Source organism: Electrophorus electricus, chromosome 3, assembly GCF_041902795.1.
Source record: "Electrophorus electricus isolate QZ-2024a chromosome 3, ASM4190279v1, whole genome shotgun sequence".
NCBI classification, from domain to species: Eukaryota; Metazoa; Chordata; class Actinopteri; order Gymnotiformes; family Gymnotidae; genus Electrophorus; species Electrophorus electricus.
Genome location: NC_137499.1, coordinates 36,846,991 through 36,959,490, shown reverse-complemented (window position 1 = coordinate 36,959,490; position 112,500 = coordinate 36,846,991). Strand labels below are relative to the sequence as shown.

Here is a 112,500-nt window from a genome sequence, read left to right as displayed (position 1 = left end):
ATTCCAATATAGCACCTTGAATTGAATTCAAATTGAAAAAGAGAGAGAGAGAGTCTGAAAAAGCGAGAGACTGAAAGAGAGAGAGAACGAGAAAAACAGAGCGAATGTAAGGGGTATGACACAAGCTCGCGTGCGAAGCTGGCCCCTCGAGAGGAAGTGAGGCGTGTGAGAATGGCAGACAGCAATGTCTCGTCTCACCGCCTGCCTTCCCTCCCTAACCCCTGGTTCCCCCCTGCAACCTTTTCACTTCCTGCCGTAGCTTTTCTGGGGCCCTGCCAAACGTCACCACTCTCATTAAAAAACAGCAGCGTTATGGAGCATGAAGAAGGAGGCCCTTTTTCAGTTGAGTCTTGTTCCACTGGTTCACTCCACATTTACTGATTGGTACCCCCGCCCTGCCCTGCCCTGCGCCACCACCCTCTGGTGTACTGACTCTACATCATTTGCCCTCCTCTGCATTTTGCTGTGTCTGTAAATTGCCATGAGAGAACAAGAAATGATTTCACTTTAATCTATTCAGAACAGCAGGCTTGCAGTTCCTGTGTTTTACCCCGATCATATGCACTCCTTCGCTCTTAAAAATGGAGACAGAGATTTCAAGGAAAAAAAGGGGGGGAGAGAGGGAGAGAGAGAGAGAGAGAGAGAGAGAGAGAGAGAGAAGCATCTGTCAGTTAGTTGACTTCCCAGTAAATTAAGAAAGACTCAGGCTTCAAGAACCTTCCGTTTCCCAGGCTTCAGCTGGGGCAGCACAGTCGCTCTGAGAGCGTTAGCGGCACCGCGGAGCAGGAGAACGCGCACCATGCACACGTACCATGCACTTTAGAAAACACAGAGGAAGTGGAAAAGAAACCGTAGTACACACAAGCTTTGAGAAGATCAAAAAAGGTTCACAGACCTGTATAAACCTAAATGTGTGTGTGTGTCTGCCACTTCTCTTGACCTTGAGTCCTGGCACACTGATCAGCAAGCAAAACCTCCACAACCACCAGCATCTTTGCCACTTCCTGTCCCTGCATGCTTTTCTTCCTGTAGATTCGTATCACATGTCTCGAGCATTGCCACTCAGCTCCTCATTGCATGTTTGCTTACAGCAACTTTTTCATTGCTGGTTCCTGATATTTATCCCACTGTCATTTCATAATCTGATATAACGGCAATAATCCGAAGGATTGTGTATGCATATAGCCCACCCAGTTTTGTGCATTGGAATCTTATCCAGTTCCATCCCTCTTTTAGTCTATTTTTGAGTCATTACTGGTTTAGACACAGTGATGAAAAAATTCTGCATTATGTCTATAGCATTTTCTCACAAACATACGTTGTATTTCTAATTCAAAGGGATTGAATGTTCCTCCCCCCCCCGTTCTTTCCCTCAACTTTCACTTCCTGTTGTGCCCGCCAGACTCCGGGGGCAGATTTACTACCATGGGGTCAGAGTTTTACGCCACCTCCACATCAGCCTTTTTCCAACCTCTCCCGCTGTGCCTCTCATTTTCCGCACACTCGACCCCCACGTCCTCAGCACCAGCCCCTGGCCTTTCATCTGCATACCTGTGTCTGAGGGAGAGAGAGAGAGAGAGAGAGAGAGAGAGAGAGAGAGAGAGAGAGAGAGAGAGGGAGAGAGAGAGGGAGAGAGAGAGAGAGAGAGAGGGAGGGAGAGAGAGAGAGAGAGAGGGAGAGAGAGAACATCTGAAAAACATTCTTTTAAACTTAACTTTTACTCCCTGCGTTTACACATCTTTCCAGTGTTTCCACATTTCCCCAGATGAACTTGTTTTAGGATGAATTTTCCAGCTCCAAAGTTTCAGAAATGTTCAGAAGCTCTGTGGATTTATAGAGTCGGGAGTACAAAGGGCCGGCATGCATCTGAAGTAAACTCGTGCAAACTTTGTCTTTACCTGAATTTAGTGACTTGACGTTTAAATCTTTTTGTTACAATAAATAATTTTGAAAGGCAGAGTTATAGTTACTTGTGATATTTTAATCCCCCTTGTTTACAGCCAACTGTAATATTCATAGGAGTCCATTAAAATGATCTTTGGAACAAATATGCAAACAGTCTCTTTTCTCACCAACTCCATAAAGTCCTTTCAGTGGTCATTTTATTGGAGATGCCTGCCCTATAACAACTGGAGCTTCCCTGCATGGGAACGAGAAACGTGACCCTGGAGTGCAGCATCAGATCAGGTGAGGTTTTCCTTGCATCAGTCTCAGTGTGAATCCTCGTTAGATGGGACAAACGGGAAGTCCGAGCGCCTTCGAATGAGGCGCGTGCTCGAGGGGCCGGGGGCCGGCATTTCAAAAACCGGGAACCGTGCGGGGTTTTCCGGTGCAGCGGTGTAGAGGGTACACGGAGAATGGCGTGATCAAGGAAAAACATCAGTTGAAAGGAGAGCCTGTGGATGTAAACAACTCGTTGACGAAAGCAGTCAGAGATGGATGCCAATAACTGTTCTGATGAACAGGTGAAGCCCAGTCAAATAACAGCAGGCAACCACTTCAAGTACCATTGCTTGAAGAACCATTGCCAGGGAAACAGAAAGGCTTGACTCCAGTGGGCCAAAGAGATCAAGATTTCATCACTGAACAGTGGAAAAACATCGTCTGGTCAGCTGAATCCAGATTTCTGTTTCACCATGCCGATGGGAGGGACGCATTTTGCTGCAAACAGCATGAATCATTGAACCTTTCCTGTTAGGTGTCAGCAGTTCAGGCTGGTGTTGGTGGAGTGATGGTGTGGTGAATGTTTTCTTGGCACACCCTGGGTTCTCTGATATCTGTGGATGGACGTTTGGACATTAGGGCTTACCTAAGCATTGTGGCTGACCATTTTTGTCCTCTGTTCATAGCTGGTGTGTAACATTTGGCAGGAGGACACTTTCAGCAGGGCAATCCGCCATGCCGCAAGGGTCATACAGTCATGGACTGGTTCCAGGAACGTGACAGGGAGTCTTCCTTGCTTTCTCGCACAGTCCCCAGATTTTAACCTTCCAGAGAATCTCTGGGACGAGGTAGAACTGCTCCAAGTGTGGCAGTAATTTGCGGTAACTGTGATAACTGTGAGAAGCTATGCTGTCAACATAGGCCAAGATTCCTGCAGGACGATTTCAACACCTAGTGGTATAAGTGCCATAGCAAACTGCTTTGGTTCTGAAGACCAAAGGAGGTCCAAAGTGATATTGGATGGGTGTCCCTAATAAAGTGTCAGTGTGTATGTGTTCAAGTTCAAGTTCAAGTTTGGTTTATTCGTCACATACATAGTCATACACAGTATAACTCGCAGTGAAATGGTGGAGAGTGCTCTGTCCAAACTGAGGAAAGAAAAGAAAACTGTGTGTGTGTGTGTGTGTGTGTATATATATATATATATGACTTTCTCAAAACATCAAATAATTTATTAGAAACTCAACAATATAGAGAGAACAGGGATGTAATAAAGCTCCATTAGTTTTCTCAGATATCACAAAACTGCAGTGAAAGAAAGGCATGTGTAAAGTGTATGCACGTTCATATTCGCAACTCACGTCTCTGGAGATATGGGAGCAGACAGCACACACACACACACACACACACACACACACAACATGACTCATCCCAGTCCAGTGTTGGTAGGTCAAAATTGGTTTCTTATTAGTTTGTATTTAATGGGCAAAAGATCCACATTCTTCCTTGGTCCAGCGTCTCTCTGTGGATACTGGGATTCGTTTGGGTCCAGAGATGCTTGTGTTAAACCTTTTATAATATGCCTTTTATAACAGATCCGTGACCCAGAAAAAAGACTGAATGGTTGTGAAAGAATTTTATGACTTTCCATATTCCATAATTTGTAGCATAGAAAAAATTATTTCTCATATATTTTCCCCAACCTATTCTATTGCTCAAAAATCTATTGGTCTCTAGAGTACAGATTCAACCTTTACTCTCAAATGTAGTCATGCAAGTACACACACACAAACACACACACACACACACACACACACACACACACACACACACACACACACACACACAAACACACACACACACACACACACATGCATAGACACACGCATACATACACAAAAGCACACACATGTCACATAAAAGCTTTCCCATGATTTGTTGGGTTGATTGAGTGCATTGATCAGGCCTGGTGCTGCTGGCCTCCTGCTGGGGTTCAGTCTGTTCAACATGGGGTTCAGTCTGCTCTACTCTGGGTTCGGTCTCCTCTACACAGGGTTCAGTCTACTCTACTCTGGGTTCAGTCTGTGCAACATGGGGTTCAGTGTGCTCTACTCTGGGTTTAGTCTGCCCTACTCCGGGTTCAGTCTGCTCTACTCAGGGTTCGGTCTGCCCTACTCTGGGTTCAGTCTGCTTTACTCTGGGTTCGGTCTGCTCTACTCTTGGTTTGGCCTTCTCTACATAGATTTTGGTCTTCTCTACACAGGGTTTTGTCTGCTCTACTCAGGGTTCAATCTTCTCTACTCTTGGTTCAGTCTGCTCTACTCTGGGTTCATCTGCTCTACTCTGGGTTCAATCTTCTCTACTCTGGGTTCAGTCTGCTCTACTCTGGGTTTGTCTGCTCTGCTCTGGGTTCAGTCTGCTCTACTCTGGGTTCGTCTGCTCTACTCTGGGTTCAGTCTGCTCTACTCTGGGTTCGTCTGCTCTACTCTGGGTTCGTCTGCTCTCCTCTGGGTTCAGTCTGCTCTCCTCTGGGTTCAGTCTGCTCTACTCTGGGTTCGTCTGCTCTGCTCTAAGCCTGGCTGCAGGGCGAAGCCTGAGCTTATTCATCTCCATCCAGGTAAACAACCCCACTGGGTCTGTCACTACACAGATGTTTGCCTCTGCTAGAAGCCGTTAACATTCACAAATAAGCTCCTTGCAGTTGGTAAAGTTCATTTGCATGCATGTTTACATACATGCAGTCTAAATATATGCATATAAATAAATCAGCTTCTTACATGTATAGGTGTTTTATTATATTAAAGTAAGAATAAAAGACTAAAATTCAGATTTTTGAACACATTTGCAAAGCATTACTTCTCAGACAGCTTTTACATGGTATCATATTCTCCTGTAATGAACTGCCACCTCCAGGGCTTGGTGAGTCATTCTCTACTTTGGAGAACTTGCTTGTGGAAATGTTTTTAAAATATTCAAATTTCTCCTCATTTCATTTGTTGCTGCAGCAGCACATGACTGAGCTTACTGGAATTAGATGCACTGCTGAACGTAGACCATTTTCTTATTTCCATTAGCCAAATCACTTTGTCCTGTCTTACATGTAAGTCAGGCCAGCCCGTCGCTATGAAGCAGAGACTCAGCTCGGTCGTGGGGGGGGGGATGGATGCCTAGCATGGAGAGGAGGTGCATGTCATGGCCCTGCAGCTTCTGCTAGGGCCCCAGGTGACACCAGGTTTCACTTCTTGTCATGGAGGGTGTGGATGACAGCACAGGGCACCCAGTACAGAGCAGCAGGAGGAACAGGAAGCACTTAGCCAGGAGCATTGCATGCGAGACAGAGAGAAGTGGTCTGTGGTTTGGGTGTGGGTGCGTGTGTGTGTGTGTGTGTGTGTGTGTGTGTGTGTGTGTGTGTGTGTGTGTGTGTGTGTGTGAGTTTGTTTTTGTGTGTATGCACGTGTATGTATACATGCATGCGTGTTTGTGTGTGTGTTCATGCATGGCTATTTGTGTTCCCCCCTCTGAACTGATGTGTCTGGGTAGGAGGCAATTGAGCAGTGGTTGGAACAGATTAAAGACAAGCAAAGACATTTTAGTACTGACATCAGTAACTACCCATGAGTTATAAATGACAAAACACCAGAAGTAAGACCGAGAACCGTACCTGGTTTAATATTCAGTCACAAATCTTCCTGTCTATGTGTTTTTTTTCTAGTGTCGCACACTGTCACACACTCATTTTACACAATCATAGTGCCACCAACAAAATGTGAAGCAAAGATATGTGATTTGGGTGTGTCTCTTATAGGCTCAGTGGCTGCACACCCAGCGCCTGCACAGCCAGCGCCTGCACACCCAACGCCTGCACACCCAGCGCCCGCACACCCAGCGCCTGTTCATGGTAACATGAAGTGACAGCTCACCTTCATGCACCAGCAGACCGTAGATTCCAGGCCAGGTCCAGGAGGACTCGATCAGAGAAAAGGAAGGAAAAAAAACAAAACATGCAAGGTTGTAGATATAGGAAGTAGAGGGCAAGAGAAGACAACCATCTCCATGGAGACAGAGGTGAAGGGCGTAACATGCTGATTCGCAGGCAGCCAGTTCATTGCTTGCGGGCTGTCTGCTCAGAGATGTGCATGTGGAGCTCCGCGCTGAGATGCCAAACCGTTTCCCACGTACATCACTCCCCTGCAGACACCGGTTGATGTTTAGGCCAGTTTCGGAGGCCCGTTTTGCTTGCACACACACTATTTTTCAAAGCTGTGATGGTGGACAAAGGAGACAGGAAGGGAGGAGAGATGGAGCAAAGGTTTGAACCTCATGCTGAAACATGCCGTCCCACCCCCCGGTCTGAGTGGGTCCCATATCCCCCTACTTCATGTTATATGCCTCTGTGGACTTTATGGGGCATTTTTTGGTGAAGGGGCGAGTTTGGAGTGAGATTTAAGCAAAAAAATTTTTAATGAATAGAAGACAACAAAGGATAAACAGAGCAGCGAGGGCAAACGAAACTGCGTAATCATAGCTTGCTGAGACGGGTTCTCACAGAGGAGAAGGCCAATGCAGGTGTATGCATTGATTAGTAAATTAGTGTATGTGGTGATTGTGAACACGTAAGTGGTCGCGTGTCATGATTGGTGGAGGCACTGGTGATTGATGGACTGGTGGTGTCCGATTGGTTGGAGGCAGGTGAACGGGGCTCTGTGTGTGTGGGTGTGCGCGGGCCAGAACATAACGCTTGTGATGTTGTGCATGTGTATGTGTGAGCACGGAACAGATGCATGTTCATGCGTTACCGTTTCTCTGAAGAAGCTCAGCTGAGACTGTAGCCGCTTTCTGCTCGGGCTTTCTGCTCTCATGATCCGTGACCTTTATTTCACGTGCCCTTGTTGTTTTGGCCCTGTGGTTTGTGTAATCTTATCTCCTCCATCTTGCTGCGTAAGGGACCGTTTCCTCGCTGTTTTGTGTTCACAGCTTCTCCGTCTCTCTTCTATGTTTTAGGAATGTATGTAACACAAACCCAGCATTAAGGTGGCAGTATTGGATGTGCTGGATATGGGATATCCAACCAACCGTCTGCTGCTGCCATGTCTGTTAGCGTTGCTGTTGTCTAAGCAGGATAATCTTGGCAAGCTCTCGCATGCCTCTTCCCACAATTCCGAGCCAAGATCAATAACTAATTAAAAAGGTGAGAGGTGGATTAGACCAGTGGAATTCAGCCAGCGTCACAGAGAGCTGAAGCCCTTCTATGAAACTTACCTTCATATTGTGTATTTGTGCTGTTTTAATGTTCTGTGTATTTTTATAATATATGCTAATTGGATTTGGGTTCTTGAAAATTGCTTTATTGTTATTACTACACTTAACAGATACAACTAGGTATAACCATGTACAAAGAGATGAAACTATATACAACCTGACAGAGCCAATTACAACTTGATACATTTAGCTGATGCTTTTATCCAAAGCGACTTGAGCAACTGAGGGTTAGGGCCCCACAACTTGGCAGTGGTAGGGCTTAAACCAGCAACCTTCTGATTACAAGTCAAGTAGCTTAACCACTGAGCTACCATTGCCCCCTGATACAACTGGGTATAACCAGATACAACCAGGTACAGCCTGATACAACCAGGCACAACCGGATCCATACTTTCTGCTTTTGTGAGCATAGGCGGCTATTTTGGAGAGCCCTTGTTTTCCTGGGCTCTTGTTTAATGAGCAGCGATTTCCACCTAATTAGTGTTCAGAGCTTTAATTGCAGCTTACTGAGATGTAGAGTTTTATTGGGCTTGTGGTTGTGTGTTTTTGCGGACAGCCGCGGAGGTCTCGTTAGGCTCCCACTTTAGCAGACCACAGCATTCTTTATCAGCTCTGCTGTGGTTACTGCTCCACTGGCAGGCGGGCCAAAGTGCAGAGAGAGAGAGAGGCTCGTTAGAGAAGACCTGCTCATTTCTATTCTGCTCACCATTAACGACCAAGCGTCCGACGCGGGCTTTCTCCGCTGGCGAGTGCTCTGTTATCCAACACCCTGGAAACTTCCTTTAATGTCCCGTATGGCTACTCGTGACACTGCAATCTGAGAGGCTCCCATTTACTGCTGGGCCTATAACAATTAGAGGGTAGATTTACAGCATATCGGCATGGCAGCACACCGGCACCAGATGCACACGCCTCACCCATCCATACATCTAAAAATTCACCTGCACTTTGTGCCACACCCTCCTGATAAAGGCTGAAGAGGATCCCGATTGGAGGAGCGACATGGTTTTTTTTTTTTTTTTTTGAGAGGCAGCAATTGGAGAAGGTAGAGATCTGGAAAGAAAAGGGACAGTTGAGGTGAATAATTGATTGCTCAGACTGTAGCGCGAGCAAGGCTGGACGGCTGTCTGCCTCGTTATAGCTGTCGTTGCAAGGCTCGGGCTTGTATAACCGGGCACCGGAGGGCCATTCACTCCCAGGTCCCTCTGTGGCAGAATGAACGGCCTGGCAGCTTATTGCTGTCCCTCACAAAGGGAACGAGAGAGGGAGGAAGGAGGGGAGACGGAGAAAGAGAGAGAGAAAGAAAGAGGTGAACGATGGCGTCTGAACGATGCCGCCAGCTTTAGGAGGTATGTAATCAACAGGCCCGTGTACACCCACCATTTGTTGTTTCTCCCAGTTCATCGCCAGTTCAGCATTAGGCTTGTTCATAAGGGCTCTACACCTGCCCTTCTCTATAGATGTATTGCGACAGTTTTTATTGCTCACACGTGCAATACAAACATTATATATATATATATAAAATATTGTTGACATTGCCTAAGTAATGTGTTTTGTTTGGGTCGGGGTGAAGCAATTCGATTTCTACATCAATTCGATTTCTACGTCACTTACAGATATAAAAACGAAAAGGAGAAGACTGATAGAAACAAAAGGGGTGATGTGGGCATGGGTGCTCACACACCAGGACTGAGATCACTTCTGCAGTACGTTTGAAACCTGAAAACAGATAATGCGACACCACCTAAAAACCTGGTGGTGCTGAAAGTCTTTTTGCAGCCAGCAGGAGTTAAGCAGGGGGCTCAGCTCCCGATGGGCGGGTCCCTCCACCCACATTCCTTCTCCTTCTTTCCTCTCCCCTGTATATTGTTATCAGGCAGCCTGAAAGGCCGTACTCCAGTACTTCATCCTAGCAGGCAGGCAGACAAGCATAGCAAGCTCTGAAGGCGGGAGCAATGAAGTGTGTGTGTGTGTGTGTGTGTGTGTGTGTGTGTGTGTGTGTGTGTGTGTGTCGGGGGGAGGGCACTTGAGTTCATTTCTCTAAAGGATATCAGCCATCTCTCTGTGCCTACGCTCTCACACAGTGGGTTCATAAGCATGCGACATCCTACATCTCCTTTCAAAGACGAGCCTCTCTACCCTGCCTCTGATACACGCACATTAAGGCCATCGCCACGCCAATAAACATCTACAGGCGTGTTAGCATGCTCATAAAATGGCCGCCGCAGCAGTAAAGCCGGACTAACTGTTGTCATAAAGTTAACGACAACGACGTGCGCAGACTTCAGGAGAAGCTTCTGAATATATGCTGCAGCTGTCCACTCCAGAACATACGTGAGTCTGCAGAGTCCACCGATTGCAGGAGAGCATCAGTCTTGCACCATCAGAAGACTGTTGATTTGGCTCATTTGCTCATCCAGGTTCAAACTAAAGCGATGCTTACAGTTGTCAGGGAGCTTGCTGAAAATCTTCGTCACCAGTAAGTCAGTTTTTTGATGACAGTTTTTACACACCCAGACAAACTGATGTTCGTAGGCTACCTCACAGAACACACTAAATTATTCTAAAACATGCTGCACGCGGTGAGCGTGTTAGTGTTGGTGGGTACGTTTACAATCTTTCGGCCCTTGTGAGTCTCGCTCTTTTTTTCTTGATCTGTGCACGGATGTCCTCTGAAGGCCCAGCCCAAGAGCGTCGGGCCCAGCGGACATGGGGATAAGCTCCGCTCTGCACCTATCTCCTCGGCCCCTAGAACCTCAGGGGTTAAAGGCGGCCACTGCCCACATCTGGGAGTCATTTCAAACATTCCACATGGCTTACCACATGTTTTACACAACCTAAAACCCAGAAAGCAGATTTTGGAAAGGAACAGTGACTTTTCAAAGGACGCACTTCAGATAATTCAGCCTTTTTTGTTTTGTTTTGTTTTTTAATCAAGGCAGTCTGTCCCTGTATGAGACTGTAAAAGAAATAGTGTATAGGAGTGTAGTGTGTGTGTGTGTGTGTGTGTGTGTGTGTGTGTGTGTGTGTGTGTGTGTGTGTGTGTGTGTGTGCGCGCGCGCACGCCTCTCTAAAGCAGAGTGCCTCTGCAAACATCACGGGTCCTGCTCTCTTTCCCCTAGGCAGGTCTTGTGACCCATGAAAACGTAAATGGCTTTCTCAAAAAACAAAACAGTACAAAACCAAACCAAACTCAAAAGGCGACACAGACTAAAGTGAGACCCAGAGCAATTAAGCAAAAGCAAAAAAAGACCAAGCTCACTAGCACAAGGAATCTAAAGCCCCAAGGTCTGAGGATCTCTGCCTTCCACATGTGCTTCGTTTTGAAAGAGTCGGGCAATAACACAGAAGCTTCAATAAGACTGACTAAGCCCAGGCTTTAGTGTTGCTACAGAGATGACTATAATCCTCACGGCCTTATCGGTTATCTAATGGGAAATTGTTAAAATACAGAAATCGCTTTAAGCGGTTACTTCTACCGCGGACGAGTTGGTGCTAAAGAGTATTTCGAGGGTGGAAATGCATACAGATATCAGCTGACACGAATAAAGAAACCAGTGGCGCACGGCGGTTTGAATAAGCACCCACGAAGACTAAGCGTGAACACTTTGGAGTAGTTTATACCAGCTGTTACCAGAGACGCTTCTCGGGAAGACGTTGTGGGTTCTGGGTAAAAGGTCTTGGCAGGCTGACAGCGTTTGTCCCGTTTGTAAAAGCGCAGCCATTATGTGCCGCGTCACTCGGTGACGAACTGCATCACTCAAGTGGCAAGTGGAGTCTCCAGAAATAGAAACGCGTTAACGACGCAAAGGGGAGCGAGTGATGGCGGTGGCCATGCCAGCGTCTCACAAGCCGAAGCAAAACAAGATGTCAGTGATGGTCTAAGCAAAACAAGATGTTAGTGACAGCCTTAAAAGTGTCCAAGCGCCGCGGCTGATAGCTCGTCCAAGCCGGAGTGCCGGAAGAGTTGCGCTTCGTGTAGACGCAAACAGCGCTTGTTTCTGACAGCATCCGCAACCCCCTGCTGCTTTCACACTTTCTTGAACACGGGCTGTTTGCGCAGCCAAGTTCAACCGAACATGTAGCGTTCAGTTTATGTAAATATGCCCCAGCAGGATGCCACATCGCTACCCAGTGTTAAGAGCACCTGTATTAAAGCACCGCGAACCAAACGTCCCTGAGCAGGCGCTTTTGATGTACGGTCAAATAACTCAGATATCCTATATCGTAAAATTTGACACGGGTCTCTCTGAATGTAACAGTACTCGGAGCATAAGGCAGCCATATGTCTGAGATCTACCAGTTACGCGTTACGCTCTCCGTAAGCTGTCTAGCGCACTGCCGCCGAGCGGGTGCACGACAGCAGCTTGCCCTGAAGTGACCCGACGAAGGGGAAGAATGGGCGGAGCCGGCGAACAGGGGCTGGGCGGGGCTTGGCAAACACGTGACCGCAATGGCCGCTCGTCTGTAGCGGGAAGAGACGGACTTGTCTGTGGCTCCGTGCAGACGCGGAATCTGCCCCGCGTTGCCGCATTATACGCGGACTTACCCGCAGCCCGCTGAATGAAAGCGTTGATGAGTTCTCGTCGCTTTGACAGGACAGCCCCTGCGAGCAGAGGAAAGCGAAAGCGCTTCTGGACCGGACTTCCACAAAAAGCAACACGGCGGTGGGAGGAGCCAACAGGTACGGGCGCGCGTTATTTCACGGCGGTGCTATCGGCACGCTGACAGGTGTGACAGGTAACCCGGTGTGCGGAGCGGTCGGGTTTGCTTGCACAAACACGTGGCAGGAACCCGTCGAGCAGCGAACGCTTCGCCGGTCAGCGTCGGAAACTTGCCTCCTCCAGCGCCGCGCCGGGCTTCGGTGTAAAGCGCCCTCCGCTTACCGCTTTTGTCACGAGACGCGTTTGGTGTCCGCGTGAGGGCATGCAGCGTGGCAGCGCGGCGCGAGGCGCTCCCGGAGGTGTGATGAAACGCGTGCGAGCTATCCCGCTGACAGGACGGTAGCTGGCAGCCAGCGTTTGCTTAATGCGGTGTGATGTGCGCTTGCTATCCGACCGCTCGAATAGCCTATATAATAATATAACAATAGTCTATACATTTGGTCTCATACACAAGGCAGCCTTCCTAAATGATCTTTAACTATGGTAAATAATGTCGCCTGAGCGAAAAACTCGTTTAACTAAGTGCACATCTGAAGCCCGTGTCACGTGAAATGCCGCTCAGTTTGTTCGCTTTGGACTAATTGATTAAATGTGACAGCACGTGAATGTTGTGATCCCGGCACACTAGATATTAGTGAAAAACATCTAGCATCCAGCGCGGCAAACCGATCGGTGCGCCCAGGGCCAGTTCTCTACGTGCCGTTACGCTCAGGGTTCTCCGTGCACTTTCTTTGCAAACCTTTACATTTCCTTTCATGCGGACTCACATTTAAAGCTACACATAAGGATCTTTTCAGCATATTGACACGAATACGTGCGTTACCACCCATTAAGGGCTTAGTTTGGTGTGTTTAAGATAAGCTGTGATAGTCCCAAGTGCAGGAGGATGGTGCACGCCAGGCCGTCTGCATCTCCTTTTCCAGCTAAAAGGGGAAGTTTCCACAGGCGAGATGTTGGTAGTTGAAAGCGGAATGAGCACATCATTGGATGATTGCTTCCCTAAAACCGTCGCCATTCTGCTGGCCTTGACTTTTTTTATTTTGCTGTGCATTGCAGAAACTGAGTCCCAGTGTAAGCTCTCTCTCTCGCTCTCTCTCTCTCTCTCTCTCTCTCTGATGTCCTTATAAACATGAGGACTGACTAAATAAGAGTGACGCCTGATGTTCTCGTCAGTGCAGGACAATGGGTGTATTTGAGTGATGCAGAGCACATGCACATGCTCAAACATACTCATCATTTATGTCAAACCTTTCCAGGAAACGCTGAACTGAAACTCGAGCAATCAATGTGAAATCTGCATTCCTTGCACCTGCCGTATAAGACGAGATGTGGAATGTGTATGAGTGTGTGTCTGTGCATTCATTTGCGTGAAATGAGCAGAAAATTATTTGAATGTTCATTCAGTATCTGAGCGATGTATTGATTAGCTGTGGTTTTGCTGTAGTCCATGTACAGGTACTCGTACGTGGTTGGTTTTCATCTCGAAACCATCTGTCATATTTAAATGTGCCACTGTTCTCTGCACTGAAAGACGTTTATTAAAGTTTATTTTATTATTTAGCACCTGAAATCATACTGCTTCAATCGAACATTCAAGGACACTCCCAGTCATGCAGTGAGGCATTCTGGGAAAGTGGCCCAAATTTTCTTAAACAAGGTTACCAGCAGAGCTTACTGAATTGAAAAATGTGAGCGACAGAGAGTAGATGGCCAGCACGCATAAGTTCAGAAGGCAAAGATAGTACACGCTGACCGAGATAATTGTAAGTACTTTGAATGGCAGTCCTGTGTTATTACATTATTTCAACAGTAAATACTAGCCAGAGCATTTTCTTTTTTTTTTTCTCTTTTTTTTTTTTTGTGGGATTTTTTTTTTTTTTTTTTTTTTTCCCTGTTGCTGGTGGTCTTTTAGCTTGATATCTTCCGTAAAGTGCTTCTCACTTCTGAGTGTCATACCGCTCAGTAGGTCTCTCTGTCCTTGTGTTGGGCCGGGTTTCTGAAGGATGTCAGGACGCCTGCCCCCCGACACACTGCTGGGGCACTGAACTGGTTGGGCTCCTAACAGAATCACTGGAAATCACACGGCACATGACAGACTGCGATAAATTCCTACGCCTTAACCCCTCCACCTGCACTCTCCACCGCCCCCTTCACTTCTGAACCTCTCTGTGCATTCGAAACATGCGCCTGCGTGTCCGTGTATGCTGGGATGCGTCCGCATGCCGAGGGTCAGGAGAGGCGGGGCTTGTTGCCTCTGTTACCGCCTAGCCTGCAACTAAAGAGCTCAGATTTCACAACAACGTTGGTCAGGCAAACAGAAGACACCTGTGACTTACTGGAGAGGGATTGAGATGGTAGTGGGTGGATTGGACATTGGGACCAACCTGGACTCACTGGTGGTCATGGTTCCAAAGGGGATGGCTTCAAAGCTGTTACTAATCATGTACGCTTCAGGTCATCCCCGCCATGGCTTCCACATCAAACCGTGGCGCAGCTTCAATTCCAGGCTGATCCAGCCACACTGTAGAAGGGAGTGGTTCAGGAAGTCATTCATCTCCGACGCTATTTTTAACTCATCACGGGCTAGCTCATCCACACCGACGCAGGACATTGTGTAGTGACATCACCCATACTTGAGTTCCTTGCACTATAACACTTTAATTTCATTGTTGTTTTTTTTCTACTAATCATACCATTTGCCTGCGTAACATGTAGTCTATAGTCTAGCCACTGTGGTGGTGGTGTATTTGGTATTTGGAGTGCCCTTTGTACTTGACATTTCTTGTATGCTGCTGTAACAAAAGAATTTCCCTCAGGGAGTTACCTGTCTGTCTATCTGCCTCTCTCTCTCTCTCTCTCTCTCTCTCTCTCTCTCTCCTGTCTAAATGGCTTTTCTTGGTTAAAACTTCAAGCCAAAGATCAGTGAGGAATCTAAGGGTGACCCCATATTAAAGGAGACACAGTAAACAAAGTTTGTGATCTGTCATCAAGCCTCAGTGTCTCTGCCAGCTGATAAAACCATGAAACTTGAAAAGGGTCACTTCAGGCAAAGTTCTCTCTTTTATGCAAACTGACTGGGTTTAACGTTCACTGTTGTAATTGTGATATCACGCATGGTTTCATCTTTCACTCCAAACATCAAGATATTGTGCTCTGTCCGGATTCGGCTCAAGTTCAAACATGCGTCGCCTCATCGTGACACCCTCCGCTGTGTTCATCGTCTCAGATCACTTCTGCAGTCACCGCAACGCTCTCCACTACTGCAAAGTGTCCACTCCACCTCCCATCGAGGTGGCCAATGAGGGCAGTGGTCATCGGCACACAAAGCAATACCCGTAAAGTGCCCTTTTCTTCACAGTGGAAAAATAACGGCAGAATGCACCATACAAAATCTGAATTGGGGTGTTTTGTATTGTAAATCAGGTGTCCTTGGTGGTTATACTGTATACTTTGCATGTGCGGATCTTACTCACTGATGCTGTCAGTGTAGAGTGAGGCGAGACCTTCATCTCATGCGGAAGAAGTTAATCTGTCCTCTCCGGTCTTGTTGTTCGCGTGGGCAGTGGAGTGAATGTGCAAGCGTGTTCTAGGGCTCACGCCCGTCCCTGGGGGACCTTGCCGCACAAGACGGAGCTGGGAAATGAGCCAAGCATGCCCCCCCCCCCCCCCCCCCGCGCTCCCACCAAGCTGCAAACATCTCACTGCGCTCTCAGGTTGGCTTCGTGTCGGTAATCTCACCGAGCCGCACGGCTGGCTCCCTCGGTTCTGATCTGATCCGAAAAGTGAGTGGCACACTGGTGCCCGGCACTGGGACCATCCCTGCCTACTCAGCAGAATGGACTGTAGCTCCCGGAGACATCACCTCACTTCGCTGCTGTGTTGGAAACACGAGTTTGTGTTCGCATGCACCGTGTCCTGACAAAGTGGCCCAAACCCGAGGTTGCATCTGCACTGTAGTCCACAAAATGGGATTCTCTACAGTTCACACTCCAACCTGCTGGGTCAGGTGTGTGTTATGGGCATTTGAGCATATTTACTAAATGGCTGATTTGCATGCTGGGAAATGGAGATGAAAAAAGCTGCATGTATCTGGATGAAGGCTGACATGAACTTAGACGTGTGTGTGTGTGTGTGTGTGTGTGTGTGTGTGTGTGTGTGTGTGTGTGTGTGTGAGAGAGAGTGAGAGATGGAAGCGGGTTTTCCATCCACCAAGTTTTTACAAATTTTGAAAATGAGCAAAAAAAAAAAAGGAAAAAGCCAAGAATAAAAAAAAAAAAAAAAGAAAACAAAGCATATATTGTAAAAAGATTTTTAGGTTAGGATGAACTGGAAAAGTCTGAATATTGCTAACACCAGAATGTGATGAAAGGTGTGTTTTTTTTTGTTTTTTGTTTTTTTTGTTAATAAACAGTGACATGCCACAAGACAGAGTTAAATATCTCCATTTTGCCTGTTTCATCGTCTTCACATAAGTTTTACGGAAACACTTAATTCACTTTTTTTCTCTGCAGAAATATTATAAACGCACGTAACATTTGTGAAACGTTTGGATGAAACCGAGAGAGGGAGGGAGAATGAACATGTATGTTTTGAATTAAATGTCTCATTCAAACCCCACACTGTTAAAATGGGCCTGAGACCTGACGTACTGTGTCCAAGGCTTATACTCCGTTAAAGGCGCCTACCACGGGCTGATTGAAATTCCGTTCACCGTGCCCATTTCTTTTTGGCATCTCGTGGTTCGCTGGCAGCCGTGAGCAGCCCGTCCCCGTAGAGCTCAGCTCCAGCTGTCTCCTGTTTGGACGGCCTTATTTATGCAGTGTCCATCACTTTAACTCGCATGTAACAAAGCCAAAAAAAGACATGTATGGTGGCCCTGAAATAAAGGCCTGGATCCGTTAAAGACATTTAAAGGAGCACCAGGGGATTCTTTTTTCACTTCTGCTGTGATTTCCTTGAGCAAGTTTTTATTGTCCAGGAGGATTTGTTCAGTACATGTATTTAAGGCTGTTCCTGCTCAGATGCTGTTTGCGTTTAGACAGTGCTTAATTTGGATCCCCTGCACCTCTTCTTAGAACTTCTCGAAACTTCTTAGAAGTCTAAATGTTGTTTCTCTTCTCAAGAGCTGTGTCATAACAGTAGATCAGGGTGCAGATGTGGAGATGGTGAAGAGTATGTCGGACCCTTAAGCCATAGTCTCTACAGAACTGTCATTATTGTGTTGCACAGACATATCTTGATAAAGATGCTTCCAATACACCAAATCTCAATTAGGCCCTTGATTTCAAACGCCTTTCACTGCTTCAGAATCATTTGTAAATAATTAGTAAAGCTGCTTGGCGCTTGGTCACCGCACATGACTCACGTGAGTGCGTGAAGGCTAACTAGAAAATGAAGGCCAAGGAACTAGGTTTGGGTATCGGGGCCTAAATGTCAGAGATGGCAACTCGGACTCGAGTCACGCGTATGTTTACAGGACTCATGATTCAACTCGAGTAATTTAAATGTGGGTGAAAAACAAGAATCTACCTGATCATTTGAATTAAACCTTTCTATCTGATTTTAAATTCAGTATGGGCACTCAACGAGCCTTTAATCACCACCTTCAGGTACAAATTCTTTGAGTCAGATGGACATAATCAAAGTACTACATGCAGCATCAAAATAAGGAAGAATCTGACAAACAACATTTATATTTCTAAGACATCTCGAAACATCTCATCCTTGCATTTGAAAATTCATGTTAGCAAACTCCTAAAAATTGAGACTATAATCTATAATGAGATTAAACGAACATCGAGACTTCAGTCGGACTCGGACATCTCTGCTAAAATGTAACCTAGCCTTGGTCTCCTTCAGGGAAGCCAGGGAGGACCAAGCATCGTCTGGCAGCTGTGCGGAGTGATGTGTCCCGACTGGCCCGAGCTGGGTCAGGTGTGACGTGTCCTCTCTGGCGGAGCTGGGTCAGGTGTGACATATCCCGTCCAGCAGAGCTGGGTCAGGTGTGAAGAATCCCGTACGGCGGAGCCACATGGGGTGCCCGAGGTTCAAATTGCTTTTGCAGGCAATCTCCCTTCTCACCTTCTCAAATGGACAAGTGCACTGCGGTGGCCTCATCACTGGGCTCTGAAGACCGACGCCATCGGGCAGATCTCAAACGCCAGATGGTCCTGGTGTAACAGGGCAAGAGACCTCAGTAGGGGCGCGCACTCCTCCCTGCCTTCTCTGCTACGGATCCCGGGCATGTCCGTCCATCTGTCCGTCCACATCTTGTCTCTGGTTACTGTCTGATTGGGTAGCTGAGATGGAAAGGGCCCCCTGGCCCAATCCCGTCCAGGGTCGTAGCATGTGCTCTGGGGAGAATGGCTTCATGCAGTGGTTAGCGACTGGGGTGTTGTTACTCATCAGGAAAAGGTTGCATGTAAGTGACTCATGGGATGAAAGTGCTTTGGGTTGTGGAAAAGTGATTTGAGATAGAAAACAGAACTGTTCAGATGAGTGTTCATTTTCAGGTCTTCTTCCAAAAAAAAACTATAGGAAATATAGTCTGCAGTCAGCAACTTGAAATAACTTTTGCAAAATTAGTCTGATTATTTTTGCAGTATCCCTGTATCATTATTTAGATCATGATTTTCCATAGTTCCAACCACGTTTTACCAGCCTGTCCATTCTTAGCTCCCTGTCTGCTGGAGTGAGGAAGTGCGTGGGAAGGTGGTGGCGTGTCCAGACGTACGCGCCGCTGTGGCAGGAGACGCAGGATATCCCGTGGGGCAGGGGCTTGGACAGGAAGCGTCGCCACGCCATTGGCACCGGTACAGGAAGTGGCTCTTAGGAACGCCTGGGGTCTTGGCACCCGTTTTGGAGGTGTAAAATGCACCACTGGCTTCTGGATGAAAGGGAGTTCCGCTTTGGGGACAGTCGATCGGCTGTGTCTGCGTGCAGGCGCAGTCCGGTGTGTGCGTTTGGGTGTGGGTTTGGGATTAGCTCCGCATTAATGTGTATTTCTGGTTGTCAGTAAGCACATGGGCACACGTTTGTGGGAGTCTGTGGTTCGCCTGAACATCGGATCACTGGTAAACACAATGTCCTCCTTCATTTCTTTCACATCAGAGTTCATTATTCTCTCTATTGTTGAAGGTGTGTATTTTGGTCTGCAAAACCCATTGTGTGCGTGTGCGTGCATGTTTGTGCACGTTAACCCCCCCCCCCCCCCACCCTTTTTTAATCTTTTATTTTTACATTTAAATATGGGACAACCCCACTCTAATTCACTCTAGGTTCCTATTCAAATAACTTTTAATAAAATCTATAACAAGTAGCAACAGAACTTTTGTGCGTGTGTATGTGCATGTATGTGCTTTGGGATTTCTCCTCTCCCATGATGTTCCAGCCTCTTTGAGGTACGTCACTAGCCACTTCCTGATGTCAACATTACTGAAAGAAGTTTATTCTCACCCTCCGATCCTCACTTCTTCCCCCACTTGTCTCATACAACAAGTTGATGGTCTCACACACACACTGCACACGTGCAGATGTTCAGAGAGTACCACTTCCACATAATTCAGTGGAGTGTTTCCCACTTTCAGAGTCAAGGGTGAAATTTGGCTGCTTACCTTGGCACACAGTACTTCATAAAATAAGTCATCTGAAAAGTTGGTGGTCTGTGTGTGTGTGTGTGTGTGTACACAATACAGACATGCTTGTGTATTGGGGGAGTGTGCGTGCATGCATGCGTGTGAACGTTGCTTGTGTATGTTTGTAGATGTGCGAGTGTGCATGTGCATGCATGTGTCTTTGCTCATCTGAGAGCAGAAATTTATTTATTTATTATTATTTTTTTTACAGAACTTGGTTAGTGTTTTTGTATGATGAGTCATCCAGTCGCTGGGGTTTGGGGAACCATCTAGTCTCTAGAGTTAGGGTAATCATGCATCCACAGCTGTGTGTGTGTGTGTGTGTGTGTGTGTGTGTGTGTGTGTGTGTGTGTGTGTGTGTGTGTGTGTGTGGTCTGGATGGTTTTGCAAGTCTTGGACTAGTAAAAATACATTTTTGGGTCTAGCAGTGTGACTCCAGTGTGTCAGATTACGACGGAATTCTGCTGGAAAGATCACGTTGGTCTGCTGCACTCGTTCTGGCAAGATTGCGTGTGTGTGTGTGAATGGGGGTGTGGCGTTTGTGTGTGTGTGTGTGTGTGAGTACAGCATGTATATGATTTCTACATCTGATTGAGTAAACGTGATGAGGTAAGATCACAGAGATCATGTTCTCCAGAGCTTTGTGGTAAAACTGCGTTCTGGAGCAGTAAAACATCAGCTTCCTCACTGCTCCACTCTCCCACGCTCTGATTGGCCACGTGTGTTGTCACAAGCAGGACATCCTCCTTGTCCTTGACTGATATGTGAACATTACAGTACTGCTTCAGCCCACTGGTTAAGCCCATTAATGACCCAGATAGCAGAACTGGTTTGCATCTGCCAGAGACCTGTATTCCCTGCAGAACACTCCTATTGGCTGCTGGAGACTCATGTTCTTTGCTGGAGACTCCTATTGGCTGCCCGAGGACATGGGCTCGGCCGGTCGTATTATCTTTTAACAGGTTTGGTTTCGCCCCCTGACCAGTCAAGTGGTGACCGTTTAGAAACGAACATGATACGTTTGTGAGCCGGAGTGGAGCTGCCTGAGGCAGATGGCTCCGCCCACATTTGATTCATGCGGCGTGTCGGGATGGTGCTGTTCGCTGAGGGAAGTTTAAAGTGTGTGTGTGTGTGTGTGTGTGTGTGTGTGGTATAGCCGTTTATCCGGGCACCGGGTCATTGCCTTTCAGGACTCACGGGGTTTTTTTTGTTTAGTTTTGTTTAGTTTTTTGTAGAGTTCAGAGGTTGAGGTAGAGTGCTGCAGTGGTGTGGCTGGGTGTGTGTCAGTTTGTTCACCAGTGCTTGCAGAGGTGAAATCTGGGCTTTCTTTTTAGCTCCTAGAGATGTTGGGCTAAGGTACCTTAATGAAGGGTTCTTTAAACCCTCCTGTGAGCACCAGCCAATCCACCGCCTGGATCATGGGATCACCTGACAGGCTGACCAATACCTGAGCTTCTCTGGATAAGAAAAAGCTGAAGACATTTGTTAAAAGCAAAAAGGAGAGAGGAAAACAACAAAAAAGGCGGAGCAGTTGTTCCCATAAACAGGAATGCTTTTAGCCACTTCCTTTAGTTGTGTGTTCCTCATCTATCCCAGGTATAATAATGTCAGTTAACAGAATTCCTGTCCTTTCTATACCAGAAATGTTGTGTGTCCAAAAATGCTCCGTTGCTGCGGGGTTACTGTATGTTTTATGTTTATTTATCCATTATTCGTGCAGAGAAGAACCACCGTAAAGTCTCGGCACTGATGAAAAAGGCTTTCATAAACAGGGACAGTTATATAAACACCAGAAGTTATAAATATATCCAGTATCAGATCTCGACTGGGTTTAAAAGAACCAGATGCTGTAGATTCATCTGAGCATTTGGCTGGAAGTCACTTCTGCTTTTGATCAGAGCTTGGATCTTAAAAATATTCTGCGGTGTTCCCCTCTTCCTAATGTGTGTTCCACCGCAGCTACGCCTGAGACAAAGAAAATGAACTAAACTTTTGAAGGCAAGTGTGACAGCACAATTTAGACAAGTGTTTGTTGCTGATTAGCATATTTATGTAGCATTCTTCTGGTTTGGGCACCTGACTCCTGTTTCCCATGCTGCAGTGTGAGCGCTTTCGCGTCAGTGTGCCATATCTGCGCTCTCGCATCAGCAAGGTTGTGTCTCGCATCCCACAACCAAACTACTTTTCCCTGCGTACCGCAGCAAAATGGCCTTATGACGTCTGTGTTCAGTCGGCACCCGTGAGCAGGCCTGCAGTGGAAGGCCACTCTGAGCCCTTCAGCTGACCTACGGACCCTGCTAAGGGAGCCTGCAGCTGACAAACATTTATATTATACACATGTGCACTAACTAGCATATAAGTGCACACACACTCACACGTACACACAGAACTAGCTTTAGCCAATAGACTTGTGTAAATGATCAGCAGTAATTAATTATCACCTGGTTCATTAATTAACAGCTGTAATTGATTATCACCTGGTCCAGTCGTTTCTGGACACCACGGAAATGAGGCATTCATGAGGGAATATAGCCAATCAACAGGCTTTATATCTTAAAAGCTATAAATGCACAGTGACGATTGGCTGTGTTGTCTTGTAACTCCATATGCAAGGCGACACACGCGCGCACAAACACACACACACACACACACACACGGGACAGAGAGAGATCTAGTGTGTCTCCGAGGCAAGTCTCCAGAGGTTGGAGCATTGATCAGAGTAGAGTACAGCTGGGCAGCTGGTCGATAGCAGCCTATTAAAGAGCTGTACCTTCACTCACTGAAATGGCAGCATACCGGGCCTGTGTGTGTGCGCGTGCGTGTGAGCGAGCGAATGCCTGCGTCCTGGACTATTTTAGAAAATTGCTCTTTGATTGTTCCTGCATTCATGTCTTTTGTGCAGTAAACAAATGTCCGGATGTTGCATTTTACATGACGTTATATGTGTTGTACATCTTTCATTTTACTGTTCACTGTAAATGAACGGGGATGTAAATTCTGTTAATATCAGATCTCACTATGGTTTCTTTTAAACTGTTGAATTGAAAGAACCTTATTTTACAAGATTTATTGAGTCTCGTGGCCCGAGTCCCGCCCCACGGTCCTTCCCACCCAGTTCCCAGGGTTTAAGATTTGGGTTTAAGACCAGACCCAAGTGCACCTTCCTGTCCCAGACCAAATGTGGAGAAGCATCAGATTGGTATGTTTATTGGTTACGATAAACGATATTGCTGACAAAATGCATCCCGCGTTTTTGATCGGAGGGTGGCGGGTGGAGATTTGGGCGGTGTAGGCCGATCACGGCGCTCTCTGCATCTCGTTGCGACCGTCTCTCCTCAGTTATCGGCTTGTTTGTGTGTCTGTCCCTGTCCTGCTCTATTTTGGCAAACTGGCCTCAGAAGAAGCAGTCACTTCTTGAGTTGAGTGGGTTAACCTAAAACTGTCCTGGAGTATCACTTCAAATAGAAGTTAAAGTACTCTACAAAAATAAATAGCAAAATCAAAACATCTAAAACTTGTGTTTTAAAAAAATATTAGGTAAACAAAAACTATTCAAGTAGAGTTTTACCTAAATGCAATTTATTAGTACAAGTACTCTGTCCTGTTATAGTCTTTTTTGGATTATTTTGGTCTAAAATAAATCTTGATAAATATAGTTTGGTGGTGAAAGGTCTAGCCAACAGCATGAAGTCCAGGTGCTCTTACCACAGAAAAAGCTCAAATTACACACACAAATTAAAACAGAAGCAAAATCATTGCCTTGTCACTTGCGATGAGTCAAAGTCTTGTGATGAGTAAAAGTATTACTACTTGATAGTAACAAACCCATCATATCTGTACACGTTATGATGTACACGTATCCAAATGTAACCGGCACTTTCGGCTCCCTGTTCGTGTTTTGTGACCAGTAAAGTACCGTGAAGTAATTTGGGGATTTTAAGTCGTGTAGCCACCTGCGTGGTGTCATTCGTTGTACACTTGGCACCATAGATGAGGGATTTGACCTGTTATGACACGTCCTGACTGTGTTCGTACTGCAGACGGTTCTGTCTGTCTGACTGTCTCCTCATACTGCTGTCTGTCTGACTGTCTCCTCATACTGCTGTCTGTCTGACTGTCTATTCATATTCAGAATTCTTTTTTTTAACTTTCTTTGTTTTCTTTATATTGGTATTTTAAATGTACTCTCCCCATTGTGGTATTGGTCTTTTTAGTTATTATTTATTGATGTATTATTGTTAATAATAAATAATAATAATAATAATAATAATAATAATAATAATAATAATAATAATAATAATAATTATTATTATTATTATTATTATTATTTTGGTAACATTTACCTTAATGCAAATTGTTAGTATAACAGACGTCATGTTAGGCAACATATTGTATCGTATCTTGATGCCTGTATCAAGTTACTGGCAGTACCTAGCCCTAGTTCTGACTCAGACTATGACGGCTTTTTTACTCGCCAGTTGGAGATGGACAGTCAGACTTTTCTGACTGTCTCACTGACTGTCTCACTGACTGCCTGACCAACCATGTAATCTCCTGTTCTGACAGCAGTCTGACTGACCATCTGTTCTGATTGAGTGACTGCCTGTTCTGACAGCAGTCAGTTCTGTCTAACTGACTGTCTGTTCTGACTGTCTGAGTTAACATCTGTTCTGACACTGTCTGGTTTGACTATGTTTTCACTGTAGTTGTTTGTTTGTTTGTTTGTTTGTTTGTTTGTTTGTTTGTTTCCTGTTTCACTGTCCATCTCCTCCTGAATGCAGTTTTTTCATGACTGTCCCACTGACTGACCAACTGACCATCTGTTCAGAGTGCACTCTACTACAGCTTGGTGGACCGACACAGAACACACCTGTCTTTCGCCCCCTCCATATCCATCTCTCAGAGTGGAAGAAAGTAACTGTGTGCAGTTCAACTCTCCATCGCTCCCCTGTGTGTGCGCGATTGTCCATTTGCATCACAAATGGGGGTGCTGGATGTGTGACTACCTGTTTGCATGGTAATATGCTCCGTGTTGGTGTGTGTGTGTCGGTGTGTGTGCGCGAGTATGTGTTGCAGAGCGATGGCTCTCCCGTGTCTTCAGGAGATTAGCTATTTGTCTGAATTATGTGGGAGCTTGTTGGTAACGCAGCTGTCCATCTGTGTGGACTGGTGTCTGACTGCTTCTCCTGATAGCTGGTGTTATGTCTTGCTGTGAGGCCAGCCATCTGCATGAGCACTGAGTCACTTTAGACCGGTGTTGACACGTTGGAATACGCATAACTTATACTGACATACAGACACACAGATTTCACTTAAAGCTACGCCGTGTCTCTCTTGAGTACCTTTTTGCCTTCTGTGTTTTTTTTTTTTGTCTTTCCTTCCCTATCTCCTTAGAACACATGAACACACACACACACACACTCACGCAGGCCAACTCCTAGTCAAAGAGATTGGATTGCAGTATTCAGGGAGCAGTCCTCCATCTTCTTTCATTGCAGGGTGGTCCTGTTTGGATAGGCTAGGGTCAGGGGTGAGAAGAGAGTGACCTTTGACCTCCTCAGGGTCATCATCCATTAGACCCTGGTGCGTGAATGTCGTTGGCCACCCGGCTATGATCATTTGTCTTACAGAGGGTCACCTTACTCTCGGCCTGTCTGAGTGACTCCGATTTCTCTCATTGTCTTCGCAGTCATGGGCCTTGTCCGAAGGTTCTTATCGGTTCCAATCGTTCGTATTTGCGTATTTACATTTTCACAGCCTTGCCCACCACACCATCCTCAGCATCCTCTGCTTGAGTCGGCTGGCCTGGTTTTGTCTGAGGATGCCACTGTCTCACCTTCTCCAATTCCCAAGCACTGTTCTGTTCTGCCCTGCCCTGCTCGACTCTGTTGTGCTCTGCCCTGCTGTACTGTGCCGTACCCTGCCCTGCTGTGCCGCGCCATGCCGTGCTCTGTTGTGCTGTGCCGCACTGTGCTGTGCTGTGCTCTGCTCTGCTCTGCTCTGCCCTGCTCTGCTGTGCTGTGCTCTGTCTTGCTCTGCTGTGCTGTGCTGTGCTGTGCTGTGCTCTGCTCTGCTCTGCTCTGCTGTGCTGTGCTCTGTCTTGCTCTGCTGTGCTGTGCTGTGCTGTGCTGTGCTCTGCTCTGCTCTGCTGTGCTGTGCTCTGTCTTGCTCTGCTGTGCTGTGCTGTGCTCTGGGGCATGGTGACATGCTATGCCACTTGCATAAGGCACGCTCACTGCAAAAGTGGGTCATCTCTGATGTGCCGATGTTCCTTTCTAGCATGCCATGTTTATCCAGGAATAAGGGAAGAGAGGACTCATACAAAGCTCTGGGCCTTTGGGCCTTTGGGTAAACGCGAAATAGGACCAGCGTGACTGTATCTGCAGACTTTGTTGGAAAGCCAACAATCCCTATCTTCTTTTAAAAACCCCAAGCATCCAATCAAATGAGTTATGTTCATACGGCGTGGTGTGCAAACATTCTGGAAGGTTGTCTGTGGTTGTTTTTGATGTTGATGTCTTGCTCTCAGACGAACTCGGATAACCCGCCTTTGAGGCACTCCAGTACCCAGTAATTGGCTCTACTGATATCTTAGGAAAAGGCTGCAGGCTGTTTCTGTCTTGCGGGTGTCTGGGAGGTTCAGAATCTTACCGAGCAGATACAAGATGCAGAGCTCTGCCGCGCGGCCTCAGACCGGACTGCGTACGTTCGTCTTCGAGTGAACATCTCGGCTTTTAAAACAACAAAAATGTAAATGTCTGCAATTAGACGTCTGATTAGTGTCACATGCCCCCTTCCCCCTGCCCCCAACACCACATCTCGCCAGCATCTGTGTGCGTGCGTGTGTTTGTGTGCGCATGTGGTTCGTGGGAGGTCGGAGGTCACAGCAGGGACTGGGCTGATGCTGGGATGGGATGACAGAACAGATGAACCGCTGAGAAAGCCCCGCCTACTGCTGCCCCGCCACGCAGACGACACGCATGGCTGGAGTTCAGCGGCGCACCAGCCTGTGGATCACAGTAGCAGCAGGAGCCTCTGGGTAGTCAGGCAACTTTGAACCAATCAAGAGGCTCCAGATGGAGACTTGAGATGGATTGTTTGTATTTGATTTTGCAAACCAGTGTTTGCTATGTCATATTTCTGAAAATTTCCAATGATACTTAGTAATGATCCCTGTTTGTCTGATTACACCAGCGGTGGAACAATATGAATATGCATGGGTGACCGTTGTCATGCAGTGCCATGTGAAACGTAGCAGTGAAGCCTTTTGCATTCAGTAGGTGTAGCAGTACTACATGTAAAGATGAGGGGTTAGAGACATAGCACAAGGAAGTCTGCTGCTGTGTGATGGCCCATGCAGTTACAGTACACACACACCAAAACAGACACACACACACACACACACATCCACTCGGTTTAATAGGGATCTAAACATGCTTTAATGAAATGTACAAGATAGCACTGGGTTAGGCCCCCCGTACCACAGTGGGTTAGGCCCCCCCTTACCACAGTGGGTTAGGCCCCCATTTCTGTTTACCCTTTTATCATGTTCTGGCCTTTTTTCATTTATTCATTTATCCTTTATTCCTAGATACGTCACATCAGGGTGGATGACGTGTGTGTGTGTGGGGGGGGGGGTGTATTATGTCAGGATATTGTGGGAAAAACTTTGTATGCACGGAGTCATATATACTTAAAAAATTTGTTATGTTTTCCTGCTGAGGACAAATGTTTTTGCGTTATAATAACAGTATATGGTTTCCTATATAATGACAGTATATGGTTTAGTTCACATATTTTTGAAATGGCATGAAGACTTGGATGTTGAACTTATATTGCAGTTATGCAGCATGTACAGTTATGACAATGCCCAATTTCACACCACAGTACTGCTGAAATCCGATGATCTCGCCAAGCTCCACATCCTGATGTCACCAGGGCCGTTCCTTAATGCCGCGTCACCACACTGGACTGCGCTTCCGTATTGTGGTGCTCTTCAACGCTGACGTGTACCAAACCCACTCGAGCTGGAACAGATCCAGGTTAAGCCTGAGAGTGAGATTCTTTGGGGACAGTGTTTGAAGAACAAGGCTTAAATTCGTGACTGAAACACTGCGGTTACGTTTGTGGAGGACAAAGTTGTGTTGAAAAGATGATGAAAGATTCTTTCAACCAGCTGTTCTGAGGTGCTGTCGGGGAAAAGACCCCAGCTGAGACACTTTCTCTCCCTCCTGATTTCTTCACTATAAAGGGCTGGTTGAGTTTGTGGTCACCATGCGACCACACACAACGCCTTTCTGCGGCCGTTCTGTGTGTTTGGTTTGGTTCCCCCGAATCTGCTGTTGAGTGTAGTTCTTAACCAAGTTACACTGAAGCAGAAGAGAGCCCTGCAGTACCAAACACCAAATTAACAGTACCAAACACCCCATGCGGTCCTCTCGCAAATTAAGATTTTCAGATTGTTCAAACGTTTCTAGAAAAGAATTCTTTCTGTAATTCTTTATGTGGTGCTTGCATCCAAAATACCTATACTATCTTGAGTACTAGTCAGACCACCCTACCCCACCACCCAGTGTCTCCTTCCCAGGGCTGATGTTCCTTCGGTGTCTCAGATTAGACCAGCAGGGAGACAGTCCAATGGTATTTGAAACTCCTACTGGATCATTTGTGATTTTTCAAAGATTTGAGCTACATTATTGCGGTTGTATTTAACATTATAGGTCTGTCCATCTTGGAAGTGCATACATACAACATACATCCATACATGTAGTGTGTATATATAATAATATAACATGGGGTAGGGAACCTCAGCGAAACAATTAAACAAAAATCTGTTTTACGATTGAGTTGCTTGTTTTGCTCTAGCCAGTGCTAGCCTGTCCACATGACGTCCCACCTGCAGAAATGGCGCTTGATTGGTTTGATGCGTCCTGTGTGGGTGTGATGAGACCCAGCAGGGAGGAGTCCAGGCACTGGGGTGGAGTGCTAAATGAAGATGCGAGATTAAACCGAGGACACAGTGCTTTTGGGGTGACGAGTCATTTCACATTCTCTCTTGGGTTCTTTTTTATTTTGTTCTAAAGGTTAAGGGCCCCACACCGGCAGGATATTAATAAGAGAGTATGGTTTAAATCATGCAGACTTCACTCTGCTTCCAGTCTCAGCCTGCCAGCCTGGCCATGAATAATGGAGTATTTGTGTCATTTTCTTTTCTAAATGCCTGCTGAAATTAAGGAGAAATTTTGTGAACATTCACACATATTTAACACACATTCACACACTCTCTCTCTCTCTCTCTCTCTCTCCCTCACGCGCACACACACGCGCACACACAGGTAGTTACCTGAGTATCTCTGTCTCTCTCTCTCTCTCTCTCTCTCTCTCTCTCCCTCACGCGCACACACACGCGCACACACAGGTAGTTACCTGAGTATCTCTCTCTCTCTCTCTCTCTCTCTCCCTCACGCGCACACACACGCGCACACACAGGTAGTTACCTGAGTATCTCTGTCTCTCTCTCTCTCTCTTTCTCTCTCTCTCTGTGCAGGCTTTTTTATGGGAGAAACCTTTTCTTCTGAAGTTGATATCTGAAGAGGATTTGGAGGAGTCTAAGCTGCAGGTAACTACTGCATGGGCAGCTGTATTTGGCTCTCAGTCACTTTGAGTCTGTAGTGAGATAAGGAGGAAGGTTTGAAAAAGGATGGGAGGGTAACCGGAGAGGAGCCCACTCCTACTGCCACGCCCACTCCCACTCCTACTGCCACGCCCCGCCCCTCCCACTCCTACTGCCACTCCCACTCCTACTGCCACGCCCACTCCCACTCCTACTGCCACGCCCACTCCCACTCCTACTCCCACGCCCACTCCCCCTCCTACTGCCATGCCCCTCCCCCTCCCACTCCTACTGCCACGCCCACTCCTACTGCCACGCCCACTCCCACTCCTACTGCCACGCCCACTCCCACTCCTACTGCCACGCCCACTCCCACTCCTACTGCCACGCCCCGCCCCTCCCACTCCTACTGCCACTCCCACTCCTACTGCCACGCCCACTCCCACTCCTACTGCCACGCCCACTCCCACTCCTACTCCCACGCCCACTCCCCCTCCTACTGCCATGCCCCTCCCCCTCCCACTCCTACTGCCACGCCCACTCCTACTGCCACGCCCACTCCCACTCCTACTGCCACGCCCACTCCCACTCCTACTGCCACGCCCACTCCCACTCCTACTGCCACGCCCCTCCCCCTCCCACTCCTACTGCCACGCCCACTCCCACTCCAACTCCCACGCCCACTCCCACTCCTACTGCCACGCCCCGCCCCCTCCCACTCCTACTGCCACGCCCCGCCCCCTCCCACTCCTACTGCCACGCCCCTCCCCCTCCTACTGCCATTCCTCCCAATCCTACTTGCAGTCCCAGGTCACTTCTGCCAGGCTGCGCTCATCCTGCAACGCTCCTCAGAGAAGGCCGCTGGCTGACCAGGGCCGAGGGGCAGAGCCTGGATATGATGATATTATCTCATTGATTGGCAGGAGGGTGAAGGTGAGAACCAGAACTTTGAAGGTTGGCACCACAATTGGCAAAAGGAGAGAACTGGCTGATATGATGGAGAAAAGGCCGGTGGATACACTGTGGGAGCGAGAGACCAGGTGGAAGGGAGGTGCGCATGGAGGGCCGTTCAGGCTGCTCTCTCAGGGAGGAGTGTGTTAAACACATGCAGGAGAGTGTTGGACAGAGTGAGGAGGATGAAGGTGGAATCGGAAGGTGTGACGACGAACGTCGTCACCGCCCATAACCCTGCACGTCGGGTTGGACGAAGCAGTGGGGAGCGTATCCAAGGAGGAAAGAGTGGTGATTGGAACGGACCTTCATGGGCATGTTGGTGAAGGGAACAGGGGTGATCATGAGAGGAAGGACAGATGATGGCGGTTTAGTGAAAAGGATGAAAATGGTTGTGTTTAATACTTATTTCAAGAAGAGAGAGAGGAGCCTACGGTGGTTCAGCTACTTGAGTAGTAATCGGAAGGTTGCCTGTTCAAGACCCACCACTGCCAGGTTGCAACTGTTGGGCCCCCGAGCAAGACCCTTAATCTTGGGGAAGGAAGACGAGGAGTCTCAGTGATGGAATGAGGAAGCACAGGAAAAGTACACAGAGGAAGTGGGATAGGCAGGCAGAAGAGAAGGTGTATGGATAGTGGCTTGAGAGGCTGGATGCTAAGGAAGGAGAAAAGCAGTTTATACTGCTTGGCCAGAGATGGGAAGGTTGTGGAAATGTGTGGACAAGCGAGGAGAATGTTGAGAAGGTGGAAGGAGCACTGTGATGGGAGAGGGAGAGGGAGAGAGAGAGAGGGTTGAATGATGCAGGAATTGCAAATCAGGAAGTGTGGGGGATTAGCAAAAAGATGAAGTGAGGGCGGATATGAAAAGGATGAAGAGCAGAAAGGCAGCTGGTCCTGCTGGCACGGGAATGTTTGCGAGAGAGGGCAGCGGAGTTCCTCTCCGTATCGTTTAAGACAATCTTCGAAGGTGAGAGGATGCTTGAGGAGTGGAGGGGAAGTGCACTGGTGAAGCACAGAAGCTGTAGTAACTACAGAGGCTTAAAGTCGATCAGCCTCAGCACAAAACTAAGGGAAAGGCCGGTGGAGGCCAGATTAAGCAGAGAGGTGATGATTTAGTGAGCAGCAGTCCGGTTTCACAGCAGGAGCGCTACAGATGCCACGGCTGCTCCTCAAGTTTCGATAGAGGACAGAGCACCGAGAGAGAGAGGACATGTGAGAGCGGATCTGGATGCGCAAGAAGGCGGCATGACAGTGGTATGAGGCCACGCTGGGAGTGATGGATGGTTTCAAGGTAGAGGTGGGATTATATCCGCGCCGTGACAAGCCCAAAACGGGAATCAAGGATCCCCTGTAGCGACCCCAAACGGGAAAACTCAAAAGAAGAAGGAGGTCTCGGTGACTGGCATGTGATTACTCTCCTGTGTTTGCGCTCGAATGGTTTTCTCAATCATGACACCGGTGGCAAGCCTCTTGATATAAAAAAACAGATTCTAATAATAAAAAAAAGACATATCTGTTCCAGTCCAGACTGTGGGTGTCGGTGAGTGGGTGTGTGACTGGGTGTGTGTGTGTGTGTGTGTGTGTGTGTGTTTTACTTTTCCTTTCTGTTTTCTCCTGCTCCATGGTAGAGGATCAGGCTTGGAGACACAAGCACATTTATTATTTCAACCTGAGCACGTCGTCGTGAAGTTCAAATGAAGTTTAGGAGGTTTAGGAGTGAACGGTCCCCAGAGGAGTCTCACTCTGTCCCAGCTTATGGGCTGGTATGACAAACTGTTTGGTTCTCGGCACACGCTGATGCGTGTGCCGACAGGATCCTTGTTACGAATACACAGCAACTGTTACATTTGTTTTTATAAGTTAGTTATATTTGCGTCCAATCATTATGATGATGAACAGTGTTAATGGGACTTTGTACTTTCCTGTGATCAAACACCTAAAATGCAGTGTATTAAAAACATTTCAGTACATTGTGTTTAAATTAACTGCCAATAAAAATATCAAACTGCAAACCTATTAGCATATGAATATGCCGCTCTGCACGGTCAGCATACGGAAAGCCATGTGGCGTGTTGGTGTCGGGGAGGACTTGGCCTCCAGCTGCAGATGCATGCTGTCCACACCTGAAGTGAAGAAGGGCAGTCTGACCCGTTACAGTGGACTGGTTATAGCCATTGAGTCGCAGTTCACTGATATGATACAATAAGTGTAAACGTGGAATATGACCAAACGTAGCTCAGTGCGGCACCCAAATATCCTCTCAGAATAGTGCGCGACAATTATTGTGCGATGGAGAATAAATGGTGTGTGCGTGAACTGGGGGGGGTGGGGGATTGGTGTACTATATCACATTTGGTTCACCCAATATACATAATATAGATGGTCCAAAACAGAACCTTGCATTTTTGCACTTTAAAAATAAGTGTGCCAAACCGCAGAACCAAAAGAAACCAACCAACTCTTAGACTGCGCGTATACACTGAGTGTGCTCAGTGTAACGTGTCCTCGCACGCTCATGGCCCTGGTATCCCTGAAGTGTGACCCAGCGCTGAGCTCTATTTTTATTTTTTTGGCTTGCCTACATGACTGGAGGACATTTCAGGCACGTTCGGGCTGTTGTAACAGGTTGGTTGAGCCCGTGTTCCTCGCAGTGGGAGAGATCGCTGGCTCTGTGCCAGCCCTGGTCACAGGGCATCTGGGATTACAGCAACTTTATTGCATCTCGGTATGAAATCGAGATATCAGAGCCGCTTACGTTGCTCCCAAACTGCTGGTACGGAGATGAGGAGCGCACACCTGACCGCTTCGCTCCAGCGTGTGAATAGTGAACAGTGGTTTGGAGATGTTTAATGGGACAGTACTTCAGAGCAGTTTTGAACTGGTATTAAGACATAATTAGTGTTGCTATTAGGGGAGAAAATCTGACTTCATTGTGAGTGGATTTTAAGATGATGCTTTAGGAAATTCTTTAAAGCGTCAAGAAATGTGATGGGTGACATGACACTGGCCCTGCTGATGGGTACTAGGGAGCTAACGCTAGTATTAACTAGCATAGAAGTTGCTGTTGCTAGGTGCTTAGAAACATACCTATATAATAAATGCATTCTCCCAAAGCTTATATTAATAGGCAGAAGAGCTGCACAATATATTAATTGGTATTGCGATACCAGCCTTTGTAATACAGATATCACAGATGCCACAGAAGTTGGCAAGAAGCAAATGAGCCTTCTAACCAATCACATTTTCTTTTTATGGATTGCCGTGAGTGCTTTGGAAAATCTCAGGTGTTCTATGTGGGCTTTCAGGAATCACCCAGGTTCACCCGGGTCTTTTTAATACGTTGCCATACATGACACAATTGCAATATGTAGCAATCTAATTGCAAGAATGTATTTTTGTCCATATGCTGGCCTAACACACAGCACAGTTCAGTATTTGCACATATCTAGCGCTAGACCTCCACCTGCTGCTCCAAGGTGTGCAGGGTGGGGGGCTCCTTATGTCCCCTGTGGTTTCCACTAGGTTTTCAACCACTGCACATCACACTGAGCATATTCACCGGACTAGGCCGTAGAGGTCAGTTCACTAGCTGACCTTGTAACCTTTTGCCTTTCCAATTCTTGCTGTGTTGGCCCTGATGGCGGTATGCCTGCTCGTCACTGCTAATGGCATCATTAGGAAGGCCGCATTCCAAACCATACGAAAGGCCCCTAGCCCGAGCAGACTTGAGGAATGACACAGCATCGCTGAACTCCGTCTCCGGCAACAGCCGATATACAGAACTATAAACAGTAATTAGTAACTGCATGACTAATAAAAGATGTAGAGATATTCAAAATAGTACATACACAATAAATGTAAATTTATATATATATATATATGTATGTATGTATGTATGTGTGTGTGTGTGTGTATATATATATATATATATATATATATATATATATATATATATATATATATATATGTATATAATATATGTATATATATATATATATATATATATATATATATATATATATATATGTGTATATGTAAATTTATATATATATATATATATATATATATATATGTATGTATGTATGTGTGTGTATATATATATATATATATATATATATATATATATATACACACACATACATACATATATATATATATATATAAATTTACATATACACATATATATATATATATATATATATATATATATATATATATATATATATATATATATATATATGTGTATATGTAAATTTATATATATATATATATATGTATGTATGTGTGTGTATATATATATATATATATATATATATATATATATATATATATATATAAAAAGTTGTGTGTGTGTGTGTGGTTAAAGTCTCCCTTTGAGCGCATTCTTATCTTCACTTATAAGTGAGCCTTGCTGGTCAGAAAGCATATTGAGAGAAGCTGTTAGTTGACAGCCACGCCATTTCTGTGTGCGCGTGGACCAGTGGCCGTTGGAGGGATGGGGGAGTGTGAGTGAGTGAGTGAGTGAGTGAGGGGTGGGGGGTGGAGAGTGGCCCTTCGTGCTCACATGCACTGGGTGATGGATAATCGTGCTCTCAGCAGGCCGAGGGAGCTGGAGGCGCAGTGCTGATTAAAACTCAGACTACTATCTATCACCAGCTCCCCCACCCAGCTCTGCTACCCCCCTCATGGTGTCTTGTAATGGATGGATTTCCCCAGAATCCAATATTATTTGCTGCTGCAGAATGCGTTTGCATATGGCGTTCTTCCCCACAGCGGAGCACGGTGCGGCTCGCGTCCCCTTTCCCTCTTTCTCACTCTTTTTCTCTCACTCCTGCTTTTTGTCCTTCCTCAGCGCAGCTTCTCTCCAACATTCCTACAGCCTCAGCCAGTTAAAGTTCTTCCTCTTATCTTCTCATTAAGCCTTCACAATGAAATATGCATTCTCCTTTACTCTCTCTCTTTCTCGCTCTCTCTCCCTCCCTCCCTCTCTCTTATTCCCTCCTGTAGTGGTGGCCTGGTTGGTGAGGGCTACTGTAACAGGATTACGTGTACTGCACTTGCGTTTGTACGAAACGGGAACCAGCGAGAGACATAACCGCTGTGTTCTAGCTGGCCGTGCTCACGCAGGGGGGTTTTAAAAATACCCCCAGCCCACCAGCCTGTGTGGGAACAGCGTGCACCCTGCAGAGTGATCAGGCAGGAGATCATCCACTGGGATAAATAAAGAACACACACACACACACACACACACACACACACACACACACACACACACACACACACACAGTCGCTCGGGCACAGATATCGGCCCCATCGCTGCCCCATTCATACCTATTGACAGATATCCGTTTACTCCGTCTCTCACCCTCACACTCACTCTTACTTGCTCTCACACATTCACTCACTCTCACACACTGGCTCACTTGCTGGCTCATTCATTCTCACTTGCTCACTCAGTCACTCACTTGCTCATTCTCATCCATTAATATACACTCTCTCTCTCTCTCTCTCTCTCTCTCTCTCTCTCACACACACACACACTCGCTCATTTATTCATTCACTCCCTCACTCACCTACTCTTGTTCATTTAATGCAGTCTCACTCACTTGCTCACTCACTCTTACTCACCCATACTCATTCACTCACTCACTCTCATTCCTTCAGTGTCTCACTCACATATTCCTCTGATACTCGCAGCCCACTGCACCCACATTTCTCACACCCCAACGCACTCCGTATAGCAGTAGAAATGAGGGGTGCATGTGTTTCCCCTGCTCCTCTCATTGGATGAGGCAGTTGTGGGCTTACGTTAGAGAGAGTGTCATAGGCCGTCCGCCACAGCAATGTGGCCTGTACCGTGAACAAGTGCCGGCGGTCTTTTCTTAATGTCTGACTGTGTGTGGTGGTGGTCTCATTTTATGGGGAAATCCCTTGGTCTGGAGGACAGGTTTTTTGTCGTTTTGAATCATAATCCAAAGACGGACCATTCCCCCAGTTTGTCAGCTCTCTCTCCCAGTTGCTGTCTCAGTCTGTCTCTTCCTCATCGGAGGCCTTTCTTCTCCCACATACACAAAGCCGCGGCGTGCCGAAGCTTTTAGCCACTGAGGAATGTACGCCGTGTGCCTGCGAGTGTGTGTCTCTGTGTCTGGGCGTGTGCAAGTGTCTGTGTGTGTGTGTCTCTGTGTGTATGCACACGTGTGGGTTTGTGTGTGTGTGTATGCACACGCACGTGTGTGTGTGTGTGTGTGTGTGTATGCACGCGTCCTGTCTGTGTGTGTCCTGCTTTAATTGCACTGCATCCTCAGTACCCTGTACATGCATGATGAACATGTCCATTTAGCACAGCCTGTTTCAGAAAGGTGATGGACCTCATTTAGTTTAACGATTTATTGCCTCCTCTTAGCTCATGGCTTCAATAATGGCTTGCGCTCTCTCTCTCTCTCTCTCTCTCTCACTTGCTCTCTCCCTCTCTCTCATGTGTCTCCTTTACTGTGTGCTTCTGCAATATCTCAATTCATTTTCTTTCATTTCATTTAGATGTCTTAATGGATGAGGGAATGTGGAAGAGGAAGCCATTACTGAGCTCTGGACTTTCATTTTTCTCTCTCTCTCTCTCTCTCTCTCTCTCTCTCTCTCACTTGCTCTCTCCCTCTCTCTCTCTCTCTCTCTCTCTCTCTCTCTCTCTGCTCCAGTTCTCTTCTGTGCATCTTTAATGGCGAATGATAATGAACATCGATGTCTTTAACAAAAAGACACTGAACCAAAGAAGAGCCTTCTGTTAGGGAGAACAGATTATGTTGTGCGGTTTCTGCACGTGTGTGTGTGTGTGTATGTGTGTGTCACAGATGCTCTGTACCATGCGTTCAGTGCTCATGGGTTGTCATGGGTTCAGTAGTGGCTGGTCATTGCACTCCTGTGTCTCTCTAACGTGCTAATGGAAGAGTGTGTCAGGTAAATGGTAAATCGACAACACCGAGCTGAACTTGTGGTCAGGTTGGATAGTATCCAAAAAACCCCCTTTCCTGGTGCCTCCTCTGCTCAGATCCTGGCCCTGCTAACTGCGCCAGGCCACTGAGTCCAGCAGAGCAATCATCCCCCTCTCCCTGTCTCCCTCCTGTCTGGAGGGTTGCCAGATTCCTCCCCACAGCTATCCCTGCCTTCAGCACACACCGCACGGGTTTGATGCTCCTACTTTGGCCTACATTGCTCTTTCTCTTGGCTGGAGGGTTGCCAGACCCTCTTCCCTTTTTTTTTTTCTTTCTTTTTTTTTTTTTTTAAAACTCTCCTTGAATGCAAGCTCTCTTTCCAAAAGTCCTTGGCTAGAAGTCTCCTGCTGAATGTTAAACGTCCCCAGGGGAGCACTCGTGTGGTAGGAGTGTCACATTCCTCAAACTCATACACGTTTTCCTTCCCGATGCAGACACATACAGGCACACAAATATAAAAATCCACTCTATGTGGGTGGTAAAACTGTAAATTTGGTGTGTGTGGGTGTGGGTGTCTAGGGTTTTGTATACTGGAAGAAGCCATTAGTCCAGTGGTGCTTTGTCACCGTGTATGTGGAGAAGGGGGCGCATTGACTGGTTAGGGTTTGATGTTATCACTGTTTGTCAGCAGACTTCTCCACCTTAGAAAGATAAGGAGTGAGTGTATCAGTTTAGTGTCCTTCCTGCCCTCCTCCTACACAACCTGCTGCAATCATCTGTCCTCTGTTGGGGTTTCTGTTAGGGGAGGGAGTGTTGGAGACATCAGACACCACTCTACCAAACACGACCGTTACCCGCCGAGCACCACTCTACCAAACACGACCGTTACCCGCCGAGCACCACTCTACCAAACACGACCGTTACCCGCCGAGCACCACTCTACCAAACACGACCGTTACCCGCCGAGCACCACTCTACCAAACACGACCGTTACCCGCCGAGCACCACTCTACCAAACACGACCGTTACCCGCCGAGCACCACTCTACCAAACACGACCGTTACCCGCCGAGCACCACTCTACCAAACACGACCGTTACCCGCCGAGCACCACTCTACCAAACACGACCGTTACCCGCCGAGCACCACTCTACCAAACACGACCGTTACCCGCCGAGCACCACTCTACCAAACACGACCGTTACCCGCCGAGCACCACTCTACCAAACACGACCGTTACCCGCCGAGCACCACTCTACCAAACACGACCGTTACCCGCCGAGCACCACTCTACCAAACACGACCGTTACCCGCCGAGCACCACTCTACCAAACACGACCGTTACCCGCCGAGCACCACTCTACCAAACACGACCGTTACCCGCCGAGCACCACTCTACCAAACACGACCGTTACCCGCCGAGCACCACTCTACCAAACACGACCGTTACCCGCCGAGCACCACTCTACCAAACACGACCGTTACCCGCCGAGCACCACTCTACCAAACACGACCGTTACCCGCCGAGCACCACTCTACCAAACACGAAAGTTACCCGCCGAGCACCACTCTACCAAACACGACCGTTACCCGCCGAGCACCACTCTACCAAACACGACCGTTACCCGCCGAGCACCACTCTACCAAACACGAAAGTTACCCGCCGAGCACCACTCTACCAAACACGACCGTTACCCGCCGAGCACCACTCTACCAAACACGACCGTTACCCGCCGAGCACCACTCTACCAAACACGACCGTTACCCGCCGAGCACCACTCTACCAAACACGAAAGTTACCCGCCGAGCACCACTCTACCAAACACGACCGTTACCCGCCGAACACCACTCTACCAGACAGCAGTATTTCCTACCAGACCCCACCCAGGCAAACACCATTCCCCGTTAAATACCAGCACTGCCTGCGAAACACCACCCTTACTGAAAAAAAGCGGAAAAGCCAAATAAAGCAGCGTGAAATGGGGACCATTTATAGATACTTTCCAGTTATCGCACACAAGTACATCACACCAACCCCATGTTGGACTGGTCTGGCGTGAGCCGAAAAATCTTTATGGTCCATAAAACCATTAAAGTGCCTTTATGGTTAAGACTAGATAACCCGAGCCCAGTACTCACAATGAGGAAGACTAGCATGGAGACAGCAATGAGTTCACATGCACAATAAGTTTGATCACAGGCCTCCTGCAATCCTTATTAACCTGTTAAATCTTTAAATCATTGCTTCAGTGATTGGATTCATTAATCTGCCATAAGGAATGATAAAACAGTGGTGAAAGAGGAATTACATGCAGCTGTAAACCGAGCACATCATCTGTCAAACACGCCAGGCTTTTAAGGGTAGTCTTGTTATTTTTGAGCCAGAGTGCCCCCCCATGTCACCTACATGTTGTCCTTCACCTCAAGCCTTTCACGTTTTTCTGATTGAGTCCAGACTGAGGAATTTGCTGGAGCAGCAAGTCTTTGCACAGATATCCATTGGCCCCACTGCTACCACACAGAGAAAGATATACCCGTCGACTCTGAATTGCAGAAAGTTCTACGCTTCTGACCGTTTCAGCAGGGCCTGCGCCGGAGTTAGAACCATCCCACCACGGTGGAACTCTGGGAAGGAGAGCCCTGTCCAGATCGCTTCAGCCTCACAAAGTGACATAACGTGCAGTGAACAGGCTCAGGGAAAGCAGCTGCCGTGGGGTTTTCTCCGTTCGTGCAGCTTTGGAAATGCATGCTGACCGTGCTGTCGTACCCCGCAGACTCGAACTGCAACACTATGACAGGACTGAACCCATAAATAAAGCCAATCAAATGAATCACTGCGGCCCCAATCATCAACATCGAGGATCTAGGCCAAATAAGCGCACGACGCCAGACCTGTCTAAATATCCAACCTCGACAGCTTTTAATGGATAATGGTGAGATTATCTTTATGTAGCCCTACACAAATATGAGATGCAGTAATGGTATCAATCCTTACCTTCAGCTGTTGGCGGTCTGTATTTTGCAATATGTCATTTTCCTGTTGTGGAATATATTTGGCATGGAAGCCTCCTGCAGACATAATGCCAAGAGTAATTGTTGCTGACAGTTGCCATCCATCCATACACACACACACACATGTGCGCGCGCACATACGCACCACACGCACACACGCATGCACATGAATGTTCGGGGCTTCATGCTTCACTGGTTCTGACATTCTCATCCATTAGTGCATGTAGGTGAGATGCAGACCAGTGCCACAGGCAACCTTGGAAGGAGTAAAGGAGAATACCGCGTGTGTGTGTGTAGAGGGGGGTGCCTGTAAAATTGGCGCAAACATCCTCCTACTTAAAACAACAAAGGTCACAGTTCAAGGCCTATGTCATTACGGCTTCCTTTGGATTACTCCTGCCTCTCTGTCTAAGAAACAAAAACTAAAAAATCAAGAAATCAAATTTAGAAATGGATTTGAAGCTCATGATTTGTATTTATCGTTCGATAAGCCCATATTTTGGCCCTTTTGGGGACAGTACAAGTTCACGTTCATGCTATTTAGTTACGTCTCTGCACTTCACTATAATCCCACCGCATATGAACTCCACCAGTAGTGAGACTTGCTGCACAGCACGTAACCCCCACAGGCCTGCACATTCGCATCAGGAGATCATGGGTCTTGTAACATGCACTCCAGTGGGCCTCGAGATGGTTCCACCTGCTGCCGTAGCTCCACAGCAGGGTCGCCTCCTCCAGCCTTAGGGCTGTCGCTAAGATGCTTTTCCAAGAAGTAGAGCTGCCACAGGGTTTCAGCTCCGTTCAGGTCCCAGTGCATGCTGGGACTAGCCCGTGTGTGCTGATCCTGTTTTCAGCCCTGTTAATCTCTCCATGCAGGGCCCTGGTCCTCCGAGCCTGCTAGGCATTCCCTGCTGCACCACTTCCACTCGCCAGTCCTGCTTCTTGGAGCCTGTGCAGCTGTTTGTGGTTAGCGCACACTCCTGTGGTTTTCAGCTCTGTTCTTCTTCGCACATTTAGTAATGTGGCTTTTTTTCATGACCAATGCACTTGCACCTTGAGTGTCGACTCTTTTGGCCTTCTTGTATCAGCACAGTCCACAAATAGGCCATGTGCTTTGAAAGACACACACATGCTGCCTGTTGGACATTTGTAGATCGCGCACACTGATAACTGGCATTACTAAAATTCAACTGTGTGTATGCAGTATATGTACATTCTATAGGATAAACGCACACACGTAGTTACATGCGCCTGCACGACTAAATTAGCGAGTTCATTGCTATGTAAAGGGGACCTATGGGGTTTAACCTACTTAGCACAGCATTTAAAAATGTATGAGTGTGATTTGAGAGCAGTGCACTGCACAATAAGGCATCCCTACCCACTTTGATCTCTCTCTCTCTCTCTCTCTCTTGCTCTCACTCTCTCTCTCTCCTACACTCACTCTCGCGCTTATGCTCGCTCTCTCATGCGGTCTCTCTCTCGTGCTCTCTGTCTCATGCTCTCGCTCTCTCTCTCGTGCTCTCTGTTTCATATTCCTCTAACCTTCTTCTGTGTGCTTCTCTCTGGAGATCTTTTTTCTGTTTTTCTCTCTCTTTCTTTCATTCTTTCTGTATTCTGTCTGGTCTCCTCTCTTTTAACTTCTTTTTTTCTGCCCTTCTTTTGTTCTTCCACTGAATCACACCATGCTGGTCAAGCACCTCCTCCCTGTACCTCCTGAGGAGATTTATAATCCATATTACACATGGGAGGAAATGTGAATGAGATTTATCCGCGCAAAATTTCATATCTTTTTGCGTAGGCTCAGGAAATGGAAGGGCAAACAAGATTAATGAAAGATAGATGAGCGATGGAAGGATGCTAATATAAACAGATGGACTGATGGAAGGAAAGATAGATGGATAGATTTTTGCAATGAAGGAATGATATACGGCAGGCTTGTAAACACACACCCACACACACACAAACACTTGAACTCCAATAAGTCCAAGATCATTTAGCTTCTTTTAATACACCGAGACCTATTTTTTTTAAAGAAATTTCACGTGATGTTCACACAAGAGAGAGATTTCTGTTGCCATAGCGGTCCCTGTGGAGAGAGCCTTTTCTTCTCTGATGTTCAAAGGGCTTGCGGAGATCACGCTCCTCATTGGAGCTCACGTGCGTCCAGGTCGTATCCAGACGGCTCGTGCTAATGAGCGCTCCTGACAGCCTGCGTGTGTGAGGATCTAGCTCTCCTTACCTCAGGGAGAAGTGTGGCTAACGAGGGTGTCGGGGAAGACCTCGGCATCCTGTTCCCACGCTGTCAGCCTGCTTCCACATGGGAGAAGAACTCGTGTATTCAGTCTGCATGTTACTCTCTAACCCCCCCCACCCTCTCTCTCTCTCTCTCTCTTTCTCTCTCTCTCTCTCTCTCTCTCTCTCTCTCACACTTCCCCTCTCTCCTGCTCTTTCTTATAATATATTTATGGTCCGTGAACAAAGACACATGCACACAGACACACACACCCCTACAAAAGAGTTTAAGAATGACCCAAGACACAACATTGGGACATTCTCTGTGCCTCAGTTTCATCCCATGGGCCAAATCTATGATCTGAAAGTTTTTAGACTCGTCTTTGCTTCTGCATCACTGGTTGCAGTGATGCAGGATCCGCCGTCTCTCTGTTCTGGGTGGCCACAGTTGTGTGCATCTTCACGTTTCTATAAATAGACTCTGGTCACTGGGCAATGGTAGCTCAGTGGTTAAGGTACTTGACTTGTAATCAGATGGTTCAAGCCCCACCACTGCCAAGTTGCCACTGTTGGGCCCCTGAGCAAGACCCTTAACCCTCAATTGCTCAAGTTGTACTCAGTCATAATTGTAAGTCGCTTTGGATAAAAGCTTCAGCTAAATGCCGTGAATGTCACTGAACAAAGCCATACACAGTCTATATTTCTGCAGAGTTGTGCATGCAGGGACTCACTTTGTTACCTGTTGAACGGATCCCCTGCCTCACATCCACAGAGTCCAATTAACTCCAAGATAAACATTTTCTGAGTCACTGATTTTTGGTCTTAGGGAATGAGTCTGTAATATGTAGTATAGTGCTTTATTTTATTTATTAGTTTTAATTGCGTCGGATCCTGAGATGTGGCTTTCCGCACAAAGATTACAGTTTTGGTTTAGGCCTAATTGGCTCACTTCTGATGCATGTCTTCTCGCACGTGTCCAGGTGTGGCTGTAACCCTTTCTGCGCGGGTCCGCGGTTGGCGGTTATCTGCACAGAGTAAGCGTTTAACTTCTGCAGTATTCCATCTGGGGGCAGAGAATGTTCACAGAACCCCTCTAAAGCGTTTTTGAGAATATTGAACAAATTTGGACTACGTATGCGGTTCAGAAGGTCTGAGTTAGAATCTCTGTTCTGATGCAGTCATGACCATTTCTGGGACCACAAGCTGTTCAGGCGTCCAGTTTTTAGGATTTTAATGTGTCTTTTTTTGGTGTTTATCAAACTTCTCTTTCTCTCCCCTACTCAGGGACTACTCCACTGGCTCATAGGGGCGGAGCTTGACCCTGGAACATCATGTGACCTCCCAAGTTCATCCTCCCTTCCTGTCGCCCATCAAGCCGAGCTCAGCTTGGACGGCTCTCGTGCACAGGAGGAGCATCCGTGGGCGGAGTCCCAGTGGGCCCGCCCCCCCCTCTACCTTCCTGTCCTCCACTCTGGGATGGTAGAAGCAGTCAGGCCTGCCTGGCTGAGGTGTTTAGTACAGCCCTCGCTGGGCTCGCGATGTAAAGACTGGGAATTTATTGACTGGTTTCTTTAACCTCTGGGAAAGCGCCGGACGGAAGGATCCTTCCCACAGATCCGCGTCACGGTGCAACAGTTCGGACTACAATTCAAATATCAGGGAATTCTCACTTTAAATGGTTGGATGGGATCGTAAATATTTTCCTGGTTTGCTTGCGCTGGATGACCGTCTGCTCATACACACACACACACACACACACACACACACACACACACACACACACACACACACACACGCACGCGTGCACGTCCACAGAGAGCATCTCCACACTGGATCACCCCAGGACCTCATGATGGAGTAAGTTTTTGCGTCGTCACGGTGTGTACCCGGCGCAGAAGACCCCACTGGCCCCCCGCGTGCCATCCCTGATCAGGGCCATGTCCAGCAACGGCAAGCCCCTCTCCGGCTCGGCTGGGATGGGCGCCCCCCTGGGGGCCTTCCCCATGCCTCCTTACCCATACTTTTTCCCCCACATGCTTGGGGGGCTGTCCCCTTCTCCTCTGCCCACTCTGCCAGTAAGTGGCTACAGCACGCCTTCCCCTGCCAGTAAGTACCAGTGTATCTCCCCCATCACTCCGGCTTTGTGACTCTTAGTGACGCCGTTCTCTCATCTTTCTGCAGCTCTGCGGATCCGTTTGCCGGTCCGTTTGCCGCCGTAGCGTATCGGCTGCGCTGCTGGCCACAGCAGTGCTGTGCGTGTTCAGCGCGATGACCCACAGGTCACGTCTTTGCTTGGTTGTTTCAGTCCGTTTGGGATTTTGCCGCTTTTGTGCTTTTCCTAATGCGTCACGTCGCTTTTGATGAGTAGTGTATCTGGATTTCAGAGTTTTTGTCATCACACACCCCGTGCTTTAGAATCCGCACGCACCTTTAACTCTCGCCATGGAAACAGCTGCTTTGCAATGTTTGGGTTATTCGCGTCAAACCAAAAGTGTCCCGGTCTTGCTGGAGGTTTTTCCATGTTAACACGCGTGTGGCTGATTCCTGACACAGTCGTGATGAATGGCTTGTTTTGGAAACCTTTAGTCTTTGTGTTTCTTTAACGTTCTTCAGTTACATTGGCGGGATGGACGGACGCCCTTCACGTTGATATGAACAGGCCATTTCCATTCTTCCTGTCTAATTGGCATGCTTTCCAAAACCTGTAACCTGTGCCTGTAACCCTGATTCAGAGCTCTGATTGGTTAGCCTCCCGTTGGTCGGCTGACCTGTTCTAAGTGAAAACCAGAGGAACGCTCCAGGGCTGCAGAAAGATGCCATCGTACTCACATTGTCTAGGGAGGAGGTGGTAGTGATGATGATGATGATGATGATTTAAAAAATGTATTATTATTATTATAATTATCATATATTATATTATATATATTATAATTATATACAAAGTGACTTGCATACCTTTCACACAGTGCCTTTCACATGCCCAAGGTCGCTTTACAAAAAAAGAAAGAACAGAAAAAAACCTTTAAAAGGGAATGAAAGTGTTCTGAGGAAATGGTCTCGCGCTGGGCTCTGTAGGTGGAGAGAGCTGCACGTATGAATACACAAGGAGTGGGTAAGGAGTTCCAGTGGACAGGGGCAGTGGGACTAAAAGACTTGCCACACACGCCGGACACAGCTAGAAGACCAGCATGAGAGGATGGTTTGTAAGACGGGACATATGGGAGTTGTAGTTCCGAAAGATAGGTGGGTGCACGGCTGCACGGTGCTTTAAAGGTACGCGTTCTGTAACTGGTAAGAACAGGGCTAATGTGAGCGTGTTCTCAGTGGGTAGACGCTGACTGTAGAACGTTGAATGTAGTAGAGGAAGCGGAGACTTTTTGAAGGTAAAACACCGAACAGAGTTGCAGCAGTTGTACTTGCTTGAACTTGTAGAGAGAGGGTGTGTGTCTGTGTGTGTCTGTGTGTGTGCGCACTATATTTGTCTACTAATTGAAGTTACTAGACATGTCTTTCTGTAGGAGGTCTGAATGTTAAAAGCTAAGTGTAAATTTGTTCTCGTTTGTATAATCTTTGACATTCACTGATATAAATAGCACTGGTTTTTAAAGTTTAAAATAGTAGAAATTTTAAATTTTAAAAAAGAAATTGCAGAAGTTTAAAAATACAGAAGTTAATGTTCAAAATAGACACCATATGGAGGTCAAGGGACAACGTCCAAAATGGAATACCACATATGACATGTATTGTGTCTAGCAGAGGTCCGGTAGACGTTCACAAGAACTGTAGTCTCATAGGCAGCAGCTTTTAGATGACATTGGCCAACTTTTAAGTGTAAAAAGTTTTCTCAGTGTTTTCTTCAGTTCAGCTGGGATGGCAGCAGGCTGGGGTGAATGACGCTGTGTCCTGTCAACAGGAGGGGGCTCAGCAGTGTGGCACGAAGCAGGGGCTCCCCCTGGGGCTGGGCTGAGTAATGTTCCTGGCTGCATAGCGCTGTGTGACGAGCAGCTATCTGCCACACATACAGGCTAATCATGTAGCACCCCTGCTGGCTTGTAAACAGACGCAGCAGGCTGTTGTAGGAAACTCTGAGGAAGGTGTTGTGGCTTGTGAGGCAGGGGACCTGGGGGGCACTGTAAGCCTGTGAGGCAGGGGACCTGGGGGGCACTGTAAGCCTGTGAGGCAGGGGACCTGGGGGGCACTGTAAGCCTGTGAGGCAGGGGACCTGGGGGGCACTGTAAGCCTGTGAGGCAGGGGACCTGGGGGCGCTGTACAGGAGGCACTGAAGATGACACTCCAGGTAAAGTGTGAATGTGGCGGTCTCTGCTGTGACCTGAGAACTGTGTGAAACACATCACGTATTGTATGACAGCGAAGCGTCTATCTTGTTACTGAATTTTTGCAGTCTGAATGCAAGGTCCAACATGAACAAAAAACACTTTTAATATATTTCTTTATATTGTTTTTTTTTAATATTATTGTGGATGCGATAAATTTGACACAAACAGAAACGACTGTGTGTGCTTTGTGGCTTTGTGTGGCCTTGAAGAGGCTGAAATGCCAAAGAAGGAAGACATTTAATTCACATGGAAAGGAAGGAGTTGCATCTACTCTGTCCTCTCCTGCAAGTTTATTCTGTGACCCTAGGCAGTGTCAAAAGCCCTGGTAGAGTACCGGTATTGCGCTCCACGCCAAACATCCTCTTATCAAAGGCTCTTGAAACAGCTGTTAAAACTCCCCCAAGACCAAAACTGTCTCCATCGTCACTTGTCAGAGGAAGTGGACTTGTGACGAACCAGATTTATTGTCATGGTGTTTACACTCTTGGTCTAGTCTCTGTCCTTTTGAGTTTCTCCTCCCAGTGGGTTTTGTTTTGTGCCACCCACGGCACATGCTGCACCCTGATCGCCCAGGCTTAAATGCTTCTGGAAACCCAGAATTAGTTGTTTCAGAATAGCAAAGTAGTACGCAATGTCGCTCAGTGTCCCTACAGTAGAGGACTTGACACAACATAAAGTTCTGGATGGACTGAGATGCAGAGGGATCTACAACCAAAGAAAGGCTTTTGGAAACAACCTGATTATTACATGGCACATCAAGTGGAGTTGTTTTGGGGGAAATTATACATCTAAAATGAGTTATCCTCAAGAATGGTTAGGAGATTGTGATTAATTAGGCAAACATGGTTTTAAGTGATTTTTTGTGGGTTTATGGACACTAGTGCAGTGTAAGTATGCAGGTCTTATTGTGTTGCAAGTAGCAAAAACCTTTTTTTCAACCACGCAAAATCTAAACGGCTGGCCATACGCTGTTCGTGTTTGCCACGCCCCCATGGGCGGGCGTATCTGTTGATCTTGCTTGTGGGGGCGGGGCGGGGCGGGACCCTGGCCTTGAGCTGGGCTCCCTGCGCCCCTCACACTCCCCGGCGCCACAGGCCTGGGCTGTTCCTCACAGCAGAACGCTGTTTCTGCCAGTCCTGCTCGGTTTCGTTCCCTCACCGACAGGCCCAGAGCCATGCCCTCCAGCCATGCCTGAGTTAAATATAGAATGGCGCTTAATGCCACAAAGTGGATCGTGTTAGCGACCAAGCCTACAGAGACATACGCACACCCTCACTCGCCGACACCTACTCGCACACCCTTTCACTCCCTCTCTCACGCTCACTCCTCAAATGCAACGGAAACAGGAGTAAGAGGTAACAGATCCTAGGCTCAGCAAGGTGATTCAGTTCTTCAGGGAAATAATGCAGTGACTCAGCTTTTCTCGTTTGATTTCTGCTACGTCGCTGTTCACTTGCAGTGCGCCATGGGTAGGACGTACTAGGCAGTATGGACGTTATTGCGCAGTGACGCAGCGCAGACATCTGCGCAGCTCAGCCATGTTGGAATTGCACCCCTATTTAAACATACTTATGTAGATATAGTTGAACTGACACTGGAATTCTGCATTTCAAAATCAATGCATGCACTGCTGTATTTCTCCCGGGCTCTTTGTCACACGCCGTGAGACGTACGCACGAGCCTACCGCAAAGAATAATGGCGCGAGGAGCACGGCGGAGCGCGCGCGCGCCGGAGTTTAGTAGCGTGCCCGAGGCGCTGACGGCGCGCTCGCGAGCGTTCGTAAAGGCGCGGGCGAGGTTTGATTCGTGGGTGGGAAAAGGAGCCGAAAGTGAACGAACGTTGAAGGTCGGCGTGCTCGAGACGTGTGATGGCGCACGCGCGAGAGCTCGGTAGCGCGTGAGAGTCCACAACACGGAGCCGCGAGTTCCGCTAATACCGGTATAGAAGTGCTCGGTGCAGTAATCCACGCACCTCCCCCTCAGCGTTTATGGATAATGACTCGCTTCTCTGTGGCCTCGAAGCCTAATTTGAGAAACCCTGCTGTGTTTGGTACTGTGGTAATCGCATCTGACTACTTGTTTATGGTTGCCTGTACCAGCGCGGTTGTTAAATCACACGTCGCTGGCGCGTCTCCTCGTCATCTGCCGTTACTGCTGCTGCCACGCCGCAGTTGACATTTCAGTAATATTTTAAACTTTTTTTTTTTATTATTTGTCAAGAGGACAGTGGTCTCATTAATCTGGTTTCTTTGTTCATTTCTGAGCCTCTCACACACTATCAAACTCCCATGCATACACCATCGTATTTTTGACACACACTATCAAACACTCTCACACACAATCAAACCATCATGTCAAGCTACCCACACTGCTTATCAAACTTGAATGTTCATTATTAAATTCTTATTCACACACTATCAACCCCATTCATTGGTTTGATTGTGTATGAGAGACAGATTGTATGCACAAAAGTTTGAAAGTGCGTCTGTTAGACTGTGATAGTGTATGACAGAGTTTGAGAGCATATAAGAGAATGACATCATGTTAGAAGTGTGAGGGTGCATGTGTGTGAGGTTGATGGTGAGTGAAAGACGTCGGATATGAAGAATGGCCGTTATAGCTTGTCTGCTTGTAGGTAGGGTGTGTGTGTGTGTGTGTGTGTGTGTGTGTGTGTGTGCATGCATAGATGGGGTTTGTGATGTGGTCGAGAATAAAATCTAATGGGATGTAATTAACTAGACTGTTTGAATCACCACACAGGGAAACATTTGCTGATGTTTGCTTACTGATCTTGCGATGAGACTTTCCTTTACACTGCTGTGCACTCTCCTCATCATAGTCTAAGCTCACTGTGTGACAGTGGAGTCACAGCTGGTATTTAAACAACAGGAAAGAATCAGTGCTGCCCCGGGACCCAGAGTCACGCCCCTGTAGGACCCTCGGTTGAGCCGCTGCAAGGCGGCAGGCCGCCTTCTGAGGGCTCCGCCCCGACCTGAAGCATGATTCAGGAGACTAGCCATCAGTCCCTCCGCCTGCTCACACCTCCACCTTCCGTGGAGCTGTCCCCACTCCTCACCCTTTCACCTCCTCCTGCTCCTCCAGGCACCTGGCCTCCCGTCCCCTTCGACCCGAAGTCTCCCGCCACAATGTCGCAAACATAAATATTTGTAATTCCCGGTGTGAATGTTGTGATCTTTTACAGCAGGACACGCTGTTAACTGTTACATCCAGAAAAGGGCTGAGCACATTTCTGTCTGCTGTTCCTCAGGACTCAGATCTTCACCGTGTATTGGCTTGTGCTTTTAGGCTTGTATGGCTATGATGTATGTGTGGGTGGGTGGGTGTCTGTATTGGGCGGGGGGGGGTGATCTTCTCCAACGACCGTAAGTCGCAGTGTGAGCATGGTGGTCAGTGTCTGAACATGTGTGAGCATGTCTGATTTGATGTTTGGGGTCTTCCTTTGCTCATGCCTGACAATATCACTCATGGTTTCGTATCACTCTTTGTTTTTGTCTGGTCTGATCTGATGTTTAGCTAATATGCCCTACCCCACAGGCGTTGTGTGTCTGTGTTTTGCTGCTTGTGCACACCTTGCACTAGGAGTTTTCTCACATTAAAAACAGTTGACTTGCTCACATTCAACTCTTGCTTTCTCTGTCAGCTTCGGGTGGTATGCTGAATCAGGAGCCCCTGACAGTGACAGGGCCACTTTTGGCTCTGGCTGTACTGGACGTCTCCTAGCAACTGTATCACAGCACAACAGCTTTCTCATAAGTGCAGGACAAGGCAGTTTCTGTTGGTGCTGATGGAAGCTTTAACCCCTGTCACCCTGGAGACACTGTAGCCACGGTGCTGCTCCTGTATCATTCACTCCTCACCAGAGTAAAAGTACATGTGAATTTGAACTGGGGTTTTTTAACCAGGAACAACACACTTACAAACCAATGTATCGCTAGAGTCTGACGCGAGTCAAAAGTTCAGACTACATGTTGTCTGCTAACCCCCGCCCCAACACACACACACACACACACACACACACACACACACACACACACACCCCGACTATATCCACAGTGCTCACAGTGATTCCTATAAAAGGTTTTGGAGTGACAGAAACGAGCACAGTTGCACCTACAGTAATGTGCTTGGTGAGGCATCACTGGCCCATGTCCTGCTAGAGCATGGAACAAAAAAAAACAACTTCCCAGCAGCAGCAGCGAGTCCTGTTGTGGCAGTAGGGTGTGGGGGGGCGGGGCCAGAACAGGTCCATGGGAAGGTGTGTCAACTGGGCGAGCGTCAGAAGGCCTCTGAGAGAGCAGTCTCTCATTGGTCTCTTCAGTTTTTCCCTTTCCTCTGCAAATCCTATCCCACTCAACCCACACAACTAATTTTGCACTCGTCACATCCTCGCAGCTTTATTCAAAAGCCTGGAATTGTGTGTGTGTGTGTGTGTGTGTGTGTGTGTGTGTGTGTGTGTGTTTGATTGCGATTGTCCTGATAGGAGACCTGTATAGGAACCAGTGTCCCTAAGCCAGCTCATGTGGGCTGTCGGACGTCAGCGCGCACAGAGTCCTTTCTCCAGTTCTCCTCCACGTCGCCAGCGCGGGTCCAGCAGGGTCCATTGGCTGACCCGGTGTGAGAAAAGCTGGTGGTTAGCCCCTGGGAACCCCTTCATGATGCCGCTGCTAAAAGGGTGTGAGTGCCTGGGCGTTAAAAGCCTGCTGTAGGAGACTAGTCCTCACTCACATGGGCGTAACATTCCTCAGCACGCACATCTGACACGTGTGCATTAAGGGGGCTGGTCAAAAGAGCTTTATTATATTTGCATTGTGTTGCTGTTGTGTTGTAGTTATGTTGCTCCATATTGCAATTGCTGTATGTCTTGTACTGTGCACTGAGGACATCGTTGGAACAGTTCAGATGGCATGATAACGGGTGTCCTGCGTTCAGGAATTCTCGCTTCTTTGTAGGATCGTGTGAATGCCATGATTAATAAAAATGTAGGAAACTCACATGGAATGCCTGAGACTAGTCAGTCTACTGACTGGACGACATGGTTAAGAAGTGTTTAAAAAATGATCACCTTTTTTGGGGGGGGGGGGGGTCGTTTGTGTGTACGCGTCTGGTGTCTTCTACATCTCAGAGGCTCTAAATATGTCACTGGCCTGTTTCATACCCAACACAACCCAAATCAAGCACTGTGTGTGTGGATGTGCTTTTTCTTCACCTGTACCTGAGACTGTTCTGGGAGCAGCTGTTTGTGAGCATGCATGAGAATGGGCTGTGTTGGCAATAAATGCCAGGCCATATTCAGAACAGTGTGCACGCATCGCCCGCTGCCTGTGTTCTGTCCCACGTTGTACTGGGGGAGCGAGGGAACGTGGTTGCCATGGTGCACACGCACCTCAGTGCTCTTATCTCCTGGGCAACACGGCAGCTGCGTGCCGATGTAAAGGGACCAGTGAGCATAACTCACTGGACAGCTGCTCTCATCCCCCTCCCTAAACAAGACTGAAGAACCTTTTACTGGTAGGCAAGAGAAGTGTGTGTGTGTGTGTGTGTGTGTGTGTGTGTGTGTGTGTGTGTGTGTGTGTGGATATGTGTGTGTGTGTATATATGTGTGTGTATATATGTGTGTGTATATATGTGTGTGTGTGTATGTGTGTGTGTGTGTATGTGTGTGTGTGTGTGTGGATATATGTGTGTGTGTGTGTATGTGTGTGTGTGTGTATGTGTGTGTGTGTGTGTGTGGATATATGTGTGTGTGTGTGTGGATATATGTGTGTGTGTGTATATATGTGTGTGTGTGTATATATGTGTGTATATGTGTGTGTGTGTATATATGTGTGTGTGTGTGTGTGTGTGTGGATGTGTGTGTGTGTGGATATGTGTGTGTGGATATGTGTGTATATATGTGTGTGTGTGTGTGTGTGTGTGTGTGCATGTTTACAGGGGGTCACATTCTTGAGATGACACAGGATGCACTGAGAGGGGTCCCAAACATTTCACTCTTTCTCACTCTCTCTCACACACAGACACACACACACACATACACACACGCACGCACGCACACCTTGATGAGTGTATATCAGGTGAGCTGTGTGTTCTATTTACAGGGCTTGAGTCATCTAACACAGGGCTTGCTTCCTCATATTGTATTACTCGTGATCAGGCTGTTTGAGAAGATTCCTGAAGTGTGCCTGTTAACAGTGTTAACACAGTCTTGTTTTCAGACACGCGCACACACACACAAGCAGTATTAATGGAGCTGATGAAACACCCTCTTAATCAGACTATGAAAAGCATCAATCATCTCTGCTTAAACATGCAATTAATGTCACTAGGGATGTCAATGGTGTGGGTGCATGTATGTGTGTGCGTGTGTGTATTTGCATGCACATATGTGTTTGTTTTCCTTTGTCCGTCCAACAGAGCTTATTGGTGTGTGTGTGTATACGTCCTCTACTTTTGCACAATTGTGTGTTTGTTTGTTTTTAAACAGTTTGGCTTGTTGCCTGAATTATACCATCATGATTAATTAATTGGGTGGTTATGTAGCGCATATATATATATATATATATATATATATATATATATATATATATATATATATATATATATATATATTATATATATATATATATATTTATCTTTTTTTCTGCATACAGACATGTGTGTGTGAGTGTTTTAAGTTTGTCTGTATATATTTGTTCATGTGTCAGGGTGTTTCTGTGTGTGTTTATGCATGTGAAGGTGTGAGTGTGTGTGTGTGTGTGTGTGTGTGTGTGTGCGCACGCCCTCCTTTTCTGCAGAGCTCCAGTCTGGTCCTCTTTGCTCTTGGAGAACAAAGTGGTTTATTGGGTTGTGAGACAAAGACTGAAATTTACTGCCTGCAGACAATGTTTATCCGTCACCAGCAAGTGCTGGGAGTGAGGTGGGTGTGTGTGTGTCCCTGCATGTCTGTCTGTGGGGGGAGCATTTAAGGAGGTGGTATCAGAACAGCCTCGGCGTGGGGGAGGACCACCTCGCTGTACTGTCCAGCCAAACAAACAGGAATGAAACAGCATCAGTGTAGACAGGGAGAGGAGGAGAGAACCAGCCTGGTGCCTGTCTGTCGCATGCAGCTCAGCTCAGACAAAAACCTGAAAGTTTTGTGCGTTAATGTGACACACACTCATCTAGATGAAGAATGTCACTAAAGCTGGAGGCCCTAAATGTGTTGATGTATCCATCATCATCATCATCATCTTCTTCATCATCTTCAGTAGCAGTAGCAGGAGAAGATGAGGGTTTTTTTCACAAGTTATCCAGTTGGATTTTGGCTTCTGAATTTCAGCACATCTCAAAATTCCAACCACACATCTCAAGCACACACTTCAGCTTTTAAACCAGTTCAGCTGAAAAGCCAAAATTGGGCAGGATGGCTCTGCCCACACACACTCTCTCACTCACTCACTCTCTCTCTCTCTCTCACTCACACACACACACACACACACACACACACACACATACACACACACGTGTGCACACAAACACACAGACCTAGAATGTACCTTACCTTTTCTCCTCACAACAGTGCGTGTGTGTGTGTGTGTGTGCGTGTGCATACCTCACTCTTGCTTCCTCATTGTGCGTGTGTTGGAATGCACACATGACGTATAAACACGCATGATGTGTTCTCGTACAGCAAACCTCATCTTTCTTAAGCTCGTGGAGAACGTGTTCATGACCGTGGGGTAACACTCGTGTGTTGAGTATAATCCGCTTCCAAACACACACACACACACACAGTTCATGACCATGGCTTGCATCCATTAGTTCTTTTGATGCCACAGCATGTCACCCTGTACCCACCTCCTTCCACTGGAAGGTGCCAAGCCCAAGCGGCAGCACATCTGGGCTAATCGAGTGACTCATCCTGGCCAGGGTGTGCGGGTGCCGTCTGAAAGAATGCGCTGTGGTGGGGTGGGCTGGTGGGTCACAGAGGAGCTGCCTCCTTCACCTGATCATTTCCTGCTCATCCGTAACACATGGGCAGAGTTTCCCGTTGTTAAGCACCACTGACAGACTGCCAGCTTTGAGTCTGCAGCGCCGCCCCATGCCATATGCCAGTCTCGCAAAGGCTTTGTGTGTGTGTGCGTGTGTGTGTGCGTGTGTGTGTGCGTGTGTGTGTGCGTGTGTGTGTGCGCGTGTGTGTGCGCGTGTGTGTGCGCGTGTGTGTGCGCGTGCGTGCGTGCGTGTGTGCGTGCGTGTGCATGTGTGTGTGCGTGTGTTTGCAAGCGCCCTGGGTCCTACTGACGAAGCAGAACACCATTTGCACTCCAGCCAAGGGCTCATCGTTGAGTCGGTAGAACCCAGTAAAACACATCTGACAGGTCACATGACCAGGAGAGTACGACACCTCTGACAGGTCACATGACCAGGAGAGCAGCCTGCATCCTGGGGCCCTGAGCCTGCTGCGCGAGGATCACAGCAGACTGTGCAGTGCTCCTGTTATAGAGCGCTCCGCGAGCCGAGTACGTGCCGTGTTGAAGGAGCAGGAGGGAAGAGGAGTGAGACCCCAGAGGCCTCCACCCGCAGCCCCGCGGAGATCTGTCTGACTACCACTGCAGTGGCTGGATGGCCCTTTTTTGCTTTTGCCGGAGCGTCCGTTGTGTTGGCCGTTGCCTTGGCTACGTCTGTTTCCTTGGCTACGTCTGTGGGAGGACGTGTCAGGCCAGTTCCGCCATCACGCTGCCCATTTGCGAGAGGTAGGACGCGTCCTCTCCGGAACTCTGGACGTCAAGACCTCTGGACTGATGGTTTTCCAGGCACGGAGGGCAATGGGCGGAGACACGTCCTTCAGCATGGAGCTTGGAGCTGCAGTGGGGGGGGGGGGGGGGGGGGCGCGAAAGGGCGTGTTCTGTGCAGTTTTACGGAAGCTCAAACCCGTCAGGTGTAACTCATAAACACGCGCCATCCAAAACACTAATGACTGTTTTTGTTTTGGCTGGAGGATAGAGAAATAAAAAAAAGATGATGATGCAGATTTGTGTGTTCACACATTAGGCAACATCTGACCAGTGACGTAGCGCTGCTGTTTTACTCCTGTTTACTTCTGGAATCAGACAAGACACCCGTTTCTAAATGGAGGATCACAGAAACTGTTTTTTGATATATAGCTGCAGATCTAGAAACGAAAGAAGGTGCAGTATTCTATGTCACCAAAGCACGTAAGCCAGAAAGAGAGAAATGCCCTGAGAAATATGCGATTCTCTCTGGATAAGCGAAACCAAACACGTGAGCCTACAAATGAGCTTCATGAAATCAGATCTTCGTGTAATCAGATCTTCGTGTAATCAGAGCTTCTAACTGAAACGTGCTTCAGTCCATTTGCTTCCCAGCCTCTCACGGCTGTGCCAGGTCCGACTTCTGCTCCTGTAGGATTGAGCACGCACAGGGGCTTCTGGGACGCCGGCATGCTCGTTTTCCCAGGCTGCAGTCTGGAGTCGGAAAGTTCACTGCCCCTCCGAGTGTGAGTCTCTGCGTAGTCCAAGTGGGCCGAGGGTTGGAATGCTTGCGTGTTAAACGCCCCCACCCCTCCCGGGGGGCTTTGGGGGAATCCCGTCCAGGCTGATCAGACGTATCCACTCTGAGAATGCGGAGGGACTCAGAAGGCACAGAATAACCAAACAGGACGTGCCCCAGAATCCTCTGCACAGACTGTCTTTTATCCTCTGACTGAAGGCGCGCGGAGGTTATCGCCGGATTGCGCTTGTTTACATTTCACGGCGCCCGTGGCACACGCACATGCTGGGACTGTTGCTTAATATCCGTAAGGAAAATCCTTTGGAATTTCGTCACCTGAATCAGATCTTTGGGCCTCTAAGCCTGTGGGGCCTAGGGGAGAGATTTCCTCGTTAGTCTGTGTAAATGAGAACAGCTGGGCTTTGCCTTTCCGAGAATGCCATGCAAGCCTGCTTGCCTTTCTGTTTAGAAAAGGTTCACCTTGGCAATGAGATGGATTTGTGACCCAAAGAGTTAAGTAAGCAGTTGTGGAAATGTGCCGTACCGTTCCTGAGCTGCTCTCTCTTCACAGTTCCGTACCGTTCCTGAGCCGCTCTGTCTCCATGACCGTCATTCCTCTTCAGCTACAACGTCCTGTAGGTCTGAAAGCGCTGTAGCCATCCAGCCACGAGCAAGCAAAAGATATGAACAGTGGATATGAACAATGCTGCTCTCCATGTCAGCTTTAACCTACAGGAGGAATTTAGTTTATTTGTCGTGTACATGATTAGGAGATGGATTTGTGTGTGCAGAATGCAAGTAATGCAAAATGCATTTATTTTTTTTTTAGAAAGAGCTTGTGTGCGTGCGTGCGAGCCTTTGAGAGAGGATGAGCGAGCTGGACTGTTTGGGGGCAGGTGCTCCTTGCAGATGGTCCACTAGGTTGTAAGTTAAATATTCTCAGCGCAGAGGCCTCACCCCTGTGCTCACCCTCCTGCCTGGAAACACAGCCTCTCCTCCACCCCCACACCTCCCCCAAACCCACACCCCACCCCCGAGGTCCTTTTCCCCAGGACGTGCGGATTTAAGAAAACGCTCATTTCTCACACCAGGACATACGATTGAAACATGTACTCATACTCACACAAAATGTCTCCGCATAGTTCCTGGCCTAACCAGCACTTGTTGAATGTCTGCAGTGCATTTTGGAGACCCGATTCATCTTTGGTGTTTATTGAATCATATCTTTACTTATCTTTACAATTATGTACAAGTATGCAAAGTGGATATAGTTTCATAGAATAATAGGAAAAATACACATGCATCCACTTCTTTACATAAAGGGACGTCCTAACATAAAATTTGCTGCCGTGTAACTCTTGCATGGGTTTAGTGTCCAGAATGGTCTTTGTCAGATTATCAGACAGAACGTTAAGAAATGTTCGTACATCACCCCCATTTGGGACGCGTCATGTTTTCAGAGGTGGGGGGGCGATTGGAGGCCAAGGGAGGTGAGGAGTCTTTGGAATTCGCTTGAAATCGGAATTCATGCTGTCATTCATTAACATCTCCCTGCAGTCAGCATTCATCGAACCCTCAGCCATTTCCATGTCAAAGAGCTGAGGAAGATCTCTCCAGATCCCTGTGTCAGACCCTGGGCTGGTAACCCCTCCAGATCCCCCCTGTCAGACCGTGGCCTCGCTATTGTAAATGAATGAGAGGGAGGGGTAAATATGGGTTAATTGCCACCCCCAAAGTGGCCACTGCACTCAGAGGAGGGTCACGCGGACATAATGGCACATTTTCCAGGCCATTGTGGTGCGTTGGGACAAAGTGACTAGCGTGGTTCTCCCTGTAGAGGCTTTAGGAGGCTTTTAGTGATGAAGTGGAGGCTTTGCGTTGGCATGGTTGTGAAGGTCCTTGGCCTTTAGGATCGATTTGTCAGTAGGCCCTGTATCTATATGCAAAGCAGGCTTGGCTAACACACTTGGCCCTATTGGTGTGTGTGTGTGTGTGTGTGTGTGTGTGTGTGTGTGTGTGTGTGTGTGTGTGTGTGTGTGTGTGTGTGTGTGTGTGTGTGTGTGTGTGTGTGTGGCTAAGCTGCAGGGATTAGGGGCTGCCTATTGTTGCTCAAGCAGCCTGATGCTCTTATACACGCTGATAGGAGCTCTACCATAGGCAGGAGGCCTGCTCTGATAAGATAGAAGCAGCATGCCTAGGAGACTGCTCTGTGTGTGTGTGTGTGTGTTTAAATTTCTGGAATTGAGAAATCACTGGCTTTTGTTTTGGTTTTTTTGTCACTTATCTGATGTAATAAATTCTTACTGCCTAGGCCACCCCCTCTCAGGAGAGTGAGTGAGTGAACGAATGAGTGAGTGAACGAGTGAGTGAGTGAATGAGTGAAGGAACGGGATTTGCCTCTGGGAATGTATCAAGGTAATGGGTCTGTTTGGAAAGCGAATCTATCTCTCTCTGTTACACACACACACACACACACACACACACACACACACACACACACACATGATCATTCACTCACTGATGTGGTCTGTGTGGTTTTAAAGGGAGGGATCCTTTTCATCTCATTACCATCCACAGAAGATGGAGTAGCCCACTGACAGGGACTGGGGTCAACAAACCTCCCCTACCCCCCACCCCTCACCCCTCACCCCACTCCCAGCCCCTTTGAAATGCTGATGATGAGGGGGTGACCCCAACTGCCCCCCGATGTGCTGTCCTTGGTGGGCCTTGCGCTGCTCTGTCCGCCAGCCCTGCACGTCCTCCCCAGAGCGGCCTGTCCTGCTCCCTGCTGTGTTTGTCATGTCCTGAGCCAGGACCCTGCAAGCTGCACCTCTATGGCCTTTTGTTCCCGCAGACCTGCTGGCTAAGCAGACGGTTTCAAATGGGCCATTAACATTTGAACCAGCGCTGCATGTTTCCCTGTTGCACTCGCCCTGCGTCTGGGCCGCTGCAGCTGGGGGAAAACAAAGCCCATCGCGTTTGCCAAGGCGCGCGAGGACACACATATCCCATCTACGCACGTGCATAAAATTTCACACCTAAAAACCCTGCAGAGACTGCTGCAACCATACGGCTAATGACACAGCTGAAATGGCTTAATCGGAAAAGTACAAACATAATCTCTGGTATCTTCTATCACGCACTCTCCTGCTCTCTTTTAGTAGCACACATGCACACACAAACACTTGTGTGCGCGCACACAAGTCTAGAGAGTAAGCCTTGTGCCCTCTGTCCGTGAGTGAGGCTGTAGATGGGTTGTGATGCCATAGACGTGGGACAGTTGGCATGAAGTGTGGGCATGACTGATTGTTTCGCTGGCTAAACCTGCCCCCATTTCACCAGGAAGAGGCCGGTTAATGCTACACAGCAAGGGTGAAAATGTGATGATGTGGCGATATATTGTGATTGTGGCTCTCCTTGTAATATTTCCACACAGCAGTGACTCCTGATGTGGTGAGATTGCAGTTACTTGCATTGTTTGGATGCTGTAATATATCAAAACATCATCTGGAATGTCGAAACTGGTCAGGATGCTCAAAGCACATACAAAAAAAACAATAAAAATGGGATTTGCTAGAGGTCCATTTGCATATCACAGCCTTCTGTGATATTGGTATTGTAAAGGACAATATGGCAATAATATTTAGCAATAAATAAATTGTGCAGCTTCAGTACCAGCTCCAAATTTTACTTCTAAATGTTAGTAGAGCTGTAGTGGATATAGACTTTTGAAATGTTACTGAAATCTTGACATACACACACACACACAGGAAGGGGGAAAAAAAACCACCATAAAAAGTGGTCTGGCACTGAGACCTAAATGTGTGAATCCATCATTTGCTGCAGGGACCTTAGAATGCAGGATCACAAAAGGCCGCGGCTCAGCAGGCCTGCTCATCTGGACGACATCTCGCAGTAGCTAATCCACACCAGATGCCAACCCCGACCAGGAGCGTTAGTCCCAGGACACAGACTTGAGGCGGGAGGCCAAGGCCCAAGCTGCGATGTTCCTGCCTTCCTGCGCTTTTTTGGGGATCTGTTTAATGATTGCATCACTTACCCATGCTTAATACAGTTGTGGGTAAATGCCTAAGACATTTGTGGGAAATGTAGTTTGATATGAATTGTATTGCTAGCCTTTCTCCTTTTGCAAAATCTTTTCAGAGGTCTGTGCTTCAAATGTTATCGGTTACGCATTCTGTAATTGGTAGCCAATTATGTGAGGGTACACACACAGAGGAGTGCATATTACAAGTAGTTTGGGCAATCATTAACAAGCTTTTTTGTTGTAGTAGTGCAGGACACATTGTTGGATATGTGAAAGACACATCTGCTCTTTGAAGTAGAGCAAGTTGGGTAAAAAGAGTCATGTGACCACCACAATTATGAACTAGAGCAAATGTGGCTATTTGAGGATTGCCGTCGTACTGAAACTTTGTCATGTCCAGGTCTGAACCCAAGTTTAAGTAAAATATGGGGGGATAGTTGCCTGAAAAATACTATGATTTGTTTTATGAATGTACACAAATACAAAGGGGAGGTGGCTACAATTTACTAACTTTTTAAACCTTTTAAAAACTAGCAGATGGGAGCTTGTATGGCAGTTTTTAAGCTTCACAATACACTTGCTTTGTTAACAAATCCGGTAAAATGGCTCGGCTCAAAGCCGGCGAGCTTTAATGCCCGGGCTGCACGCATCCGTTTTGATTTCTGACTAAAGGTCATGGCGTGTCGGCTGGGAGAGGACCGAGCCGAGTGTCCCGTGTGCTGTGTGTGGACACACGGGACAGTAAAGCATTTTCATGCGTATTTGAGGGTTGTGAGCGGGAGGAGGGGAGCTGGAGGTAATAAATAGTCTCAGCCTTTCAACTTGCCGGCAGGCTTTCTCATGCATTTCCTCCTTCTGCAATAAAGACTTTGAATTCCCACCCCCCCAAGCATTTCATCTGCACTCTCACCCTGGCTGCCTAAACCTCCACAGACTGAGAACTTTGGCTAATTTGCCTCTGTCTAAGACCCAACTAGTTCCCCTTGATGTGTAGTTATTTTGCTTAGGATATATTTAGGATCGCAACAGTGTTCTTTCCTAGTTTAACTCTGACTTCTAACTAAACTGTTGAGATGCGTTTTGGTGTTTAAATTTCACTAATGCACAAAGTAGTCAAGTGTCTTAATTTGCAGCTTTGGTTATCTTGTTTATCAGAGATTATTTCCTCTGCTGCAGTCTGTCCCACAGCTTAACCATAGTGCCTATGCAGTTTAACAATGCCTTTATGTTCCTGTCCCTTGGAAAATGCACAACTGATGTCTCTCTCTCACACACACTCACTCACACACACAGTTTCTGTGTTTGAATTGAACCATTTGTCTTTCCAATCTACTGTGCACACCTTGCAATATACAAGTCATTCTGTCAACCAGATATGAGCGTTTTTGTCGCGCGTGTGTGGTGTTACACCGCCTTCGTCTCGTCCTGGTCACTGCTACGCTTCCGAGTGTTTTTATCGTTTTGCTGTCGTCCCGTTGCTGTTTCCTCTCTGTCCCAGAGTGCTTGTCTCTGACATGAGCGAAATAAGACGTCGTTTCCTGTGGACCATCTGTTCCGTGCGCGGCCTTTCAGAGTCATTAGCTTTATTGTGATCGCTTTATTATGCTGCCACTGGCACGCTAAATCTTTGAGGAGGGTCGCGTTCATTTGTTCAAGGTCGACTTTGGCATAACTGGGTGTCGGTTTAAGACAGTTTCCTTACTCCGGTGAAAAGACTCCGCGGCTGTTTCTATATATATATATATATATATATATGAGAGAGAGAGAGAGAGAGAGAGCTTGCTTTAATTAATATATGACTGTTCGTTCTCGCTCAAGCCGCTTCCTGCGGAATAAGTTAAGTGCTTTTGGGCAGAATTATGTGAAACTCTTCTTTAATAATCAGACTGAAAGCGCGTGTCATGAGCCGTATCAATCACAGGCTGCACTTCGGTCGTTTCATTTCGTGATAAGAATCGGGGCAGATTTAAGGGGCACGTTCATTAAATAACGTGTTGCTACTGGGAAAAAAACGGAGCCCTTTTGTGTAAAATCAATATTCTCCCTACTGCATGTCAAGGACAAAAATCCAAGCACCGAAGCCGGGAAATAAGGCGCAGCTAGTATATCGCTCCCCTGATGGATGGAGCCATCTCTGGCTGGCAGCAGCCTTGGGGTGCCGGCCTGACTGATGCCGCCGGCCCGCTGCTTGACTATTCATTGTCTTGTTATAAACACCGCTCGCAGACTGGCCTTTCTGCTGGGGGCTTTGGTTAAGTGCTGCGACCGCCGATGTTCTCCCTTTTGAATAGGCAACCTGCGAACTATTGTATGGCCCAAGCAGCGAGTCTGAATTTGCTATTTAATTAGATCCCTTCTGCGAGTTATGGTGACTGCGTGTGCATGCGGGTTGCTTTTCCGGCTGTAGCTCATATTTTACAGAGTCCTTGTTGTTGCTCCCTGAAACAAGCCACTGCGGCTTCTACTTTTGCGTTTATTTTCCCCCCAGCAACGACACAAACGCAATCCCAATGTGGCTCTTCTCACGTGGCGCGGGCCGTCTTCACGTTAACGCATTGCGCAATGTCTCCTTTTCAACCGCGGACCCATTTTCGCCTGCTCCGCCGCTCGCGGAACAGTTTTGCACGTCGTGTCGAGAAGAATAGCACGACTACGCTTGTGCCGTAGCCAATGAGAGGCGAGGAAAGCCGGGGGGGCGTTGCCAGAGGGCGCAGGGGGCGGGGTCTCTGCGCAGCTGCCGACGCTCGTCAGAATTTGCGGTGTAGGGTGTCCTCGAGGATGGACGGAGACACCCTCGAGAAGGGTGCTCGGCTTGTACGGGAATCTGTCTGAAATATAGAAATAAAGGACCGCGGGACGTCGGGGAGACTTTGAATGTGCCCGCTCGCTCTGTTTCGAGAAAGTAGGTCGAAGTAGGACGAAGTTTTTTGTGTTTTCCGCCGTGGCGCTGTCTACGCGAGACGAGACGGTGTCTCGTGGAATTGGACAGCTCGCGTGGAGTAAATATGAGGCAGAACAGCACTGGGCCGTTTTTGGATCTCGTCGGACTCACGCGTTGATGTTTTGCTTTAAGGCTGTTAACTCGTTGGATTGCTGCTAAATCCATTTTCCCAAAGCGATTTTGGAGCTGCACATTTTTTATCAGTTTTTCTTTTTTTTCGTGCCGCGCGGGCATAGCACCTTTACTTTTGCCACACTTGCACGCGGTTTTATTCAACGTAATTAAAGCCTGGAGGTCTGAACGTTAACACGTACATTTAACGCATTGTAACTATGCAACGACGTCAAACCAAATAATCGCCGGGTGAGGAATGCATCCATGCCACTATGGACTGTCGTCGAGTTTGTTACCGAGACGGTTCCGAGTTTTGCGTGCAGGCCAAGTTTTCGAGACTTTGCAGCGAATAACATCTCGTCAAGTGCCGCCTGTTGCAGAATCGTCTTGCTGGGTTGGTCAACCTGTGCGTGCTAAAAAGATTACTTTTTAAGTCGATGATTTCAAGCCTTGCATTCGAAAGCGAAGGCTAATACGGACGGCTAGAGGAAAGAGACCCTTTTTTTTGGGGGGCGGGGGGGGATTGCATTTTGCACCATGTACGAGAGCGTGGACGTAGTGGGGCTGAGCCCCAGCCCTAACCCTTTCATACCCCTGGATTACTACCACCAGAATCGCGGCTGTTTGATCCCGGATAAAGGCCTCGTGTCGGGATCGTCGCGGGGATACGGCACCATCAGGAACCCGCACTGGAGCGGCTCTAGTCATTGTAGGTGACAGTTTTGCTTGCTTTGCTGCGCGAACCGCACTTTTCCAAAGTTGGATGGGTCCATACGAAACCGCTTTAGGCGACGATGAAATCCTTTGGCTGTTTTAATCGACAAATCCCGTGTTTTAGAACGCAGTCGCTCCCGGGACTTCAGGTGGCTGCGTGCCAGGTGATGAGCGCGCGGTATGTAACTTTTGCACGAGGGATTAAGTCTAGCTCGATCTTAGAGATGTAGGTGAGATGACTAGCAGTTTACGCTTTTACCGCTGCATTACATCCTGAAGTGGTTCGCTTATTCCACGAAGGACATTTACTCTTGTTAAGTGTGTGTGTGTAGGCTGAACGTCTTGATAATTCATTAGCCAGTTTGCAGTCCCTCATAGCCCCAGTTTAAGGGCATTCTCCCCCAAAAGGACTGTTTGTTTGTGTATGAAAAGTTTTTTAAAAGTTAATGGAGATTCGTCGCGCAGTGAGACAGTTGCTGCATATGCGCGAGAAGGCGGCATGCTATTTGGGTTCGTGCTTGTCACAAGGTCTGGTGTGCTCTCTCAGCACGAGTGCGACATTTCACGGGCCTGGATCTGCCCGGAAACACGGCCCCCAACAATGGTTTGGACGCGTGGACATCGGTAAGCTCCTGTAAGCCTGTTTGAGGGGCGATTTGTTCTGCAGCTCAGCGTCCTTTTCGTATGGAGAAGTGCTTACCCCCAGTCCCCTGGAGGAACGCACTGTCGGGGATAACGTGCTCATATTGTGGGTTGTTTGTTTTTTTGTCACACACTCACACATACCCGAGGGCCTTGCTCGACTCTCAGCCTGCTGCTCGTGACCCACGCGCGTTCCTCTTGCATCGCGAGGCCTACCTCGTGAGCGTTCAGCTAGCTTTAGACTGCGGTGCGATCATGCACGCAGGACTTTGTAGTCTTGATGCTCTTGTTTCCAGTTGCAGCGGAGACTGGGCCGGCCGCTCACTTTAGAGAAGTGTCGCGCACGCCGAGCCGTGCCCAGCGTCGGTTTGTTGGACGCGCGTTGTTTCTTTCCTGCGCTAATGACACTGTGCTTCTGGCTGGGACCGCAGTTTCCCCGGCGTTAAAAAGCTGTCTGTCTGTGTCCACAGCACTGTATTGCAAATAAATACGAACCACACATTCCGCTTCTGTATTAGACACCCATGACGGTCTATTAAGTGGCGTGGCTTTTAGTGTAGTGGTCTTAGAGTTGATCTTCCGCGCGCACAAGGTAATGTCTGCCTGTTGATTTGACCTTAATATACACGGTCCTTTTCATAATTTATAACTGAATAAATAACACGCTATTCAGTGTTTATAGAATAAACACCGTTAATACAGATCACGCACTTTGTTCCTCGTTTCCACACTGCAGGCGGCAGATCCTGTACTCTCCGTCACTTCTGCAATACGAGTGTTTTTATTAACGGACTCTCTGACCTTCCTGCAGGCTTTTGCCTGCGTGGTCACCAGGGAGGGTGGCCATCCTAGCTTTACGCTAGGCCCTGCCCACCACCCCGGGCTTGCCGGATCTCAGGGGGGATCCATCATGGGCTGTTTGAAAAGCTCTCCATCACACAGGCTTGGCGCAGCAGAGTGACGGGAGGCAGACTGATCTCCACGCACGCAGACACCAACCCGCCCACCCACACAAAAATGCACCCACACACAAGCACATTTCCCCCGTGAGGCCACTGTCATCAGAGAACAGGCCCTTCTTCTGAGACAAATGTTTATTTATAAGAATAATGGTCTATGGCAATGGTAAAATATGGGTGTTTGAATTTATATTTCTAAAGCTATAAACATTTCGCTGGTGCCGTGGAAATGGTAAATGTTAAACAGGATTCAATTGGCAGACACTGTTCTCTGTGTGTTCTTGGTGATTATCTGAAAGAGCACTGCACTATGTATATAGTGTGTGTGTGTGTGTGCGTGCGTGCATAAATGCATACACACACAAACATCCCGTGTGGTCTTATAGTGGAGAAATGTGTGTCCTAGAAAGCTCTTACACTGTAAAATAACCGGGGAAATCTTTCATGCATCAGTAGACATATACATGCCCATTAAGTGTGGTGAAAGGGGACTCTTCTTTGTGGGGGGGCTGGAGTCCGTGCTAGACATCCAGCGTGGGTCCAGCTGAGCTCCCTGTACAGTGGGAGTAGGGGAAGTCCTGTCTTCGTGCCATGAAAGAGACAGCAACTGAGTGGAAGACTAGCCCCCGGTAGTGGGCCTCAGAGCCGGGAACGAATAAACGGCTGGAGAGATTAGATGGAAACACGGACAGGTGGACCTGTGGATGGACACATGGAGAGACGGACCGATGTGTGTGATCGATTGCCGACGGAGAGGCGGCACGGAGATTCTTGCTGTCGTCGCCACAGATAGGAAACGATTGGACGTCACGAGGAGAGGTGCATTGTGGGAAAAGAAGGAAATGCGCAGGGATGACCTGCATTCTTAAAGCGCCCCAGGGTGTCTGTCTCCACTGACTGCTGCGTTACCGTGGAGTGGTGTGCGTCGGCACGCTGGTGTGTGGTTTGCGTTTCGCGCTGGAGCGTTTTTGCTTGCTGCCCTTCCCTGCTGGCAGGGGCAGTTGCGGCTTCGCTGCGGTTCGGCTGCCTACACTGTGTTTGCTTCCCCTGGCCTTAAACACAGGGCAGCACTCGTGCGGCTCTGGTGGTACTGGCGAGGGGCTGGGTGTGTGCGGGGGTCCCGGCATCCTGGCGCAGGCCTGCCTGGAAGCTGCTGTTGGGGTAACCTTCACTTCTGTGACGTGATCCATGTCTGAGGCGTTGTGCTGTGTCCTGTGGAGGGTCCCGAAGGAGCAGTCGAGGCAGGACTTTCGGGATTCCCCCTTCCGCTACGGATACTGTGCCACATGAACGTGCACGGAGCGCTCCACTGCAGAAACGGGTGAGGTATTGATCCTGGAGTGCTCCAGGGCCTCCTTGAACCATTGGCCCTCCTGCGCCAGCTGAGCTGAGCCGTCGGGTCAAGCCAGATGGCTGGTAGGAATTGAGCAGTGAGCCGGACCGTGACGTCTGTGGTTGGCTCAGATGTTGGTAACGATGTGCGCACAGTACGTCATACCGCGCACGCGGGGCCTCCGATCACCACCTGCAAGCCGCCGTTCCTCCTCTCTCAGAATATCGGGTTAGCCACTCTCTTATTAAACTAAGGGCAGACGTCGGTGTTGTACCGACATGGGACCCGAGGTGGGGATTTCATAGCGCATGGTGGCCCTTCGAAGAGGGCAAGCACGGCCCGGCGGTGGCAGCTTCTGTTTGAACCACAAGGAGCAGGCCCTTCTCCCGGTCCGCAGGAACCACACGGGCCCCGAAAGTGGGAAGTGTTCGGTGCGTCGACCCTTTTGTCGTTTGTCCGGTTGTGCAGATGGAGTGTGTTTGTAGATGGAGTGTGGAATTTCTGCAGTTGGAAAACGCGTTGTTGGGATACGTATGCACACACAGCAGGAGTCGAGCTTAGCTGCAATTCAGAATCATCCCAAACTGACATGGTCTGGCGGCGAACTTCGCCCCGGACAAGGCAGAGGCTTTTCGGTTCTATTTGTAAGATGCGAGTTGTTGGCGCAGAGTGCGATTTGATGGTGGGCGCGGCCTCTACAGCACAAGACACGCGCACGCTTGCGTCCTTCCTTTCGTCCTTGATTACATGTAGTGGAATATATTGCCAGACTGGACGGATTCATATTTTCCATCTGGTAGGAAAATACCTGACCAGTAGTGGTTGATGATATAGCGTAGATCTCCTGTGGGGGACCTGGGTTCAAACTCCATCTGTGCAGGTGCTCTGTGTAGAGCCAATAAGAGTCCTTGGCCGTTACTCCCAACACTGCATGCGCCTACCTCCTGGAACGTGCTTGAAACTGCAAGTCGCTCTGAAGAAGAGTGTCTGCCAAATGTGTAAAATGTAGTGGTCTGTTGATAGAATGCGATATCAAGCACATTCCAGCATTTTATTTCCTAGGGACCAAAAAAAAAAAAAATGGCGAAGGCACTTAAAATATCAGTGCGGGGGAGGTGGGGTGTCTTTTGTGTTGCTGGCCATAAAATGTCAAGGCAGAAAGAGAAAGCAAGATGGGCCATAACCGCAGGCCGTAAAAAAAGAAGGGGCCCCGGGGCTGAAACCTGTTTTGGCAGGGTGCCGGGGGGGACGAAACTTACGCCGCCTTCTGAGAACCTGGGGAGGCGGGGCTAAGCGACAGCTCTCAGGGCCTGGGGAGGCGGGACTGAGACGGAGCAGCTCGAAGTGGCCGAGGGTGGGGTGGTCAGCAGAGGGAGCGGAGCTGGCCTGTAGCTCTGAAGGACTGGAGGGCCTCGCACGGCAGATTTTATCACCTGCTTAAAGAATGTACGACTTAAAGAAACAGTTTTTCATAATTTAATCACTTTGTGGTTCTGATTTATTTCTTTTGGATGTGTTATTTATTTATTTTTCCTGGTGCTATGGAAAATTTTTTAAAACGTTGCCTACTTTTATTCCAATAACTTTCTAATATCGTTGTGTTCTGTGCTTTCTTGATATTCCGAAGAGCCAGCACCCATATTTGTGAGCAAACCCAGCTGTTGTATATTTCAGTGCCAGGCAGCGTACCAGCTGCGTCACTATAAGTGCGAACGAGTACTGTAGGGAACCTTAAATGAATCCAGTGACCTAACGAGGCGAAGCCGGAGCTGCTCGTGTGGCGGCTTCACCCAGGGAACGTTTCCGTATGAGCTGTCAGCTGAGAGCAAAAACGCCGATGGAGAAAGTCTTCGGCCATGTTTGAAGTGTTGGCTGAACTCGCCTGAGCTGGCCTGGGGTTCCTAGCCTGGGGTTCGCGTGGTGATTCTAAGCAGGTACAGGCCAGAGTGTGCTGGTGTGGAACGTCCAGTATTGCATGTTGGAGTGCTGAACTGCTTGTGACAGTGGTGGTGGGCTGTGATGTCTAAAAGATTTGCAGCGGAAGGTTCAGTTCGCAGGGAGATACCTCCCCATAATGTGCGTTACCATAAGATGCCCCAAGATCTGTTACCCTGTGGAAAGTGCAGGACCATATTCCACAGTAGAAGTGCCGATGGCTAAATAACGGATATTTTGATAAATATTTGATATAAAAGTTTTGATTGTGACAAAATGAAAACCAGATGTTTGTCACAAAGAGGAAGGAGTATACAGTGTCCAGTGTAGGATCATTTGCATCCTTTCGACCTCTGGCCAAGGGGCGGAGTTTGCCTGCTGTGGACTGTGAGCCATTGAAATGCAAAGTGAAAGGGGTCGCTGAGGTCAAATTGCACTAAAGACACTAAACCAATCCTACCACACTGTTCTCAAGCAGTGAGGAGCTTGACCTTTGGACCCTGTTTGATTTCTTTCTTTCTCTCTCTCTCGCTCTCTCTCTCTGTGTCTGTCCCTCGCGCTCCCCTCTAAACTAATTAATTAAAAAATCAACAGTAAAGCGGGATATAAGACAGGAAGGACCACATTTATTGGTTGGTCGGCAGTACATGGATAAGACTACATGAGGAAAGATGAGTTACAATGCTCCTCTTATATTCAGGCACTAACGTTTGTTGGTGGCTTCTACGATTTCTAAAAGAGATTCTCTTTTAATTTTCTGGTGGTTCAGGGAACGTGGGGACCTTGTCACACATTTTTGGCTCCGTCTTCTTGCTCTCTCGTCTCTGATGCGTTTGTTTTGTATATGAAAGTGATTCTCCAGTTCATCTGCCCACTGGCTCAAGGCAGTGGCCAGGTGTTGATCGCTGATTTTGTACATTATTCAAAGCTGTCTCTGTGGTTGCTTGTTTTGAGTAGATACTCTGCTCATGTGTACTGGAGCTCAAGCACTTCCCAGCATGCTTCACTCCCACCCTCCCCCCCATCTCTGGTGTTTTGGATGCTTTCCCACTGGAGCTGAATGGAGGTCATTGCCTGTGGGTGGGGAGACACCGCGCCGTCCTGAGCTGTGCGATCGTCCTTCTACACTTGTCTGAGGCTTCCTTCTGTCTTTCGCTAGTCACACTTCATTCCCGGCCCTCGGCTTCGGGGGGAGACGCCGGACTTCCCTCTTGCCAGCCTTTGCTCAGCCGCTCGGGAAGTCCGTAAAAATGTGGCTTAATTGGAAAATCGCTCTCGGGTTTGGCCGTGGCGGCCTGCTGGCAGAGCACGCCAGCTGTCCCCCTCTGGGCTGCGGCCTGTGCGCTGGGGCCAGCTGAAAACACGGGGTTTCATATCACAACAGCCGTTCTGCTCCTCCGGCTGCCGCTCGACCCGTTTATATTTAGTGCTCTAGGCGGCCTGCCGCATGTGGGCCAGCGGGGGCTTTTTCCAGCCTTTAATTGTGTGTTTGAGTTTTCTTTAAACCTGCATTGAGTGCATTTAGACACGTGGATGTTAATTTGAGATTTTAATGTGCAGACGGTAAAAGAACTGGCAAAGATCGGAGTTTGTCAGGCTTGTGCTAAAGGGATCACGGGATCCGAAGCCGTTCTGAAGCCAGAGGCTGTTTTGACTTCGGCCTCCTGGATGGGATCCCAGGAGGGGTAGTGAGCTGTAATCCGAGTGCTTGTGCGATCGGTGCCATCAACGTCGCGCCTCACCCACACGGAGCTGTCCGCATGCTGCTCGGAGAGTCACCATTCGCAGCTGCAGTGTCTTCCACTGTAGCCCGGTGAGCACCTTCTCTCCACCACGGGCTGCACCACGGGGAACAGGTCGCGTAGCTCACCCTGGTAGAGCAGGTTGATCAACGTCCCGGTGGCACTGAGAACATGGGTTTAGTTCCCAGGGAGCAACGTATCGTCATATTGCAAGTGCTGTCAGTATAAATGGACGGACAGGAATGCTCAACAGTGTCGAACACAAACCCAGAGTTGCACCCAGAGAGGAGAGACAAACCCAGAGTCTCCCCACGCTGCTACACCTGTAGAGAAGGGACACCACCAACAGTCCTGTCACATTGATTTGCTTCATTTTATAATTGTTTCTTTCGATACATGAAACTCTGACCCTGTTTATGGATATAGGACCTCCTGGGGCATTGATTAGAGATGTGACCTTTCAGTCAGTCCTGCCGCTCTGTGAGGAGGGAGAGGGGTCTCTGAGGGCCGTGTTGGGAGGGCTCCACCACTCCAGGGGTGTCCCTACTCCTGCCTGAGGACAGGCTCTGTCCACAGCACCCACAGCCTCTGTGCCTGAGGCAAACTCCCACCCCCACCAGGCTTCGTCTCAGTGAATCAGCTGTTCTCAGGCTACGTCTTGTGCTCGTGTGTCACACGCGTCTTGTCCTTGTTATAGGAAACTCCTGGTCTGAGTCACGTCTGAGCGGAGGTGATTCAGCGGCTGAAGCAGCGTTGCTTCTTTCTTTCCCCTTCCTATGTCACACCGACCCGGTCGTCGACTCCAGCCCTCGCCTGTCCTGCTCCATCTGCGCCCTTTCTGCCCGCACGGCCACCACTCCCCTCTGTCCCCACGCACTCTTCCAAGGCTCTCCCAGACTGCTTCACCCTCTAATGCGCGTGCGAGCTGGCAGAGTTCTCCTTTCCATTTCAGTTTGTGAAAGCATTTTAAACACTTTTTCATAGGTTTTAGGACGGTACTGGTTGCTGGTTTAATCCTGTGCCTTGTATGCAGGACACCAAACTTTTTTTTTTTTTTTTGACTTCGATTCTGCTGTCAAATACAATTTGCAGGTAAAAATAACACCTCAGAAAGCGGCAGTCTGGTTTCACGCGTCGGGGTCCCGGGCCTGCACAGCTGTCCAGTGTCTCCAACAGTGCCGTGTACCAGCTGACACAATGAGGGCAAAAACGGACTCTTAAATCTGGAGGCTGACGGCAAGAATGTAGGTTTCTCAGACATCAGCCAGCAGACAGGAGACGTGTACTCTTTAGACGGCCCGTTTCTTGGGTGGTGGCGTATATTTCGGCCCTTTCTCTCAAACCTTTCCCATTCGCACCAGCTCATCAGAAGCTCTGATCTGGCACAGACGTCTTGGACATCAAAGCAAAACAGCAAACTGACAAAATTTCATCTCGTCTATATCACACTAGGTCTCTAGTAAAAGGAATGCCTTCTCGCGGTGCCTGTGTCGGCCAATCAGACGTGAGGGGTGGGGCTTGGGAGAGCATGAGTCACCAGGTTGGCAGTAGCTGGATCAGACAGGTCCTGTGACTCACTGGCACACTGGTGCTAAGTGACCTACATTGCCACCCTCTCTCTCTCTCTCTCATATTGCAGTAATGATAGCATTAATGATCACTCCCTGGGTTGTGTTTGCAGCTATTCCCTTTCCTGACTAATTTAGCTTTGAATAACAACAAAAAAGGATCTCTCCTGCGATGGCAAGGAGGCAGGCGTGTGTGTGTGCGCGCGAGCGCGAGCGCAACAGTGCGAGAAAGAGACAGGCAGTGTGTAATAGTCGTACCAGGATGTGCTTTCTCCCAGGAGAGCTCCAGTCTCTCACTCCTTTTTCCTTTCATCCTCTGCCCCATTTTTTTTCCCACCTCTCACTCATACCCTGTCTCCATCCCTCCTTCCTTCTCTCACTCCCTCTCTCTTTCGCATAAACCCACCAGCCCATTTCTTCTTCCAACCCAAAGTCTCAAACAGTTTCTCTCATGTTCTCAATCTTTCTCTCTCCCCGCTGGAGCTGTCACTTGTGTTAGCGCAGCTGTCTCTCTCCCTGGCTTGCTGTTGGGGGAATAACTCAATAAGGATTTTTGTTCCTCAGCTCTGCCTGTTTCCAGCTTTCTCCTCCACCAGTTTAGTAGTTCCCTCTACAGCGTTGCTGGGTCCTACTGGGGGTAAACCCCTGTAGCTGTGAACTGTAAACCCGCGCACACTGGCCCCTAACTAAACCCACACTGACTCTGTTTGTTTTTAAATACATGCTAACTGGTCCTTAAATAAACCAGATCTTGACTTTGTACTGGGGCCTTAACCCATGTTTGCCGGAGCTTAACTCGGCCCACGTTTTCTGAGCCTTGACTAATCTAAACCCAACCTGCCTGACAACAGTGTGCCACTCACTGCTCTATCCTTCACTCACTCCTAACCTCGCTCTTCTCTCACCCCCTCTGTCTCTTGCTCAGCCAATTCTGCTGCTTGTCCTGTGTCTCTTCCTCTGTCTGTGGTCACACGCCCTGTGAGGGCTGTTCCTTCGCCACCAGATGACTCAAGAACTGCTAACGGTGTTGTGGTCTGCAGGGAATGGAGACCTCCACCGACCTGAGATCAGTTCAGCCATGAACTCAATGGAGGAATGAATCATGTCCTCTGACCTGAGATCAGTTTAGTAGAGAAGTCAGTGCAGGCTAATCTTTTGAGGATCTCGTTTTACAAATTCCGCAATTGCGGTTCCTGCCCTGATGGCGCGTGTTGTGAGGGGCACCCTGTTGCTCCGTGTCATGCAGTTCCATCATTAACCGGAATGCCTGCGATTAACTCCGATCACCACGGCGTGACCTTCGGAAAAACATACGGCATTCCCAAAAGGACCAGCTGTAGCAGAATGACGGCGTCCTGAATTCGCATGTATTCCGGTGTGCCTCTCAGCACTCTCACTCTTGTGCAGTGAGATAGTAAGTGTGTGCAGGGGGTATGTGAGGGCTTTTACTAACCTGCAGAAAGCTGCTCAGCTTTGCAGAGTTCTTGTATGTGAAGGTGCAGGTGGACTGGTGCCACCGTTTGCTGGATCCAGCAGTAAACCGATTGGGCTCTTGTACGGTAATGTCTCAAACACAAACTGTTATGTTCGGTAATCTTATGCTACGGTGCACGCCCCCTGTGTCTGTACACCAGGAGCCAAAACACCACCTCTGAACAACACACTCTCTGTCATAACGTAACCTGCATTAGAGATCCATGATCATCCAGTTCACATGTGCCTTCGCTTCCGACCACTGCGTTTCGGATTGAAATCTGACATCTAGCTAACATTAGCTGATGAATACGTAACCTTACATGAAGCATCTGAGGGTGGGATTTAGCTAATAATCGCCTGTTTTTGGTTTTAGCTAACAAGATAATGTTAACATTATTTAATGTGATGTGAACAATATTTTAATAGCCAAGTGCTTAAGTGCATTTGGCTAGTTTGCTAACGTTAGGGACGTTATCACCAGCCGCTTAACCGCCACGCGACCTTAATGAACTTGACCCCGAGGTCGAACAACTTACTGCTCAACAATAGATTGCTTTACTACAGAAATGACAACTCGAGCAAAGCTATTAACACCGGTCTAAGGTAAAACAAACAAGCAAACAACCGAAAGTGATCGCTGCCAATCAACAGTGTTTATGTCGATCTCCTGATCACAACACCACCAAGAAACCTGGAACTTATATAAAACCCCCTTCACTGGAAAGAAAAACATTGAGGAAGAGATTAATGTGAGGGGAGTTTATAGAATTGACACAACAGAATTAATATAATTGCCAAATATATATAAGGAAATACTTTGCTGAAGGATCTCTGTCCGCATGTTTTGTTTCTCGGGAAACTCTGTGTACTTTACTATAATTTTGAATCTCTCTCTCATATATATTTGTGTGGAAGGGGTGTGTGTGTGTTGGCAGGTGTGCGTGCTCATATTTTCCAGTCTGCTCTATCTTTTGAGGGACCGGCCCAGTCTGGCACTCTTTAGAGAGTCCCGGGCCTTAGAGCGCAGGAAACAACCTGCTGGTGGTGTCACGGATGCACCTGGTTGCTGGAGACCGAAATGCCATAGAGATGGCGTCTTCACCTGCTCCACCTGCCAGATGGGCCCAGTGCCAGCCGATATGATCCACCCACCAACGCCGCTCTGTGACCTGCACGGTCCTGCTCCATTAAAGCCCTGCCGCTTGTGTAACACAGGAACAGTACCGACCGAGACGGGTGGAGGTGAGACAGGGCGAGCGGTTAGGTGTAGCTGGGCCCGTCCCCGAGATCTGGGGCAGTAGTGCTGCCTTCAGTACGCGGGCTCAGTACAGCTGGGCAAAGAACAGCAGAGAGGCAAGACAAAGCAGTATTTGTGTGTGTGTGTGTGTGTGTGTGTGTGTGTGTTAGACAGATGGAGAGGAAAAAAGGTCGCAACGAGTGAGAGGAATGTGTGCAAAGTACACACACGCACACTCCTGCTCGTCCATCGTGCAGGTGAAATATTCTTTAATGTTATCGTTTTCATAAATCTGTATACGCCTGCGTGTGAGAACCCAGGTCTGTCTGCGAGTGTGGTTGTGTGTGGCTCCACAACGTCTGGAGTGCTGAGCTCCCTTCATCCTTCTACCCCACCGAGGACAGGCTGGCTCTACATATGTATACCCTGGAGAGGGGCTTCCTGTGCTGGTAGTGTTGGCGGTCTCTCTGGTGAGGCTTCTCAGCGTCCGCTGGCACGTCCTCTGCCCACCACAGCTTTATTAATTACGGCTAGCTTAAGGGCCCAGGGACGAGAGAGGAGACAGACAGAGTGGGTTTTTGGGCGGGGCCTACCCGTCTGCTCACACAGGTTTGGGAGATGCGGCGCATGGTGCGAGGACATGTATGACATCCACTCTGTTCCTTTGGTTACCTCAAACGCCGCGTGTTTAGGAGGACGTAATGCGTTTGTAAGGATGTAGGTGTTTGGTTGTCCTTGACGTTTTTATAAAGCTCTTAGTTTCCAGACAGGCATTTCTAATAGCCGTTCCTGCGTATTTGATCTGGATGAGGCCGCCCTCCGTCACGGTTACTGGCGCTGTTTCAGACGCGGTCATTACATTCCACACCTGGACCAGATGCGAACGTTCCTGTGACGTGAATGAACTGAGAATACGGCACAGTTTGATCTTGACTGTAGGAAGGCATGTACTGCTTCGCCCTGGGGGGCTTTGGGTGGGCTTTGATGTGAAATGTGCAACACTCGTGGTGCGTGCGTTAACCCGGGCCCTCTTCCTCCGGCAGCTGTGGAGACGCAGAGCACCAGTTCGGAGGAGCTCGTGCCCAGCCCACCCTCGCCCCCTCCTCCGCCGCGCGTGTACAAGCCCTGCTTCGTGTGCCAGGACAAGTCGTCGGGCTACCACTATGGTGTCAGCGCCTGTGAGGGCTGCAAGGTACCGCCCACCACCCGCTGAAGCCACGCCCTCCTCTTTTCCCTCTTTAGTGCCACTTTTCCAGTTCTCTCCTTTTCTTTAACTATCCTGAAGAACTTGCATTTCCGATCTCGATGAAGCTTCCTGACGGGTGTGCCCCAACCCTGCCCCTTCCCTACAACCGGAATGATATAACCTCCAAATACCTGCAATGCCTCAAATTCCTATTTTGCACAGATTTCTCAGCACTGCCCTCACACACACACACACACACACACACACACACACACACACACACACACACACACACACGAAATATAATCCATCCCTGGCAGAGCGGTGAACTCTACCCCTCAGGTTCTGTGCTTTTCCATAATTGAAGAGCAGCGTTGTACAGGTTGTGTGCTGTATAGTCTTGGTCCGGCCGCCGGGTCGAGCCGGGCCGCCTGATGCTGCAACCCAAAGACGGCGTGCTCCCGACTGCCCCCTGCTGACACGCGTGTGCACATGCGCTCCAGAACACACACACTCTCCCAACCTCACATGCACTCTGGGACACACATGCACACCTCCGACTACATATAGACACCCAGCTACATGTGCAAGTTTAATATCTCCCCTCTCCCCATGATTGTCAGAGGTGTCTAAGGCCTGCTGACCTCCTGTAATTAAAGCACATGTGAGTGAAGGTCAAGGTTCTCTCAGGCTTCAACTCTCACCTCTATTTGTGCTGCAGGCTGCTACTCTCTAGGTAGCCCGTTATGGGCTCCGCCCCCCCCCGCACTCGTCATACTGTCATACTGAGGGATTGCACAGCGAGGCCCATACAGTGCTCTCAGGCGTAGCGCCTGCTAGTGGCGGATCTGCATCAGCGAGCTTAGCTGGCTGGTTTATGACTGACTCACTTTCCTCTCTCCTCTTCGTCTGGGGCGCAGGGCTTCTTCCGCCGGAGCATCCAGAAGAACATGGTGTACACGTGCCACCGCGAGAAGAGCTGCGTCATCAACAAGGTCACGCGCAACCGCTGCCAGTACTGCCGCCTGCAGAAGTGTCTGGAAGTGGGCATGTCCAAGGAGTGTGAGTGTCGCCACGGCAACCCAGGGCACACACGCACGCACGCGCCCACACCCACACTGCTGCCTGCACAAGTGTCCGGAAGTTGCCGTGTCCAAGCAGTGCGACACACACAAGCACACACACACACCCACATGCATACACCCACACAACCGCTGTCTGGAAGCGGGCATGGCCAGGGAGTGTGTGTGTGTGTGTGTGTGTGTGTGTGTGTGTGTGTGTGTGTCATGCGTCTGCCCCATACCACTAGCACAGGGGCCCACCCCTTCCTGCACACTTCCTATCTGTTTCTCATTTGACCCTAAGGGCCATCTTTTGACCTTGAAGATTCATAGCAACCAGTGACTTCAAAACTCTGTAGTAGAGCGCAAGTGTTTCACAAGCCTGTCCCACTAGCTCCACCTTGTGGCAGTGTGTGTCTGACCTGACAAGCAGGATTTTGAAGTGTATGTATTATTTTGTGTGTGTTAGGGGAATGGAGCTCATGATTAAGTTCTGGCTTAGCAAGCCCAGAGCCAGCAGGTCATGTGATTTCTGACCTCTGTGCCAGGGCCTGTCAAGTATATTTGCTGTGTCTCTCTTTCCCCACTGCTAGCCTGTCTGACCTTTGACCTAAGCTCACCCAAGCTGTTCCAAAGTCTGACCAGAAGCCCTTCTTGCCTTTTTTCTAGGTTGTAGACTTTAAAGTGGTGGTGAAATCAGGCTTCTTAACATGATGCACAGGAAAGAATTTGACTCATCATAGGCCTTTTATTCTGTTAAGCCACTGCTATTTAATTAAAACTTTTAGCCAAACTGCCCCCATTTCTAGATGATGAAAAAATGGTTGTTGTTGTTGTTATTGTTATTATTATTATTATTATTATTAATAATAATAACAATAATAATAATAATAAACTATTTAATATCAGTAAAACAACCTTTCAAGTACAATACGAAGACAATAAATACCGCTACGTTAAAGAACTATAAGATAGACAGCAGTGTAATACCAGAGGATGCCAGACCTTGGGAAGAGTTTCTAACCTTGGAGAATACCTGAGCAAGAGCTTCCGCATCACCTACTGCCAATGAATGCTTTAGAACCTTGGCTCAGTGGATGCTCTAGAACCTTGGCTCAGTGGATGCTTTAGAACCTTGGCTCAGTGGATTCTCTGGAGGCCTGATGCTTGTGAGATGTTTCTGCTGTCCCTGCTACGAGATGTAGCCCTGTAGCTGTTGTTGAGCAGACTAGACATGAGTGCTGTGAAATCGTTTCTCCAGATGTTATTGAAATATCCTCATCTCATCCCACACACCCCTTCTCCTTACTAATGTATGTTTGAGAAGCAGTGTGTGTCAATATGGATTCGTGTGTGTGTTTGTTGTTGTTGTTGTTTTGTTGTTGTTTGTTGTCATTGTGAAGGATGACTTCCTTTCACTAATAGTTCTTTAATGGTTCCATTAGATGGGGTTTTCGAAGCTTATGCTGCCCCCTGCTCTCTCTGGGGGGGGGGGGGGGGTTTAAAGCCGGAGGCATTCCGTACTGTGTGTGAGCCTGTGGTTGTGTGTGGGGGAGATGTGTTCTGTTGGAAAAGGAGAAACCGGGGTGCAGATATGAAAGCAGTGAGAAATGTCTGTACGTTTGGAATGTGGGTGTTGTAGTGGAAGGAGAACTGAATAGGAACACGCAGTGATGTCACAAGGGGGAGGTGTACCAGGTGGTTTTTTTTCTCTCCAGATTGAAACCGTTACTGTTCAAGTATTCGCTGTGGGCATAACTGAAACTCTGCTGAAAGCTTTAGCGCTAGAGGAACAGGGCACGATTCTGCCATTGTGTCCTTAAAAAGCGTGCGTCCTTTCTGGGACGGTTTGGCTCCAGCTTTAAACCAAGCCGTTCGTACCCTGACTCGCACGTGCTCGACGAGGACTGAACTTTCCAGCAGGGTAGCATACCTTCAGCTCCGTTAGAAATACCTGCAGTGGTGTGTGTGGGTTTGTATGTGTGTTTGTGTCTCAGCGGTGGGAATGTGGACCAGAGACAAGAAACGTGATTTACTGAGAGAGATACTGAGCCACAAGGAAAATGGGAAATTGGGGGGGGGGGGGGGGGGGGTTGAGCTCTTCATTGAAATGGAGGCAGCGAGATGGTGGAGTGTTTGGGGGTGGTGGGTCCTCACCAGTTCAAGCCGTGATCTGTCATGTGGGGCTATTAGATTAAGAGCAGTATTGACTGCACACACAGGCCGTTCATCACTGTTATTAACAGCTTTATTTGACAATGCCGTGTGTCTGTGTGTGTGTGTGTGTCTGTGTGTGTGTGTGTGTCTGTGTGTGTGTGTGTGTCTGTGTGTCTGTCTGTCTGTCTGTCTGTCTGTCTGTGAATTATATCAGGGATGGCCAAACGAAATGTAAAACAAAGCATATTCAATAGGCCTTTGAAATGACCTGAGATATTAGTGTGGTGATTGGTCGTGTGTCGGGCTGCTGTAGTCTGGCCCCGTGCCCGTCACCTGTGGTCTGGGCTGAGGATGCCTGCTGGCCTGGCACACTGATGCCCCACGCTGCCCGTTTGGCTGCTGTTTGCTGACTGGTGGAATACGATCCATTTTTTAAAAAGATGATTATTCGCATTTTTTTTTCCCTGCTGACAGCTGTTCGGAATGACCGGAACAAAAAGAAGAAGGAGGAGAAGAAGACGGAATGTTCCGAGAGCTACGTCTTGAGTCCTGACACGGAGCAGATGATCGAGAGAGTGAGGAAGGCCCACCAGGACACGTTTCCGTCACTGTGTCAACTGGGCAAGTACACCACGGTGAGGCCAGCTCTCCTTGCAGAACTCGCAGCCTAGAATTTACCTTCCAGTTTGGTGAACATTTTTCAAACCTCGCCAAGACGTTCACACGAAGACGTTTTCATTGAACGCCAAACGCCGGCGCAGACGTAAACGTGAGCCCTGTTTAACCTGCCTGCAGCAGAGCTGCTGTCTGGGTGCGTGAACGCTCTTCTTCCTCCTCCTCTCTGGTAGAATAACAGCTCGGACCACAGGGTGTCCCTGGACGTGGACCTGTGGGACAAGTTCAGCGAGCTGTCCACCAAGTGCATCATCAAGACGGTGGAGTTCGCCAAGCAGCTGCCGGGGTTCACCACGCTCACCATTGCCGACCAGATCACCCTGCTCAAAGCCGCTTGCCTGGACATCCTGGTGAGTCGCCGCGTGAGAGCAACGACCTCGGGGTCGCGAGCGCGTTCAGGTCGCGTCTCAGAACGCGACGTCCTTTCTTCACCTCGGTGTGCTGCAGGGTTTGACACCCACGTTCCTTCTCTCATTCCTTCCTTCTCCTCCGTTTGCTCCCCCGTCAGATTCTGCGGATCTGCACGCGCTACACGCCTGACCAGGACACCATGACGTTCTCGGACGGGCTGACGCTCAACCGCACGCAGATGCACAACGCCGGCTTCGGGCCGCTCACGGACCTGGTGTTCGCCTTCGCCAACCAGCTGCTGCCGCTGGAGATGGACGACGCCGAGACGGGACTGCTCAGCGCCATCTGCTTGCTGTGTGGAGGTACTGCGTGCGTTTCCTGAGCATCCACATGGCTGGTTAGTATAAACAGTGGGCAGAATGCCTGAATGTGTGTGTGTGTGTGTCTATAGATCGACAGGACCTAGAGGAGTCAGACAAGGTGGATGTGCTTCAGGAACCATTGCTCGAGGCGCTGAAGGTCTACGTGAGGAAGAGGAGGCCTCATAAGCCCCACATGTTCCCTAAGATGCTGATGAAGATCACAGATCTGCGGAGCATCAGTGCTAAAGGTGAGTTTAGCAGTTACCTTCATACAACCCCCACCCCATAAAACAGCACGCCTCATATTAAGGAACACGCTGACTAGCACTGTTCAGTATATGAATGTTTACCCCTTGCAAGCAGCTCCTCATTTCTCTCTCTCCGTTGTTCCCTCCTCCTTGTTCACCACTCTCTGCCCCTCTCTCGCTCCCTCCCTCCCCAGGGGCGGAGCGGGTGATCACGCTGAAGATGGAGATCCCTGGCTCCATGCCTCCTCTCATCCAGGAGATGCTGGAGAACTCAGAGGGCCTGGATGGGAGCGGCGGGGTGCGCCCGAGCGGAGGGGGGTGTCCCCCGGGCAGCTGCAGCCCCAGCTCCGCGCAGAGCAGCCCGTCGCCACACTCCCCCTGACCCTCCTCCTGGGCTCGCCCGGGGAGACAAAACGGCCCAAAACAAAACGCTACCCAGCTTGGGTCTGACCCGAGCCCAGGATCCCTATCACGTCTCTGAAGGGCGGAGCACAGGACTCGGGACTCGTTGGCTGGAGCGGGGGGGGAGGGGGTGATCGTGATGTGGCTGTTGGCAGGGTGGACCCAGGCTGAGGGCGCCTTCTAGTGGAGGGTGCTCGTCTGCGACAGGACGAAGGCCACGGCGGACAGAAGCAGCCTCGCCCCTCGACCCCTGACCCTTAGCCTGCTTGAGCTGCCGCAGGTTCTAGAAATGCAGTCGGACTCTCGGAACCACCAGCGGGAGCAGAGAGGAGAGGCTGTACTGTATGGAGACGATATTGTTGAATTCCTTACCAGAGCATTTGCAAGGAACTTGAGGGGACAAAGCAGATTAGACACAGGACACCATGCAGTGTCCAAAAGTCATCAGGGACATTTTGAACTTTGTAGCTGTTTTTTTTTTTTTGTTGTTGTTTGTTTTCCTACGGAAGATATATGAATATATGCTTATCTATATTAACAGGAAAGAAAACAGTTTGAAATTTTCTTAGGTGGAATGATCCAAAAACAAAATCTGACCTTTACTCTTATTTGAATCAAGAGTTGAATATAGTTGTGTTCTGCCAACTGCGTGCAGATGATTGTTTTGTTCTGGAGATGGTTGGGAGATTTAGTTTTGTTTGTTTTTTAAACGACTCGCACCATGGACACGTGCACCCACACACTGAGGAAAAGGAAGGGAAAAAAACTTTGCAGGGTTGAAATATTCCACTTTCTGCTTAGCAAGCAAAGGTCCGGAGTGACGGCCGAGGGGCTTCAGCGGGATGTCGTTGTGGGTGAGGCGATTACCTTCGTCTTCTACTCTGAGCCCGACGATGCAGTCAGCAGTGAGGGACAACTGTCATTCTGCATTCACTTCCACTGAAGTAGAGCAAATGATCAGACCACTAACGCCAAATAAAATTTTTAAAAAGACGTTTTTCCACCTTAGAGTCCTGCTAAATAGGCACCGGTGTTAAGTGACAGGTGATTCAACAGCCATTCATTTAAATGTAAGTGTTCAGCTCCAGCTGTGTTTCACATACCAGGTGTTATCATATTAGGTCTTCTGTGGTGCAATCAAACCTGGCAGAGATATGCCAATCTGCCCTTACTGTACCCCGCCCACATGTACCCACCCTCTGTCCTGACCAATCACCACCTACAACACCATTGTCTGACCAATCAACGCCCCCCACACACACACACACACACACCACCACTGCCTCTGTCCTCCTGACCAGTCACCTCCAACAACACCACTGCCTCTGTCCTGACCAATCACCACCTCCAACAACGCCACTGCCTCTGTTCTTCTGAGCAATCACCATCCCAACAACACCACTGCCTCTGTGAGACAATCACATTTCCCTGCCTCTGTAGAGCTCGCTGACTTACACTGGACCCCTGGACTGAAAGTGGCAGCGAGTCTGCGAGGTGTAAAACATCTCGATTTGGCTCCTGTATGTAAACCGAAAAGGCGCTCCCTGCCCCCTTCTGCACAGGCAGCCCATTAGCATGGTTTAGCACCGCAACAGCAGCGAGTCTCCCTGGTCATGTCAGAATATAGTACATGGGTCTTCCCTCCAACCCAGCTGGCCGCTGTAGATTAATGACTAGTGATTAGTGCAGCATGGCGGTTGTTTTTGGGATACCTCTGCCTGTGTGCGGTGGGACCATCGAGGGGAGGGGGATGGGGAGTCAGAACCAGTCTGCTGTCTCCGGCTCGCGCATCCTCACTTCACTTCCACCGTGCGCACCACCCACACCATAACCCAATCACCACAGCTACCTGCTAGATAAATCTACTGGCCTCATAAAAATATTTGGTGTGTGTGTGTGTGTGTGTGTGTGTGTGTGTGTGTGTGTGTGTGTGTGTGTGTGTGTGTGTGTGTGTGTGTGTGTGAGAGAGAGACACACAAAGATGTGAGAGTACAGAGTTCTTGATACTGCCCAAAGGTCTGGTGCTCATGTTTCACACACCCTCACCCAAACGATGGATGACACCAGAGTGTCCAGCACAAAGCAGAGCGCTTCCACTCTTAATACTTGTTACACAGACGCACAAAAATAATGTTTGTTATATTGGTTCCCTGGACAGTAAGAAAAATCTTTAATAAAGATGTTTTGTGTGTGTTTCTGATTGCACTAAATGATTCTGTGCTTTTTTTATGTTTCATTTCACATTTGAAGGGGGTTATGAAGTTATTTTGGGCATTTTTACCACTACCAGATCAGGCTAATCCATATCAACATGAGCTGATGATTCACACTACTGAACTAATGATATTTTCAGCATGCTTCACTCAGAATAGAACAGTGTTCATTCCTGTTCCTGGAGGGCATGTATATCCTCACAACAGATAAAACAAACATTTTGTGGGGGAGGATCCTAAACATTTACAACACCAGAACGCTTTTGAAAACAACTTGCACGCTCATTTTTGCAATATTATTTTAATCTAGTACAGAATGCTGCAACACTAAGAATTAGCGTAATATAATAGGTACGATAGGAGTGGCCATTTTGTTTGCATTCGCTTTCAGCATTTTCAGCCTGCTGTAAACGGCATCGCACCATATCTTCTTCAATACCTCCACCAAATGAGTCCGCCCCCTTCCTTCATTGCCACGCCCTCCACCAAGACCTTTCTCCAAAGCCCCTCCCTCCAAACGCATGCATGCTTAGATCCTACTGCGCTGCACACACGCTAATTGATAGACGGAGGATCCGCCTCCCTGTTTCCTGATTGGTTAATACAGCCGGACCACGTTGAAATAGGGCTAAGGACAGTGACAATTTACTCAGAGAAAGAAAAAAATTATAGTGATATTTATCAGCATACCATTTAGCTGGTGTTCTTAAGAATGAAAAAAGTCTGAATTTTCAACAAGTGGAAGGAATGTGAAGCAGATGATCAGATTTGACTTGATGGATATATATTATACTTACAGCATGTCAGTCTGTTGTTTTCTGTCCTGGGCTTAATGGATCTAATGAGAGTTGTGTATATGAGCACTGAGAATGTGTAATATAAGCACTGTGTATATGACCAGGTTGAATGTGTAAATGAGAGCAGCATGTATTACCAGTGAGCAGTGACCAGTGTATCATACCATGTAAACTTATTCATATCCTGTTCCTCCCCAGGGGCACATCAACAGGACAGACTGACATAAACTGGCTGGTTATAAGCCAATTTAAAAGTGCTACAACCGTTATTCACAGCAAAAAAAAAAAAAAAAAAGACAAAATACAGTCTACTATAGAATATTTTCGCTAGAATTTAAAACAGAATTTAGATTTCAGTATGGCTGTCGCTGTAGATAAGTGTAGTGTAATATGAGAGAATGCGTGGTGTTCTTAATTGTGCTCCCCCTCGGCACAAAGGGGAGTCACTATAGATGGTTATTTCCATCTCTTAAGGGGATGAATCTCTCCAACACAGGGCGGAGTTGCTGCAGATAGCTGTTGCGTTGGGCAGGAACCTCCCACTGAAGACTGTTTGTTGGCTGACCAGTGTGTGTTATTGTGGGTGTTTATTGTTGTCCTGTTTAACAGAGCTTTCTCCACAATCAACTCTAGGGTTTCCAAGGTAATCACCGCAACAGAACCGGACTTCTATGATCAGTTTGTTAGAGTCCCCAGCCAAGATGTTGCCCCAACTGTAAATTAACTCCAACATGTATGTAACAAAATTTAGCCATGTGACCCGGTTGTCACCTTATAAAAGAGCAGCTGGTTACAAATGCTGAAATCTCCTTTTCTTCTGTCAAATTACCTATGATGCACTTTCTCCAAGGAAGCACCAGAGGGCAGCATGTTCGTATTTCTCCATAAAAAGGCTGTTCATAAAAAATAAGCTTTACTGCTGTTTTGATGCAATTTTAGTGTTGGAATAAGTAAAGTAATTTTGTGTTTACTGCCTCAAGTTTGCATGTAGGTGAAAAATGGGTGAAAAATGTTTTGAGTGTTGCGCTGACTTGTTCGACTTTTCAACGTTCAGTATTTCTGTCACCACTGGTATGTGACCTTTCTGTAGGGGATTTTGTTCATTATTTTTGTAATTATTTCACTTAAATATCCCTGAACCTCTGTCACTGGGGGGTGAAATTACACACAACTTGATGCGCTACCTTCTAAAACTCTGCACTGTGATTGGCCACCACTGACTCCACCCCCTGTGGCACTGCACCTGAAATTCACCACGTGATATGAACCCCCAGAGGCTGTTCATCAGGGTGACTGCGATGTCACATGCAGAAGTGCCTAAAAACCAAATGTCACCACTGGAGCTACGAGAAAATCACAGCCTGGAAACCAGTGCCAGACAGCCACAGAGACGGCCTTACCCAGCCCAGATGAATTGCTATATTCTTGATTAATCACTGTGCTATTAATTCATAGTTTTGAATATATGTTAGATCATGTCAAATTAAATCAAAAATGCATTAAACCAAATTTTTAAAACATACATTCACCATGACTTCATCATCTATAACTCAACACTTCACAAAACACTTCAAAACATTAATACAGATTCCAGATTAATACATCTGTATATACAAGCATCTCTGTGGACCTAAATGTGGGGTCATAAAATAGCATAAAACTGCCAACGCCTTGCAGTTTTTGACTACATGAGATGTCACTGTGATCAATATGCTTATTTTCATGCAGAGGAAGGCTATCTAAAGACAGCTAAAGTTTTAAATATGTTTTAAGCACTTCATCTCTGTTCCACAAATATATTTATTTTTGTACTTGTCATTTATCACTTTACAAAAGTGCTGCCTACGTCACAGTCCTATAATTCTGGTAACTTATTACATTTCTCAGAATGCAAGGTCACTTTACAGAAAGTATAGACTGCCATCACTGCATAATTCCACAACCATGCATATCTGAATAGAATAGAATAGAATAAAATAGAATAGAATAACAAAAGCATGGTGGAAGAGGGTAAACGAGTTTCATGAAGAGGAAAGTTCTGTTTCGCCACAGGAAATGGAGGAAAGGTCTCGGAGAGACCGAAGTGTTCCTGAGTTTAGTGTTCACGACATTCACGGCATGACTGCATCAGGTAGATTTATTTTAGTGCCAAATCTTCTGCGTAGTAACAATGGGGATATTGCCAGATCAACTTTCCTGCCATTTCTGCCTCCATTCACAAATAACCCCTTCCTGGAAAACTGCTGAAACATTTAGATGAACAGCTGCATGTGCGGATGCACCTTAAGAAGTAGGAAAGGGCATCAGATTTGGAGATTAAGGTTTCTATGTGCTTTTCTTATATTAACGTTGGTAGATTAATTCATCAGTTAGAAATGGTTGGCAATTTCATAGAAGTCTCTCATTTCACAACTAAATATAAACACTCATATTGATGCACATAAAAAAATGTATTCTCAGTTCTATTCGCAGTTCTGTTTACATTATTTATACAGCAAAGAATAAATGCAGTTTCATTTGCAGTTAATCACTGTTATTTTTATATTGATTTTTTGGCAGTAAAAAGAAGAATCACACACAACACCAGCTGACTGACGTAGTAAATGAAAAGTCCAGGACCCAGTGAGCTGCTAGTCTCTCAGCAGCACTGAGCTCTCCTCGGGCATATATGGATATACAATTTGCATCCTTGGACGTGAGGCAGGGATCTCAGGGCATTCGAGTATGCCTCATCGAGTGTGTAAAGGATCCACTGTGACATTTTCTACAAAATACTCGTTCGGTTTACTATAGCAGCGGCAGCTACAATAGAGCACACACTTCACCCAGGCCACGCGCATCATCAGAGACACGCCTGTAACGAATCGTCAGGACACGGGTAGGTGTGGATCCAAATGCAAGCGCTTATTTTCACTACAGGCAGGAAGGAGCTGTGAGGTGAAATGGAACGGTCATCGTAAACGGGAGGGGAACGGCAAAGAGGAGAGTCGAGGGCACAGTCCCACGTCCAAACCAGAGGGCAGAATCCGAGGTTGTCCAAGGGGCTAAGAGTGAGGCGTCGTCTAGGGGGAAAGCAGAGGTCAAAATCCAGGAAAAGCAATGGAAACAAGGAACGCTCGGTATGCATGAGGATACGATACTTCGCAAGGATGCTATGGGAAAAGGGAAGTTATAAAAGAAACTGAAATGAGAGACATGTGTAATCAATCAGTATTCAGGCGAGGGTGATCTACATCTGGGCGGGGAAGGCTAGTAGGCAGGACTGAGGCTGTTACAACGCCCCAAGCAGGCCACCCACATCCTCACCATGTTAGCCTCTGGAAAGCATTACACATCCATCAGGACATGCTGGGGTGTGCCAGTAACTCCATCCTATTGATCAATAAAGAAGGAGCAGGGCTTTTTCAATATCTGGACCATATTCCTGAAATCTCCACCATTGCAGTGTTCATCAGCAACAGAAGAATATACATTCAGTGCATATTCAAATACAGTGTGTGCATCAAATACAGAAAATTCCTCTAATCTACAGCTCCTGGAGTGAGCAATACGGATTATTAAATTGGCTCTTTGATGCATTTAACAGAAACCAGGCTAAATGAATGTAGCAGGGCAACTGCGTTAATCAGATCAGCTACCCCAATTTTATAAATGCTTCCCATCCAATAGGAAAGGTGATGTAATATTTAATCTATTTAAAGATACATTTCAATGTAAGCAGATATCATTTGGGGAATTTATTTCTTTCGGATATTTCCGTGCAGCACTGTAAGGATGACCAGAAATCTTATTAGTTACTGTCTACAGGCCATCTAATTCACATGGTGATTTTACTAATGCTTTCATGCTTTGCGCTGCTTCTGAAACATTTTTACAATGTTCATCTTTACTGATTTTGATCATTTGTCACTGCAAATCATTTCAATATACACATTAACAACCCCAAGGACAATAATGCCAAGGAAATCCACACTGGCATCTTGGACTCTTTTGTTCTCTTGCAGTATATAACTGGGACTAAACATCCTCGTGCTCATGTAATATGTAAATTAGTTTGGTGTTGCAACATCAGAGAAACGATGATTTTAATATTGGAGGTTTATGCAGCTTAGAGTCCATATATAGACTGAATGGATTGGGGGAGTATACAGTGTTTTGAAACATTACTTCCAAATTCTTTAATTCAATAAAGAAATGGAAATCCAGTTTTACTTTTTAGAGGCCCTTTAAACTTGCTGCTTTGTTATTCTGCACAGATGCACAATCAGGGCATGATCAGTGCACACGGGTTCTATTAAAGGGACAGTATGTCTTAAAGGGACAGTGTGTCTTAAAAAAAAACATATTCCTCACACTGCTTTCTTCTCTTACCTCCAGACCTTACATACCTCTGTGTCGTCACACTCTCATCAGGAATTCATCTGCTCAACAAAGCCATAACAATTACTCCACATGCACCAGTGCAACCTGCTGATCCAAGGACAGTGCATTGCTAATTTGCTTTGGCACAATCCTTTTTTTTAAAACAGTTTTTGCCCAAATGCAATTTACACAGCAAAATATCTCACATAAACAACTGAAATGTTGTTACGGAAAGCAGATACTATAAGTTGCTTTGTAATAAACTTTGCAAAATCAGTGCAGATGAGTCACCATCCTCAGATTAATACATTAATACAAGAGTAATGATGTGGCTCATCTGTTGGTGTGATGAATCATTACGCCCTTGGTATGTGTGAAATATGTATTACAAAAACACAGCAGGAATCGTATTTTCTTATACAGAATCTCTTGGGTATCTGTGACATTACTTTGACTATTTCAGACAACTGAGGTACACTGTTTTCCTATCACTAGCTCTGAAATAAAAGTCGCAATTTGCATCTCTCTGAGGCTGACATACTACCCATCTAATCCACATGGTGGCATCAGACAGCCACTGTTGCCTGTTATATCTTTACTGCATCGGCTGAGGCAGGGGAACAGTAGAATGAAACCACATCTAGGAGAGAGAAAGATGCGAATGGAGGCTTTAGGTGAAAACATGGCATTGAGGAGTCCTGATTTGCGTAGCCTTTTTTGGCCGACATGTTGTCATTATAGAGTTTAGAGATAAGGACCAGAAAAATCACAGATCTTAGAATTTACTCTTGAGTGACCTCTTGTGTCTAGTATGTGAAAGTTCAGGTTCATGGACATATTGGCTTTGAGGTGTATTATTCACACAGATAAACAGTTCACTCTGTGAACTGTGTTGGAATATCTCAGGTTTAGTGACAGGAAACGTTCCTACATGTTCTGAGGGCTCTGAGCTTTTCAGTATGTTAGTGCCAAGGATTCTGGAATTTTATATTGTTCCCTCAGGTTGAATGATTGCTGTGTGACTGACTGCATTGCCTGACTGTTGGTGTGTGTGTGTGTGTGTGTGTGTGTGTGTGTGTGTGTGTGTGTGTGTGTGGGTGGGTGTGGGTGTGGGTGTGTGTGTGTGTGTGTGTGGGTGTGGGTGTGTGTGTGTCTTTTAGCTCGATTGAAAGCAGTGGCTGCACCTCCTCTCTCCTCTACCATCATCACAGTCTGTCTCTCCTCTGACCAGCTCTGTGCACTGAATTTCAATGAACCTTGTGGAAGAGTGAGATGCTGTCTCTCTCTCTCTCTCTCTCTCTCTCTCTCTCTCTCTCTCTCTCTCTGTGTTTGTGTGTGTGTGTGTGTGTGCGTGTGTGTGTGTTTTCAAGGATGAGGCGGGTACTGAGAGAAGGTTTGTGCAGAGCCCCACCCAATCTTCAGTTTATTTAATCAGGTTTGAAAGAGGCAGAGTTTGAAAGCGATTGAGGGAGAGAGATATTGAGAGAGAGAGAGATTGTAGGTTTTCCCTAAAATGCCTCTTGTGTCTTGGCTACACAGCACTCACACTGTCTGTGCCCTGCAGAGTCTGTGTGTGCGTGTGTGCGAATCCTTTGCATGCACACACATAATTATCAAATCAACCTTCCAAAAATCATCTCCTGTAGGAACTGAAACCAGACCCACTTCAGAGTGGATGCGCATGCCCAGTGATGAACAAAACAAAGACGTGGTGAACGCAGTGGGAGAGGAAGAGAGAAGAGGTGAGGGGAGGGGAGGAGAAGAGGTGAGGGGAGGAGAGGAGAAGAGGAGAGGGTGAGAAACTGATTAGCAGTCGAGCTGTGTGAGAGGCTGGGAGGGGAGTGAGTGCATGTGCTTACCGGGGGCATCAACACAATGGAAACTCTGTCGGCCCTTCACCCCCCCACCATGAGTGAGCAAAGGGACAAGTGTGTCAGCTCGCAAGTTGTCCCGTGTGTGTGTGTGTGTGCACTTATGTTTGTGTTGTGTGTGTGATAGAGAAAGTGCACCCTGCCACAGGCCAGAAACAGCAAACAGCTTTGCTGATTTAGTTATTAACAAAGGCTAGCATTCAGTCACACTGGGCCCTGCTCCAGAGGGAGGGCCCGGCACAAAACAGCCCGCTTAATACATATTTATTTAATTTTTGGCATTTCTGCATCACTCTCTCTCTCTCTTCTCCCTCTTCTCTCTCTCTCTCTCTCTGTCTCTCTCTCTCTCTCTCTCTCTCTCTCTGTCTCTCTCTCTCTCTTTGATTCCAGTAGGTTTTTTGCTCTTTTTCGTATTGATTTTCATGCGTGATGCTACATACTTAGTGTGTTTCTCGGGGAAATTGCTCAGCTCTATTATAACTCAGAATTAGAGGCTTGTGCCCTCAGTACCTTTAAATCTGTCTCTCCCTCTCCTTAAAGGTCTCTCTCTCTCTCTCTTTCTCTCTCTCTCCCTCTCCTTAAAAGTCTCTCTCTCTCTCTCTCTGTCCTTAAATCTGTCTCTCCCTCTCTTTAAAGGTCTCTCTCTCTCTCTCTCCCTCTCCCTCTCCTTAAATCTCTCTCCCTCTCTTTAAAGGTCTCTCTCTCTCTCTCTTTCTCCTTAAAGCTCTCTCTCCCTCTCCTTAAAGGTCAGTCTCGCTCTCTCTCTCTCTCTCTCTCTCTCTCTCTCTCTCTCTCTCTCTCTCTCTCTCTCTTTCTCCTTAAAGCTGTCTCTCCCTCTCCTTCAACATGTCTCCTTTTATGTGGCTTTAGCAGCCTGTGTCTCTTTCGAATATATACTTGCTTTATTGGCATGACAGGCAATATCTATGTTGCAGTTCAATGTAAGTTTAAATCTATAAAATCATTGTCAATACAGCACATTAAAAAGTTTATGATCCGTTTGTCTCTTTTCTGTTTCTGTCTCTGTTCGTACACCAGTGTCCTGTGTCACATGACTGACCCATGCTCATATGGTCCATCATGAATGTGGTTGCTTTTGCTCAGGATTGCATGCTACTCAAAAACAGAGCAATTAAAATAAAGAAGGAAACTATTACCAACCAACAGTATTATTAAGAGCATGTGTATGAAGAGCTATGCAGGTGTGTGTGTCTGCATGTGTGTGTGTGTGTGTGTGTGTGTGTGTGTGTGTGTGCGCATGCGTGCGTGTGTGTGTGTTTGTGTGTGTGTGTCTGCGTGCGTGCGTGTGTGTGTGTGTGTGTGTGCGTGTGAGAGAGAGAGAGAGAGAGAGAGGGAGAGAGCAAGAGAGGGAGAGAGGGAGAGCGACAGAGAGAGAGAGAGCAAGAGAGGGAGAGAGGGAGAGAGAGAGAGTGAGAGACCAAGAGAGGGAGAGAGAGAGAGTGAGAGAGCAAGAGAGGGACAGAGAGAGAGAGAGAGAGAGAGAGAGAGAGAGAGAGAGAGAGAGGGAGAGAGAGAGAGAGAGCGAGAGAGCAGCCCTGCAAGGTTGCTGGTATTGTGCCTTCAGCTTCTGTGCATGTTGGGGGTTATTTGTTAATAGCATTATAGGTTATAATCATTTTAACCTCAGGTTTTAATTGTTTGGATTCCTTCAACCAGCCTTTCTGATATTTTACATGTTTTACTGAGAGTTTTTTTCTATTGGAAGCAGTGTAACAGCTATGAAGCACCAGGAAGAGTGATAATCAGGAAATGACTTTTATGCAATCAGAGTTGGCAGGCTTGGTTATTAGACGATGACCCTCATGATAATTCCCAGGAAGCATGCAATTCCTGATAATTAACATAACACGGGCAGGTGCCATCCAGTTCCTGCTCTCACACACACACACACACACACACACACACACACACACACACACACACACACACACACACACACACTCACACACACACACAGGCCAGATCTGCTATGATGGAAGCAGCAGAAACAGTTTGTCAAGCTGAATTAATGAGCAGTTAGCACCCAATGATACAGCCAAGAGTCAGCCGTGTGCATACGTGTGTTGGTGTCTGTGGGGGTTGCTTGGCCACTGGCCTCAGCCTCAGTAGTTCAGCTAATGTTTATATTTTGGCTTCACACATTCACTGTCCTATCGGGCCAGTGGAGTGTGTGGGAGCTCTGGAAATCTCTGGTTGTGGGGGGAGTCCTTCCCTGGGTGTGTGTTTGATGTGTATTTTATGTTTTGGAGTGTTTGGTGGTTTTGGGGTGAGAACTGTTTTGTCACATAAGTCGCAGTGGGAGCACGCCTCACTACTGGCTGTCTGCCCAACACATTCATGATAATGTAAACTGTCTGTGTGTGTGTGTGTGTGTGTGTGTGTGTGTGTGTGTGTGTGTGTGTGTGTGTGTGTGTCTGTGTGTGTGCGTGCGTGTGTTCTGGTTACTCTGTTTTGTGGTTGTGTATACGGTGGTTCATGGACCTGAGCAAACAAACACTTTTGTCTGTGTGTGAACCGTAACAGTGTCAGTTGTGACTGTGGTATTTTGGAGTTGTGTGTTTCACAAACCTCACACTCACTGAATGCCTGTTCATGCGCACAAACCTCACACTGACTGTTTGCTTGCACGGTTGACTAGCGGTTTTCTGTGTCTTTTCCAGAATAAAGAGGTTTTACATTAAGAATGAATGAACAGTCACATGGTTTTATTTTTTATAGCATCACCCCATTGCTTTTCCATATTTCCCCACACCTCACATACACAGCATGCACCAGCACTACACAGACTGTTAAAGATGCAACAAGGACATTTGGTCAGTGAAACATCAAGTCAGTTTACAGCCTGCTTATGCGTATTAATAACATGAAAAATATTTGTGAAAGTGTGTGTGTGTGGGGGGGGTTCATTTAGGTTACATTTTACATAGAAGGATGAGAGCCATTATAAATAGATCAATCATGACACCTCACAGCATCTACTGGGAAAAGAGCCCAACAATAACATCCAACCCTTCCCTTCAACAGCAGGGCATGACAAACTGTCCTCAAAACTACTTACTAAACTACTCGTAAATCTGCTCACTAAACTTGTCACAAACCAGTGGGGCTAGAACATAGAACAGATGGCACAGGAACAAAAACCATCCCAACCTTCCAGGTCTCCCACAGCCTGCCTGGTTAATCACAGCCTCCCCCTTAGAGACACCTCTAGAGACCCCCCCGAGAGAAGACACCTCTCCCTGAGAAACCGCCTCCCTGTAAGACACGCCCCCTTCGAGCTGCCCTCTTGCTCCTCCCTCCAGCCTGCGGTTTCCTTGTACTCCAAGAAGGCAGCCCTGATCTTTTGTTTCCTGCAGAACATGAGTGGATGGGAGCCCGGCGCAGGGCCAGGGGCTCTGGCTCGCAGCACAGAGGGACTTTTCATGGCCTCCTGCCTCCTCCTGTGAGAGCGCAGCCAAGACAACTGCACTCAGACACAACACAGCACATCTGGAAAAAAGGAGCAAGACATGCAGACGGATTCATTAACCGAGAGCTGATTTTACGAGAAACGAGCCTGCATGCTTCCGAAACCGACTCCCGCAGGCGGGGGGCGGGGGGGGTGGGGGGGCGGTAGAGCATGCCCTTCAAAACTTGTTTTTCAAGGTTTTTCAAAGATCTTTGCCATGTAGTTGTGAGTGCACATGTTTAGCTGCACCAAGCAGAATCTCTGGAATGATGGTCTGTCTGTGATAGGAGAAAACCTCTGTCCTCTGGTGGTCAGGTTGCCCTGCTTAACAAACATTTGTTAATTCCTGCAGAGCTTCATGGAGTGGCCCACAAAGCCAGGGGCAGTCTGATCCCACCCCCGTGCATACCACAGTCATCCCATTCTCACACTTGGATTTAGTGTCATGATCAGAAAGGAGGTGTTTTATCTTACAGCCGTTAGCTCACACAGCAAGCCCTCTGCCCTCAGACGCACAGGGCTCACACCTCAAAGTGCAGGCGGATTAGTGCAGCATGCTGGACTGGGCGTGTGCAGTCAGCTCTGTGAGGTGGGAGGAGTCTGCTAGGAATCGGTCTGGGTTTGTATGCTGGAATGCCTCGCCCCTGTGCTGTTCCAGTGTTTGTTCTCACAGAAAACCTGCTCTTTTTTTTTTCATCTACTGGCAGTGTGTGTGTTTGCTGTGAGAGATTTAATTAGAGAAATATGCACAGAAAGGCTTCAGATTAATTTAAATTGAAATCAGGGGTCATGGTTTCTGCAGGCTCAGTGCAGTGGGTGGCAGTAACACAGGAGCTTCTAGAAACTGCAGCCTGTTGTGTGTGACATTCATAGGCTAATGGTGTGAGTGTGTGTGAGTGGTATGTGAGTGGTGTGTGTGATCACAGGCTAGTGGTAAGAGCATGAGTAATAAACCCTCTGTGTGAACCTGAAACCCTGCAGGATTGGGACAGCATATATATAGCTGACCTGAATAACATAACCCAAACAATGACATCGCCTGCATGAACTTTTGAATGTGTACAGCGTGGGCTGTTTCTGACAGCTCTTTAGATAGCTGGTGATGCCGAGGTTAGAGGTCAAAGAGCAGGGCAGGACTAGCCTAAGACAGCATGCAACAGGGGGAAGTGAAACAGGGTCAAAGGTGAACTCTTTGGTGTGAGATCAGTTGCCATTTTGGCCCATCAGAGGTCACCATGAAGAGAGAGTGATCGGGAAGAAGTGCTGTCCATTAGCATTGTCCTCTATCGATGACCTGTGTCTACTTCCTCTGCTTCCTGTTGGTGTGGAAAACTACCCATCGCTATAGTGTTCACTTTCTCATTTTCAGCAGGGAAACATGATTTGAATACCAAGCTGGACATTTAATTCAAGTGAATCAAATAACCACAGAGGTGTGGTCAGGCTTATCCAACCACTTTCTCCCCTTGTTTGTGGTGTACACAACAAATCAGTGTTTGATTCCCTTAAATTCCACTGTGAAACAGAACCAAAGCCAGACTGCTGTGGAATATGTGCCAGCTTGGCCTTTCTGAGACTAATGCTGATCCATACAAAATAGCACAGAGATTAACTGAAAATCTGCCTGTGATGAGATCTGAAGGCCTGCCCTCCCACCAGGACTGTCCTGGACACTTTATATAGACTTTGGTGATTTTAAAACTAATATCTGAGAGGAAAATGCACATGTATTTACTTAATTGTTGTTCTCGTTCCTCTGTTCCTGTTCCTTTAGGAATCACTGGCATCCAGCTTCCTCTTTCATGATAGCCAAAGGGCCCTCAGTTAAGAAAGGGGAAGGCGGAGACTGTCAGTGGGGTACCCCAGGTGAGAGAAAACAGTGTGATACTGAATATGTACTTACCTCCGCTGTGCACAAGTGATGACGTCATTATGTGTACTGTCCACAATATTTGTATGGAATGTACTTTTGATTGATTCTCTGAACACAGCTCCTCGAACAGATTCCCAATATAGCCTACCAGATTCCCAATATAGCCGAATACTATAGTAAATTTATATACACTATAATAAATTTGTCACTATAATAAATTTGTTCCTCAGCATTGGCTATATTCCTAAATCATTAAAACTTGTGGTTATTAAACTTACGATAAAGAAACTAAACCTCGATCACAGTGAGCTTGGCAACTACAGGCCTATCAAACCTTTTCTTTATTGCAAACATCCTTGTAAATGTGGTATTCATACAACTATGTTCCTACTTGCAAAAGAATACCATAACTTTTCAGTGTAGATTCAAACCCTGACGCAGTGCTGAAACTTCAATAACTAGGGCACTCTGTGATCTGCTGTTGTCAACTGATAGAGGCTGTGCTACTATCCATATGCTCGTAGGCCTCAGTGGAGCATTCGATACCATAGACCACAAAATCCTGATTGACAGGTTTGAAAATCTTGTAAGAATTAAAGGAAATATTCGCTCCTGGTTTAAATCCTCTCTGACCGCTCTCAATTTACATGAACTATGAATCGTCTGAAATGAGCAAGGTTAGGAATGGTGTCCCACAAGGGTCACTGCTTAGCCCTTTGCTCTTTTCCCTCTAGACGCCACTGCTTGGTTCCATGATTTCCAAGCACGGCATTAGTTTTCATTCCTATGCTGAAGACACCAGGTATTACGTATCAGCCAAATCAGTTGATCCCTCCAGTCTCAGCAAAAATAGAAGAAAGTGTAAAAGAAGTTAAATGCTGGATGGCAACAACTGTCTCCTACTTAATCTGAGCTGAGGTCCTGTTACTCGGGCCTAAGGAGGGATCAAATAAGACCTCAAATCACACTCTGAATCTAATGGTTGCTTAGTTACTCCATCCACGACTGTAAAAACTGTAAAAAAAAATGTGTCACCACCCCTTATTTGAATGTAATGGAGTTAGAACAGCATCCTTCCACCTAGTCTTTCACCTAGACTACAAAGGACATTATCCCTTAAAGATGCTCACCTATGCCGTCGTAACCTCTAGGCCGAACTACTGTAACACTCTTCTACCTAGGTGTTCCAGTAAATTACTAAGTAAGATCCAGTTGATCCAGAATATAGCATCCAGAGTCCTTATTCAAACCAGAAAATTTGATCATCTTACTCCCCCAGCGTTCTCACATAAGGCACCCCAACGTTAGAATGCACTTCCTGCCTCAGTGCGGGATGTCCACCCTATTCTCGTCACTTTCTTGTCTTGTCCTGTGCCTCTATCCTTTCTCTAGGCTGTTCCTGCCCCTACATCATCACCTTTGGATTGTGCACCCCACCTCAGAACAGGACTCTGATTTATCTTCAAACCTTAAACCTGAACTAGAACCATTTGCATTCAATCCTAGCTAATAGTCATTGATATGCACTGCGCTTACATACACCTTTGTTTGCATATATTGCCTTCTTGTTTCATTCTCTACCCTTCCCCTTTCTCTGAGCTGTCCCTGATCCTTTTGGCTGTATGATACAGGTGAAGTCCAAATGAGGACAGGCTTCCATACCCATTTGTCCCTGGTCCATTCTCCACCACCATGAGGTCTCTTGCTTACTCCACGCCTGATAAAGAAAACCTTCAACCTTCCCCAAGTTGATCCTGCAACAGACCTGGTCCTGGGTCACTGATATAACATTAACTACCAAATCTACCAAATCCAGACACCAAATCTGGTTTTGTCTTATGATTCACACTGTCCACTGTCTCTCATCACGTGCTAGCCATACCATTGTGACATAGGTGCTCATCTCAGACACAGACGTTTTAATGCGAATTCTCCTTGAGCAGAGACGGAGTCGAATGCACGAAGACCGGTTTAATAATGAAAGGGGCAATCCCAAAACATCCTAAATGAACAGGCAATAATAATATCCAGAAGGCAGGCTACAAGAAAACAAGTCCAACAGGAAATAGGAGAGAATCAAGTAACCAGGGTAACATACAGTGAATACAACAGCTCAGAAGCATAAGACAGGCAGGCAAGACTTCCCAACAGACTAAATATAGGAAGACACATTAGGGAAAACAAGACACAGGTGAGATTTGGAACAAACAGGAGACTTGTGGGTAGTATACTTAGTAGTGGGCTGTGCGGGAGGCATGAATATTATTTTTCTATTCATATTGTTCCAATTATTGTTGTTATTTTCTGGTTGTATCATTCACATCTTTATGTTGAGGAGGATGGGTTCCTCTTTTGGTACCTCTTGAGCTGTCTTCCTCTCTGTAATGAAGGCACACGCACACACACGAAGGAGAGGATCCGATTGCAAGAGGTTTTATTCTCTTTATGGAGCAGGTGGGAACTGAAGCGAGAGGTTTTAGGGCCTTGAGCATTACAAGTCAGGTAAGAGCGGGTAAGTTGCTAATCTAGGTCATGCCAGTATGAGGTTGAAAACAAAGGGAGTTAAAACAGAAGAGTAGTTAAGGGAGAGAGTAGACTACAGGTGTGTGTAATTAGTATTCTGGCCAACCAGAATGGAGACGATGGTGGTAAGACGTGGGCATGGCAGTGCGGAGATGAGCATGGTTCCCGGTATCCATGACGCTCTCAGACTTTGGGAGTGTTTCCTCAGCACCGTCATCTCTGGCTTTCTCTGTTTGGGCTTGGACCCAGTCGTATATAAAGCTGCTTTGTGACAACAGCTGTTGTAAAAAGCTGGTTCAAGGACCACCCCCTGCTGTGAGGGGATGGTGCGAACCCAGTGTAAACCTCTGATGAGGGGCATGGGTGTGACCCTGGATGAAGGGTGGTTGTGTGAGGTACACATGAAATGTGCGAAGTGCAGGGGTGCACTCCCTGAAGGTGAAGGTAATGTGTTGAAGACCGTCACTCCCTGAAGGAGAGGGCAGTCTCACAGAGACGTTCACTGCCGGATGCTGTGCCGGAGAGTTGGCTCTTTGATCCTGCAGTCAGAGCACGTTTGCCTCCTAGAAGACCTTGGTTTGAGACGAGCTGGGCTTGCTGACTTTAATCTTTGCCACACTGTTATATTTGGTTTGGTTTGCTTAATAATGTTACAACACAGTATAACGCTGTGTAACGATGAGCGGTAAGGAGGCGAACGCATGTGCAGAGAAGAGCGAAATTTAATATGGGCAAATCCAGAATCAGAGTCTTTAAGGTAGTCTAGGGTCAAAAGGCTGGCAGGGAGGGTATGGGGATACATGGCAATCAAGACAAGGGCTAGGATACACGAGTAACTACACACAAACAGCGACGAGAACTAAACGCTCAGAAGCACACAGGTTAAGCAGGCTAGAACAGACTAGGAAACACGGAGACTAGGATAACACAAAGAAACATAAAGATTAGAATAAACTTACATTCAACCATCAATGAACAGCAAAAACACAGGGATCAAGACAGGCTTTAAATACATGAACTTAACAAGACTCAAAACGTGGGACAGGTGTGGAAAATTAAACGAGGGTCAGAGAAAACGAAACTACGGAATGGAACTAAGGTACACAAGACAGGGAAAAACATGGAACAGGGAAGCTGGGAGGGCCTGATCATGACACTCTGCTAGGATACAGTACCTGACTGATTCTGAGACGCCATCCCTGATTCTCAGCAAAGCCAACTAGTGACTATTAGCAGACTCTAGTTGTTGCCTTAATTTCCTGCTTCCTTTCTACTCCTTACGCACACACACACACACACACACACACACACACACACACACACACACATACACACACACACATACACAGACACAGACACACAAAGAGAACTATGTTTGTACTTCACTTCCTGTGAGACCCACCCACTGACAGCAGTGTCAGAGAGAGGTGCTGCTTTCTGGCAGTGTGGTGAAGGAGAACGCTGACCTATGCCTACTTTTGCTACTGATATTTCTGATTCCACTACCTCTACATGAATGTTTGAGTTTTGATGGATTTACTGCACTTAAGCTGTGTAGAAAAGCCAGGGTTACACTGGTCAACGCCACCAAAATGGCACGAATGTATGACAAAAATGACCTTGATGCTATATAAACTTACCTTGAGATAAGCAGAACCATCGTTGCACTGTACCCCTGTATGCAGAAATAATGTCTCTAAACTTACAGGAATTTGAATTTAATTGAAGGGAACTCAGCTAAAGTGTTCATATACAGTGGTGCTTGAAAGTTTGCAAACTCTTTAGAAGTTTCTATATTTCTGCATAAATTTGATCTAAATCTTCATCAGATTGTCACATAAGTCCTGAAAGTAGATAAAGAGAACCAAAATCAAACAAATGAGACAAAAATATTAGATGCTGTCATTTATTTATTGAGGAAAAAGAGCCAATATCCATATCTGTGAGTAGCAAAAGTATTTAAATCTTTAGGATTACCAGATAATTTGAAGATGAAATTTGAATCAGGTGTTGAATCAGCTATGAGTGGGCACCCTGTTTTATTTAAAGAACAGGGATCTAGCAAAGTGTGATCTTCACAACACTTAAAGTGTATCGTGACACAAACAGAAGGGATTTCTGATTAACTTAGAAGAAGTTGTTGATGCTTATCAGGCAGGAAAGGGTTACAAAACCTGTAAAAAATCTGTAAAGTTTGGACTCCACCAATCTGCAGTCAGACAGTTTCAAGCCCATTATTACCTTCCCCAGTGGTCGACCAACAAAGACCATGCAAAGAGCAAGACGTGTAATAGTCCGCAAGATCACAACGGAGCCCAAGGCATCTGCTAACAACTAAAGGCCTTTGTCAAACTGGCAGTGGTTAATGTTCATGGGTCCACCATCGGGAGAACACTGAACAACAGCAGTGTGCATTGGCAGGGTTACAAGGAGGAAGCTGCTGCTCTCTAAAAGGAACATTGCTGAAGTTTGCTAAAGATCACGTGGACAAGCCAGAAGCTGGGAAAATGTTTTGTGGATGAATAAGACCAAAATAGCTATTTTAGGTTTATGTTTGCACTAAGGAAAATGCTGCATTCCAGCATAAATACCTCATCCCTTCTGTGTAACACGGTGGTGGTGGCATCATGGTCTGGGTCTGTTTTGCTGCATCTGTACCAGGATGGCTTGCCATCATTGATGGAACAATGAATTACAAATTATACCAGCAAATTCTAAAGGAAAATGCCAGGTCATCTGTCTGTGACCTGAATCTCAAGAGAACATGGGTCATGCAGCAAGACAACAACCCTTAGCACACAGGTAGTTCAACCAAAGAACGGTTAAAGAAGAATAGTTTTTGGAATGGCCAAGTCAAAGTCCTGACCTTAATCCAGTAGAAATGTTGTGGAAAGACCTGAAGCAGGCAGTTCATGGAAGGAAACCCACCAACTACAGAGTTGAAGCTGTTTTTTAAAGAGGAACGGTCTAAAATTCCTCTAAGCCGATGTGCAGGACTAATCAACAATTACTGGAAACGTTTAGTTGCAGTTATTGCTGCAGAAGGGGTCACGCAAGATACTGAAAGCAATATTCCTTTTTCACACACCAATATATTAGATCACTTTCCTCTATAAATAAACAAGTCTAATTATCTACTTTTAGAGCTTGTGTGATGAAGTTTTAGGTCAAATTTATTATTATTTACATAGCACCTTTCCTCATACTCAAGGGTGCTTTACAGATATATATATATATAGAGAGAGAGAAGCAGCTTTTACAATCACTTACATACCAATGGGAATCAGCAGGCAATTTGCACACAGTGTACTCTCTATCAGAAACCATACCCCCCACAGGGGACAGGGAGGACAGAGCACCAACCAACACTGGACACACATGCACAGGACAATTTAGAGTATCAGATCAACCTAACCTCCATGTTTTTGGACTGTGGGAGGAAACCCCACCCAGACAGAACATGGAAACTCCACCCACATAGGGACTCAAACCCAAGACCTTAGAACTGAGAGGCAAACATGCTAACCACTAAGCTTGTATATTGTGTATTTATGCCTTCAACACCATCCGGCCCTGCCTACTGAGAGAGCAACTGCTGCAGCCGCACCTGCACTCTGACACCACATCCTGGATCACGGACTACCTTACAGGTCAGCCACAGTATGTCAGATTGGATGGTTGTATCTCTAAGTCTGTGGTCAGTAACACCAGTGCACCCCAAGGAACCGTGCTAGCACCGTTCCTCTTCACTCTCTACAGGACAGAGTAGGATGTTCTGGCTGAGGTCTTTCAAGGTGTGCAATAAACCGCTGAAGGTACTCTACCAGTCTGTGTTAGCCAGTGCCTTCTTTTTGGGGTGGTGCGTTGGGGTGGTGGAATCAAGGCCGGAGATGCTAACAGACTGAATAAGCCGGTGAGGAAAGCCAGCTCTGTGGTGGGTCTGGAGTTGGAAAGTCTGGAGACGGTGTGTGAGAGGAGGATAAAGTACAAAATCAGGACAATCCCTCTCACCCTCTCAACGAGGAACCGGGGCCACTGGGCGGTTCATTTAGTCACAGACTCATTCCACCTAAGTGTAGGACGGAATACTTCAGATCTTCTTTTGTCTCCACTGCAGTCAGACTATATAACAGCAGCAGAGGACACAGTCTGTCCTCACGCTGACCAGCACCCTCTTCATAGACTTGTTGTTAATCATTACATAGCATGTATATGTGTATATATATTACTCTAATTGTTTTTTTCCTGTAGCTACGTATACTACTGTTATAAGTGCACACTGTTTAGTATTATTATTACTATTTGTCACGGAACGCTCGCCTCCCGCGAGTCACGGGGTTTGGCCCGCCACGTGACTTGGGAGGATGTTTGTGTGTGGCCATGTCCGCACACACCTGCACCTTGTCTTGTCTGTGTATTTAAACGCGTGTCGATGTGTGCAGTGCGTTTGGTCATTGTTAGTGTAGCGTGTTTGTAGCTATATGTATCGAGTCTTGACTGTTTGTTTAAATATGTGTTTAGTGTGCTCATGCTCATTGTTTGTCTTTTCTCGTGAGTGCCACATTTGTCCTTTATGTTGTGTTTGAATAAATGTTCGTCCATGTCGAGGAAGTCTGTGCGTCCTGCTCCAGGCCCTTCGGCACTCGGGCTACCACGTTACACTATTAGTATTATTACTGTTTGTTATTATATTATTATTCTTGTATGTGTTTGTGTACTATATGTCACTGATATTGTCTATGGGCCCATTTGTCCTCCATGTTGGCTGAAAGAAGGTGCTCTTTATTATTCATAACTAAAGATACATATTAAAACAGCAGTTAGGCTTAAAATAGCGAGGAAGAGAAACAAGGAACAGGTGAGCAGGATTAGCAGGTAGGTGATTGGGAGCGGGGCAGGTGTTTACTGTGATCCCGAGCAGGAGTGGGCGTGTCCCTCCTGCTGGAAGACCGGCCAACTGTGACAGAACCCTCCTGTGAAAGGAGGTGATGAGGTCGGGGTCCAGCAACAATCCTCGGGTCCGTACCCCTCCCAGTCTATGAGGTATTGCAATTCCGAGCTCCTCCTCCTGGAATCGAGCAAGGCCCTCACACGGTAGGCCGGCTCAGCCCCAATCTCCAGCGGTGGAGGTGGGGCCTCTGAAGGACTCTCCTCCTCTGAGCGGGGACCCTCCATCACAGGCTTCAGGGCAGACATGTGGAAGGCTGGTAAGCCTATCCGGTAGGTCACCTTGTTCGCCTGACCAGTTATGGTGTACCGGCCCTCATATCAGTTTGCCCAAAGGTCCCGCCCGACCGTCCTTGGTGGCATCACACCCTCTGTCCAAGTTCAAATTGGGGCATCACCCCATGCCTCCTATCTGCCTTTCTTTTATAGGCCGTGATGATGGAGCGCAACCTCTTGTGGGTCTCCTCCCAGACCTACTCGCTGCATCTACACCATCTCTTGACCAGTCTTAGTTATGGTCAGATGTAGGGGGTTCCAGGGATAAAGCAGAGGTTGGTAACCTAGAACACATTCAAAAGGGGTGAGCTTTGTCCCAGCATGACAAAGAGAATTTTGTGCATATTTGGCCCATGTGAGGTATGTACTCCATGTTTAAGGATGCTGTTGACAGTACAGACGTAAAAACTTGCTCAATTCCTGATTTATCCTCTCCACTTGGCCATTAGCCTGGGGGTGGTAACCCGATGTCAGGCTAACGTTGATGTTCAGTTTCCCGAGCAACTCCCTCCACAACCTTCATGTAAATTGAGCCCTCCTGTCTGAAACAATGTCTTCAGACAATCCAAACTGCCTGAAGACATGGCAGAAGAGCAGGTTCACCATCTCAAAAGCTGTAGGTATTCCCTTCAGCAGAATAAACCTAACAATTTCTGAGACGCAGTCCACAATCACCAAAATGACAGTATTCCCCTCAGAGACAGGTAGGTCTGTAATAAAGTCTATGGAGATGTGGGACCATGGTCGCGCTGAGGAGTGGATAGAGGAAGCAGCTTACCTGCAGGGGGAGTCTTGCTGCGAACACAGTCTGTGCACAAAGCCACATACTTGACCACATCCTTGTGCATGGCAGGCTACTAATATCTTGCGCTTAACAATTGTGCCGTGCACATCAATCCCGGATGTCCCGTTCCAACTGAGGTGTGCACCCAGGTGATGAGGTCTCTGTGATATTTAAATGGAAAATATAACCAGTTCGGCGGACAGTGGGGATGAGGGTTAGCGGCTTCTATGCTGCGGTCTACATCCCAGGTCACTGTGGCCAAGAAGCATGAGGGAGAGAGAACCAGCTCCTGTCTGGATGACTGAGTTTCGGCATGATGTTGTCTGGAGAGCACGTCCGCCCTCACATTTTTCTCTCCCGGCATGTAGGTGACAAAAACAAATCTGGAGAAGAAAACAGACCACCGAGCCTGCCTAGAGTTTAATTAACCTCTTTGTGGTTTGGAGGTTTTTCTGATCGGTAATAACTGTAAAGGGGTGTCACGCTCCCTCCTGCCAATGCCTCCACTCTTCAAAAGCGAGTTTCATTGTCAGGAGCTCTCTGTCCCCCACATCGTAATTTGGCTCAGATGGGCTTCATTTCCGAGAAAAGTAGGCTATGGGCCCTAGCTTTCCCTCTCTCCCTTTCTCTTGGGATAATATCGCTCCTACTCCCACATCCGAGGCGTCTACCTCCACGATGAAGGGCTTTTCCGGGTCGGGTTGCTGCAACACAGGAGTGGTAGAGAAGGTGATTTTCAGGTCCTCGAAAGCCCTCTCTGCTGCTTCACCCCATTTTAGTCGTTTAGTTTGTCCTTGAAGCAAGTCCGTGAGGAATCTGGCCAAGGTGCTAAAAGATTTTATAAACCACCTGTAGAAGTTAGCGAATCCTAAGAAGCGTTGTAACTCCCGGCGTGTCTGGGGTCTTGGCTAGCCTGTCACTGGCCCTACCTTCCCTGGCTACATGCGTACACTACCCTCCCATATGATGTACCCCAAAAACTTACCTCTCTGCAGTGAAATTCCCATTCTGCAGTATAACTCGTTGTTTAAAAGGGTACGGAGAACACCCCGGACGTTACGCACATGTTGGTCGAAGGAGGAGGAATAGATCAGGATGTCATCGATATAAGCAACGACTGATCTACCCAGAAACTCCCTTAAGACCTCATTTATGTACACTTGAATGAGGGGACTTTAGCCAAACTATACGGCAGGACCAAATACTCATAATGACCGGAGGATGTGCTAAAGCCGGTTTTCCAATCGTCCCCTTCCCTGATCCTCATAAGATTGTAGGCACTGCATAGATCTAATCTAGTGAATACTGGGCACCCCTCAACTGCTCAAGTGCAGCAGGGAGCAGGGGAAGAGGATAGGGGTATTTTATCGGCAGTGTAGTCCTCTGTAGTCCACACATGGCTTTAATCCTCCATCCTTTTTCTTGACAAAGAACATGCTGGCATAAGCCAGCTATGTGGAGGGGTGTATATAACCTTGCAGCAAAGCCTCCTTGATATACTGCTCCATGACACAGGTCTCCTCTTGGGAGAGAGGATAGATCCTGCTCCTAGGAGGTATGGCTCCCTCCTTCAGGTTCATAGCACTTATAGCACAGTCCCACTCCCAAGGTGGGGGGGTTGGGGGGGTTGGTTAGGGATCTGTGTAGCCCTTGCTAGACTAAACACTTCAGCCAGTCCTTGTTAGCATCAGGGCTCTCAATGGAGGTGGTCTGGAGAGGCACAGGCCTATTTGGGGAGCATTGCTTACCGCAGGAGGGTGCCCACTCGAGGATGTGGTTCTCAGACCACAGCAGGTGAGGGTTGTGCTTAGATAGCCAAGGAAGACCTAATGTAATGGAGATAGAGAGAGTAAATAAAAGGAAACTTATTCTATGTGATCCCCGTTTGTTTCAACGTGAACACGGGGAGTGACATGGGTGATAAAACCCCGAGCCCACAGTGGCCTCCAAGTGCTTTTACACTTAAGGGAGAAGGCAAGGAGATCACTTTTATTCCCAGCCTCCTTGCAAAGCTCCAGTCCATCACGTTCCCGGCCGCTCCAGAGTCCGCCAGTGCTTCAGCAGAAAGTGACCCTTGTGCGGCACCTTTATCGGGATTCGGAACATCGAAAGGGCTGGGGAGCAACTCACCAGATCGCTCTTTTTTTCTGCTCTCTGAACTGACGACGCGCCCAGGCCCCCCCCAGCTGCATGGGTTTCTCTGAGGGCTTGTAGTCCTCCCCTCGATCCATTCAGGCACACGCCTATCAGCGCTGGTTCATTCCAGCGAGATCCCGCTGCCGGTGTCCTGAACTCGATAGCATAGCCCACTGCCGTACGCAACCCCTGCTTCAGCACTAGTAGGGCTCGCACGCAGATCTTTCCTTGACAGGGGTGATGAAATACTGCCTTGAGTTCCTGTAGGAACCTGGAGTAGTCGCTCAAAAGCGGAGGGGAATTAACTACCAGAGCGGATCCCCAGGCACGGGCTCTCCTGGTTAATCTGGAGATCACAAACGTCACCTTGGTGTGAAAAGTCAGAAGGGGCTGGTACCAGAAGTACAGTTCGCATTGTACCACGAACCCCTCGCAGCTTTCTGGGTCTCCTCCAAAGACCTCAGGGGCGGCGATAAGACACCTTACCCCTTCCTGGGCTGACAGGGTTGTGGGAGTAGTTGTTTGGCTCTCAGGACTCATGGTGTTATTACTCAAACATTGTCCAAGGCTCTAAACCATAGAATATATCTCTTTAATCTCCTTCCTATGCTGCTCAAGTGCCGCCATTTGAACAGTGAGTAGGTTTGCCCAGTCGGGGCTGCTTGCCAGGCTCCCTGACGGCTACACATTCTGTGCTCTTTATTATCCATAACTAAAGATACATATACGTAAAGACAGAAGAAAACAAAAGGTGAATGGGCTTTCCGTAGCTCTCAGTCTTCAAGGCATATTCCACTAATGTGCAGCACTGTCCTCAGGGACCTGTGGGTTGAAATAGCGAGGAAGAGAAACAAGGAACAGGTGAGCAGGATTAGCAGGTAGGTGATTGGGAGCGGGGCAGGTGTTTACTGTGATCCCGAGCAGGAGTGGGCGTGTCCCTCCTACTGGAAGACCGGCCAACCGTGACACATGTTGTATACCTGCTGCTATTTCACAATGTCACTTTCATTATGCTCCATATCACTAGTCAATGTATATCACAAGGGGATAGGGTGGCACTGAGGCAATTGTGTATAATATGATTATAATATAATAATAATATAATTATAATATAATATAATTATTTTATTGTAATTCTACCTTTAACTCTATTTATTCTGTGCCAGAGCTGTTGTATCACCCGGATTTCCTCCATGGGGATCAATAAAGGGAATCTTATCTTATGGCCCTGTCAGATAGGATTTCATTAGATGGTATGATGAGTCTTTTCTACAAATCAATATAATTGAGACAAAAGATGTGATTATTTAATAAATCCTTTCAAGGAAACATGACTATTAAAGTCCAGGTGGTGGAACGTGGAGGATGTTATAAGCTATATAAGTCTTTGATTGGAAACTCAGTGTTGAAGAGAAGTGTGAAACTGTGGGCAGGAAAGTACATGTTTGTCTCAGGGAAATGTCTTGTTTTAATCTAGATAAGAAGATCACTGTTTTCTAGCAGACTTTTATTATATCACCATTTCTCTAGTTTCATCATGCTTTGGCGGTTTCTTCCTCTAAACCAGGAACTCCTTATACCAGACAGCTATGGTGTATGGCCAGATCTATATTACAGGTTGATTTTGCATGTGTGTGTGTGTTTGTGTGTGTATATGTGTAGTTGTTATTGAAATAGAGGTGTTATGTGAATTTGTATATATGTGTGTATGTACATAATCATGTTTTCTCAGATCAGAAGTACAGTGGGCATGAAAGTTGGTGATATCAGGAGTTGAAGCCTGCTGGTGCAGTGGTATTCCATGCTGGTGAAGCAGGAATGTGGTCAGAGAGGAAGACGGAGCCTGTCCATGTTGGTGCGGTGGGACTGGCCATTGAACTCACAGGGTCAACATTAGACTCCTCCATGGACTGGTATTCTTGTGCCTGTAGCTGTTCATAGCTGATGTATCGAGTAATGAAATGAACTCAATAATGAAATGAAGTTGCAAACACTTCCAAGCACCTGAATTCGGGTTCAGCTGCTGGGCTGGCAGGACAGAAGGGACTTGTTCAAACTGGGCAAGATGGTGCTGGAGAATTGCATTCTATTAACATAAGTCCTGAGTTTCTGCCCTTGAGGAGGAGGAGAGCAGGAGAAAGAGCAGTGGGTAGTTTGCAGGGTCTTAACTCCACTTAACACTGCAGGTGTGGAGATAAGAACAGCTCTGCTCTTCTTCACACTGTAGTGAATGACTTGGGCTTACTGATATGTTCAGTGACTGATCTTAGAAAATGCATACAAATGCACTGTAGCTGCCCCTCTGTAAAACCAGTTTATTTTTAAGACAATTTTGCAATCATGGTACAAATTGTGATTTATTAAATAGATGCAACATGCAATCCTTAACTTTTCTTACTTAATAAAGTGTTAGGTTCTTGTTGGTCCTAATTAATTATCACACAGACAACAGAATGTGTGTGTTCCATGCATGGAGTGCGTTTTAATAAATTGCCTGTTATTATGGTCTTCTGGTCAGCAGACACAACTGAGCATGTGCATTAGCATCTCAAAGGCACAGAGAGCCTGATGTCATCTTATTGTTATGGAAATCAGGGCACTTTTATGGCCATGCCATCTCAAGTGCAGCTCTTTACCCTCGCTGAATGTAAAATATACAGCGGAAAGAGATTGGAGGGCTTTTATTTTTAGCCATTTGTCATTCAAGCCCAGTTTCATGTATTGTACTTTGGAACCTTTCATTCTTGCTAGAATCAAATGACAAAATCAGACTTCATTCCACTAGGTTTTCTAAGGAATAAAGACACACACTGCACAGAAACGCAGTTTGCCTCAGCTTGTCTTACCTTCCTATAACTATGAAGTCATGATTTGTGGAAACATTATTCAATGATTAAAAATCATAATAGTCAACATGACTATGGCAATAGGGCAATAGGAGAATGTACAGAATATCATGTGGGTTTTTTTACAGTATTCTATGTAATGCATGTAAAGCTTAATACATTTATCTGACTAAAAATTAGTATTAGCAAATATGCTGAAAAGAGCCATTTGGATTGCAAAGCACAGTCACGATGTAGGTCATACCAACGTACATTGCAAAGTTCCTCAGTGCTAAAACAGCCCATTTTGTCAGAGTTTTTGCTAACCTTATTTATGATTTAACCTAATACACATGCATAACAGAGACAGGATACTTTACAAGGGATTTGTTTTAATACTATTATAGCTGGTTCTTTACTCTAGTTAGTGAGTATGTAAGCATTTACATTGCATATCTGAAGAGGTGAGGTGTGAGTTCAAGGTAAAACAGAATTTATTCATAATACAAGCCAAGTAGTTAGACATTACAGTTGGTTACATATTGTAATGAGACAATACAAATGTTGTAAATAATGAAGATACAACTTAGAAAATACTACAAGAATGTTACCTAAAAGATGAGTAGGAAGAGAGGTAGAGGTAGCGAGAGAGTGGGAGAAAGAGGGAATGATTTTCCCACATCCACAGAGTCTACCAGCTCTGACCAGATACTGGTATCACTCCACAATAGGATAGTACTCATGTATCACAGCCCCAGGACCCCACAGCTGGAAGGCCAGTGATTTACAGTCCTGAATAACATTTGTAGTGGGATAGGGTTAAAATCACCATTGTGATGTGATAACCCTTAGCACAGTAGAGGTAGACAAGAACAAGATTTCACAGACCAGAGCATGACCTACAGTAAAATATAAACTATTGTGATGTATAGTGCCTATATAATGTTGTATACAGTAAAACAATCACTCCCATTTTTAATTGATCCTACGGTCTATTCCACAATACAGTGTTCTGGGAAGAGTACATTAACCCTTGTTTATACATTTGAGCTTTCTTGAGATCTTATACTCTTATCAGTACGCGCTTTTGTTTGTCATCCTCCCTGTTTTAAATGGGCAGTAGGATTGCTCTGCTCCTTCCTCGAGAGATGGGTTTAGGCTGATGTTCCGGTAGACTGTGATGGGTTCCGTTATGGTGGTCTGTGCTGTGGAATGTTACAGGTTTTTTTGTTGTGTTCTGTGTTAGGGTTGGGAGGGCTGGGCTATGCTATGCTGTGCTGGGATGTTTTGTGTACAAAGCTGGGTTGTGACTCAGAAAGAGCACTGTGTAGGTGAAATCCCATATATGCTTTAATCAGGAAGACTGATTAAAAAGCCCCAGTCAAATCATATCATTATCACACAGCATGTGTCTGCACGGCTGCTGCCTACTTAAAATAATCCCCACCAAGGCCAAACAGCAGCCCAGTGGGCAGCAGGGACCCAGGCCAGCAGAGGGACAGTCTCCCAAACACAGGGACCCAGGCCAGCAGAGGGACAGTCTCCCAAACACAGGGACCCAGGCTAGCAGAGGGACAGTCTCCCAAACACAGGGACCCAGGCCAGCAGAAGGGTCTTCTGCCCAACACAGGGACCCAGGCCAGCAGAAGGGTCTTCTGCCCAACACAGGGACCCAGGCCAGCAGAAGGGTCTTCTGCCCAACACAGGGACCCAGGCCAGCAGGAGGGTCTTCTGCCCAACACAGGGACCCAGGCCAGCAGAAGGGTCTTCTGCCCAACACAGGGACCCAGGCCAGCAGGAGGGTCTTCTGCCCAACACAGGGACCCAGGCCAGCAGGAGGGTCTTCTGCCCAACACAGGGACCCAGGCCAGCAGAAGGGTCTTCTGCCCAACACAGGGACCCAGGCCAGCAGAAGGGTCTTCTGCCCAACACAGGGACCCAGGCCAGCAGGAGGGTCTTCTGCCCAACACAGGGACCCAGGCCAGCAGGAGGGTCTTCTGCCCAACACAGGGACCCAGGCCAGCAGGAGGGTCTTCTGCCCAACACAGGGACCCAGGCCAACATGGGGGTCCTCTCTCAAACACAGGGACTCAGGCCAGTGGGGAGTGGCCAGGCAAAGGGGGGCTGGAACCCTCTGATCACTAAATTTAGCTAGAGTTTAGCTCAGCATTAAAAGCAGATGACTGTTTTAAATTGGATATCCTCTGCCGACATTTCTGTAAAGTTGCAGACTACCCCAGAGAGGGTGACTATAATGGAACGGTGTTTACGGTATAATCTCAGACTGACTTCTCATTTCAAATTCAATGACATTCTCTGTGTTAGTGCTCAAATCAAGGGCCCCATCTAATGACTCGCATAATTAGTGCCAGAAGAGGCATGTGCATTGTGTGGGCTGCTTGCACTTGGGCTGGGCCATGTTGTGTTTCCTACTGTGAGGCGGGATTAGGCTGGATTAGGGGCCTGTGTGCCAAATTAAAAGCCTGCCGCTGCACACTGACCAGTTTATTTTCCTTTTATTCAGTCTAGTGAAAACAATGTTGCAACCCCAGAGCCTTAGAATGGATAGACCAACCCCCACCCACCCACCCACCCGCAACACACACACACACACACACACACGAGCATCCACACACACAAACACACACACACACATACACACACACACACACACACACACACACACACACACACACACATACACATGCACAAAATACACGCGTGCACCTAACACGCTCACATCTCTGCAGTCTGTATGCACCGAGCGAGCGTTATGTATTGATATCCAATTGCACGTATTGATCTGTCTCCGTTTGGAGACAGGCCACTCAGATGAAGCAGGCATTCGCTACTGATATCAGACACAAACCTGAGGAAGCTGCTGTATCACAGGTTCAGGCTGGCTGGGCTGCCTCCTGCCCATCACAAGTACAGGAGCTGCAGTCAGATACAGAGGACATCCCCCACTGGCTGG

The 112,500-nt window shown here is 47.4% G+C and overlaps 1 protein-coding gene and 1 long non-coding RNA gene across 8 annotated transcripts in view; one reads left to right on the top strand and one right to left on the bottom strand.

The window, feature by feature from the left end:
• The window catches only part of LOC145657042 (uncharacterized), a 5,896-nt gene extending 4,915 nt beyond the window's left edge, over positions 1-981 (bottom strand). The window contains exon 1 of the long non-coding RNA XR_014122863.1: positions 896-981. This is a non-coding gene — a long non-coding RNA (uncharacterized LOC145657042). The remainder of the gene's footprint in view (positions 1-895) is intronic.
• Positions 982-11,858: 10,877 nt separating this feature from the next.
• rarab (retinoic acid receptor, alpha b) lies at positions 11,859-83,645 on the top strand. Of its 7 annotated transcripts, XM_081711371.1 has the most exons (11): positions 11,859-12,106; positions 29,268-29,339; positions 43,740-44,561; positions 75,179-75,265; positions 76,052-76,200; positions 77,115-77,256; positions 79,887-80,047; positions 80,261-80,437; positions 80,596-80,800; positions 80,890-81,048; positions 81,243-83,645. In XM_081711371.1, the coding sequence occupies exons 3-11, from the start codon at positions 44,393-44,395 to the stop codon at positions 81,428-81,430; spliced, it is 1,437 nt and encodes a 478-aa protein (XP_081567497.1). In that variant the 5' UTR covers positions 11,859-12,106; positions 29,268-29,339; positions 43,740-44,392; the 3' UTR covers positions 81,431-83,645. The 7 variants fall into 7 exon arrangements, with proteins under 7 accessions (XP_081567497.1, XP_081567496.1, XP_081567498.1 ...); XM_081711370.1 differs by lacking the exon at positions 29,268-29,339; XM_081711372.1 differs by lacking the exons at positions 29,268-29,339; positions 75,179-75,265 and having other exon boundaries at positions 11,860-12,106.
• The last annotated feature ends 28,855 nt before the right edge of the window (positions 83,646-112,500 follow it).

Excerpts from the sequence above, each read along its gene's own strand:
- rarab (XM_081711369.1), top strand. The coding sequence starts at position 74,611 with ATGTTTTGTTTCTCGGGAAACTCTGTGTACTTTACTATAATTTTGAAT. Across the intron at positions 80,048-80,260 it reads AACTGGGCAAGTACACCACG|AATAACAGCTCGGACCACAG; the intron begins GTGAGGCCAGCT and ends CCTCTCTGGTAG. Across the intron at positions 80,801-80,889 it reads CATCTGCTTGCTGTGTGGAG|ATCGACAGGACCTAGAGGAG; the intron begins GTACTGCGTGCG and ends GTGTGTCTATAG.